The following is a 133,104-nucleotide window of genomic DNA, read 5'->3' as shown; positions in this document are numbered from 1 at the left end:
GCTGCAAATCCTCACAATGTATAGACATTGAAAAAGATGCGCTGCATTTTCCCACAACGCAAACAAATTAATAAAATGCACTGCATTTTCCCACAACGCTAACAATTTACGAAAACGTGCTGCATTTTGCCACAACGCAAACAAATTAATGAAATGCACTGCATTTTCCCACAACGCAATCAATTTAAGAAAACACGCTGCATTTTCCCACAACGCAAACAAACTAATAAAATGCGCTACACTTTCCCACAACGCAAACAATTTACAAAAACACGCTGCATTTTCCCACAACGCAAACAATTTACGAAAACACGCTGCATTTTCCCACAACGCAAACAAATTATTAAAATGCGCTACATTTTCCCACAATGCAAACAATTTATGAAAACGCACTGCATTTTCCCACAACACAAACAATTTATGAAAACGCACTGCATTTTCCCACAACACAAACAATTTAATAAAACGCACTGCATTTTCTCACAATTCAAACAATTCCCAAAAACACACTTTCTCACAACACAAAAAAAACGGAAATGTTTTAAGGAGACCCAAAAACGTGATGGATGCTGCTGTGCCGTGACTATTGCTCAGTGAAATTGTAGCTGATCTTTGAAAGCTTTTTGTTTGTTTATTTTAATATCTTGATTCCCGTATTTTTAGTATCAATTAGCCTAAATAACCATAACCTAAATAGCCGGGTCTATCACGTTTTATGGTATCCTTGAAACATTTCTGTTGTGTTGTAAGCAAATGAAGCTCGTTTTCATAAAATGTTTGCATTGTGAGAAAATGCAGCGCGTTTTGTTAATTGGTTGCATTCTGTGAAAATGTTTGATATTGATATGTTTTCTTAAATTGCAACAAGTTAAGCTCTCTCAGCCACCGTAATTTAGACATGTTTAAATCAAGATAAAGCTTGAAAAATGACTTTTAGATGTTAAACCATCAACAAAAGATTATCAAAATTTTGATTAGAATGCATTAAAATTAAGAGAGTTTATGCTTTTAAAAATGTTAGTGGGGTAAAAAAAAAACTATTTAAAGTGGATAAAACCCTTTTCAACAGTGTAGTAACAAGATTTCCTTTGTTACAATTCTGTAGTCTGCCATTGGTGTTTTTTCACACATGCCTATACTGAACATTTACACACAAATCCATTTTTTTAAACAAATTCTTCTTTGTAGTTTACACAAACACAATAGCAATAAAAAAATAATTGCACTTTTAATTGTTAAAATTTTCAGGCACCACAAGTACTGATTTCATATAAATATGCATTATTTTTAGATAAAAATGCAGAGCAAAAATTATCTTATTTATAATCTTATTTAAAACCTAAAATACTTTTTAAATAACAAGCTCTAAAATAAAACAATATTTTAAGCAATTCTTCCTTCACAGTTAAGTGTACGTTGTAATTTAAGATTATTTACACATTTGTAAGGAAATTGAAAACAAAAGACCAAAGAAAGAACTTTTTTTGCAGCATAGACTGTTTAAAAAGGCCTGAAAGAAAGAAAGAAAGAAAGAAAGAAAGAAACGAACTTAAATAACTCTACAACTTCTCTAATATTACAATCATTAAAAACTAACAAACAATGGCAAAAGCTTATCCATCAGGGGCAGTTTAAATCCTCCAGTGACTCTAATAAACATCTTTGGCTGGTAAAACAATTCAATCAACATCAAGTGAAACATTTGTAACTCATTAGAGAGAAGGTTTCTGTGGTGACTGATTGAACTTTTGACTGAATAGGGGTGCTAGACGTGTTTGTTTGAATCCGGCTGGGCGACCCTCTGTTTGCTGTACAGCTTTACATTCCCACAATCCTTCCCATTCGCCATCCTCCACTTTGATACGGAGGCATAGCAACCCCGAGGACAGGCATTTTACTGACTAGAAAGACCAACAGCAGATGCAAGAATTTCCCTGGCTCCTTCTTTCTCTCAGTTTAATTTTTGCTTTCATGACGTGACATAACGGTGCGACTTTTCTCATATTCAAGTAAGCGAGCACTCAGGCAAGTCCCAACCACAATAATCCATCTCTGAAAGTCACGCAAGCTTAATTTCATTAAAGATCTATTGATTTTTGCTCCGTGCATAAAATACTGTAGCCATAAATGTTTTATTTGCTATTAATAGTTGTTTCGAAATCTATTAACACTCATTCTTGAGAGGTTAACTTGTCGTAAAAGCCAGATCAATGCTTTCTTGTCTTGCGAGAGGCAGAGGAAGCATTAAAACAGGCCTGACGCATAAATCATCTTTACTACAGCTTGTGACCTGGTTTCTTCTGCCTCATTGATGACAAATAGTTATTGGCAAGGCAGAGAAAAAAACAAACATACTATCAAATATGTATTAATGTTTGATGCCATCCCATGTAGCATCCCCAGTGGATGCGCTGAAATTGCATTGAGACACCTGTTATTGGCAGAAATGGTTTCTGTTGGCTTGAAATCCCCAAAAATGCAATAATAGTAATGAAAATGACCTTGTTAACACAGAAAATGGTTGCTTTAAAAGGCAGCGTGAGCTTAAATAGACATGCTCCCCTCTCTGCTCTGAAAACAGCCTCGGGAGACTGATTCATAAAGAAGTGAACCTGGTGATGACAGACAGCAGATCTAAGAGAGAGAAACACCTAATCCTCACATTCTTTTTGTCTTCTAACTCTCGCTCTCTCTTCATATGACTGTAATACAAATCTCACACTGTGTCAAAGTAATACCACACAGACCAAAATATACACACGTGCAATTATTATTGCAATAAAATGGATAATTTGTCTATTTTGCTCATAAATTCTGTATTTATTTGATTATTATTGATTATTTGATTATGTAATATTGTGAAATATTGCAATTTAAACTGTTTTATATTTGAATATATTGTAAAATGCATTATTTTATTCATGTAATGGTAAAACCTCATTTTCAGCATCCCTACATTATCTTGTTTTCAGTGTTGTACCGCTTCATTTGTTTGTTGTACATTACTATAATTCTAAAACTATCAATTTAAGGGATAATTCACCCCAAGATGCTAATTCTGCCATCATTTACTCAACCTCCGCTGGTTCCAGATCTGTTAAGTTTCTTTCTTCTACTGAACACAAAGGAAGATGCTTCCATAGTATGTTTTGTTCCTACTATGGATGTCAACGACCAACATTCTTCAGAGTATCTTGTTTTGTGTTCAACAAAATAAAGTTTAGGATATATTGAGTGTGAATAACTGGTCAGGAAATGTAAATTTTTTTTAGGTGAGCTATCACTTTAACAACACAGCCCAAATTATTTTCACAGCTTTTTTCATTTATTTTCTTTTTGGCTTAGTCCCTTTATTAATTATGGGTCGCCACAGCAGAATGAACCGCCAAATTATCCAGCATATGTTTTATGCAGTAGATGCCCTTCCAGCCACAACCCAGCACTGGAAAACACCCATGCCTTGCATTCACACACATACACTCAGGCCAGTTTAGCTTACTCAGTTTATCTTTAGCGCATGTCTTTGGACTGTGGGGGAAACCGGAGCACCCGGAGGAAACCCACGCAAAAACAGGGAGAACATGCAAACTCCACACAGAAATGCCAACTGACCCAGCTGGGGCTGGAACCAGCGACCTTCTTGCTGTGATGTGATTGTGCTAGCCACTGCGCCATCGTGATGCCAGCTTTTTTTTTTTTTTAAATATAATAATAGAATTTTTTTATTGAGATCATACGTTCTCTTTTAAAAAGCACAAGCAATGATCATTTTTGGGTAAACCATCTTTAAAGATTTGCAATCAAATCTATAAAACTTTTCAATTAAATTACATATATATATATATATATTTTGTTTGATGCATACGAGAAATTAACCACATTTATTTTTAATGTTTTTTCAAGAGGGTCAATTTTTGTAAATTGATATTTATACATCACCTGAAATAAATAAGTGTTTCATTGATTTATGGTTTGTTAAGATATAAGACAATATTTGGTTGATGTACAACAATATAAAAAAATCTGGGGGTTAAAAAATCTAAATACTAAGAAAATCACAATTAACCCTTTAACTACCCCACCATGCACTCAATGCATTTTTTTTTCAACACATACCATAATTTCTCAAATTAAATATCAGCCTCTACCAAATGGTTGATAAGTCGATTTATGGTAAAATACCGGAATGAATACATATTCTATGAAAAATCTAAAAATATAAGGTGTGAGATCAATTTATTTTAAAACATAATTAAATAATAATTTCTGAATACTAAATCATCTTTATTTTTTGAAGTATGCAATAAAATATTTCAGATTCTCATTTAATATGTTTTCTTTTATTTATTTATTTATTTTTTTACACAATAAAACCAAAATCAAGTGTAATAGTGCAACAGGATTATGTTTGTTTGATTTTTTTGTAAAGGAACAATGCTGTGTGTGTAAACTATTATTTAAAACTTTTAAGTCATTCTTTAAATGTCAAAGGGTTAAAGCTGTAGAAATTAATATTATTAGCAATGCAAATTACTATTTAATTAAAAAAATTATAGTTTGAATGATTTACTGAAGGAAATTTACAAGATGTCTTCCTGATCTTTACGTGATCTTTAACTTGATAACAGCCAATTTGGACTAAGCTTTGTTATCATAAACAAATACACCCAAGCAACATAAGATACAAGAACATAAGTCCAGGGTCTCTCTCTTTCTCTCTCACACACACTCCCACACATATACACACACTACCTGACAAAAGTTTTGTCGTAGATCCCAGTAGTAAGAGCAACAAATAATAACTTGTCTTTTAGTTGATCATTTGGAAAAGTGTCAGACGGTAGATTTTTCCTATGACTCATCTGTTGAACTGCATCCCAACCATCACAAATACTGCAGAAGACCTATTGGAACCCACATAGACCCAAGATTCTCACAGAAATCAGTCAAGTTTGGTGAACGAAAAAAATCATAATTTGGGGTTACATTAAGTATGAGGGCATTCGAGAAATCTGCAGAGTGGATGGCAACATCAGTAGTCTGAGTTATCAAGGCTGCCCATTACATTACAAACCACAGGAGAGGGCAAATTCTCCAGCAGGATAGTCCTCCTTCTCGTACTTCAGCCTCCACATCAAAGTTCCTGAAAGCAAAGAGGGTCAAGGTGCTCCAGGATTGGCAAATCCAGTTCCCAGACATGAACATTATTGAGCATATCTGGGGTAATATGAAGGTGGAGGCATCGAAGATGAATCCAAAGAATCTTGATGAACTCTGGGAGTCCTGTAAGAACACTTTATTTGCCATTCTAGGTGAAATAATAAGTTAATAAGTTATTTGAGTCATTGCAGAGATGTATGGATGCAGTCGTCCAAGCTCATGGGAGTCATACACAATATTAATTCTTTTTCCACTGCACCAGGACTTTATATTCTATACTATTTCTGTTAAATGACAAGACTTTTGTCTAAGTCAGATCTTACTGTCCTAATTAAAAATCAAGGTGTGATCATATTTTATTTTGGTACAATAAGCGTAATCTAGAGGCCTTTGCCTTTCATATAAGCCAATTCTGATACCAAATGATCAACTAGAAGTCAAGTTATTATTTTTGTTCCCAAAACTTGAATAGAAAACAAGACTTTTATCAGGTAGTGTAAACTGCAAACTTTTAAACAGTATTTCTCAGCCTTCATTGCGTTTGAAGGTAATACCTCACTTGCTATAAAAATACTGTCCTTTATAGGCAGTTTTTATTTTTTATTACTTTGTCTGGTCTGAATTGGTTCCCATCCACAAGGTGACCCAAAAAAAGCTGAGTGTTATGACCCACTTTAAATGAGTGATGGATCAAGTTAAGTGACTGAGCGACTGGTGCAGGCTTATCAAGATCCATTAAAAGTTAGATATTACATCTGTCTGGGAGATATTAATCAGGTTCATTACCACTGTTTCTTTTACTTGAGGACAGAATAGAGTAACATAAAATCAATACTGATGTATCAATCTCTTGTGAAATAGTAGAACAACAGAGTAAAAAAACATTAAACCAAAGAGCAACAATTCTACAATGTAGATGCAGAGATGAATCATTTCACATTGTGTTTAAAATTCCTGTGTTAGCATCAGAGGAAATGCGCTACTCATAAGCAGCATAATGGACAGCGAGGCCAGGACCGGAGCCAAAGTTAAACCTCCATTTCTGTTCCATATGATATGGCATATGACACTAATGGACAGAAAATGACATAACTGCATTCACGGTTTGTTTCATGATGACAGGAATGAGAGTGAAATACACCGCAAGTGAATAAAACATGCGCTCGTTCCAATCGGATGGATGCAGTACGGACGTACAAGCAGACCAGGTTGAAAGAGTTCAAACGAACAGACGTGATGCGACTTCTGTGAATTAAATACAAATCATAAATTTCATTAGTAGACTTTGGTTTTTACTTCATTTACTAAGTGCTGCATTACCTCATGCTCTCGTCCTCACAATGGATTTTCGATAAATCTCGGCACGCTCTCAATGATGGAGGGCTCCACATATCACAAAAATATGACAGCACTTATTAGCCTTTGAGAAGTTATTGATCGGACAGTTTTGATTAATATTTTATGGCCTTCTGTAGCTTTGGTGCCCAGAGACAGTGATGAGGATTGGGCAAAGCTGGCAATTGTTTGGCACTGATGAACCACGGGTTTTAAGGCAGAGTCTAGAATACAAACTCACTCAAAATGACAACTTCTACATAGAGAAGTACTTGTAATGTCATAAGTAGCAGATTATACACTTTGAGGTACTTATCAGCTGCGCCTTACTAAGGATGTTGGCCACACTCTAAAATGCTGGGTTGGATAAAAGTTTGGATAAAATATGGACAAACCTAACTGCTCTCTTGCAGCAAAACCACAAGAGATTCACCTTAAAATCACATGTGAATTATGTGAAACGCATGTAAAACATGTGAAATGCGTAGTTTTGTAAACCCTTTTAAACAAATATCTGATCACATAGGTTTCACACTAATGTGAAAATGTTCTAAAACCACACATTTCATATGCGTTTCACGTGTGTTTGACTTCTCATGGCTCATGGGGGTTTTCTGCAAGGAGTGGGTTAAATGTTTCAAAACAAATTTTAACAGCCTTTAAATGTGTGTATTTGTCAAAACTTGGGTTGAAACAACCCAGCATTTTTTTACAAGGCAGTGACTCCCTAAGAGAATCACAAAGGATATTTTTAACCAAACATCGAAATCGAAAATGACTTGTAATAATATATATATTTTTTGTTAAATAATACATTTTTGGAAGATTTTTAATAAAATTTAACAGATTAAATTCTGATTTTAAAAATATTATAATATTCCTATCCAAACAAACCATACATCAAAGGAAAGCATTTGTATTCCTATTCAATGTGATTATTACTCTCAATTTCCAAAAAATAGACACTTATGAATGTTTTTTTGGTCCAAGGTCACACCTTATTGACAGTAAACGAGTTAATAAGGCATCAGTTTATAAGCATTGCCATGACAGCACAGTAGCACTATAGCACATAGAACTTTACTGGCTTGAGACTTCTGGTCTCATTCAATTGCATTGTTTTTTGGCTGTAAAAAACAGCTTGTTATGCTGATTGATGTTATTCATAAGTATTTTCTTATTATATTATTTTTTATTTGATGTTTAGTCATAAACACTCTTGTATGTGGAGCAAGCAAGTCAACCATTTACTGCTGTATTTCCTAGTCATTTACCCCGTAGGCAGAAGTTTTAAAACAATGACAGAAAAGAGCTTGCTGTACTTCCACATTGCAGAATAAGGTGAAGTACGTGGTCATGTGGTCTGACCGAATCATCTGTGTGTTCAGAGAAATAACATTGAAAATCAATTGAAAGTGTCGCGTTTGTTGTTTTCCATGGTTTTAAAAACCTTGTACTAGCTGCACACAAACATTTCTTACAAGCTAATGTGCAATTACTAGCTAGCAACATTTTTAACTATAAGGGGCAAATTCCAAACAGCATTTTCATATCCTTGAAGGGCACTGTAGTAAGTGGCCGCCATTTGGGATGTGTTCCAAATGAAAGAGAACATCTGAATCCATTCACGAGGGGCCACTTATTTTATTTTAATTCTTTATTTAGCAGGGACAATGAAAGAACTGCCCCAGAGATAGCTACATAGATAAATTTAATTATTCGGCAGGTCTGTCCAGCACAGGAATTCATAACTTTTAGATTTAGTGGCTAATTCGTATGGATTCATACCATTTTCTCCAAATGATGGATGGGTTTAGGGGTGGGGTTGGGTGCCACGCCTCTTTTTAAAAATTTTCGTACAACTGAACTTATACGAATTGGTACAAATTATCTACTAAACTGACAAAACGTAAAATAGTTATGTTTCCTCATGAGATCAGGCAGAACTGTCAGTATACCTGCAGTGATCACATTGAAGTAAGTTTATTTTAAAGCTAAGTTAAAAAAGTAACAGATTTTTTTTGTTATAAAAAACATGAGTTTCTGCAAATTTTGTGTGATTGGAACATTTAGAAATGAAACTAAAGACTCAGTATATTCATTCATTCATTTTCTTTTCGGCTTAGTCCCTTTATTAATCAGGGGTCGCCACAGTGGAATGAACTGCTCCAGCATATGTTTTACACAGCGGATGCCCTTCCAGCTGCAACCCATCACTGGGAAACCCCCATACACTCATTCACACACATACATCATGGACAATTTAGCTTACCCAATTCACCTATAGCGCATGTTTTTGGACTGTGGGGGAAACCAGAACACCCGGAGGAAATCCACGCTAACACAGGGAGAACATGCAAGCTCCACACAGAAATGCCAACTGACCCAGCCGAGGCTCGAACCAGCGACCTTCTTGCTGTGAGGCGATTGTGCTACCCACTACACCACCGTGACACCCTTAAAGACTCCGATGTTGTTTAATTTTTTATTTGATGTTTTTAATTTTGGATTTGACGCTGAGTGAAATGACTTGCCTAAAGGGACTTTGGTAACGTGTGTAATGCTTTAATTTTTTAAAAACTTTTTTCTAATACTTTTAACTTACGCATTTAAAAGGCCAATTGTGACAAAGACTTTAATGATGTTGCAAAAGATTGCTATTTAAATAAATGCCCTTGTTTTACAGTTTATATTCGTTAAAGACCTTTGAATTGAAAAACAATACAGTGTTAACAATTTTAATATAAATCAAATGTTTCTTGAGCATTATTCAAGCACCACTGAAACCACTGAAACTCAACGTTTAGAAATGAAACTAAAGAATCAGTTGTTGTTTAATTTTTATTTGATGTTTTCCCATTCAAACAGAATGCCCGAGAGGCATTTCAAAGATGCCCACTGAGTAAAATGACTTGCCTTAAAGGAACTTGGTAACATGCCTAATGTTTAAAAAAAAAAAATCCCTTTTTTCTAATACTGTTATTGACGCATTAAAAGGGCAATTGAGATAATAAAGACTTTAATAATGTTGCAAAAGATTACTATTTAAATAAATGCCATTATTTTAAAGTTTATGTTCTTTAAATATCTTTAAAAAAAAAACTGTGTTTACAATGTTCATATAAATCAAATGTTTCTTGAGCACCATTCAAGCACCGCTGAAACCATTGAAATATCAGCTTTGACATTCCAGGAATAAATTACATTTTAAAATATGTAAAAACCGAAAACAGGTCTTTTAAATAAAAAAAGACAAAAAATATTTTTTCTGTGTTTTGAATCAAATAAATGCAGCCTCAGTGAGCATAAAAGGCTAGTGTACCTGCTTTTTTTTTTTTTTTCTCCACTGTGGAGGTGAGAGGTCATCCAGTTTAGAGAATTTCGTCCTGCACTCTGATCCATGGAAATGTGGCTGGCTAAAAGATTATGAAATAGAAACAAATCTTATTAGTGAGCAGTAAGCAAGAATTAGGACTAATTCTTGTACACATTTCCCTTAAAATCCTCTTTTCTTAGTCGTTCAGTTCATGGGCTTCTCACAGTTCCTTTTCACAAGTTATTTTATTGGCTTTCAATTCCCACTGATATCAGAGCACATGTTTTACGTGGCCCAAACCACGAATATCAAAATGCCATGAAATATTTTTTGGATAGCAAGATCAAAAAGTCACATCAGTGTCATAAAATCCAGCTAAAAATGTCATGTTAAAGTCTAAAGCAGAGCTAATTAGCCCTAGTGTGCTCAAAACACAGTGTTTTTTAAAGCCACCGTGAGCATGTTGCAATTATAATTGAGTCTGTGAATGAGGCCTTCTTGTCTAATCACGTTTTAAGTAGCTTTGTGCAAAATGTGATCCCAACTAAGCATTTCCCTTTAACAATTCGCCATTGTAACATGTTTAATGTCATGCCTAGTCCCCTTTCTAACAGGCTGAGACAAATCATGCAGATATTACAAAACATGAATGAGCTTCAATCCAACTCTTGTTGACTTCTACATTGTGCAACTATAAATCATGTTACTCTGATTGTTTCATCACTCTACTCTTTGGCGTCGACATGGATACATACATTTAAACAACAAAGATCATGATTCTAGTGTTGGAGGTTTCATGGCTAAATTTCTATTTCTAAATTTACATTTCTATTCTTACTTTTAATTAGGTCTAGGTAAAAATATTTATGGTGGCTTGAGAAAGCCAGCATACTGTTAAGGGGGTCTTACACTGGATGTGCCACTCAGCAATGCATCGCGCCATGCATCGTCCTGCATTTTAGAATTCTAAACAGATTTCTATCAGCGTACGCACACTGGTGGCACCAGTCGCAGCTGTCCGTGGCGCCCAGCTATGATTTAGGACACTGTTCATATTTCTGCTGTACCACAGAGCGGCATCTGAATAGTTTCATATTAAATAACATGCTAATGTGCTCGTCCGGTGTGCGATACTTCTAACTGTGATGTGTCGCGGCGCACCTGGTGTGCGACTCGCTTTCGACTATTTTAAGAATGCATCTCCTCCTAGACCTTTCATATTACAACCACCAAACTAACTCCAAACTATTCAGAACACCTAACACTACCTAGCAACTACTCAAAACACCTTAGCAACCACGTAAAACACCCTAGCAACACCTTAGTAACCACTCAAAACACCCTAGCATCTGCCTAGCAACACCTAAGCAACCACTCAAAACATCCTAGCAACCATCTAGCAATGCCTTAGCAACCACTCAGAGCACCCTAGCAATCACCTAGCAAGAAACATGCCAATCCATACTAGAAACTTTTCTAACATAGATGTAGTTATATATAATCTTAAAACCGAGAAGCAGCAGGAACGACAAAAAGAATTGATCGCGCGAGCAAAAGAAAGCAGGTAAATGATGAATGAGAGGATGATCACAGGTGTGCACAGGTGATGTGATGCACGCTCCCTTTTCCTTCCGCGAAGCAACCATGCCTGGAAACTCAACTGGTTTGATCGGTTCTCTTTGAAATAGACAAGACAAAAAGTAATGCTCGTCCACTCACAGTCCTGCTGCTTCTAAAAGATTTTTTTAAATGTCTTTTTGTAAGCAGCAGGGGTTGCTGCTTTCGTTTTAACCATTCTTTGAACAGATTATTAACAGGCCTAATGTTAACGCGATCATCCTTTCATTATCACACATATTATGTTTTCACCTGCTCTCTTTTGCTTATAGTTATTTTTGTTAATATGGTTTAATTATCCTTTTTTACAATGAGACTGCTTTAATAGTAGATTAACTGCCCATTTAGTTAACTGGTGATCTGAGATCTTTAGTCAGGACTGACACAGACCGTGCATTGGTTTAGATACATGATGTATCTAATAAATGTTTTTTTTTTTTTTAGAAAAGTTTTGTTGAATAAATATCTATATAGCTATATTTAGCTTGTTTTGAAACATTTTTTTAAATATATTTATTTATTTTTGGTGTAGTCAGAGATAAATTTGATAGATCCTTAATTTTGAGCCTTTTAAGTCATGTGAAATAAAAACTAATTGCAGTGCGACACTATGAAACCAAAACCGATTTGCTCATGCACTTTGAGTAAGGTCATACACGACACAAAGTGAAATGCATGAGGACATAACACAAAATTAAGTCATTTTAGCATGTCAAAGTCAAATTTATGCATATAAGATATATTTTCCCAGCAACAAAATTGTGGCTAGTGAAAATGGCGAGTGGTCAGTAATGCTGGAAATCTACTAGACAAAGTCGCTGGTGATCAAAAAAGTTAATGTCAAGCCCTGGTAGTTATCTATCTATGCCAACCTTTTTTAGGCTTCTTAAAACTACTTCAAACTTTCAGGCTAGTCTTTCTTGAGCCACCATAAAGTTTCTCTATTACCTTTTAGTTTTCTAGTTTTACTGTACAACGTTTTATTTTATTTAGCAAAGTATGTGATATGACAGCCTGATCTCACAAGAAAACTTAAGTATTTTACATTTTGACAGTTTAGTGGCTAATTCGTACGAGTTCAGTCCTACGAAATTGTACGATTTTAAAAAGGAGGTGTAGCACCTAACCCCACCCCTAAACCCAACCGTCATTGGTGGATGAGCAAATCGTACTAAATTGTACGAATTAGCCACTAAATCAAAAAGTTATGAATTGCCGTGAGATTGTGTTGGATATGATCAAATTTGAAAACGAATTTTTTTGCACAAAGATTTGTGCACTAAAAAGGCATCATGTGTCTCGTAGTAAGCAAGCATGTAGATTTAAAAGTTATTGCAATATATTTAAGAATAATTAAACATTGTAACATGTTTAATGTCATGCCTAGTCCCCTTTCTAACAGGCTGAGACAAATCATGCAGATATTACAAAGCATGAATGAGGTTCAATCCAACTCTTGTTGACTTCTACATTGTGCAACTATAAATCATGTTACTCTGATTGTTTCATCACTTTACTCTTTGGCGTCGGTATAAAAACATAGGTTTAAACAATAAGGATCACGATTCTGACTAATTCAGAAATCATTTTAGGGCAGGTACATTTAAGCCGCCAAGTAGAGATTGCATTCTTGATCGTTTACTACTTTTATGTTTTGTAGCCCCGAGGTCACGTCTATAAAAACCGCAGTTATCGATGACCTGAGATTCCCTCCTAAACATCCTTTTTGTAACACATTCTGCTCAGCAGTCTAAATATCAGACACACCCTTTATGAACTACATTGTTTGCTCCCAAATGATTTTTTAGCATTGCGCTGTATTATTGAGCAGAGATTGTATCCGCTGTTGCAGCACATTACCTAGACCACAGCACAATATATCAAGGAAATGTTTTACATGGTGAAGATGTTTATCGGGAGCATTTTGGAATCAAACATTCCTGACACATCTTTAAACATGCATACTCAGTTTTCCTTTTGAACCCATAAAATAATTACCAATACCTTTACTTTGCAAATGTTGCATTGCTGTTGCTTTTGTTGGCTTGACATTGCAAAACAGTAAGTACTTCACTACCACATACAATTATTAGTTGTTGTTTTTTTTCTTTTTCCAATACGGAAAATTTATCTCAGGGTGTTTTTCACTACATAAATATTACTTATCTTAAAGAAACCTGGATATGAACTTTGAACTTGTAGGCCTCTATTGTAGGACATGTTAAGTGGTATTTAATTATAGAAAAACTAGATGTTTCCAAACTTATTGCTAGAAACTGGCAGTGTTTATGTATTACTTAACCATTTAAAAGTTCATTTATTAAAAATAAAGTTAAAAATGTCAGTTAATAGGAAGAGCATCCCTATCTACACTGTATAAATATGCTGGGTTCCACACAATTTCTTTATGTTCTTCCAACAAGTTAAATGTTTTACAAATTTAAGTGGCTTGAACATAAAACAATTAAGTTGTTTCAACTCATTTAAAATAGATAGTTTTTTGAGGCTACTGTAAGTACAATTAATATGTTACAAAAGGATTCCATCACAAATTACTGACGTTTTGCCTAACATTTATGCAAAAATAAATGCAACATTTTACAAAAGAAATTCTTTCTATAAATTAAAAAAAGCACTTTTGCTGCTTGTTTAAACTACTTATTTAAAATGAGTTGAAACAGCACAATTCTTAAGTTTGTTTTGGGAACAACTTAATTGTTTTTGTTCAATCCACTTCAATTTGTAAAAAAAAAACATTCAAGTTAACTTAATTGATTTGTGATGGGAAAACATGAAAGAATTGTGTGAAACCCTGCATTTTATACAGTGTACATTCTTTTTCTCCATATCTTTAATGAATAACCGATTCGCCACACACATGTTTTTTTTTTTACATGTTTTTACAAATTTAAGTGGATTGAATAAAAAACAATTAAGTTGTCCCAAAACAAACCTCAATAATTGTGTCAATTCAGCTCATTTAACACAGTTAGAAACAACAGAAATATATTTTTATTGTAGATTAGTGTCACTACATGAACCTGTCGTACAAACACACATGAATGAGATCATACATAAGAACTGACCGCTAATTTGTCAAAAAATGCTTTGAAACGCTAAGATTTTGTTGCTTCTCCCACATGAAAAGACTTCTTAATGTAAGAGCAGAGGGTGCTCTCATAAATGATTGATGAAATAGTTTATTTTTGCAAAAGTTATTATTATTATTATTGAGAGAACACATTCTTGTAGATCAAACATGTATACAGACGATCCATCATCATTATTTATCAGCTCCTTCTAAAAGTTTGCCCTCTAGTGGGCCTTGGCTCCCAGGTTAACAACTATTGTTTTAAGTGGAGTAGGCCGGTATATGACTCTGACGGTATGTATGACAACCTTGGATAAAAATATAATGGTTTCACAGTATTGTGATTACGGCTCTAAGATAAAATCTTTTTAAATATCTGGATAAATACATTTTTTTTCCTCTTTGAACACAATATATTTGAATTTTGAGATACATTTAAAATATTTTGGAACAGTAAACATGTCAGGCTAAATAATTCAAATGAATCATTGACTTCTGCTGTCTTCATTAGTTTCAAAAACACATTTCTTTGAATTTTAAAACAGCATCGATGGATGTCTTTTCTGCTGGAGATACTGTTGTCTTAAAAAAAAAAAAAAAAAAAAAAAAAAAAGTTATTAAAAAATCTTACACATACCGTAGGAAAGGTATAGCAGAACATTTGGTTTGACTTTTCCAAACCACAATATACCTTGAAAACGGTTATCGTCCCATGCCTAATGTACAGAATATTACACTAAGTAAGCCTCTTTTTAAATACACACTCATTCATAATTATTTTCAATTAAATTAAATTTTTTAAAAAACAATTACTTGTCCTAATACACGTTCCCCTTGTTTTCTTAAGGTACTCTATTTTGATCATAATTTATAAGACTATGATTCTGGCATCTGACCCAGACAGACAAAAACAAGACTCAACATGGCTCCAAGTTGTGGTGGAAAGCTCTATGTCAGATCTCGATGTTTAAGAAAAGATGGGTGTTAGTGTCAATAAAGTCTTGGCAACATGTTTTTAGGTAACTTCATCTTTTCAAGATATGTCAAACATGTGTGTACTTCATTTGAAGTCAGTTTAATGAGGTAAAATGACTTGTATTTTTAAGTATCACATTATCTGTATAAGGCAACAACAATTTTTTTTCAGTAATTGTGATACATTAACCAGCATTAATGTCATTATAATTTACAGTTCAATGCAGATCAATGTCATATCATTCAGTTTGTTTAATACAGTTGAATATTTCAAGATATATTTAAACAGGAGTTTCTTTGACTGTTCTACTGTAAGTTTGTGATACTTATAGTATGCAGGTGATGTTCAATCAAACAGCATTGGCTGGCTACTTAAATTAAATTTTTAGTAGAAAACCTTGATTGAATGCAGTATTGGGGGCAAAAAAGCAAAACGAACACACCGCAACAGCTTAACGCATTGGTTTGACCTAACACGGGAGAATTTCTAGCATTCCTCCTTCAGTTGTAATCTTCTTTCTGTGTTGCTTGTAATTAGACTGAAAACACCATATTAATCTGCAGAGGTCAGGAGATCTGTGGCTCATTTGCTTTGCCAAAAGTAAAAAAAAAGTACAAGTTTTTAACTATGTTCAAATTTGACAAAAAGGGATTGTGTTTCTAGTTGTAAGCAAGCATGTAGATTTAAAAGCAATATTTATATATATAAAAAAACTACAAATAGTAAGGCTGATACAGTTTTTAAAAATGCTGTGAATTTTATTTTGTTTGCTGTAAGGGTTTATACGTTTACTAAAACAAGTATGCAACTAATTGTAAAAAAAAAAAAATAATAATAAAAAAAAAAAAATCACATCACAGGAATACACTTGAATTAAAATATATAAAAATACTATAAGGTTTTTTAAATTGATATTTCATAATATTACCAAAATTAGTTTTTTTAATCAAATAAATGCAGCCTTGAATCGAATAATAACTATAGGATATATATAAATGCTCAAATAATAAATAACAAGCAGTGAATTTCTATCCACGATCAGAATTTTGAAAGGCTATTCTGAGTGACCGAGTGTTGAAGGCTGGCAGGACTGAACATTCACACTCATTATCTTGGGCTTTATCGATCCTGTCTGTCTTTGCCACCTCACAGGATCCTTGCCCTCACCTTGTGGAATTAGCCATCACTTTGTGCCGGTTGCCAAGCGACAGACCATTGATCCACTCCACACCCCGAGGTACTGATTGGTAAAAATTGCAGCTAATGGAAAGTCTTCTCTTCTATAAAAGAAACAATCCAATGTATTTGCTTGCTTATCCATGCTCAACTTTCTGCTGCTATTAGAATATAGGTTAAAATGGAGATGAGAAACAGGCAAATTTAAGGCAAGGCACTGCAGGTGAATAGGGTAAAAAATAATAATAATAACAACCAGTAGTTATCACCATACTTCCCCAGTTAAATGATTATATTAATAATTGTAAACATCTTTTGCATTACAAGTTTTCTAAATCTTGTGTTTAAGAAGACAGAATATTTGATGAATTCAGATGGATGACAGTTTCATTTTTTGAGATTTGAATCCGGGGATTTTGGAATCTCTTTGATCATTCCATAATTCAGACAATATTGTAAACAACCAGAAAAGACATAAATTGCATCCAAAATGACACTATAAACTATACACTTATACATTAGACCATGTACTATATGAGTTTAGTGTTGTCCCAAATGGAGCACTATCTTTTTTTATTAACTAGATATTCAAACCATTTCCCAGTTGCTGAATTAGTGAAATAAATTACCAGATAGTACCTGTCATGAGTACAACCCTACTAAACAACGATACGCAACATCATCACTTATGCTTGCAAAACACAAAATAAATTAGATAATCCAAGCTTAGAGCCCGATAACTCCTCTCCTCCTGCTTTATGAGTACCATTGAGTGTATGAAGTGTTCAATATTCAACTCTTCTTTATATCAGATGAATAAATCCATCATCCAGGTATTTAAATCCCACTTATTATTTTCAGAATTTCCTACCTACTACACTATTGATACTACAAAAGTGCACAAGTATGCGATTTAGGATGCAAGGCAAAGTATATTACACTCACCGGCCACTTTATTAGGTACAAACTGTCCAACTGCTCATTAATGCAAATTCCTAATCAGCCAATCACATGGCAGCAACTCTATGCATTTGGGCATGTAGACATGGTCAAAATGATCTGCTGCAGTTCAAACAGCCAGAATGGGGAAGAAATGTGATTTAAGTGACTTTGAACGTGGCATGGTTGTTGGTGCCCGATGAGCTGGTCTTAGTTTTTCAGAAACTGCGGATCTACTTGGATTTTCATGCATAACCATCTCTAGGGTTTACAGAGAATAGTCTGAAAAAAGAAAATATCCAGTGAGCAGCAGTTCTGTGGGCACAAATGCCTTGTTGATGCCAAAGGTCAGAGGAGAATGGCCAGACTGGTTTGAGCTGATGGAAAGAAAAAAGTAACTCAAAAAAACACTTGTTACAATCAACGTATGCAGAAAAGCATCTCTAAACACGTCCAGCCTTGAGGCGGATGGACTACAGCAACAGAAGACCACATTGGATGCAACTCCTGCCAGCTAAGAACAGGAAACTGAGGCTACAATTTGCACAGGCTCACCAAAATTCGACAATAGAAGATTGTAAAAACGTTGCCTGGTCTGATGAGTCTTGATTTCTTCTGCGACATTCAGATGTTAGGTTCAGAATTTGGCGTCAACAACATGAAAGCATGAATCCATCCTGCCTTGTATGAAGGGTTTAGGCTGGTGGTGGTGGTGTAATGGTGTGGGTTTTTTTTTTTCTTGGCACACAAACATTAGTACCAATTAAGCATCATGTCAACGCCATAGCCTAGCAGAGTATTGTTGCTGACCATTACCATCCCTTTATGACCACAGTGCACCCATCTTCTGATGGCTACTTCTAGCAGGATAATGCACCATGTCATAAAGTGTGAATCGTCTGAGACTGGTTTCTTGAACATCACAATGAGTTCACAGTGCTCAAATGGCCTTCACAGTCACCAGATCTACATCCAATAGAGCACCTTTGAAATGTGGTGGAACGGGAGATGGATGTGCAGCTGACAAATCTGCAGCAACTGCGTGATGCTATCATGTCAAAATGGACCAAAATCTCTAAGGAATATTTCCAGTACCTTGTTGAATCTATGCCACAAAGGATTAAGGCAGTTCTGAAGGCAAAAGGAGGTCCAACCCGCTACTAGTAAGGTGTATCTAATAAAGTGGCCAGTGAGTATGTCAAACCAAGGAAAGAGGAGTATGAGCGTCAAGCCCATTTATAAAAGGAAGGTAACGTATACTCAAGGATCAGTTATCATGGAAACTTACTCTATTAACCTAACTTAGAAGCAGGTTTTGTTAAGTAAACCCAGAGTTTATTTAGCTTTCTTCGCCCTTTCTAAAGAGAAAGCAACATTAAAATAATTCATACATGCACATTGCATAATATCATTCTTACTATTTTACCCTCTCTCAAATACAAAAAGTTCTTAAATCAGATAAAATTGGTTCAGTAGATAAATTATGTTAGATGTTTAATTGTTCTACTGGGGGAATATGAACTGGATGGATTTATCTGCCAAGTGTGGTAATAAATATATTCTTAATGCAAATAGAAAACAAGAGTGTTCAGAATGTCCACCCTCAAATTTCATTTAAGGTTAAATACAATACATGTGATTATTGGTTGAAGTGGTGTAGTCACTAATGGAGTATGGATGGGTTTGGGCCAGTTTTGCAGAGCTTACTTTTTTCACTTCATGTATTAGTATCAATAAAGCAAAAGTAAAATCGCCTAATAAGTGTTTTATAAAGATAAAAAGTATAATTTTAGTAAATATAATCATTTACACTCTGCTACTATTGCATCCTGGAAATGCACATTGCACAGGTACAAAGAGGGATGTACCTGTCACTAAAAAGTATAAATACAATCTAATTGTTTTTATTTACACTTATAGCAAGGAATTGCTGCTTTTACATGAATATATCTTGAGCTAGATCTGTTTTATCAAGAGTCATTTGCACTTACTGTAAATAGGATCTATTGCTAAATATGCTTATTGCACAGTGTAAATAGCCATTGGCAAATGTTTCGTTGGCAGATCATTTGCAAATAAATACAAAAAGCACTTACATTATTATAATTGTTATTATTTCAGATATTTTTTGGCCATGGGACAACATGAAAACGAATATCCTACTAGCTAAATAAAAGACTGGTCACCTATTGAAGCAAAGCAGGGCTGGGAGACCACAGGGGGGTGTATGTGGCGTTAGAAAGGCCAGCAGGGGACGCTCACCCTGTGGTCCATACTGTGGTCCTAATGCCCCAGTATAGTGATGGGGACATATACCGTCAGTGAGCACCATCTTTGGGATCAGACAATAAACCGAGTTCCTGACTCTCTGTAATCCTTAAAATCCTATGACACTTCTCGTAAAAGAGTAGGGGTGTAACCCTGGTGTCCTCGTCAAATTCCCCCAATCTGCCCCTTACTCATCATGGCCTCCCAATCATCCATTAATCTGAATTGTCTCTTATCTGTACCTGCAGCTGGTGTGTGGACTAAAGCACTGGCACCAATGACAGATTTGGTAGCACTAGTAGCTTGAGCTGGGAGTAGCAGGAGTATGAGCAGGGATCAAGAAGCCCTTTTGGAGCCCTGGCTGTGATTGTTAATTTTTTGGATATAAAGTACTAGTGACACAATTTACACACACTAAAAAAGCAAATCTCAGTTTCATAGTTATTCTTGAGCTCTATAAAAACAAGTGACAAGGAACTTAGGAGTGAGAAAAGTTCATGACAATGCAGCAGCTCCAGGACATCTCTGTCCACATTTTATGTCATTAAGTCACCGGAGCAATGCTGGTAGAAAGATGAGTGAATTAGAGGGCTATATTGGCATCAGAGCATTCATTAGTGGTGAGACCCGCTTTGGCAGCGAGACACGCGAGTCTGTGTGCCAGGTGAATAAATGAATTGATATTGTACTGTATCTCTGCTGATTCACCAACAGAACTTCAGTGACTCCATTTTACCAACACACTGCCAGGAAATCACTCATTAGGAACCCATTAGTTCAGGCCTGTTCACACTACGAACGGAAACTATAAAAACTATATTAAAAGCCCACGCCTGTGGATGTTTATTATAAGCGCTGTAGTTATGTTGTCTTCCCCTTTTAACACTTCTGTTTTTTTTAAAGCAGGATGAATTCTCATTGGCTGTCAATGTTTTTATTGGTTATTAGCTGGAATAACTTTTTGAAAGCAAAATTTAATGATATCGTTGCTTCTGTTTTTGACATTACAGCTATGGTGTGGACTCTTTACAACTTATTTCAACCAAATATGATGATGCCAGTACAAAATCTTGTTAGGGATTAGGTATCGATTGTCGTCATAACATCAGAGGTCTGTTGCACAAAGCTGGTTTGGGTTTTTAACCAGGTAAGATAGTATTTACTTTGAGCAAACCGAGTTTTTAGGCCCAGGTCAGGTAATCTGGTATTGTCGCCATGCAAACCAAAATTGGACAAATCAGTTGTGAGTAAAGTGACATAAATCTGATGCAATAAAGCTACTCACAGTCTGCTAGCATCTTTTAAAGCATTGCTGAGGCAAATTGATCTTTTGTTGCTAATCATTGATTTAAATTGTATTAATTATACTTATTTATACTTCTATTAGAATATTGTATTCAAGTTTCATCCAGTAACAATAATAATGGCTTTAAATTGAATTTACTTAAATACGCCGTAGGTGATCTGCCAAAATGATAACCGTTAGCATAACGAAAAACTGAATTATATCTAGAACGATTTCAGTTGCGTGGCAAGCAAAACTTGCCATAATGTGCAATATTTCATGCAAGCAAGGATTGCTGGTCTCACTCTCTCATGCGCGTCAACGCACAGGTTGTCATTGTTCAAATATGAACCAATGTGATGCGAATGTAAAACCAAGTTCACCTCAGTAAAGCAAGCTGGGCGGAATAGCGCTATTTACTTATGTTTTGTTGTTAAACTAAATATAAATATACATTATCGATGCTGTAAAAGCTTCCTTGTGAAACTGAAAAGTCACAATAAGCTTTCGCCAGAAGATTTTCAGTAGTTGAACAACACTTCTGTGCATATAGCCCATTCGTAACAACAAAATCTACATAAGCTTTGCGTGACTTAAAGAGTTAAAACACAACATTACCTGTCTAAAAGAAATATTCAGCCAGGGTGTCATCCTTCCTCCAGCGTGCAAAAGTTACTCCAATATTGATTCAGGATTTTTCAAAGTTCTGATTCAGCATTTGTTTTTACCGCTCTCTCTTTCTCGAGTGCACATGAACGCAGCGCACATGCATGTGTAAACGGCAGATCTGCGTGAACCACTGCGTAGATGTACAAATCAACATTCATGGAATTATAGGAATTGTCGGCCCAACAAATTTTAATTGGATGAATATGTTTTAGTCTTATGCCTTACCCAGAATATAAAAATATACATTAATACATTTAGATCATTTACTTTAATCATTACTATTGGAATATGAAGAGACTTTCAACCAGCACAACAAAAAAAAATGTTTCTGAAGACAATCACCTACTGCACCTTTAAATACTCACACATAAATTTGCTTTAATATATAAATCTTTTAAACTGACTGTCTTTTGAGCTTAATCAAACTTACTCTCCAACCCAGAGTTTGTTCAGCTTGTTTTGTGCAACAGGTTTATACGTCTTTAGCATTTCAAATGTTTAATTTTTAATCTTCGACTAATTTTTTTAAAAGCATTTTGTATTTATACAAAAGAATTTACATTAGGATATACAGTATGAAATACAGACACTCGTTTCGAGATTTGAGAATTACTACTTTTTTTTTTTTAGAGATTACCTCTGAGTGTAAAAAGTTTTCTAAATGTTTAAATAGCTAAAATGTGCATGTACAATTTAATATTTAATATTGACAAATATAATACACAGGTACTGTCATCAATAATCAATGTGATTCCAATATATTATGCATCCCTAATGCCTAATACCCACAGTGGTCAGCCACTGTTAAACCTTGATTCCAAGAGAAAATCATAAAATCCAAAATGAAAGCAATAGATACTTAGAGTTAGAAAACATAAAACATGCTAGTGCTAAAGCCATGAAATCTTAAAAAAATGAGGATTAAAATCTCAGCGCTTTACTAAAATGGCATTGCTTTGCTGCATTTCTTTGCAAGCTTCAAAAGGTCCATGTGTAACTCGGTAACCATTGTCAGAAACACCACAAGTTTCACCACCAGATATTGGAAGGCCATAACATTTACAAGGGTCCGTCAAAACTTAAAAAGGAGGCCTCCCATTAGTAAAGCCAGGTATTTCCTGTGGATGCGAATGGCCTTTTGGCTTTGTGACTGAATAAACCATACCTATCTGAAACAGCTTAACTGGTCCAGTGACCCATCTGTCCACAGGTATTTTAAAGGGCTAAAAAGAAAGGTTAAAGTATGCCTTTCAGACCTGACCAGATGGATGGTCGCACTGAGCATTCACATAAACCACAAAACAACAAACACACAGCTAAAGTTTTCCTTTATATTCCTACATTTTCGAAGAGGTTAAAAGAAGAAATTCCACAAAACAGTTTCAATAATTTGCAATTAGTTCAATATTTACTCAATTTACTGATACAAGAGAGAACTGACTGGCAAAACAGAATCCCTAAATACTCAGATTCTTTAAACTGGATATTGTATCTCAAAACGGTTAATCTCTTCAAAACTCTATTCAACTTAACTCTAACTTTGAGAAGCGTAACCTTTGTGTCTTTTCATTACAGCATGTCTCACTCAGAGCTGACAGGATTGACAGCGCTGGTCGCCAGGACAGACAAATGGTGCAAGGACGTCTTGTTCCGCCATCATCTCATCTAAATCAACTGCAAGAACGAATCCATCTCATAAATTGGGCTTTTGTCGAGTTAAGGTCACCTCATACTTTTGAGAGTTACTTCTGGATGATATATTTTGTGAGAGGAGGTCAATGAAAAGTAAACAAAAACCAATGGCCAAAATGCATAAATGTTTTCCATGACAGCAGTGTTTGAGGGACTGAAAGTTCAACTTCTGAAAACTGGTTTTAAAGCACATGCTTCTATAAATGACAGCATAATCATCTTCAATCTGTCAAGTCACCAGGTGCAAAACTGCTCTCAAAGTTTAACAAATCCTTTTCAAAAATCCTTATTTGTGACCAGACATAAAGGTGATTTTCGGAAATTGAAATGTACTGTATGCATCACCTGAAAGTTAGCTATCCATTGATGTATGGTTAAAATGGATATGACAATTAGTCATAAGTCTCCATTGAAGATGATCTTTGCTTAATATTCTTATGAATTTTTGCATAAACAAAGAGTCTATCATTTTGACTCATACACAACATAAAACCGCAACATAACATGATGCAATATAAAACCGGTTTTGTGGTCCAGGGTGATATTTTGCATTTAAAATGTATTTGGTAACATGCAGATCATCTGCATAAAATTGGTTTCAGCAAATGACAACAAAATGCTGTATAAATATGTGCTCAGAAAACTTGATCAATAAACAGTCTGGCCAATTAATTCTAAGAGTGAGACAGGTTTAGCATTTGAAGCAAAACAGTCAACTGTGGGTCAAACCACAGAATGGCAAGAGGGTGAGTTTTTGCTCACTCACATGCCAGTTTTCAGAAGCCCTTGAAAAGCCAAACCAGGTAGGTGTTATAAATTGAGAGATGCTTCCATTCATGCATCTGGGCTACTAAAAAAAACACCCCCACTTCTTATCTGTGAGTCAACAAAAAAAATCTGATAATCAGATAAGATGTTGATATATTTAAATTCAGCAGCACAAACAGTGGATATTAAATGGCGATTAAAACACAAACATGTTTTCAGAAGTCCAAGATGCTTCATGATCACCTTGATGATGCTAACATTTATTTAATAAAAAGATTTTCTGTTACCGTTGGTTTTCTTAAACTTTTCCTCCAAGAAACTGTATGTCAATCCATAATACAAATATCATCATGCAGGATCTAAACACTAGTGAACAGGAATGACTGCTCGTGATGCCTTTATTATTCTCTAGAAAAAAAGATGTATTTAAAGAAAATGTTTTCAAAATGGGGGTCTGGGGCCCACTAGGGGGCCTCGGCAAACTTCCAAGGGGTCCCCAAGATGACTTAAAAGCCATCACTCGCCACCCCCTCCAAAAAAAACTAAGAGGGAAAGAGAGAAAAAAAAAAGAAAAATAAATTAAATAAAATTTTTATTCACATTTATTTTTAAGGAAGATTTATATTCAAAAATATATATCTGAAAAGGCAAATTAAGGCAGCACGGTGGCTGGTTCGAGTCCTGGCTGGGTCAGTTGGCATTTCTGTGTGGAGTTTGCATATTCTCATCATGGTGGCGTGAGTCCTCCACATGCTCCAGTTTCTCCCACAGTCGAAAAACACGTGGTCTAGGTAAGTTGGATAGACTAAATTAACCATAGTGTATGAGCACGTGTGTAAATGTGTGTATGGGTGTTTCCCAGTACTGGGTTGCAGCTGGAAGGGCATTCACTGTGTAAAACATACTGGAGAAGTTGGCGGTTCATTCCGCGGTGGCAACCCCTGATAAATAAGGAACTAGACCGAAGGAAAATGAATGAATGAATGAATGAATGAATGAATGAAAAGGCAAATTAATATAATCTAATAAATATAATAATGCCACAGCTATTTATACCACTGGTTTATTGAAATGTTTGTAATTGTGCAAAGCTCATCAAAAGTATTTGGTAGAAACGGTCTTATTATTGAATTTCTAAAAATTAATTAATAAATAAAAAGTCAGTTATAGGATCATTAAATATTGATGTGGACGATTTGATACCTTGAGAAAAAAATGAAAAATAATTATATATTACAGGATACATTTTGGTCCTGTGCTTCAAAACTTCAAAGAGAGAGTGAGAGAGAGAGAGAGAGAGAGAGAGAGAGAGAGAGAGAGAGAGAGAGAGAGAGAGAGAGAGAGAGAGAGAGAGAGAGAGAGAGAGAGAGAGAGAGAGAGAGAGAGAGAGAGAGATTTGATTGGAATTTTACAAATCACGTTATTGAACAGTTTCCCAAGTCACAACACATTAACAGAAGGGAAATTTAAAAAAGCAATACCAAACAAAAAACAACTGACTAATTGCTCATTCACTTATAAACTTGAAATCAATTAATATTCAATTGATATTTGCTTTTAAAAATAATAAGTAATTAAATGAGAGGGGGGGGGGGGGTACAATAAGTCATTACGTTTATCAGATTTGTTTTGAAACCTGAGGAATTAGTTGCCCCAGATGCGCATTAACCAACGCATCAACATGCAATATGATTTATAACATGCATTGTTTGGAACATGGTCAATTAAACCAGTTGAAATGAAATAATGTAACACTGAAATGCTTCTGTCAAAGACACATTTCTCTTTAATACATCATAATCCCTTCTTATTTCTGCTTGCTCCTAATTACCATACTTTATTTGCATACTATTATTCATATTGACCCCAAAGAACTAGAGTTTAGCACGGCAAAGCGAGAGCAGGTTCGTGTCATTTCTGCAGAAATGAGGGGGTTATGGAGACAGTCTTTGCTAGGATGGCATCATAGTTGGACGGCTCTCCGTCGAGTCAATAGACTCCCTCCCCCTGCCATAGATTTGCTCTGTAATTCATATGGGTAGACTGCCTCTACTCATAAGCGTCTGACCCTACCTCCCGTCAAACAAAGTCGCTCTTTCGTCTCCCACTTAGCTGTGACAGCCAACCTCCAATGTGCTCAGTCAGTGGCTATCGAGAGCGGTCGTTATTGCACCTGCTTCGGTAGTGGTCGTTGGGCAGCATCCATCCGGTACGCGCTAGAAGACCCTGAGAGTGACTAAACTTTAAAGATCCGAAGAGATCATTCAAACGTCATGGACGTAAGGCTGCATCTGAAGCAAATTGCTTTACTGTGTTTTATCAGCCTGCTTCTGACGCCTTGTGGATTAGCCTGTGGTCCTGGTAGAGGTTATGGAAAACGAAGACACCCAAAGAAATTAACCCCGTTGGCTTACAAGCAATTCATTCCCAACGTTGCCGAGAAAACGCTTGGAGCCAGCGGCAAATACGAAGGCAAAATTACAAGGAATTCAGAGAGATTTAAAGAGCTGATTCCGAATTATAATCCCGATATCATCTTTAAGGACGAGGAAAACACAAACGCTGACAGGCTGATGACCAAGGTATGGACCAGGCGTGCGCAATTGCCCAAACGCACACGCTTAGAATAATGGATCTCCTTTTAGCTTTTAGCTATGAGAGCTCTGAGCTCTGTGAATGGCTATTGAGATTATTCAAATACTGATTGAGTATTACAGGAGCTGTAGATGAATATGCTGTGTTTTGCGTTCTTTAAATCAGCAGTGCAAATCATAAATGTTTATTACATAGCTAGCAAATAAATAGTTCTTGGTGTAACTACAATAGGTTCTCATATCGCACCAGGATGTAGGAACCATTTTTGGTTGTAACAGAAGCTTTATTATATATTTATAGCTTTTCGTGCACTTTGGACACTGACAGCGCGCGCAGTAGAGCTAAAACTTTTAACTGTTGACAATCCGGCACTGCATACTATTTTTACCAAACTGCTGGACGGATATTCTCAGAATAAACATCTACATGCAACGTTTGCTATATTGTGGCATTCTGTTAAATATTCATATTATGAATATTAATCATAATCGTCATTCACTGCCCTTTAAGAAAAATTTGCAGCATTAAATAATTCAGTAATAGTGGTTGAAAGCATGTGCTGAGCAGACGATTTTCTTCTCTCCAAAAAGACCACTGACAGTTAATAACATAATTAGCACCCCGCCTCCTCACATCGTAAGGATTGCGTAACATATATATATATATATATATATATATATATATATATATATATATATATATATATATATATATATATATATATATATATATATATATATATATATATTATGATTTGCAGTATCTATTAATACACTTCCTCAAGATCAGCGTTTCTGTCTAAGAACAGGTCTTAAGACCCTCTGTTATTAGCTACTTAATAGAAAATGTGGGTCAGAAGTGATCTTTGCCACTTATGTTGCGCGTCTATCGGATATTACCGGCTCCCGTGGTGAGCGCTGCTGCGTTCTCTGAGGCATTTACAAATCAGTGCAATATGAGTCACACAGCATCAAATAAAGCCTGTACAATAAAAATGATAGCACGTGCCCACAGAAGAAACTGATATTTAATTAAAGCAGCATCGGCGGTTAAGCGAGTCATTGGTGGCAACGTCTCTGTAATTGATTGCTGCTGCTCAGGCTGAGAGAAAGAACTTAAATTTTCAGCTCTATTTACTCCTCTCAGTTATCGATCGGTCGGTCTGGAGTCTGCGCTCTTGACCTATGGCAATAAACGATTTCCCCACTGCACAAATCTTTTACGCACAAACTCAGACCGGCAATATGCTCACTGATCTATAGATCTTGAGTTACTGTGACTATACTGGAAATTGTTACAATGTGATAAGGAGGTCTATATAGATTTAAAATGCTTAAAAATGATGACATCACTTACATTTAGTATTTGGTTTTATGGGTTCGTTCTTCATCCTAATTGCGTTTAAAACTTTTTAGGACGTCTGAAAATTCTCTAAATATTCTGACACTTTAAAAAGAAAAAGTTTGTAATCTAGATATTGACAACCTGTTTCTCTTTCTCATTCAGCGCTGTAAGGACAAGTTAAATTCGTTGGCCATCTCCGTCATGAACCAGTGGCCCGGCGTGAAACTGCGCGTCACTGAAGGCTGGGATGAGGATGGTCACCATTTAGAAGAATCTTTGCACTATGAGGGACGGGCGGTGGACATAACTACCTCAGACAGGGATAAAAGCAAGTATGGGATGCTATCCAGGCTTGCAGTGGAGGCAGGATTCGACTGGGTCTATTATGAATCTAAAGCCCACATACACTGCTCTGTCAAAGCAGGTGAGCAAAAGCTGATATGGATTCAGATATGCACATTTATAGCTGCTTCTATTTCTGTGCTAATTTGAGTAACATTCATAGGTAGTAAGCTAGATTGAGACAAGATATGCATAACTGAGGCATCATTTGGGGTTCTTCATATTACCACGCTGGAGAACCTTTTAGCGCACTTTGTCATCTCATTCATTAAAACACTCTATAAAGCGCCTAAAAACCTTTGACAACTGTCTTGTGGCAAAATCCACATTATTTTTGCAATGTGTCAGGGTTATAAATAAATAAATAAATAGATGGTTCATTCCACCGTGGCGACCCTGGATTAAAAAAAGGGACTAAACTGAAAAGAAAATGAACGAATGAAAGAATAAACAAACAAAAACAAACAAACAAACAAACCTGAAACTAAATTTTAACTCATTTAAGGTTTTAACTGAAGGCAGCTGATATTGAGACCACTGACATGCGGTGCTCTTTCTTTAGTTTTGACTATAAAAAGTTTGAATATTAACCGGAATGGTACAAAACTTGGTAAAGGTGTTGGCTCTTGGACCACACACACACACACAAAAAAAAAACAATTAAGTAAAAAATATGTGTATAATTGTATACAAAATATGACAATTGGTATAGGTTAATGGTCTAAATGAATAGCAAACTTTCATCTAGTGGAAACTTTTGATACTGCACCTCTTTTTTTGTTTTTGAGATGTTAGCCTCAAGTTTGGATTTATTTACAACTTGGAGTTATGGCTTCTTTTTTATTTAATTAGCAATTTAGTGTACTAATTTTTTTTAACATTTTATATGATTTATATGAAATTGTCTTTAAATAAGAGAACCCAACCTGTGCTACAAAGCAGTTTAGATTTACGAGACAAATTAGAAATTTAAGTCTATGCTCAAAAAGCAGTTAATAAAGTGACTAAAATAACTTCATAAATGTAATGTAGTCTACAACATAGCCCCCTTATGCAGAATAATAATTAATAAAATGCCTAGCTTACATTAACTTTTCTGAACAACAACAACTCGCAATCAGCACCAGATGGTCAAATGCGATTTATGTTAATTGCACCAAGTACGCTATAGACGAATTGGCACATTAAGATTCTGCACCTGTGTAAACAGTTTTACAAAACCAAGGGGATCAGGGAAAAGCAGTCTGTAGGCTTGATTTAAATGACAATGACTTTGTGTAAATTTAGCAGCCAAAATGACCAGACAAGGGTTTCAACAGTTGCTTCTTGACAGTCACCACACGAATTTGGATCAATTCCAAATCACCACCATTATGTCAAAACCTTGTCAAACATCGATTTTCACAAAGTGCTTTATGAAGATCTGCCAAAGATAAACATTTTTTTTTTTCTTTTATATCGTCACAGAAAACTCAGTGGCTGCTAAATCAGGAGGATGTTTTCCTGGATCTGGGACGGTGACACTCGCTGACGGGACGAGGAAACATATCAAAGATCTTAAAGTGGGCGACCGGGTTTTGGCTGCAGACGAGAAGGGAAATGTCTTAATAAGCGACTTCATTATGTTTATAGACCAGGATCCGACAACGAGAAGGCAATTCATCGTCATCGAGACGTCAGAGCCTTTCACAAAGCTCACCCTCACAGCCGCGCACCTAGTCTTCGTTGGAAACTCTTCAGCAGCTTCGGGTTTAACAGCAACATTTGCCAGCAATGTGAAGCCTGGAGATACAGTTTTAGTGTGGGAAGGCAAAGGCGAGAGCCTCAAGAGCATTACAGTGAAGAGGATTTACACTGAGGAGCACGAGGGCTCTTTTGCGCCAGTCACCGCGCACGGAACCATAATAGTGGATCAGGTGTTGGCATCGTGCTACGCGGTCATTGAGAACCACAAATGGGCACATTGGGCTTTTGCGCCGGTCAGGTTGAGTCACAAGCTGATGACGTGGCTTTTTCCGGCTCGTTATTCAAACGTCAATTTTCAGGAGGATGGTATCCACTGGTACTCAAATATGCTGTTTCATCTCGGCTCTTGGCTGCTGGACAGAGACTCTTTCCATCCACTCGGGATTTCACACTTAAGTTGAGACTGCTGCTGTACATTATCACTATGTGGGACTCAAATGTATCTTTATTTTCTGTAAGAAAAGCCTTAAAGTGTTCATTGAATAATTTATTTGTATTGGATCACCTGTCTCTGGAAACGTACACACCAATTCAAGCATGATGTGACCGTTTTTGTGTGCGCATTTTGTGAAACATACAAGAGATTATATGATATATGAGAAAGCGCAGGGCTGTGCGGTGTGCAGCGTTCTATTTTATCGGATAAGCATATAGGATGGCGCTCAAAAGTTATATTTTTGTACTCAGATTTGTATATTAGATTTTTGATGGATCCAAAAGTATTTCCAGAATCACATTTCGTTATTTGAAATAGTGCAAAGTACGGAAGCGTGTTAAAGTTATGTAAACAGTTGGGATGCATCAATTCATGGATCATTATGTTCAGATAGCCTAAATGTCAAGTGTCATTGTTTTGACCAACGGGTGTGTATTCATTACACTAACAGTTTTTGTTTAAATGTACATTTCTTGACAAAATATTCAAAATAAATCCATGGTACGCAGTGTGAAAATTATTCGATGACTTTAGTGAGTCGACCTTAAAATAAATTCTGTATAATTGTTGGAAAGAATTGACGAAAACGAAAACTTTTGTTATTAAGTTATTTAACCAAACTTAATCTTCATCTGTGTTGTTATTGGGTTATTGTTTTGGCCTAATGCGTATTGTTATGAAGAACTCGACTTTTGTTCGTTACTTAGTGCACCCTGAACTTAATCTTAATTTTTAAAGTTGTTTACTCGTGGATAAAATAAAAATACCCAATCTTATCAATTTATCAATAATCCACTCCAGCGCAGAAAGAGATAAGTATGTATGTAGCGATTGAAAAGCAATTTTTAGGGCTGTTAACATCGATAGTTCAACGAAAAACCTTTAACACTGATGAAACCTATTCATTCCAGAAAATAAAACTGCTCTTAAAACGTTCTCAAATATTAGACTTTGCTCTTTACTGTGAAAAGTTCTTTTTGGTTATTCAGGACCCTCGCATTTTTTAAAGTAAATTGTTTCAGACATGTTTTTGTCTCCCACTGAATCTATTTTAAGTTTCAAAAAAGTTCATTAGAAGAGCAAAATATAACTAAATTGCACACCTGAGGCTACAATAAAGTCCTATGGCTACTTCAAAATCGTGATTCATTTCCCCCATTTAAATCCCTTTTAATCACAATAAGAAAGTTAGAGCCCGGTATTAACAGTCGCCCCTCTGGCAAGCGCTATTGTCAGACGATAAAATGAATTTAGCATCACACACACAAAAAAAAAAAGTGCAGTGCGCACATTTTAATGCTTTATAAATCTCTACAGAAAGAGTACCTCAGCTGATGTGTGTATGTAGTACGACATCTACTGGGTCTACTGAGTTATGGCACTGTAACACTCCATAAAAGATAACGTATATTTTAGGTATCCCCAAATATCATGGAAAATATGTTTTGTATCTTGAGGTTTTAAATATCAGAATTTTCCATTACCTTAACTTGAAGTGGGCTATAAAATAATTATTAGACAATGTAAAATAATGAACATCATTAAATAAAAAGTATACTTTCTAATAAAAGGAAGATAAAGGCCTAAAAAAACAGAAACGCCTCTGCTTTACAAGAAAGCAGTTAATTGAAATGTTCTTCCCAGTGTAACCTTTGACATGATTGTTAATGCATTCCCATGGCAGTTGGCATAACAGATGTTAGTTGAGCATTGAATATACATCTCACCGAAAAAAAATCAATACATTTGTATGGTCCCCTGGGTAGTCAAATCAGGCTTTACAAGCTCGCTACGACCAAGACATCTTCTTAAAAGACTTGGAAAAAACATAAAGGACATGTTTAATTCAGAAAACAGCCAAGAAAGGCTTCACTGTACTGACAAGAAGAAGGATGGAGATGATTCAAAGACCATTCAACTCCTCATACAAGAGCTTATGTACTGTAGCTTCATCCACGTAAAGCTTTAAAATAATTGAAAGCAACAAAGCTCAACTTTGGCACAAGTTCAAGCAGCGAGCATAGCTCAATAACACTGCCCACCTGAGTCAGTTAATCCATCAGACTTCAATCAGACACAAAACCGGTGATGAATGATGCAGACAGACTGACAGTTACACGGGTATGCTGATCTTTTTCCCCCTCAGCATTTTAGTCAAACACAACATTGGTGGTGGTGGTGGTGTCAGGGAGGGAGACTCAAATTGCTTAATGAGAAAAGTAAGTAACATTTAGCGAGTGTTGCGACAAGGATTGAAATTCCACTCACGCTGTGCTTTTGAGGAGGGAATGGTGTTGACTCTGCGAGGTTGAGACTTGCTGGAAGACACAAAAGGAGCTGCGTGGAGACAGAGGGATGACCTTGGGCCCGGCACAGGTACAAAAGCACTGCTAAAGGAACATTCCAAGGGACCAGGAAAACAAACTAGCCCCTAATCCTCTCTCTATCCCACAGTCTGCCGGATTAGAGCAGGGCCATTCTCTGCAAATGTTGACATTCCCTAACACAAGACGTTCAGAGTCTTGGAAAATATTTCAGAATGAAACGTCTGTTGCGAGCAAAAGACACCGCACAATAGACGAGGCGGACTTGTTGTAGCTAAGAAGCAGTGAACCACATATTCTTTCAGTGGCTTGTGTGATTTGAGATGGAAGGTATTTGTTTGTTTTTCTTTTCTGTTTGTGTGTGACTGTGAAGTTAAATCAACATATCATATCAATTCATATGGTGAATTCTTAAAATATGCAAACAATGGGATTAAATCGTTTTTTGTTTTAATATATAAAATATAACCGCTTAAAACCTTAAATATTTGGTTTTGAACAAAATTTCACATTTAATTAAGCATATTTATTTTAAAATTAATTATATTTTAATATTTAAATTAATAATATTTTAAAATATTGGACATAATTAACACATAAATAACACATTTTGTAACTATCAATAAACTAAATTGATTACTAGACATTAGAATTAATCAAATTGGCCACTAGATGGTGCTGGACAGCTGCATGAGTAAATGGCCAATGAAGGTTCATCAAAAGAATAGGAAAATATAAAATATAAGTAATAAAAGTCTAAATAAATAAATGTCTCTGACAAATATGGAGCATCCATTGTAAAACATTACATGAGTAATAAGTTAGAACAACATTGTTTTTATGCTTAAGTATAAAAAAGTTATTGTTTTATCCTTTTTAAGTTTATGAGATTCAGGTTAAAGTTAATTTGATTCAATTGAATTTAAACCACAAAAGAGGTCTTATTACTGTCAGTATTGAAAAAAAAAACGAGTTTAATTTTGAACAGGCCGTTGCTGTTGACTTCATGAATACATTCAACAGAGACAGATTGTTAAATTTAAAAACATTATGAGGAATAATAAAGGAGCTGTATAAAAGTGACTCAGTATAAAGTACAATTACTCATATAATTACTGAAAGTTTTTTAAATGCTCACTCAGAAGAGACTGAACTGTAGAGCTAGGGCTGGGCAATATGGTAAAAATGCAATCTTGATCATTATTTTCCACATTGAACGATAACAATATATATTTCGATAGAAGTTGTTAATGCTTCCAGATTCAGAAGAGCACCTCAACAATGACTGAATCCACAAAAATGAGATGTTTCACTAAATGACAAAACATTTTTGGCCGATAAATTTTTGGTGGCTGAAAATTTGGTACATCTCTAATAGCAATACACTTTTAGATTTCCATTGTTGCAAAAAGTCCAGAGCTTATCATTGTTATTGACATAAATTTTATTGCAATTCGATATAATATCGTTTATCGGCCCAGCCTTATTTAGAACTATTAAGAGCAATATATGAAAAAAGTAATGATCAATTGATTCTTTGGCACATTCTAAGTATTTTTATCAGTGCAGTGGAAGAAGGGTTTATACAAAAACCTGGCCTATCGTCAAGTTTTCTTTATGAACCTTATAAGATGGACTAAAGATTTAGCCATTTTCTTTACTATTTATACTGTCATAAAGCGTGAATCATCTCAGACTGCTTTCTTGAACATGACAAGGAGTGTACTCAAATGGCCTCCACAGTCACCAGAGCTCAATCCAATAGAGCACCTTTGGGATGTGGTGGAACAGGAGATTTGCATAACGTTCAGCTAACAAATATGCAGCAACTGCATGATGCTATCATGTCAAAATGGATCAACATCCTGGAGGTATATTTAAGGTGCACCTAATGAAGTGGCCGGTGAGTGTATAATGTACAGCATCATGGTTTCAATTAAAATATAAAAGCATAAAAAATTGGATAACAAGACCCATTATTAGTGATAGATAGGGCACTTATTAAAATGGTCATAATTCCCTCACCCTTTACTCATTTCAGACCTTTATGAGTTTATTTATTTTGAAAAATGTTGCAAACCTGTAACCTTTGACTTTCATAGTATTTGTTTTTCCAATGATAGAAGTCAATGGTTACAGAATTTCAGCTTTCTTAATAATATCTTCTTTAGTATTTAACAGCATAAAGAAACTCAAAGACTTGAAAAATTTCATTCAAATTTAACAGTAAATAATTTTTTAGGTGAACTATCCCTTTAAGACTGGAGTAGTGATGCTGAAAATGAAATACAGAAGTAAATAATATTTTACAAATATATATTAACATTGAAAGATATTATTTATAATTGAGATTGTCATTATGTTTCTGCCTGAACAAAAAATAGACTTCTTTCAATAATATTAACAACTCTTCCAAACTTCTGACCTATTTTGTTCATCAAAAAGAAAATGTGATCAGGCTATTATTTAAATGATGTGAGCTATGACACTAAAATGAAAATGTGCATCTTACATGAACAGCCACCCAAGACTATCCAGTCAGTTTATGCATTTAATAGAAACCAAGAACCAAACTATTAACAACCACTGAACTGTCTTCAACAATCACAAAAAAAGGCAAAACTCAAACCCAAACAGAAACGACAACAAACCTCAAAGAACACAATGTGGGTTTGTGTGGGTTTGATCTCCTTAGTGGTTCAGTCTTACTATGAAGCTGGTTTGAGCAGTAACAGACTGTGTTTTCAGGCCGGAACTGAAGGGTCTGTAATAAAGAGAATAAAAAAAAAAAACATGGTATATGCTACCCAATACCACATAAACAAATATGAATGAAACTGGAGTCTACTTACATGAAAGCGCTGTGTTCATTTCCACTGATGGCCACCTGTGTCAAAAGAAGGTTATAAAGGTCAGATCAAAGGTTTGACCCCTGAGGGACACTCATTAAAAAGTAATGATGTCGGCCTGGTGCCCATTATCACGTTCCAGTAACGTTTTTGGGGCCATTTTTATAGGGTGATGGTGGGCCTGCTGGCTGTCATGGTCAGTGGTGTTTTTGTGATGCTTGTGACTTCATAAAAAGCGCAGGCTCATTACAGGCCACTGAGAAGCAATGTTGCATGTAATAGACGCTTCCTTTAACATTCCAGGTAGCTGTTTGGTCACTGCGGGATGCTGTGGGTGGTATAGATCCACTAGCACATCTAGAAAATACTTGGAAATTACTTTTGTGGAGATCTCATCCTGTCATCACGCTGGTTGTTAATTGCATCATGCGCTGACTGTTGCATTGATAGCATTTACAGTATATGCCAAATACTAAAGATGCACCGATACTATAGATTTCTCAGCAGATAGCTAATTATTAAAAATGATGTGCCCCAAATTTATTCAAGTAATTTGGTGGATGTATCCTTTAGGCCTTAATTTAAATTAATAATAATCAATTGTACAAACTGCTTCAAAGTAACCAATCATAAAAACTTTACTTAAATTAACATTCTTAAAGAAGGTGTCACAGTGGCACAGTGGGTGTCACGATCGCCTCACAGAAAGAAGGTCGCTAGTTTGAGCCCCGTCTGGGTCAGTTGGCATTTGTGTGTGGAGTTTGCATGTTCTCCCCGTGTTCACGTGGGTTCCCTCAGGGTGCTCTGGTTTCTCCACAGCCCAAAGACATGTGGTATAGGTGAATTGGGTAAGCTAAATTGTCTGTAGTGTATGTGTGTGAATGCAAGAGTGTGTGGGTGTTTCCCAGTGTTGGGTTGCAGCTGTAAGGGCATCCGCTGCGTAAAACATATGCTGGATGGGTTGGCGGTTCATTCCACTGTGGCGACACCTGATTAATAAAAGGACTAAGCCGAAAAGAAAATAAATGAATGATTGAACGTTTTTAAAGGAATAGTTCAGCCCAAAACTAAAAGTTACTTTAAAAAGTAGCAGTTACTCAGCTTTATGAGTTTAATTTTTTTGGTAAACACTAAAGAAGTTTTTTTGAAGAATGTTGGCTAGCCACTGACATGTATAATAGGAAAAACAAATACTATTGAAGTAAATGTTACCAATGATTTCCAACATTCTTCAAAATATATTCTTTTGTGTTTAAGAGAAGAAAATTTACTCATGTTGGAAAAAACTGTGACCAGAAAATAAAAATAAAAACACTGTAAACTATGACAATTTTCATCTTAGGGTGAACTGTTCCTTTAAATAATTAACAACATTTTTATAATTAAAAGACCAGTTCCTAAAATTTTATATGTTATTTCTTCACGTTAATGTCAGTAATTAATAGCAAAATCAGATTAATTTTAGCCGAAGTTCCAACTTACCGAAAAATTCAACTATGCAGAGCTTATGAAGTTGTTTTGTTAATATTATTCAGGCATCATATTAAAGTATTATTACTTGTGTATAAATCACTAAATTGCCTAGGACCTCAATACATTACAGATATGCTCACTGAATACAAACCTAACAGACCACTCAGACCTGTAGAATCAAATAAATGATCAATTCCAACAGTTCAGTCAAAGCAGGTTGAATTTGCCTTGAACAACTGCGCTGAAAACACATCTGTTTAGCTGTGCCTTTACTGAATGAGCACTGTGCTACAGAGCTCACTATTAGCACTTTCTTTTTTTGTTCTTTTAAAACCGGTTTTAACACATTTTAATCGTTTTTTAATCGTTTTCATTTTTTATCCGAATCATTTTTATTGTTTGTTTTTATTTTCTTATATTTGCCTTTTTTATTCCGGTTTATGTAAAGCACTTTGAATTACCGTTGTGTATGAAATGTGCTTTATAAATAAACTTGCCCTGCTTATGAAGTACTATTTTTCATCGTCACCCAATTCTAAGCAATTTCACAAAAGACACACTTTCTTTACAAGCAGCACATTTTCTAAGCTTTTCCAACCTCCTTTTGAATGAAAGCACATAAAAAGCGCTGAGTTAATTTACTGATTATTGTGGCAGGCCTACTGAGAAAACTTACTCTTACTTACCAAATAAATATTACAAACATTTATTATATTAATAAAAAATGATGCAAAAAAAATTAAATATTGCCTTGGTGAGCAATTAAAAATAAGAGATCAAAAATCTAAAACAAACAAACAATTACCAACCCAAACTTTAAAACATTAGTGTTTATGCTTTTGTTTGATTCAAATGGTTATTTCTAACAAAATATATTTTGACAAATTATACAAAACACTTGATATCCATGGTAATTTAAATATTGTTTTTTATGTTTAAACTTACTATGAAAACTCTTTAAAACTAAACAATGATTAATAGCCCTAAATGGTTTTACGATAAACAAAACATTCAAAAGTAATACTGTTTTTAGGCAGATTCAAAACAGACATTATTAAATATGACACATTAAAAGCCATTATTTTCAATTGTTCCCTAAAATATCCACATAACTAGCAATACAGCAAACCCCTCCTCTTGATCCTGCATTATTCAGCCTTCCCTAAAGCACAAGTCGACTAAGCCTGCCCTCTAGTGGACATTTATAATATGTTCAAATTAACAAGGACAGGCTTCAGAAACTACATTTCCGTTCAGTCTCCGAACATCCTTCATAATATGATAATTATTCATATTATCCTTCATAAGATTATTATTCCACTCACAAAATTATAATTTATCAGATTAAACACAATGCAGGGAAAACAAATCCTAATAATAACAGGATTAACCTCATCTCCAATAACAACACGGCAATAACTGATAATGTAATTCCTACTCCATAATCATTGCTGTATGATCACATTTTTATTTCATTAAATCAACATCAGCCAATTAGTTTGTCAGCTCAGCGAATGTAACGCATTATGACAGCCACAGGAAAAAGGCCTAAATTGTTTAATCTGCCAGAAAGGAAACACACACACTCACGTTCTGTCTCACACATACATACGCATGCAAATTTAGACAAACACACTCACACAAACACACAGTTGGACACTCAGACACACAAACAGACTCAGACAAACGTGCACAGACAGAAAGAAAGACACACATACAGACCCAAGCACAATTACACTGAGAAGGCGCACACACACACACACACACACACATACACAGTCAGACAAACACAAACACATGCAAAATGACACTCATACTCACACAAACACATTGTAGGACACTCATTCATAGACGCACAGACACACTCATACACTCACACAAACCAAGCATGAAGACAAAGGAATTGTCTGTAGACCTCCGAGACAGGATTGTCGAGGCACAAGGCTGAGAAAGGTTACAGAAAAATTTCTGCTGCTCTGAAAGTTCCAATGAGCACAGTGGCCTCCATCATCCATAAGTGGAAGATGTTTGGAATCACCAGGACTCTAGAGCTGGCCGGCCATCTAAGCTGAGTGATCGGGGGTGTAGGGCCTTAGTCTGGCCGGCCATCTAAGCTAAGTGATCGGGGGAGAAGGGCCTTAGTCAGGGAGGTGATCAATAACCCGATGATCACTCTGTCTGAGCTCCAGCGTTCTTCTGTGCAGAGGAGAACCTTACAGAAGGACAACCATCTGTGCAGCAATCCACCAATTAGGCCTCTATGGTAGAGTGGCCAGACAGCACATACTGTAGCAGCCTGCCTGGAATTTGCCAAAAGGCATCTGAAGGACTCTCAGACCATAAGAAACAAAATTCTCTGGTCTGATGACACTAAAATTGAACTCTTTGGAGTGAATGCCAGACATTACGTTTGGAGAAAACCAGGCACTGCTCATCGCCAGGCTAATACCATTCCTAGTGGTGGCAGCATCATGCTGTGGGGATGTTTTTCAGCGGCAGGAACTGGAAGACTATCAGGATAGAGGGAAAGATGAATGTAGCAATGTACAGAGACATCCTGAATAAAAACCTGCTTCAGAGTGCTCTTGACCTCAGACTGGGACGACGGTTCATCTTACAGCAGGACAATGACCCAAAGCACACCGCCAAAATATCAATGGAGTGGCTTCACAACAACTCTGTGAATGTCCTTGAATGGCCCAGCCAGAGCCCAGATCTAAATCCTATTGAACATCTCTGGAGAGATCTGAAAATGGCTGTATACCATCGCTTTCCATCCAACCTGATAAGAGTTTGAGAGGTACTGCAAAGAGTAATGGGCAAAAATTCCCAAAGACAGGTGTGCCAAGCTTGTGGCATCATATTCAAAAAGACTTGAGGCTGTAATTGCTGCCAAAGGTGCATCAACAAAGTATTGAGCAAAGGCTGTGAATACTTTTGTATTATTATTTATTATTTTTTTATAAATTTGCAACAATTTCACAAAAATATTTTTTCACATTGTCAATATGGGTATTGTGTGAAGAATTTTGAGGAAATAAAAAATCAATTTTGAAATAAGACTGTAACATAAAAAAATGGAAAAAGTGAAACGCTATGAATACTTTCTGGATGTACACATAAACAGGCAAAATTACACACACACTCAAACAAACACATTGTAGGACACCCATACACACTCATCCATAGACACACAGATAGACGCATTTAGACACTCATACACAGGTACATGCACAGACTCAGACACACACGCAGATCCAAATGCACACACATAAATACTCAAACTCACTCTGTACAAGCAAACACACACAGACAGACAACACACACACACACACACACACACACCCACACGGAAAATTACACGCAAAGACACACATAAACACATGCAGACAGTCACACACAAGCACACACACATCCAGACCCAAGCTCAATTAAACTGAGCAGACATACACACACAGAGACACAACACACACACACGCAGTGAGCAATGAGCAGACACACACGCAAACACACAGACAGGAACACACAAACACAGGCAAAATTACACACACAGACACTGACAGACATGCAGAGACAGTCGAACACACACACACAAACAGACAGGCAGGCATACACACAAACAGAGACAGACACACACATATTCGCACAAGCACATACTCTGAGCAGACACACACAGAAAGACAGACAGATACACACACACACACACACAAACACAAGTAAAATTACACTCAAAGACACATAAAACGCACACACACAGAGCACTGGGCAGACACAGACATTCAGACAGATACACACACACACACACACAGTCAAACGAGCACACACTCACATTCTGAGCAGACACACACAGGCAAAATTACACTCAAGGACACAAAAAATACATACGTAGACACACACACACACGCACACACGCACACACACACACACACACACACACACACACACACACACAAAGTGAAGAAAGCGCAGATAAAGCCTGTGTGATTCTGAAAACTGTGTTGCTCAAGGCACTGCTATGATGCTTCGGTGTCAGCCGGTGAACAATCACCTCTCACTCTCTGTGCAGTAATGCAGGACATGACAGCCCAACGCTTCTCAAGCCCGTCAAGCCTTCAGATGAGCGCACACCAGGGATAAAGTCATACTGTGCAGACAGGCACATCAACAGACCAGGCAGCAGCAGGTGATGGGGAACTATGGGGAAACTACTTCAGCATTATGAGGAATTACATATCAAACCAAAAACAATCCGCAACGGCAGAAAAAAGGAAGGTAAATGTTGGTGCTGAAAAGCAAAAGAGACGCATGGTGCATTCAACATTCGGACAAATGTGACAGAAATTGTTTAAAAAATGGTCTGAAATTGTGTTTCTTCAGGGATTTGCAGGTTATCTGAAGGTAAGTTTTCAAGAATTCAAAGAATTAAAAAATTGACTAGAAGATAACATGTTAACATTCTCTATCCATGCACAATTATAGGAAGCAGATAACGAGTTAAAAGTACAAATTAATCTTTGATAATAAAAAAATACTTATTCATTTTTACAACAAACTGATTTTAATAACTTTAAACACCACTGATACCCTACCCTATGATCACACAGTAAAAAAGGTGGCTTTTTTCCACCACAAATGTCAAAAGATTCTTAAATGACACGTTTAGAAAGAAAAATGACAAACCAAGCAAACTAAAAGAGGAAGTGTGAACTTGTTTTCTGTGAAATTACTAAATACATTTCAAAATGTTTTAAGCCTAAACTCACATTTCTTTAGTTTCTCAGAAAAACACATCTTCATTAGACATAACTGTAAATTTATCTTGATTTAAGAAGATTTGGACATATTTATTGGAAAGCAAAAAACTGAGAAAAAGATCCTTTTTTTTTCCAGTGGTTGTAGCATTTAAGGGCGGCACGGTGGCTCAGTGGTTAGCACAGTCGCTTCACAGCAAGAAGTTTTCTGGTATGAGTCCTGGCTCGGTCAGTTGGCATTTCTGTGTGGAGTTTGCATGTTCTCCTCGTGTTCGCGTGGGTTTCCTCTGGGTGCTCCGGTTTCCCCCACAGTTCAAAGACATGCGCTACAGGTGAACTGAATGAACTTAATTGGCCTTAGTGTGTGAATGTGAGTGCATGGGTGGTTCCCAGTACTGGGTTGCAGCTGGAAGGGCAGCCGCTGTGTAAAACATATGCTGGAATAGTTGGCGTTTCATTCCGCTGTGGTGACCTCATATAAATAAGGAACTAAGCTGAAGGAAAAATGAATGAATGAATGTAGCATTAAATAATACAAATTGAAGTTTTGATGCATTAGGACTTTGAGACCCACAAGCACCCTGATTATTGTTACCTTCTGACAGTCAATTTGTTGTAATCTACAGATCATTCATTCATTTTTACTTTTATTTTAATGGTGTAATGTATACCTGGTGCCTATATTGGGCTGATACAGACGTAAATATATAAAAATTATAAAATTTTAAATGTTTTTTTTTAATAAACTTCTTTTTCCCCATCAAATAAAAGCACTGCTGAAATGAAGGGTAGTTCAAAGCTAATTTAAAATATTTATTCTTAAATATTACCAACACATGCATTAATAGTGCACTGTTGCTCACTGTTATTCATGTTTATTGATCAGTAACATTAATATATACAGTTGAAGTTAGAATTATTAGCCCCCCTGAATTATTTTTTTCCCCAATTTCTGTTTAACAGAGAGAAGATTTTTTTCAACACGTTTAAACATAATATTTTTAATAACTCATTTCTAATAATGGATTTCTTTTGCATTTGCCATGATGACAGTGAATAATATTTTACTAGATATTTTTCAAGATACTAGTATTCAGCTTAAAGGCTTAACTAAGCAAATTAGAATAAGTATAAATGTCATTGTTTAACGACGGTTTATTCTGTAGACAATCAAAAAAAAATTTGATTAAGGGGCTAATAATTTTGACCTTAAAATGTTTTTTTCTAAAATCTAAACTGCTTTTATTCTAGGCGAAATAAAACAAAGAAGACTTTCTCCAGAAGAAAAAAATGATAGGAAATATTGTGAAATATTCCCTGCTCTGTTAAACATCATTTGAAAAATATCTGAAAAAGAAAAATTCACAGGAGAGCTAATAATTTTGACTTTAACTGTACATCTTGAACAAATTGTATCTTACGATTAACATCAACAAACATGATTGAGGTGGTGTAAAGGCATTGTTCACGATTAGTTTATAATACTAAATATATTACAAACTGAATAAACAAATAACCAAACTACATAAGTACATCTAAAAGCAATCATACACAATGAAATCACTCAAACCACTTTAGAAGATAATGTCAAATGAAACAGTGACATTGAAGATGTCTCCAAGGTGACAAGTACCAAGGACAGAAGAATGCAATGCCAATCTTATGACACTGCTTCTTCATTTAAGATGGTTTTATTTCACCAGGACAGCGTGTCATTAACTGCACTAACTTTCACAAAAGGCTTAAGCTGTTTCACAGTAAATTGCACTGATCGTATCAGCTTTCCAGGGCGAGAAGACGGGCCTGACAGTGAGTGGGGGAGCTGGTAGGGGAGCTAGGATTTGACCTACCTGAATGGGTCTTACTGACATCAGCAGGTTTTTCAGATGGACCCCAGCGGTTGATGAAGAAAGCCCTTCAACTGACACCAGGTCTGCAGCCTTGCCCATTCACACCCCCCCTTTTCCCCCTCTACTGCTCGTCTGTTTGCCTGGCACCAAGTGGGCACTGCCCATCTGGCCCTCTCCGCCTCTACCTCGCCCCTGAACAACAACCTGCAGCGAGCGCCAGGCACACGCCGAGATGACCAATTTAGTTTGCCCTTCTGGTGTCTGCTGATGTTTTAATACGGATGAGATGCAGCAATGTATTCTTTGACTCGATTGACTAAATAAAGTGTAGACCACTGACAGGGTGGATGGCACTTTTAGTATTACACAAATAGAAATTTTTGATTGATGAACGGTGTGGCTGATGGGTTTGATAGGCCTTCAATTTGGCATGTAATAAATAGTTGAAAAGAATTATAAACAACTGAGAATAAGGTCAGACTATTATTTTTCATTGGAAAATTATTGGTGAGTGTATGTAGGTTTATCATGTAACGCAAGGTGACAGGTTGAGAAAAGTTTTACTTTATTCAAACAACCAGCACATCTTGGAAGCGGTAATTTTGTAAGACTTTAAGTTGAACTTAGCAGTTTAATTATTCTGAATTAAAAACTTAAGCCAATAAAATGACCAGATTTTACTGACAGTAAAATTTTACTGACAGTTAACGAGTCGAGAGACATCATTTTCCCCAGTGTTGCCATGATGGCACAGTAGCACTGTTGCAAGCAGCAAGAGCAAGTACACTACATAAAAATGTCCTGTTAGTGCGTTATGTGAGCAGATTTTGCTGTACCAGTGAGCATATCCAAAGCAAACTATTGAGCAAATTTGTATTTTGACCACAATGCGCAAATATAGTTGATATACAATGAATAGCTATCACAGTGGAGCACTTCTCCCTTGATAATGTTCATTATCAGGATATTATTATTCATTTTCTTTTCAGCTTAGTCACATTATTAATCTGGGGTCAGTGAAATGAACCGCCAACTTATCCAGCACATGTTTTACGTAGCAGATGCCGTTTCAGCTACAACCCATCACTGGGAAACATCCAAACACACTCATTCACACACAGACACTATGGTCAATTTTAGCATAAACAATTCACCTATACCACGTCTTTGTACTTGTGGGGGAAACCGGAGCACCCGGAGGAAACCCACGCCAACACAGGGAGAACATGCAAACTCCACACAGAAATGCCAACTGACCCAGCCAAGGCTCGAACCAGCGACCTTCTTGCTGTGAGGCGACAGCGCTACCCAATGCGCTGCCGCGACGCTCAGGACATTATTATATATAAATTAATACATAAAATTTCCGATCATATTTTCTGATCCAGACTGTGTAAACTTTCAAGAATAAAACCAATTTGAATAATTCATAACATTTACAATGATTTATGGAGTTTCTTAAAAGTTATTATTATTATTACTACTATTATTAATAATATTGTTATTATTATTATTAATAATAATAATATTAGTGGTACTATTTAAAAATAATTGACACAATTTTGTTAGCAAATCAACAAAAGCATTCTCCAAAGAAGTTTTGCTTGTGTTCATTGTCATGGGTAATGTGTAATATGACTATTTCTTATAGTTTAAAATTCCAGATATGTAATTAACAGGTTCTGCAGAATCATATGAATTAAAGAATATATATATTCTGAATTGTGATGACAAGCAGTGACACATTTACCTGGTTCTGTATGGGACAGGTCAGCTTGAGACCGTGTTGCAGAAATGAAGGTGGAGATGAATCCTGAATGAGGGTGACAGTTCGGCGATTGGTTTCAGTCACCGCTTTGGCTTCTTCACTCATCGGTGGTTTGAAATCAGAGCTTGAACTCCCAATTCTAGACTGTTGCAAAAAAGAATAAAACTTACAAAATGAGGACCACATACGGTACAAATTAAGAGACCTATTATTAGTTATGTGTTTGAGTGAATATTAGTAATATTTGTTCTATTGAGGTCTGATAAAAATGTCCTCTGAATTTCAAATTTAAATTTTGTCATTTAAAATAATGGGACAGAAAAACAAATCATTATCTTAGAATGATAAGGTTCTATCTGACATTTTTGTCAAAATTGAGTTAGACATATTCTTATTAAATGACAACTTATTTACATTATGGAATTTTGTTATAAGATGTTTACATTTAAAGACTTTTTATTTAAAATAAAACATCTGTTACACACATACTGTTTCCTAAATGGAATGCAAAAACTTTGAAGCTCAATATCTCAAAATCACTCAGAATGCAGATAGAACCTTGTAATTCCAAGGTGACAAAATTTCAATACATTTATTCCACCCAAAATATTAAATGAAAATATACAGGTATGAAAAAGTTTTTATTTTAGGCAAAAAGCCCTCTGAAAGAACATTTTTCCTTTTAAATTTGGAAGAAAGGTCATTAGAAATTTACATTTTTACTTAAACATGACACAGCATTGTGAATCCAAACAAAATGAGAATTTAAGTGGTCTTTGAATGTGTTAAACAGCTCTACATCAAATAACTTATCTGACATACCTATACATCATATTTTTAAAATGGAGTCTCAAATGTGGAATCACCTTTATTTGATGTAAGAAATGTTGAAGATGCCAAGTTGTCAATTCAAGCAACAAACACAAAACAAGACCAAATGTCATCACCAAAGTGCAAATTTTAAAAGAACTCTATAAGAAAAAAGCTATATGTCTCCAATTAAACAACTACATAAATGCATTATTAACCTCATCCCATCCCTAATGATGTCATGTAGGCCCAAAGATGGGCTCAATCTCTCAGGATGTATTTTTAGTCCACTTGCATATACGTCTTCCTGACCTTCCCATGCTGCATCCACCTTCCTGTTCTCCCGTCGAGAGTGTCCCACCTCCCACCTCAGAGCTTAATGAGCACAAACAAATCAGGCGTCCCCATGACTCTCTCCGCTTCGGGTTGCACACCTCTCTCACGGCCGGCCAGGGCTCAATGTCACACCTGACCACTACACTGCTGCGAAAGCAGTGGGCTTCCCCAGGCCTACAGTCAAAACAACTGGCCTACAGTGATGTACAACAATGGCACTCCCACAGTCTATGTTATGATGTTAGACAGCATCACAACATCTCCTGCAGGAGAACAGACCTGGACATAATTGATTTTTCTCACATGGACTCACATGGGACGGTCAGTGGTATCATAAGAAAATGTGCTGGGATCACGGTCGTTAATGCGTCAATTGACTGCAATTATTGATCTAAAAGTCACAATGCAAAAATGCTAGACGCTTTCTGGCAAATTATAAAGCAACAGCTTTGTTGATGTTGTTTTTTGCAAGAGCGCAGTCGGCTAATGCTACTGCCAAACCTCACCTACTGAGAGCAGACAAAACACAACGTGTGAACAGCCGCCTACACATTCAACAACAGTTAGACAGAGCGCAACAGAGTGGAAAGGAATGTAGGATCATGACATTTCAAACTACTTTTAATTATTTCCTTTAATGCCAATTAAATAATGAGTGTATGTGGAGAGATCTTTATTTCCTCAAAATACTTGTGTGATTGAAATATTAGGCATTTTGTATTTGATTACAAATGTAATTGATTGACTTAATTAGCATAATACTATTTAAAAGGTTTGACTGCTGGCCTTTGTACATTTCGATATATCTCTCTAAAGGTGTTTACAGAAGGATGTTATGATCACACTACATTTATTTAATCAGAAATATAGTAAATACTGTAAGGCAAGGCAAGTTTATTGATAAAGCACATTTCATACACAGTGGCAATTCAAAGTGCTTTGCATAAACAGGAATAAGAGAGACAAGAAAATAAAAACAAATAATAAAAACGATTAAAAACAGATTCAAATGTGTTAAAACAGGCTTTAAAAGAACGAAAAAAGAGAAAGAGATAATAGTGCAATCTGTCTAATGTAGCACAGTGCTCATTCAGTAAAGGCACAGCTAAACAGATGTGTTTTCAGTCTTGATTTGAACGTGCCTATTGTTGGAGCACATCTGATCATTTCTGGAAGCTGATTCCAGCAGCAGGGCAGTGGCGGTTCCAGACAAGCGTAACTGGGCGGGCCGGGCAGGGGCCACTTGCACTTTTAGGGGGCACACTTTAACATACATCACAAACAACTTAAAAGGTATTCAAAGTAATTTTTTTTCATGCCTCATTCCACAGTCTTAATAAACATGCTAATTAAATAACAGACTCAAAATAATCTTCCTTGTTAATTTATTTGACAAGTAACTTTGTATTGTAGGATAACACACGTTTAACATTCAAGTACATCAAGGATTTGCATTTTTGCACCTGTAAACTTTAACAGATACAGTTGAGGTCACATTTTTTTGCCGTCCCATTCATTTAAAATAATGTTTTACATATGATCTTTAATAAACCAAGGAAATTTTCACAGTATTTCCTATAAAACAAAAATAATTGTTATTATAAGTCATAAGTTTTATTTTTTAGAGTTTGTATTGAATAAAAACAGTTTTTATTTAAAAAAAAAAAAAAAAAAAAACTATTTTAAGGCCAGTATTATTAGCCTCCTTAAGAAATATTTACTGTATATTTTTGATTGTCTACTCAACAAACCAGTTATACAATAACTTGTTTTATTATTTTAACTTACCTAGTTAACAATCTAGTTAAATCTTAAAATGAAACTTTAATCTGAATACAACTGTTTTGCAAAATAACAAGTAAAACATTATGCTGTCACCATGGGAAAGACAAAAAAAATAGCTAGTTATTAGTAATGAGTAAAACTATTCTGTTTAAAAATGTGTTGTAAATAAATCATGTGCTGAAGACTCGTGCTTTGTCATGACTGAAAAAAATGAAGGCAAAACTAAACGAGTTGAATATGACTTTTACATCAGCATGACTGAAAACTAAATTTTATCAATGTGTTACATCTGTTCTCTGGTACTTGCCGACTGTCTGTAAATTGAAGACTGCATTTATTAACATATAACTATGTACACTCAATTTCTGATTAATAATAGCCTCTGTAGAGCGGAGGACTTCCTATAAGTGTTCAAATCGCCATTGAAAACAGAAGACTAATATAGTCAACAGTGGACCTTTTGATAGTGTTTCACAACATGAACATGACTGAAGTTGAATTTTTCTTATTACCTGTCAACGTGGGGTTTAACTTCTGATGAAGGCAGGAAACTGATGCGCGCAGCACCGCCACTGACAAAAGTCAAAGGAAAGCAGAGAGAGAGGGAGTGTGCGCGACACAGAGAGCGAGTGTGCGTGACACCGAGAGCCGGTCATATCTCCTTCTGCCACCTATGGCTGATCTCGCTTCTCCGTGGCGTTTTAATCGTGACACAAAAATAAGCCTCCAAATTTAGAACCAAGATTTTAATACTTTACCAGTTATTTGAATGAGACATAAAAACACAAAATACTTGCTAAATATGATTCCAATATAAAAATATGATTTAAAATGGTTTTATTTTTACATCGACATAATAGGTGACAATTGGAAAAGTATTATAAAAAAAAACAAATATTTTATTACATACATAAATATACACTACTGGTCAAAAGTTTTTATGTTTTAAAAATAAGCTTCTCCTGCTCACCAAACATGCATTTATTTAATCAAATATACAGTAAAAATGGTAAAACTGTGAAATATTATTGCACTATAAAATAACTGTTCAAAAGTAGTTTATAATTTAATTTGATAATTTACTCCAGTGATTTAAAAGATGAATTTTCAGCTTCATTACTCCAGTCTTCAGTCACATGATCCTTCAGAAATACCTCTAATATTAATTATTATTAGTGTTTTTATTATAAACATTATGACTATTAATCGTAATAGTAATAAAAGCAATAATGACTGGAGTAATAATTTCATTTGAAACTACATACAATACCAAAGCAGTCATTAATTATTTGTTTAATAAATATTTAACAATTAATTTTTTTTTACATTTAATAAATGTCGCCTTGATAAACAGAATAAATTTCGACCGGTAGTGTATATATTTTAAAATTGAGATAAAATTTGTCTTATTTAAATAATTCCATGTCACCCTTAGGTACTCAAATGTAAAGTAAAAGCCAATTAAAATTATATATACAGTTAAAGTCAGAATTATTAGTCTCCCTAAATTATTAGCCTCCCTGTTTATTTTTTCCCCAATTTGTTTAACGGAGAGAAGATTTTCTCAACACATTTCTAAACATAATAGTTTTAATAACTCATTTCTAATAACTGATTTATTTTATCTTTGCCATGATGACAGTAAATAATATTTGACTAGATATTTTTCAAGACACTTCTATACAGCTTAAAGGGCAATTTAAAGGCTTAACTAGGTTAATTAGGTTAACTAGGCAGGTTAGGGTAATTAGGCAAGTTATTGTATAAGGATGGTTTGTTCTGTAGATAGATTATTAAAATTTCCTTGCTCTGTTAAACATCAGGAGGGCTAATAATTTAAATATATATATATATATATATATATATATATATATATATATATATATATATATATATATATATATATATATATATATATATATATATATATATATAAATCTGACTAATTAAAATATATATAAAACTTTTGTCACACGAATAACAAAATGCAAGCTTTCATTTTGGTGTGGTTTTCATTTGTGGCCAAAAAAAACTCTCTGACACTCCTATACAGGCCTTCACCGCTTTATAAACACGTTTTTGATGCATCGAGCATGAATCCAACTTCAGACAACATTATGCTCAAACATGTCCCAAGGACACCCAAAATCACACCTGCACGATCTGACACAGTGAAAACAGCACTCACTATCTATATTTCGCTGCTCTCAGCACAGTGTAAAGTGATTAATCCCCCCTCCATTGAAATCACAGCCTTCCATTACACCAATCACACACTGAAGCGGCATTATCCCAGAGTGACAACACTTGACAAATTCCCCACTCACCCTCACTCCTGCTTTGTGTTCCCCGTTGGCACGCCTGCTATTATTCCTGATGAAAAATTAATTTCCCTTATCTGCGCCTAAGCTCTTCAATCCAAATCCGCCGTACTAGCAACTCTCTATTTACAGGTATTAAGAGAACGTACACACACACAGCAAAAGATTAATTGCACATCTTCAGGGGGTGACATCCAATTCGGAGCACCTGAGAGATGCTTGATACCGGCGAGAGCGAGAGAGATAACATTGTCAATGCGGATGAGACTGACAGCGGAACAATGTCTCTGGGTAGCATCTTGCTGATCTGTCTTTCAGCACTCTGTCAAATGCAACCTCATCGATTCGGCTGTCTGCAGACATTTCTCCGCAAAAGACATCCCACCACAACCTCTATTAAGACTGACACCCTGTTATCTTCATCGGCCCGCAGAAGCTCACGAAACCTCACGTCTCTGGACAGGACAGGTTATGGAGAGGGAAGAGAAAGAGCGGATAGACTGGAAAGAGGACGGAGTGATGATGAGAAAGAAGAGCGTTGGCTAATGTCGCATGGGGAACATGGAATTCATAAGTGGTGGGAATTAGAAATAGGTTTGGAGGTTTGAAGCTCTATTATATGATGACCATTCATACTTTACGAATATGGATGATGTGAAAATGGATCCGAGTCAATATTTTAGAGATGTATTTTAAAGCATGTTATTAATTACTCAGCCTCATGTTGTTCCAGAATAGAATAGACCTTTATTATCATTGTCACAAGTACAAAGGAATTTTAAAAAGTGCTCACCAGTCAGTGCAACAATCATTTTGTCTATAAAAAAAATTAAGTGCTTAAATTGCATAAAATTAATATATATATATATATATATATATATATATATATATATATATATATATATATATATATATATATATATATATATATATAAATATAAAAGAATATGATCATACATGCACTCCAGACACAGAAATATAGAAACGAATACATAATACACATATGTACACTCACCGGCCACTTTATTAGGTACACCTCACTAATACTGGGTTGAAACCCCTTTTGCCTTCAGAAATGCCTCAATCCTCTGGAAATATTCCTCAGAGATTTTGGTGCATATTGACATGATAGCATCCCGCAGTTGCTGCAGATTTGTCGGCTACACATTCATGATGCTAATATCCTGTTCTACCACCCAAAGGTGCTCTATTGGATTGAGCCTGGTGACTGTGGAGGCCATTTGAGTTCAGTGAACTCATTGCCATGTTCAAGAAAGCAGTCTGAGATGATTTGAGCTTCATGACATGGCGTGTTATCCTACTGGACAAAGCCATCAGAAGATGGGTACACTGTGGTCATAAAGGGATGGATATGGTCAGCAACAATACTCAGGTAGGCTGTGGCGTTGACACGATGCTTAATTGGTACTAATGGGCCCAAAATGTGCCAAGAAAATATCCCCTTTTACACCACCACCAGCAGCTTGAACCGTTGCTACAAGGCAGGATGGATCCATGTCTTCGTGTTGTTAATGCCAAATTCTGACCCTACCACCCGAATGTCGCAGCTGTAATTGAGACTCATCAGACTAGACAACGTTTTTCCAATTTTCTATTGTCCAATTTTGGTGAGCCTGTGTGAATTGTAGCCTCAGTTTCCTGTTCTTAGCTGACAGGAGTGGCACCCGGTGTGGTCTTCTGCTGCTGTAGCCTATCTTCCTCAAGGTTGGACATGTTTTGCGTCCAGAGATGCTCTTCTGCATACCTCGGTTGTAACGAGTGGTTATTTGAGTTACTTTTGTCTTTCTATCAGCTGGAACAGGTCTGGCCATTCTCCTCTGACCTCTGGCATTAACAAGACATTTACGCCCACAGAACTGCTGCTTGCTGGACATCTTCTCTTTTTCTAACCATTATCTGAAAACCCTAGAGATGGTTGTACATGAAAATCCCAGTAGATCAGCCGTTTCTGAAATATTCAGACCAGCCCGTCTGCACCAACAACCATGCCACATTCAAAGTCACTTAAATCACCTTTCTTCCCAATTCTGATGCTCGGTTACAACTGCAGCAGATAGCCCAAAATTCATGGAGTTGCTACGATGTGATTGGCTGATTAGAAATTTGCATTAACGATCAGTTAGATAGGTGTACCTAATAAAGTGGCTGGTTAGTGTAAAATACATATTGCCTCTTATTTTTTTGGCAGCATTGAGAATGGTTGGATGAAAAAGACGTTTTGGAGTCTGTTTGTCTTGGCATGTTTTGATCTGTACCTTCTTCCTGAAGGTTACAGTTCAACCAGGGAGTTCCCAGGACATGAAGTGTCTTTTAAAATGTTTTTGTGCTTTTTTTAAAACAATGGGTGCTGTGTAGTTCTTCCAGTGTGAGGAGAATACAGCCTACAATACTTTGAGCAACGTTGATGACCCTGTGAAGTGCTTTCCTCTGAGCCCCTGGTTCAACGGTTGCACCAAATACATATGCAGTATGTTAATACTTTCAACTGATGCTCGGTAGAAGAACATCAGCAGAACCTGATACCTTCATTCAGGTACAAATGAAGATATTTTAGATGAAATCTGAGAGCTCCCTCATCCACCATAGACTGCAATGGTCCTGTCTCTTTCAAAGTCCGGAAAAATCTATTAAAAAAAAAAACTTCTTCAAACAGACCATATGTTGTCATGGTCAGCTTTCCAATTAGAATGTTATCAAGTTGCGAGAATACTTTTGTGCACACACAACACAACAATAAAGACATTCTTCAACAGTTTCTTCTCCTCATTGTCAGTATAGAGTGCACAATCACGAGAGCGCGATGATATTTATGCATGTTTAGCTCGGTCGTATTGCTGACATACATCTCAGATGCATCTGTGCTTTGTTTCAAAGAGAGGAAGTCATGTGTAAGCATTCAGGAAATACATCAATGTAAATGCTCACGAACACGCACCCTTTTGAATTAAGTCTTCATTTGTGTTTTATGTGCTCACACAAGTATTCTTGTAACTTGATGATATTCCGATTGAACCACTGAAGGTTATATGGTCTGTTTTGAGGATGTTTTTTTTTCTGAACTTTAACAGGTTAACAATTGCTGTCTATGGAGGGTGAGAGAGCTCTCAGATTTCATCCAAAATTTGTGTTCCAAAAATCTCAGGGGAATCTTCATCTGTTTAACATGTTTTTTTTTTATTTTAAATGCATTTGCAAATAAAACTGAAAAAATTAATAATTAATTAATTGACTATTTAGACTAGGGGTGCACAAACTCGGTCCTGGAGGGCCAGTGTCCTGCATATTTTAGTTCCAACCCCAATTAAACACAATTGAACCAGCTAATCAGGCTCTTTTAGGTATACGCTTGTTAAGTAATGACGTGTTGGTGACGTATGTAATACTGTTTCCGGGTCCAAGCCGCCACTCATTTGAACTGAGAAAATCTTCGTTTATGATCACTTTTTATTCATATCACACATTAAAGTGAATTTTATATAAAGGCATAGTGTACACAACAATCTCTGGGCTTGCTGCATCACAAATACCAAAATGAACAATTAAAAAAAAAATGAATCACTTTCTGGCCATCAGATATTAGGCATGGACATATATATTGCGATCGTGATTTTCGAAAGTATTACATTGCTTTGTAAACGTTTATTAATTTCCCTATACAGTTTGATAGAGCGCTTGGACCCGGAAGCCGCTTCGCGTGACGTCACACTTAACAAGCGGATACTAGAAAGCTCCAGGCAGGTTGAAGAAAGTTGGAGCTAATCTATGCAGGACACTGGTCCTCCAGGACAGAGTTTGAGCACCCCTGATTTAGACATTCAATTTAATTTATATGGATAAATGGAAGAAAAGAAAAATATGGACGTAATTTAATCAACCAGAAATTTTTATATTTAGTTTACACATATAAAAGCATGTCATGTTTTAATTTGCAGAATGAACAAAAAATAATATTCACTTATTCAAGCAATGGAAAAGGTTACTATCTAATCTCGAACTTGATACAGGATATTTTAATAAATATAACTGCCAAAAAATAATAATAACTGGTTTTAATGGGAGGGGAAAAAAACATACTTACACCTGTAGTAAAGTGCTGGACAACTCTGCTTTTGGCGGGAATGGGCCCATCAGAAATCCTCTGCTCTATCATTCTCTTCCTTCCTGGCTGAACGTCCTGCAGATCGGCAATACAGGCCTCATCAATACTGTACTGTAGACTCATGTGATCTGCGACCTGCTCCATCTCCTGTAACACCACCCTGCCTGTGTCCGACTGACAAGCCTGATTATACTGCATCTCTGTTGGATTCCCTTGAGCCGATGAAGCCCGATGACATGGAGGTTGAAGTGTGGGTACTAAAATCTGGTACATCTGTTGCTGCGGAGGCCGGGGATGCAATTGTGGATGGCACTGCAGGACGAGACAGTCCTGGGGATTATAGAATGGCTGCTGGGGCATAGCATTTGTAGGGTAAGAACTCAGAAAGCATGGTGGTTTCTGTTGATTTTGGTTGTTGTTCCAGCAGTGTCCAGTGGAAAGATCGGTTTGGAAGTGCTCCAGTCGCAGATGCCTCTTGTTTGTGGCCCGTAAAGATCGCATGCGCTCTTTGTGTTTGATAACCTGCCTCCTCAGGTGCATCTGCTCCTCCAGCTTCTGCATGTAGAGAATATACTCCTCACGCTGAGGATCATAAAACAGACAATAAAATTGGGTATAATCACACCAAGCTCGGGCATTTATTAGTACATAATTTTCTGTAATAATGAACACTTAATTAAAACCAAAATCATTATTAGATGCAGCTGCTCCTGTGTTCTGTTATTGCTTTAGGCGCAGACATTCTGCCAAGTATAATTAGTGTGTGTGTGTGTGTGTGTGTGTTTTTTTTAAACAAAAATCCTTGCTGATATTGGCAAATGTCTGCTGTCTGAACATGACTGAAGGAGGAGAATGCAGATAGAAGCCGGACTGATTGATTTTCAGAGCGAGGCTTTGAAACAGCCCTGACAGTGGCTATTGATTTCCTCCTGACTGCATTGTTAGAGGTAATAATTGGTCTAATGAACAGCTTTCACACAGACTGTCTGACCTTGAGCACGGGGTGAAAGGCTCTATTACCACACTTCCATTTCAAAGTCCAGAAAAAAAGAAAGACAAATTACAGACGCATTGATTTACAAACTATGAAATGATGCTGAATGGTACACCAACATTACATCGCAATTGATAATAAAGCCAAACATCTTCAAATATCAAACCTGATCTCAGAATTTGTTACTGGAGATTATGAATTAGAAGTAAACGTCTTCATCAGCAAGGTTTTAATCTAATAAAGTTGTGACTGTCACTGACCTCTTTGTCGTTTGTCATGTTTAGCGGCTTTGCGGGATGTTTTTGAGTAGCCCGAGGAGTTTGGGGCTCCACCTTGACCTTCTGACCCACATTTCTTCCCACCGTCCCCGGCGCTGGTGGAGTTTTGGCAGATATCTTGGACTTGGCACTTGCTGGCTGCCTTGCAGTAATGGGCATCCCCCTGGCAACTGCCATGGGCTTGGCATTCTGCACCATCCTGGCAACAGCTCTTACCAGCACAGCAGGTTTCTGAGTGGGATGGAGGCGGTTTTAGAAATGGATACGTGCTGCAGTTGGTAATAAGAGATCAGCCATGTTAACAGGCCATTGAGGTTTGCTGGATTACACCAAGGTATGCCAGAATACTACACATGAAATATAATAAATGATAATTATTATTAATTATAAAATTAATAAAATGAAAAACATTTATAATCTATTCTATAATAAAAAATGTGACTTTTTGGGGTTGTATTATTTCAAAATATTGCTGTAATTTTCATCACATTCAGCATAACAGTAGAATAAATTATTCAAGAGTATCACTTCCAGAATCTCTACATATTTTACCTTAGATAATGGTTAGAAATCACAAATTTGTGGATATTAAAAATCTGAACTGAGTTGGAGCTTTGATAAATGAAATTCTGTCGTGATGAAGGTGGATTCACAGTGTGATCTGCTCTGTGATTGGCCACACTGGAGATGAGGGCAGTCATGAAGGGGCCTGTAAAGAGCTGGCAGGAAGTATTTTATTTCTTTGACTGACAAGCAAAGGTAGAATCCAAGTCAAATGGCACTAAACTATAAATATATGAACTTGGGCTGTATAATAGGGCTGCACAATACTGAAAAAAAATTATATATATGGTAACAAATTCCACAAACTCCTGCCTATGGGGAAAAATCAGTCCTATGATTCCTGTCCAATCAAATCACACATAAAATTGCATCTTACTGAACTACCGTAGGACACGCAGCAAACTAATTGGAAGCATTAAAAGTGTCCAAGAAGATACTTTACATGCAATGACCCAGAGACTGTTTAGACTGAATGTCACTGATTAGAAGATGACGGATGTTTACTGTGTGATGACTGAAATGGCCTTCAACAATCACTAATGCACTACAGAATGTTACGTTTACACACAAACACACACACTGCATGTAAACGCATAAACCTTTCCCAGCATAATACTCACTACTCACGAGTACTTTTAAAAGGGCTACTTTGAACTTATACATTGAGTAATATTTACAACAGATACTTTAACTTTACTTGCACTGCTTTTTTGGTCAAGTAATGGTATTTTTACTTGAGTATGATTTTTCAGTACTCTTTCCACCACTATATACACACTGGCAATGCATTAAATACTTTTTCTGCAAAAAAAGTGGAATAAAATTTCGCCAGATGATTTGAATAGCTCCTTACAGAAAGCATTCCTGAATTTAGATTGGCTGGAATGATTTTGAAGTGGAGTGTAGTGAAGCTTTCAATTTTAGCTGATGTGCACACTGCAATGTCCATGATGAAACGATATCCTGGACTGCCCAACTATGAACTAATTTTGTTGGATAACAATTCAGCAGAATTAACATATACTTTGACTGAAAAACTATTAAAATTAAAATATTAAATGACTTCTAATTAAATTGAGAATGCTTGGAAAAATAGTGGATATAAAATCTGTTATAAGGTATATTAAAATTCTGAATTCTAAAATAATTTGCACTCAAACTCAATTTTTATATCATATTATATCCTATTTTGCACATGGATGAAACAAGAGTTCAGTGTTTTTTCAATATATGCAAACAAAACAGTGCAAAATAAGCATAGCTGAGTTTTTGAAGTCATTACAAGATCTCTAAAATGAGCCTTTTTAATATAAAGAATGTATTATAAATTACTTTGAGACTCTCAGAATGAAAATATCACATAAGCACGGCCAGATCCACAGCTCAATTTTGCATAAATGTTTAAAAATACTTCTAGGATGGCTAGAGGATTATTTCTCATCCTTGTGTATGTATTGATCTGTTTAAGAAAAAAGTCTTGATGTAGTAATGATCCAGCTCAGCCTACTGATCCTAAATTGCAAACAATTGCCCAAAACTGCCTTTAAACACTAGAGGGCAGCGTAGCCTATGGTCCAACTGTCTCAGTCAATAAACAAGCCTACCACTATTGATCATTCATGCATTTTACGCTCAAACTTAAATGCATTTACTTGTCAATTCTGGTGCCTTTATTTCATTTATGCTGGCATTTTGCTTTGTCAAGTCATGCTGTCCGCATCTTAATTAGCCAAAGCAATGTTAACTAACCACTATGCTACAGCACAGACCTGATAAACTGAGCAAACAGAAACTTGGTATTAAATTAGGGAAGAACACTAAACCTAACAATAAGGTAAAGGATTTAAAGCAGAGATGCCCAAACTATGGCCTGTGGGCCAAAGTTGGCCCATGATAACATGTGATTTCGCTCACCATCTCATCTGAAAAGAGAGTGGTAATGATGGGCAGGGCTCTTTTACAGAGATCGTCATTTCTAATTTAATGTAACCATTTTTGTTTGTTTCTTTTTATTGCAGAGCTACTAAAAACAAACTGAAATGAAATGTGTAACTGAATCAGATTTTTCAAAATATAAATACTGACACTCATCGGATACAGGACAATAGAGAAGACACTGGCGAGCAAATCAAGGAAAAAACAGGTGCAGCTAGACTAGTATAACTCCATTCTGTTACAAATGGGATTGTTGTAGATCCCATGCATTTTCTAAAGTTGGAAAAGCTTAGATGATCTGGGAAAACAAACTGCTTTAAAAAGTGGCAATGTTTTATAACTTACTTTAACTCTCTTAAGGTCTCGCCTTCCATTTAATAGATGCACTCTCCTTCCTTTTTAATATATTCATTTCGTAGCAATTACATTTTTGTCTTTTTTTCACGATTACTATTTTATACTGTTCAATTGTAAATATTTACTTTCAACATTGATAATGTATCTGAACATTTGATTGTGATAGTTGGTTGTGATTTTCTGTACACTTATTACTCTTGCTTCCATTTTTCTTTTCCACTTTTATTCTTATTATCATTATTATTTTCAGTTTTTTTTTTCTTTTTATTGTTTTTTTTTATTGTTCTCTTTTGTTAAAAAAAGCAACAAAGATGTAACTATTTGTACTGATATAGTGTTTGTTTTTCGCAGTAAAAATTTGAATATAAACAGGATTGTTTTTGTTTTTACTGTAAGAAGTACATTATACAATTAACATTTTTTACAACATTAGTTAATACAATCAATGTTTTCTAGTTATTTTTAAAGGGCACCTATTGTACCCCTTTTTCAAAATTTAAGATAAGTCTTTTTTGTCTCCAGAATGTCTGTAAAGTTTCAGCTCAAAGCACCCATCAGATTTTTTATTATACCTTTCAGATGTTTGTAATAGGCTCTGAGCATCTAGTAGCTGTTTTTGTGGCCAGTGCCTTTAATGCTAGTTCTCCCCACCCACCGTTCCCACGCATCAGAGTGTGCCTTAATCTCCGCCTCAGCTGTATCTGATAAACAGCACAGTGACAGATGAGAAGAAAGCAGATCTCACATAACGTTTGTGAGAAATACTACAGTAAGAACTTTCACAATGATTATTTGATGTATTTGTTGTGGAGTTAATTCAAGCCTTTCAATGAGTGTCACACATTGTCGTAACAAAGTTCACGCCCGGACGGACGAACTGACGCATGCACGCACACACACACGTTTAATGACTGTCAATTAATTTGGTGGGCCGGGAAACCGCACTCCTATGTCATGCTGCGGTCGGCCTCAAAATGGAAGGGATTTGGATCATATTTTAATGAAATTTAAAAAAAGAGACTTACTGTCTTTATATCCCCCCAATATGACTATGGACACACTACACCTACAGACAGTTCTGTCCAAATAGCAAAAATGATAACAAAAGATGATGATTTTCATCATAGGTGCCTTTTAAATATTAAAAAAATTAGGAAATTACCCATGGCAACTTTAATGTAATAGAGTTTGGTACATTTACTTTTGGCCCACCACCCTCAATCAAATTTGGTTTTTGGCCCTTTGTAAGAAAAAGTTTGGGCACCCCTAATCTAGACACATGGAATAATATACAATGAGCATTATTAAAGATTGGTAATACTTTCTGTGCACCCAGTGTTTACATAATGCTTTATTATAATATTTTTATAGCATTATAATGTATGCATAATCTTGCTATTAAAAAATTAAAATGTATCATCTTATAGATAATCATAATAAGAGTTAAACAAGAATTCTTGCATGATGCATTAATTCATGATAACCTCATATTCTATATTTAAATGTACACTGCATTTTTCAGTATAAGAAAGTAATAAGTAGGGCCAGACGGAATCTGTGGACAGTTTTTGCTATTTCTGCGCAGAATTTTGTTAAAAATCTGTGGATTTATGTGGAATGATTTTGGGTGTATCATAACTAAAACCTTAATATATGAACTAAAAAGTAATACCTTTTAAGGATCCACTCTAATTGGTAAACAAAGCAAGTCTTCTATATAATATATCTACTGAAAGACAGAAAATATTATTTTACAAACTGTATTGTGAATAAATTATATTGACATTTTTATATTAGTCAATAATATTATTGAAATTAATTAAAAAACTGAATAAATATAAATTTACACACATTTACACAAAATCCACAAAATCTGTGGAAATCTGCGGAAAATCTGTGGAATTCTGCGTGCGCAGATTCCGTGTGGGCAATGAGTAGCATGAGCAATGAGTAGCACAAATAACAATAAAAACAACAATTCCATGCACATACACTTGTGTTATAAAACCTCTAAACACAAATTCAAAAATAGACTGACATGATGAACAGTAGTTTTGAACGTAATTGAAATATTATACTACCTTTTAAATGAACATGCTTCTCCTCTGAAAATATTATATTATTTCTTTATTTTTAATATTTGATAATTTGTGCTTAAAATTTGTAAAAAATATGTATTTCTAATACAAATTTTATATAAATATGTAAATATTTTTGTTTTGTATAATATGTATGTTTGTGTACACAATACATATACACATTACACATGTAAATACAAACTTTTAATTTTGATGCGAATAATCACGTTTCATCATTTGACACCACTAATTATAATATATTAAGGACATCCTTATAATGCATTATAAATATTGCTACCTGTGCTACCTGAGACTGTCCAGAGGGAGCGTTAAACCGGCAGCCGGACGGAGCTGATGGATGTTTCTGGAGAGAGCAGTGCCCGCGGTGGGGAGTCCCAGGCTTTGACAGATCACTGGGCTCCTGCAAAGCTGGACTGGGCCTCCAGGGGTCACTCTCATTTCCTCCAGGCTGAATGGAGCCCATGGGAGCAGGTCCAGCGAGAAGCGGATTAGTGTCCAAGACTGAAGCACAGTGCTGTTGATCAAACATATGCTGTCCTGGGAACGCCGGCTCTTTGAAGGAGGGGTGAAACAAAGACAAAAAAAAAAAAAAAGAGAGAGAGGGGAAGTGAACATGCGGGTGCCATATTGCCATATTTCCGCTGATCTAATGTGACATCTCTACTTCTGTTTGCACCTCGGGTGTCTTGACTGCATACAGCAGGTGCTGAGGATGGAGCAAAGGTCAAACAGGCAAATGGGCATTTCTGTGTTGTTCAGAGTGAGAATTCATACATCTAATCTGCATTCTTCACAAGTGTATGCATACCAAGCATGCTTTTATTCAAAGAAAATTAGCATGAAGTATTGATGAAATGTATTACAGTTTAAAATGTGTTTCACATTTGGATGTGTTTATAAATGTAATTCATTCAGGTGACGACAAAGCTGACTTTTCAGCTTCACTCCAGATTTAAGAGTCGCAAGTGTCTTGAAAAATCATTCTAAAATGCTGATTTGAAAGTCTACAAATATTTCTTCTTAATTTTGAAAAAAGTTTAGCACTTTTCCCCCTCAGACCTCTTTAATAAATAGATAAAAAGTTAAAAAAAAACGCATATGTTTGAAATAGAAACGTTTTAAAAACATGAAAAGAGAAATGTCTTCAGTCACTTTTGCCCACTTTAATGTACCTCTGCTAAAATAAAAGCATCAGCACTGCAGGCAAAACAAGTTTTTGTCATGCACCGGTCAGTTTTTGTGGGGTTTTAGCTTTTCCTAAAGAGTTTTATAGTCAAATGCAAAGAAAATATAATTTAAAAAAAACTCTAAAAAGTTAAAAGAATTCTAAAGATTTCTACAGAGACAAAAGTTGTTGATGGATAAGTTGCCTGATTATATACAAGATTTTATTCTACAAATAATTGTGTTTTTTTTTTCTGGCCAATGCGTCTGATTATGGAGTGGAAAAATGTGATTCTCAAAAAAAAAGAAAAAGAAATTTGGTCCTGTTCATAGCTTTTAAGATAAGACAAATAAGTGCATATTATATTAAATAAAAGTTTTTATTTAGTAAAACAATCCACTGAGGAAGTATGTTCAAACTATTAGTTTAGTAAAACTATTATATTAGTAAACTATTATAATTATATATGCACTGTCTTGCCTTAAACTTATAAACCATTGAACACTGATTTACTGATTCTCATTACAAGGTTAGATTTTAGTGTCCTAACTCTATTGCAGTGGTTCTCAAACTTTTAAACCCGCGACCCCCATTGTAAGATCGTCAAGAACTCGCGACCCCCAACTACCAAAGCATATACAAACAATAAAAATAGGTTTTTTTAAGCTGTTCACAATATTTTAACTATATTTACTATAGATTACAGGGCTCGAAATTAACATTTTTGCTTGGTAACACTGGTGCTTCTAACTTTAAAAATGTAGGCGCACCAGCCAAAATTTAGTGGCTCCCACCAATTATCGCACTGTTACTACAAGTTTTATAAACAGATTTATTGCATTTGAAAATCAACACTAATCAAAACTAACAAGCAAAAAAATAAATATGCTTGCGTGAGGAAAATATGTCTCAATGAAATCCCGTTATCACAAGAAAAGACATTTTTATAACATAATTGAGTGACCAAAAGATATCACGGACGGATATCCCAAAAGATATCCCACAGACTTTACAGTGAATGCTAGTTATTTTCATAGCAGACTTGAAGCCAATGGAGGTCTTTTATCCACTCTTCAATAAGTATAGCTGGTGGATTAACATTCACCACATGATCAGTAATCAGATGTGCCAATATTTGTAGCTTTAGGTGTTTCTAAGACAAAATCTGTCAGTATTGTTTTCATTCTCTCGTCTTCAGCGCTTTACATTTTCGCGGTTGTAGCTCCTGTCATCTGAAGACAGGAGGCGTTGACTGAGTGATTGACAGCTGATTTTAACCAATCATTCGTGTTCAGTTCTTAGAGCAGTGGGCCAATAAGAAGAGCGCGAAGGCGGGGCAAGCGTTGAAGGCGTTGTTTACTGCGGCAAGTTGACATGACAACAGTTTTAAACTGTTCCTGAGCGCTGCGTTCCAAGTACAAAGATGCATTCTGCCCGAATGTGTCCTGAATACTTTATGAATTTATCAGTGATATCTTTTTAAAAATCTGAAAATATTAGCTTTCATTTTTAATACTGAAAAATATTTATTATAATCACTGAAAATTACACAATTTTTAAATAACTCTCGCGACCCCTTGAAATTATTCTGCGACCCCCGCAGGGGTCGCGACCCCCAGTTTGGGAACCACTGCTCTATTGAAGCAAGGGAACAGATGGTTCTGTTAGGAAAAAAAAACCTGCATCTAAACATACAGCTTCTGAGACCGGATGTGTTTGTAGCTTTGTTTGCTCAGCCGTCTGGAGCACTGTGTGCTGTTGGGATATGTGGTCTCACCAGGACTGCGGCAGGGCCTGATGCTGGGCTCTTCTGGGTCAGGCTGTCCCCTGCTGGAGGGTATGAGATGATGACTGGTGGGCTGAGGAGAGAGACCCACTCGGAACTCAGACACAACCTAATACAGACAAACAACAACAAAAGACCAACGTAAAGACATACTGACATTGAAACAATTAAATAATGCAATAATTAATTACACAGCACTACAGTACTTCATTCTTAAATCATTGGCATTTGCATTAAAATGCAACGAAGAAATAAGTACACACACATATTAGGGAAATTATAAAGCATTAAAATACTATTATTAGTATTTTTATACTTTGTAATGACTAGGTTTTACCCATTCGTCACCAAAAATGTTGAATGGAGCTAAATATATTTATTAAAAACCTTTTAGAATTTTTGCATAAACATTTTACACTAAATGATGATCAAACATATTTTCCTCATGATTTGACATTGATGTTTCAAATAATTAATTTGAAAATAAAAAGTAGGTATCGCCTAAATATTAGGGATGCTCCGATCAGGATTTTTGCAGCCGATACGGAGTACTGATTCCTTGTTAAGGTGATCGGCCGATATGGAGTAACGATTCTGATGCTTCAAGCTTTATAATGCATTAAGCACATTTTCCCTCTTTGTATAATCATGGGAAGATCTCGCTTTACCTAAGAGAATAAATTAAGGAAGATGCATATAATACCTTAAACACGTCTCTTATAACCATTTAGATGTGAACATGTCATGGCCACAAACAGCTTTACAGAAAACAACTCATTTATTCATTTTACTTTAGCTTAGGCTGTGTATAATATACAGAAGCGTCTTCCTCTTCCACATCTTCCTCTGCTTGTAAACCCCTAAAAAACACATGCAATTGGTCCATGACATCGGCCAGATTGGAGAGTACCGATCGAGTCATGAAATGTGATTATCGGCTGATACTGATTTTCGGCTGATCGATTTGAGCATCCTTAAAATATGTAGTTTAAAATAAGATTTTATATTTTACATATTGATAAAACTTATGAAGAAGTCAAATAAGTCATTTTTAAAAAACACTAATTATCCAATGTTCTTCCTGTGTTGGTGTGGGTTTCCTCCGGATGCTCCAGTTTCCCCCACAGTCCAAAGACATGCGCTACAGGTGAATTGAATTAGCTAAATTAGCCATAGTGTATGTCTGTGAATGCAAGAGTGTAAGGATGTTTCCCATTGTTGGGTTGTGGCTGAAAGAGCATACGCTGTGTAAAACATATACTAGATAAGTTGGCGGATCATTCCACTGTGGTGACCCCTGATTAATAAAGGGACTAAGCTGAAAAGAAAATGAATGAATGAATGAATGATCCATCAATCTATGTACTTTATTGTCTGCAGAGAAAGCGGTTTAAATGCGAAACATCAATGTCAAATCTTGGGAAAAAATATGTTTAATCATCATTCAGTGTCAAATGTTTATGCAAAAATTAAACAATCTTTCTAACAGGTTTTTATTAAATATATTTAACATATTCAACATGTTTGGTAACAAATGGGTAAAACCTAGTTGTCGCAAAGTATAAAAATACTAGCAATAGTATTTTAATGCTTGATAAACCCCTTTTCATCTTTAACCAGTAATTTCATTATTTAGAAATTGTTGTTTCATAAACCAAATTAATTACAAAATAATATAAACACATATTACAAATGATCACTGGTAGGCTCACTCAATGTAAAGCCAGAATGTTTACAGTGGTTACCATAGACAAAAGTACAATATTATAAAGAGAACCTGGTGAGTAATTTCAAATTGTGTTACAAGATATCGTCACATAAGGCCAAAAGTCTTCCCACACTGGATGCATAAAAAAGTGACAAAGATATTTATGTTTCAAAACATTTCTGTTAGAAATAAATGCTGTTCTTTTCAACTTTGTTCATCAAATAATCCTAATACATACGAATAATTTCTGCAAAGAACAAAGCAGTAAAACTTTGCCATCACACAAATAACGGTTTAAAATATATTAAAAAAAGAAAACCGTCATTTTAGATTACTCCTATTTTTGCAAAATAGCCTGGTTCTTCACTGCTTTTCTGCTCATGCTTACACATTAGTAGAGACTTCTAGACTTAGCAGAAACTTTGCTGCCAGCCTGTCCATTATGATTTCGCACATCTGTCATAATTGCACTCCGCTTTTCAGAGGGGGAGCGCATGATAACAATCCACTAATCCTTTCAAAGAAAAACCAACCCACCCTGATTTCACCTTTATCCTCTTAAACATCCATCTCGGCTCTCAAATAAGCCCTTTTTTCACTGTACTCCACGTACAAAAATGCCACCCTTACCCTTGTTAATTACCTGATGCTATCGCTCCTAATCTACATTCTAAACCAGAATTGATTACTCCTTTTTCTCTCCACCTCTTCTCCTTGGCCTGTGCGTGAATGAGATTCAAGCCAAGTCATCCTAAACAGAAAGTTAATCAGCGGCTCTATGCAACAGACTGTGGTTCAGAAATAACTGGCCATTGTGCGCTTAATCAGTTCTCCACTCAAAAGGTCAGTTCCAGCCCCCCGGTAGGATTTAATTAAAAGCACTACACAAAAGCAAAAGCCGTTTGTATGAATTTGATAACCAAGAATGCTCTTTCAATGGCTAATCCTGCGTTTACAGAGAGAGAGGCAGAGATAGAGGCTGCGGAAGCTCTCCAGGGTTGAAGCCAGGTGTGGATTGCAGCGCATTCAATAAACGGAGATGATTTGGAGGACAATGGGAGGGTGTTTCATTAGAATCATGCTCTGTCTGTTGTCTTCCAGTCTTGGTGTTCAAATTGCCATTGAAACGGGAAGCTGCTCACGCCGCTGGGCTTCTTTCCTGGAGGAGAGATGCTGATGCGGAGACGGAGAGTCATGAGAGGGGTGTTTATATTCAGCGCACTTGGAATTAAAAACTGCTGTAGGGCTAGCGCTGAAGAAGGTCAAGTGAGGGCAAAATTATTCAATTAGAATTAATTTTTGATTTTCTACATCATTTATTGCAGGAGAGGTACATTTTTAATCACTTGAATATTGTAATGCACAAAAGACAAGCAGTTATGGGGAATAAAAATGTACTGGGTGTGTGTTTGGGTAAAATGTTAATATTGGCTTTACTCTCTAAAGGTTTGATAGCATTTCTTTTATTTTTGTTATTTAGAGCACTTTTTTCCCGAGAAAATGACTATTGGACAGAATAATAGTCTGTACGTGTAAGATAAGTGTTAGTGTAAATCTGTAAGAGTCCAGTAGTGGAGTTTGGTGAAAGTGACGCCCAGCTCAGGTCTGTTCATCATGGCCAAGTGTGCAGTATCCTGACAGTCCAGCACATCCACCAGCCTGACTTCATCATAGATTTTATCTTGTCATTGATAATCAGAGTTATTTCACCAATTGTTTATGTCCTCTCTCTTCAGAAGTTAAATGTTGCTATTGTGCTAAAAATGAATGTGAACACCTGAAACAGTTTTGTTATTTTGATTAATTCTCATTTTCTGCTCATTTTTTTTTTTTTATGTGAGATTCGGGAAATATTATGGTAACAATAGCTACTAATCAGTACCAAATGTTTCTCCAAAATCAAGCCAAAAAGCCTGAATTTTCACTCAGAGCATCCACTTGTGGTTGGAATGCAAAACACTCCTCTTGCCTGGTTGCAATTATATATATATATATATATATATATATATATATATATATATATATATATATATATATATATATATATATATATATATATATATATATATATATAAATATAAATATAAATAACTGATTTATTTTATCTTTGCCATGATGACATTAAATAATATTTGTTAAACTCTCTTGGGAGAATATAATTTGGGAAAATATAATTTGGGAAATATTTTAAAAAGACACATATATACATACACACGCACACACACTTATATGTGAACTATTTTAGTAAAAAAAAAAAAAATTATTAAAGTTGTTTACTCTCACTTGTTTTATTACTACTATAGATGAAGCAATGTTGTTGAACAAATTCAAATAAATGGATAATTAAATTAACAATTAAATAATTGGCAAAAATATTTTTACCAGTTTCTTGTTCCCACCTAATGGTCTAACAATGTAGTTGATAGGGGTTTAGCATCGATATTGCAATGTACATATCTGCAATAGTCAAATCGCAGGATCTGTGGGATAAATACCACAAGACCTAATCTAATAGGATGTAATAGTGTGATTTGTTTTATTTTATTGTGTTTTTAAGCCCTGTTACAGTATTAAATGAGATCAAGTAAATTTAAACCATTTGGACCAAAATAAATTATAAAGTTTGCCATTTTGACCAAGAAGATGATTGATGTTTGAATATTTATACAATGAAGACCCTAAAGTGTTAAATTACCGCATTTCTGAACATCAATGCTGTTAGACTGTTTTTTGTTATTCATTTTTATCTTTGTTGTAATGTTTTTAATTGTGCTTTATGATATTTAGTATATTTTTGTATAATTTTGCATATTTTATGCAGATGCACTCCCCTATAAAATCAATATCAATCAATGCAAAATGATGAATTCTTTCCAAATAGCTAATCAAGTCATCTTGTGGATTTAAATTCATATTGCAAAATAAAACAAATAAATAAATTACAGAAAAACAAAATAATCATAATGGCAGTTTTTTCCCAATATCGTGCAGCCCTAGTAGTTGATACAAACTTCAATTAAAGTGTCATGTTTCCTAAAAAAGGGATTTACCTTTTTTTTTTTTTTTTTTCCTTGTTTCCTACTGAAGACATAAGTGTACACTTCTGAAGGATACAATTTGATCACAATACTACCTTTTGGTGCATAGAAAGAAAAGCAACATATGAAGCCATTACTTGTTTATGCATGACAACAGCTACCTCTTGGTCAAAACTCAAATTATTATCATCCTGAGCTGTACACGTAGCCAAATCGCTGCCATTTACACAAAATATTTTGGATGTTTAAACTGAGATCAGAATCTTTTCACATTAAATCACACAGCTCTTTATAATACGCAAAAATAACATGCATCTGCAGCCAAAAAAATCAAAACCCAGCACAAAAATCGACCTTTCTCTCAGTCAAACGACCTTGATTATTTTTGATCTGTTTTTAACAAGACAAGCAGTTTTGCTATTTCCCTTTCTGCAAACAGCCATTTAAGCGACTTCTGACATCACGGAATTAAAAAAACTTGCGGGCAATCCACTGATCCATAGCAAAGAGCCTTTATCTGCCTCACTCACTATCAGAGCTGTCATTCAGCCAGTGCAAACAAACAGCAGCCAAACCATTCTCTGCCGCAATTAACGGAATTAATGAGATCTTTCACTGCAGGCAATTCATCCATTTCAATTCAATGGAATACTCAATGCTCTTGTAAAATGAAGTTTAAAATGATAGACAGGATTAATATTTAAACACCTTTCTTCACAGAAAATATTCCATATACACACACACACACTCACACACACACCACAGATGGGACCCTGCATGTACGATTAGTGTGTGATTGTATGATAATGGTATGATAATCGTGATTAATCAGATGCCCACTGGCAAATGGAAGTTTCCGGGGGGCATTTTGTCACCTGCATTCTAAACGGCATCATACCAAGCCTGGGCTCAGCGACACTGCTGATTGGCTTATGCAGGGTTCCTCTCTGAAGTGCTGCATTCGATTGAGATTCACATTTAAGAGTGGAAAAAAAAAACCTCACATCATGGGCATCCAGAGCACATGGACATAATGGGCTTGGAAAACGAAAGCTGAAGAAAAGAGACCGGCACTTGGTCAAACACACAGTCCCTGCAGCAAAAATGGACAAATTTCTGAAATATTTTGGCCCGTATAATCATGTCAAATGTGTACAAACAGATTTTTTTTTACCAACCAATGATTTTAGACTTAAAGTAGAAAGCTAACCAATCACAACAGACTGGACTTCACAAATGCCATCAGGTTAAAAAAAAAAATTTCAAGACTTATTTCAGCTAAGGATTTTTTTTATGAATGATACTTTGAATAAGATTTCGATTGAATTGAAATGTTGATGCTGGGGCATTTGCACTGAATGCCGTGACCTCACATCCTATTGAGCATTAAATCCCCCTCCTCCCTGGAAATGAAATAAACATGTGCCTAAAGCCCATATCAAACCTTTCCAGTTGCACAAGGACGACTATCAATGTTTACAGATTCAACTCAAACAGTGTTTAGCCAGGGCACTCGTGATTAATAGCAGTAGAAAACATATACACAGCCACGTCTGTGACAAACACGCGCACGCACACACACACACACACACACACACACACACACACACACACACACACACGCACACACACACACACACACACACACACACACACACACAGAGCGAGCAGCTGCTACTCTCTTGGATGCTCAAGGGATCCACAGCAGGCCTGGCTTTGTATGAACATCAAGGGCAACGCAATAGAAGGATAACGCTTATTTGACACTAATTTCTGTTTATACACCTTGACTTCTTTTAAACACGAACCAAACGCTTTCAAAATTAGATATTAATAACATTACAAATGAATGACATGTACAACTGACTAAACAAATGAGCTTTTTACTGAAAGAACATATATTACTTTATTTTTAAAAATATAAAGCAACTTGGAATTACAATTTTATTCAACTATAATATTATTAGTCCACGTTATTATTCATTTATTCATTCATTTTCCTACAGCTTAGTCTCTATTTTAGAGGTCACCACAGCGGAATGAACCGCCAACTATTCCAGCATATGCTTTGTGCAGCGAATGCCCTTCCAGCTGCAACCCAGTACTAGGAAACTTGTCCACACTATGTCCAGTTTATTAAATGATTACTGCTTTTTTATTATTATTAAAACAGTTATAAATATTATTACAACAAACTTATTATATTATTGATAATTCATTCACAGAATAAATTTATATTAACATCAATAAGTATGCATTTTCTTATTAAAGAGCCCTTATTTTCCTTTAATAAATGTCATATTTTTGTTTTGGGGGTCGACTGCGTACAGCGTGAGACGGAGAGTAATGCCCACCACAGCTTATCAACAATTTTGAAGTAGTCAGAGTTCAGAGTGTATGTGCGAGCCCAATGCAGGAGTGCATTAAATCAATGCAGTTAAACACCAGCATATCCTCTATTCTTAACCACAACCCCAAGTAATAACAACAACACACATCCAGTATTAATCCACACAGTGGCAAAAGCTGAACTATTTTGAAACTTGACCGCCGCTTGTGTGTAGGAACAGCTGACAGCGGCTATAACAATGACAAACGGCAGAGGATCACGAGTTCACAAACGCGTTTAAATCCGTAAAGAAATGGCACATGTCGCGTTTTCAACGCGGTTTTAGATCCGATTTAAGAATATAAAGAGTTAACTAGATATAGTACAAGACATGTGGTGCAATTATAAATAACAAAACATAATTAAAGACACATTTTGCAAGCTAGAGACAACAAGGAGGCAACCATTTTAAATCGCACTTAGGACACTTACACTTGTGAAATGGAGGAAGAAAGTGGTTCAAAAACTGTGTACTGTAAAGTTCCCCTCAAGCTCTGACAAAGTCCCATACATAGTCTTTTCCAACAAATGGGCAGGGTTTGAGTTCTGTATCGACATCACGCCGACACAGCTAAAGATTCGTTACCCTGACGATTCATTTAAACCACTCTGAGTCGACTCTTTTATAGATGAATCAATAGTTTTAACACGCCACACTTCCAGATTTAAGCCTTGGATATTTCACTTCACTGTTACACACTGCATGGAAGATCATTTTCAAAAACCCATAATAGGGGCTCTTTAAATCACAGTATGATGCGTCATTGATAATCATGTAAACAAAATAATAATTCAATAAGCTTAAGATATCTATTTTCATTCATACTACTACAACTACAAATGTTCAAATTAAACACCAAACCAAAACTCTAAACGCACAGCAATATTATCAGCTCAATATTCTGCTCTCTCCAATAACAGCTTGATGAAATGAAAGTGAATCTGCAAGGCCCTGAGGCAGAAGAGGCTGCAGGCCTGAGACTGACCTTGCCGAGAGAGGGCTCTTCAGGTCCTCAGGAAACGACCTATTCAGTGGCTCAAAAAGAGACTCGGGACTCTAGAGGTTTGGCCTGTCAGTGGATTGTACTAGCCTGAAGGGATGTGACGGCAGTGAAAAGGCCATGTTTGATCAGCAGTGTTTAATGAAACTGCACCACCGAACACTGTTTAATGATACTGTATATCTGTAACAACGAGGCCAAAATATATGAGGCTCTTCACTGAGAGATGGCTTCATCAAATGTGATAAGACTTTATTATATGCCTATGTCTGTAATGTGTCTGATAATGTGAAAAAAGTTATTTGATTTTATTTTATTTGATATAATTGTGCGTCTATCACATTGACTTTAATATATGCCTACATGTGTGTAATGTGTTTTTCTTAACGTATTTATTGTCTTTCATGTATTTATTGTCTTTGACGCATTACTGTCAACATTGCTGATCGTATATTGTTTTATTTTTCGGAGTATGTTGTTGTATTTTGCACTGTCTGGATCCAGCACCTAAGCTTTTTACTTATCATAGTACACATGCGGATATGACAATAAAAGTGATTTTGATTTGATTTGATATAATCATGCATCTATCGTTGTGTTAACCCCTGCGTGTTAACTTAAAATTACACACACAGGTCCATACACTCAAAAAAACGACTTTGCTTTTTGTTTAACTTATTTAAAATGAGCTGAATCAAGACAATTCTTAAGTTTTTTGGGGACAACTTAATTGTTTTATGTTCAATCTACTTACATTTGTAAAAACTAATATGCTAACTTAATTCCTTCATGTTATCCCAACACAAATCGGAACCCAGCTTTCTATTTTTTACATGTAGAGCCAAAAATGTCTGAAAAAATCATAAGTAATTTAATCGAATATGTTTTTTTATATACAGTGGTCCCTCGCCATAATGCAGTTCACTTTTCGCGGTGTCGCAGTATCGTAGATTTTTTTTGTGTGCAGTTTGGCATGCTTTTTTTTTTTACAGCACATTGTGTTCTGCATCCTGCTTTGCGTGTTATGTTCTGTGTCCTGATTGGCTGTAGACCATTGTCAATCAATCTCCTCCATGTTGTGTCTCCTGTACAGTACAGAATGCATTCAGCTTGCCAAATTTACAAGAATCTTTGACCGCTAGCAGTGTGACTCGGAAGTGCTGTACTGCATGTTTGCAAGTTTTCTATATATATATATAAATAATAATTGTAAAAAATAAACCCTACTACTTCATGGATTTCACCTATTGCATGCTATCTTTAGAATGTAACTCCTGCGATTAACGAGGGACCACTGTATTTTTATTCATTTGCATAATTTCTAATCATAGCTAACAAAAATCGAATTACTATGTTCAATGTAAAAATCTAATCAAATGTTAGCCCTTTAAAATTACATTAATTCAATATTTAATTGATATTTTGTAAAAAAATTTGAATGCTTAAAACGCTGAATACTGTCAATTATTTTTTATATACTAAAGACTAAACTAGATTTATTTTGGATAAGCAAATGATTGGAAACAACACCAATGTCGGCGCATTTTTTGTGCAGTTTCACATACACTGTAAAATCCAACAATCAACTTTATCAAATGAAATGAGTGTAAACCTAAAATTGACTGAAAGTTAATTCTAATCATTTGAAAAGAGTTTTGAACTCAGTGTTGAAGGTAATGAGTTAATTAAATACCTCATTACTTCAACGTAAACGGAGTAAGTTCACAGTACTCATATAGATTAGTTTTATAACTCTAAGGATTTGTAGCAATTGGTTTCCTCAAACAGTTTGAGTTGCCTTAAATTATGGGGTTTTACAGTACTCAGTTGGTTTGAGTTCTCTTCATTTATCATGTTTTACTGTGCTTAAATTGCTTCATTTACTCAAATGGATTAAGTTTACAGTACTCATTAGGATTAGTTTTTGAACTTAAATGGTTTGTTGCAATCGGTTTACCTTAACTTTTTGGGTTTTACAGTTTAAGCATGGGACGATAACCGTTTTCAAGGGGCGTTTTCAAGTTTAGAAAAGTCAAGGTTTTAAAACCACCAAAACCGTTCCTATGGTATATGCAAGATTTTTTTAATTACTTTTTTTGTTTTTGTTTTTTAGAACAACAGTATCTCCAGCAGAAAAGATCTCGAAAGATGTCGTTTTTAATTGTAAAGAAATCGGTGTTTTTGAAACAAATAAAGACAGCAGATGTTAATGATAGATGAATTTTTTTGCCTGACATGTCCCAAAATATTTTAAATGTTTCCCTGAATAAAATATATTGTGTTCAATGGGAAAAAAGTTTTTGTTCGTTACCCAGACATTTAAAACGAATATATTTTAGGGCAGTAACCACAATACTGTGAAACCGTAATATTTTTAGCCAAGGTTACCGTCAGAATCATTTACCGGCCCATGCCTAGTTTCACATTACCATTTTGGAGTAACAAACTTTCATATCCATACCAACACACTGACAATGATATAATTACATCTATTAAATTCATCTGCCATTAAAAGCTGAATACAGAAAAAAACAAACATTTATTTTCTCCACAAGCCAAATCTGAAAAAAGTGCCAAAAAGCCAAAATGTTTGATCGACAGGTTAATGATACTGTTCACCTGCAATAAAGAAGTATATATGATGCTCTAGGCTGAGAGATGACTTTATCAAATGTGATATGATTTGAATAAAAGGCGCAGTTCAGCACTTTTCTCCAGTGACGCGGGCAGACAATGGAGCTGCGGAGGGAGGAAGGAGGGGCTGTGATACCTCTCCTCCGCCTGTCTGTGTCTATTAATGCCATGATCACAGATTAGCGTGACTCCAGGACAGAAAAAGACGGGGCTGAGAGGAACACGCAGAGACAGACAGAAAGGTAAAGGAAGGGACAGACAAAGAGAGGGCATATAAAAATGAACCATTTCCTCTAGTGGGAGAAACCTGACATATACCAGCAAATATAAAGGTATCAAAAAGGAGCTGGTACAAGAGCAATAATAGAGCACTGTTAAATCAACTTCAATTTAATTACATAAATTATATTTTAAATTATTTTATTATCTGTCTGTCTGTCTAGAAGTTATTAATTCAAGAGGAACTTTCTACTGTGGAATAGCAATGGGGGCCCTACGGAAGTTTTTTCTTTGGGCTTAAAATATTTTGCCAAATTTTTTCTTCTTTAATCTTCTGGATTCTGCTGTGTTTTTTTTAGCATTCAAAAATCATGCCAAATGAAATGAAACCACTAAACTTCAATTTAGTTAACACTTTAAACAAAAAGAGAATGTTTAGGAATCCAATGAAATACAGTACTTTATCTTAAAGGGATAGTTCACCCAAAAATGCTAATTCTGCCATCATTTACTCATCCTCCAACTGGTTCCAAACCTGTTTGACCTTATTTCCTCTATTGAACACGAAGGAAGAAATATTAAATAATGTTGGAAAAAACAGCCATTGACTTTCATATTTTGTTCCTTCTATGGATGTCATAGGCTGCTTTTTTCCAACATCCATTAGAATATCTTGTTTTGTCTTCAACAAAAGAAACTCAAAGTTTCAGAACAGTAAGTTCTGAGTGACAATAAATTAGGGATGTCAGAAATCGGGCCTGATCACGTGGTTTCAGACTCGATCGGAATCGGATGTTACCTTCCGATATGGACTCAAATATATTTCTTGACTTAACACAGAAGCAGCAAGTTGATAAGTTGACGGCAACATTGTCATCGTAAACTGTGAGATATGTAAACTTGGGATTGCCTGCTGTGTATTTTAAGTTAAGGTGCTATTTGTTTTTATATTAGATTTTTTTTTTTTTTTTTACTGTTGCACTAAAGTCCAAAAGTGAAGAATTTATGTTATTTATTACTTGATTGTTCAAGCTACCTAACAGAAGTGCTGTTTTTTAACAGAGTTGTTGAATGTTAAAATAAGGTGAATCAAATAAAAAATAAGGAACATCCTGGAGTATTATCGAAGTATCAGATCAGGTTTCGGTACCAGTAGATACTCAAAATCAAATGACTCTGACTCAGTCAGGGCAATAGCCTAGTGGTTAGCGCACCGACATATGGTGCAGTAGCACGTCAGGGCGTCCCGAGTTTGAATCCCAGCTCGAGGACATTTCCCTACCCTACCCCCCTCTCTCTCCAACTTTGCTTCCTGTCTCAATACTGTTCATCTAATAAAGGCAAAAAGGCCAAAAATAAATCTTAAAAAAAAAAAAAGACTGACACGAACTCAAGGGCAAAAAACCTGTATCAGGACATCCCTACAGTAAATGATCAGGAAATTTGATTTGGGAGTGAATTTGTCCTTTAAATCAGTTTTATTCCAATTCACATTAAACAATTATGTAATAGTTTGTTAAAAACAATAATAATAATACATTTCTGTCAACAAGAAGTTCAAAATGAAGACTCACTATTGATTTTTTTTATCTAAAGTCCTTGTCATTTTATACAGTAAATTACTTTTGAATCACTGCATTCTGCAATTCCATCAACATTTTTACAATGCAACAGTTTGAATGTATAGTCATAGTATTTATTTTTAATTTTTCTACTATTTTTAAAATTTCTTTTAATTATATTTTTGTATTCCTTAAATTATATGACTAAAGAAAAATAGAAATGGGTGTTCAAAATGCTTTTTATTAGTACACTTATTTTAGAACAAAATACCCTTCATTTAGAGACAAATATATATATATATATATATATATATATATATATATATATATATATATATATATATATATATATATATATATATATATATATATATATATATATATTCCTGATGTCTATACTGTTATATTTACAAGGCAATCTCAGAAAACAAGCCTGTAAGATGCTATAATCTCTTAAGGCCCAAGGTGTATTTTTACATGCATTTTTTATTTCTCTTTGCTATTTGGGTTTATTGGAACCTAATTAGAATAAAAATCTTAAGGATCATCTTTTGATATGATGTACTTTTAGAGAAAAATGATGTCCATAGATGTGGCCTCATGGTTCAAATTTACATAAAACACTTTTTCCTGACTGTTTTTTTTTTTTTTTTAATTAACTTGCTTTGACTATCAGAGAGTAAAAATAACATTTTTTCCCTATTTTGGACATTTCATTTGCTGCAAAACAGTTGCAGGATGACACTATATGTCTGTAACAAAATATAAAACATTTAAAGTATTTCAAATAGCCACTTAAGAGCTAAAATGTGCTGTCCACGTATGTGGACACTCATGCCTGAGGAGGTTATGATCAGCATCAGGTGTGTCAGGCCGCTTTGAGATGCTGCAGACCAGTTTTCATTAAAGGGCACCTATGATAAAAATCATCTTTTGAAAGCTGTTTGACAGAACTGAGTGTAGGTATAGTGTGCTAACAGTCATATTGGGGGGATATAAAGACAGTAAGTCTCTTTTTTTAATTTCCTTACGTTAAAATAGGGTCCAAATCCCTCCCATTTTGAGGCCAAACGCAACTAGACGTTGGAATGCGGTTTCCCCGCCCACAAAATTGATTGACAGCTGAGTATTAACATGTCTCCGTAGTAACGCGTATAATCGTATCAACAAGACAGGACGTCCATAAAGCAACTGGGATTAAAAGATCTGTTCAGTTTGCAAGGATCATCAATCATCATCAAATGTGATCAAGAGTGAGTTTTACAAGTTTAACGCGTTTAAAACAGTGCATGTATGTAATGAATTACAGCGATTTACTTCGGCTTTACTTTATCAATACAGCAGTGTCAGTACAATTATAAAAGAAGAAGCTTCAATCCCGGGTTGTGGACAGTAAATCAGGTTTATTTTGTATATTAACATAATGGATATCCATACAGCAGTAGATATTAACCTGTATCCTGTCGCATTTGTTGTGCAAAAACAGTGCAAAGTTACATACACGCTGTGGTGTGTGTAAGTGTGAACTTTGTAACGACACTGTGAGTGACTCATCATTGCAACTCCACAACAAACACATCAAATAATCATAGGGAAAGTTCTTCCTGTAGTATTTCTCACAAACGTTACATGAGATCTGCTTCCTTCATGACTGTCTGTTGTCTGATGCAGTCAAGGGCGGAGATTGAGGCACACTCTGACAGGCACGTGTGAACAGTGGGCGGGGAGGACTAGCATTGGCACAGTTCACAAAAAACACTACCTGATGCTCAGAGCTATAAAATACAAACATCTGAAAGGCATAATAAATAATCTGATGGGTGTTTTGAGCTGAAACTTTACAGACACCTCCTGGAGACACAAAAGACTTGTATTAAATCTGGGAAAAGGGGTAAACTAGGTGCCCTTTAAAGCAAATGAAGACATCAACAACTCCGGTCAGCTTTTTGGAGATGGCATAATGCTAATCCAGAGCTATGCATAATTCACCCTTACTCTACTCGCTCCTAACACCTTAAATGAGCAGTGTCTGCCAATCCAAGAGCAGCAACGCTTCATTCAGCATTCAGAATGGAGACCAGAGGAAGACAGAGATATTTCTCTTCATTATCAATTAAACAATCAGCTTCAAAACAAAACCAGTGCACTATCAGGATGTACAACAACTGTCCTTCTGCATTCATTAAATATTGTTTTGAGCATTACAGTAATTGCCCAATGCAAAAAAAGATATTTTTACCACATGAGAGATGCTAAATCCTAAACAAAACACAAAGCTAATTTCGTTTGATTGACTCAAAGTGGAAAACCGCCAAGCTGTTTAGCATAATCCAAATATCAACACCAATAGGAGGAGCAATAACCCATGATAATTAAAATGAATTTGTAAAGCAAACTCACTGAGCTCACGACAAAAGGACAAAAAAATACAACCTTCTCTAAATCTATACCTACACATTCACGCAGACACCAGTGGAAATGCTCAAGTAGATACATGTAGGAGTTAATTCATGCTAATAGTTGGCAGGATAAGCATTTTGTGTTTAATAAATTCATAAATTCCCACTGAGTGCGGGTCTGCTGGGGCTGGGGGTGTGTTGATTATGTTAGCATGGAGTGTCTATCAATCCCCCAAACTCTTGTCTGTCTATTAACCCCAAGGTCTTTTATTCCACAGCAGAAGCTGATCCCAGTTTACCAAAGCAGCAGCACTGCTTCAAGTCCCTCAGCTCTGTAATCTCAAAAAACACCATGAATGCAACGTTAGTCTACAATAATATCATTCTTGTTCTGTTAATGTCCAAGCTGACATTAACAAGTATAGCACTCACATTGCAGTAAATAAATAAATAAATATTAGGGGTATATCGGTAAATGTATTTCTCACGGCTTGGTTCACGGACTGCCACAATGAATACAGTCATACAGTCAGTCCAGATGTGCGTCACTGCAGTTAGCCAGAAAACACCACAGCAGTGCAACAACTAATTCTACAAATGCCTGAAATCACAGGCAAATCGGTGCTCGTTCACGTGAGTAACATTCACACAGAGTGAACTATCAAAGATGCAATCTGAGAGAATCGCAGATTTGGCATGCTAAATATCTGGACCTGTCGGCGATTCAAAAATTATGCCATGTGAAATGTGTTTTGATTGAAAATAACATCAGCAATTACCTACAGCCAATGAGAGAGCAGCATCCACTAGTACGGGTATCTGCAGGTCAATGGGGGATGGAGAGAAGTTAAAAGTGCTTATTTTCAGTCTATTTGGACCCAAGAAATGGAGGAAAAACTGAGCAAAAGGTAAGCAAAATAAATACATTTTCTACCCAACTAAAGGCTTCTTACTCATTCTGTAGTTAATAACAGAAGATATACTAAGTGACCATGCGTTGTTTCCAAGTCACTCCTCATGCGTGTTTGGTTGTGAGATGTATGTAGACAATGTTGTACAATGTAGTACAATGTTGTCTGCGATTCTTCCTATTGTAAAGTCATGCAGTGTGAAACCCCCATCGTTGATCCATCCTGCAGTTTAAACACAGCGCCGACAGAATGCTACCCCAGGTAGTCATGCAGTGTGAAAACATACAAGATGCGACTACTTTGAAAATCATGCAGTCTGAACTCGGCTTAAGGAGCCATTCACAAAAAACATGTTTTTGCTGAACTCGTGAGACCTAGTGCTCAGAAATGGTTCCACCATGTTACTGTTGCCATGCCAACTTGCTACTGTAAACAGAAGCTTGCAACAGTAGTCCTGCCTTAGAGTTCTTCTGATTGGTCCACTGCTCTGGAACTGACAGTATGAAAATTGGCACTGCAGTGAGTGAAAGTTGAAGTTGTTTTATCATCACACTGTCTAAAAAAAATGTGGTGCTGCAAAAGACACCTGTCACGTTCGTTAAACAATAAAAATATAACATACTGTCTCAACTTGTGAGCACATAAGTAAGTCTATGCTAGGACTGTGCAATCAATTAAAATCGTATCAAAATCATGATTTGAACATGCATGATTTCTAATTCGCCTTAGGCTGTGTTCACACCAGACCCACCACGCACATTAAAAGACGCATGAACATTTTGAGTTTACTCGCTTCATTCACACTTCAAATTCAATTCAAAATAGACGCAGATTCACATCATGGGCAGGGCTTCTGTCTGCCCGGTGACTCTAGCTTCATTGCTAAATGGCTTTAAGAATGATGAAAAACAGCGTAGATTAATTCAGGGTCGTGTCAAAGTCCACTAGATTCTGATTTCAGAGTTGCGCCCATCAACTCCTCCAGAAACTGCATCTGGATGATGGAAGCTTTCAGATGTGCTTCCGACTGAGCCCAGCCCAGTTTGATGAACTGTTGTCCGGTGTCTGCAAGAGGATTTCCCCTCAAGACACCAACAACAGGCACTACATCATACCATGCCCCATACAAGAGCAAGCTACTGATTGGTTAACGCGGCGCAAATGTCCACTGAAGGACATTCGTGCAAATTGTGTCATTTGCGATGCCTGATTCACGCGAATCGCACCACAGGATCTATTCGCGTCTTTGCATTGACTTAACATGTAAATCACTCACACTTGCTGCTTCATCTGCATCAGGTGTGAATGCAGCATTACTGCATTTGCGCGCTCCAATCCAGATTAATACTTCTCCCGCAGTAAACTACTTGAACCAATCATAATGTAGTGTGCCTAAACAGAGCGCAAGAACAGGAGACTGAACTTAATGATGAAGAGCCTGCATAAACGGGGATGATGAGTTCAGCACAGACTTGGTGCCCAAAAAAAGTCAACATCTGTGGTGTAGGATTACTTTGCATACAGGAAGGCTGGGTAACTAGATAGAACTAGGTAATTTGTAAGACCTGTCAATAACCAACGGGATCTAAAAGCCATTTTCAACGTGCTTTTTGCTCGTGCTCCTTTGTCAATGCTAGGCGACCATCAACCGTTTTCTCAGAGGACTACAAACTAACAAAACATTGCTGCAGCTCTGATACAAGTTTTATTTATGGAGAAAATTTAAAAGCACTGCAGTGTTTGAATGTTCTGTGTTTGTCTGAGGTTATTAGCCTACCGTTATAACTGAAATGTGTGTATTCCAAACAAAGTATGAAGATGATCGGTCAGTTGTTGTTATGTGACTAGCGGTGTGGCATTCTGAAAAGTTTAGATATTGAAAATAATTGGAAATAATGAACTTGTGCACACAAATGGCACAATACATGAACGGCCTATTTCATGTCAGCATCACAAAGAGGTCTATAATCTATGCATGCCAAAAAAAATAAATCTAGGGACACATAGAAACTACTTCTGATATGTGGTCAAGCAGAACATATGAGTATTACTTTTGTTTGACGACACACATGACACATACAAGCCTGTTTATTTGTCTTGCCATAGGTCTGTTCTACAGACATTTTTGGTCTGTTTTAGAGACGTTACAGGTCTTTGATAAAGATATAATTATTTTCCTTTGGAAATATGTTATAGATTCACACTGTAAAAAGCCTGTGTGGGTCAAAATTGTGATTAAAATCGAAGTCACAATATTGTTCAAGGAAATCGTGATAGGTTTCTTTTACCCATATCGCACAGCCCTAGTCCATGCACACACATAATATTGAACAGTTGTTGTCCGCAGCACCCGTTGTTATGGATGGTCACAGTGCTGGCATTTTCATTTCATTTCATTTTCAAACCTCTTTCAATGAGACTTCAGTTTTGAAGCTTACTGAATCTTTAATTTTATACATATTTATTGTTTATTATGGCGGCAAATCAATGCCAATATTAATCGAGCGCAGCGGTGATGTTTGCGCGCGAGGAGAAGTGAACCGTGAGCAGATTACAGATCTACACGCGAGAAAACTACAGCTCGCGAGCGCACAGGGGATCTTCACGCGCGCGCTCAACTGATCCAGCGCGAAGAAAACAAGTCCCGCGCGCGCACCTCATCATCTGTGCGCACGATGTACGCTCTCGCGAGCGAGGTCATGCCTACAGCGCGGGCGCGATCAGTTCTCTCCGCTCGCTCGCTGGTTCTTCTCTCTGCTCGCGCGAAACATTTTGCAATTTTGTCAGTCCTGGGGCGGGACTTGGTTCACTTGTTATCTCTAGCGCTATTGGCTACTCTACCTTTCCGGAAGTTAGCCGGGATTGGACGCCGATTAAACGACGAACCATAATTCACGTGATCTTATCATCACCTTAACAAACATGGCTTCAACGACCAGCACGTAAGTAATCATTTCATTTATTATGAAAATTATTTCCTTTGTTAGAAAAGGTAGTTATTAGAAACTTTATTAACAGGCGCCCTACTGACACATTGTCTTGTTAAATCAACTAATCTACTTAATCTTTAATTTATATTTAATTTACAGAAAGCAAATTAAATTTTTTATTATGCTTACTTTGTAGTCAAAGTATCAATACTTCATCAATATATGCAATTGCACCATTGAAGGTAGTAAAACTACATTATTCACAAACTAGTGTATACTTTATATTTGGTATTCTGCTCAAATAAAGTATATAGCATTGCACACTGTCTTTTTTCTTTCACATTTAAGTTTTCATTATATAAATTTTGTTTAGAGGGAGCACTGCAAAAAATGCTTTTCTTGTTTAGATTTTATCTTGTTTCTAGAATAAATATCTAAAATCTCTCATATCAAGAAGAATTTTCTTGACGAGCAAAACATATTGTCTTGTTTTGAGAAATAATATGTTAATGTGAGTTTTTCCTTAAAACAAGCAAAATAATCTGCCAATGGGGTAAGCAAATTAATCTTGTTTTTTCTTTTGACGCAAGATTATTTTGCTTACCCCATTGGCAAAAACTCAATTAATATTAACATATTATTTCTCAAAACAAGACAATATGTTTTGCTCGTCAAGAAAATTCTCCTTGAATGTGAAAGAAAAAAGACAGTGTGCAATGCTATATACTTTATTTGAGCAGAATACCAAATATAAAGTATACACTAGTTTGTGAATAATGTAGTTTTACTACCTTCAATGGTGCAATTGCATATATTGATGAAGTATTGATACTTTGACTACAAAGTTGCTTTGAGTAAATTAAATATAAATTAAAGATTAAGTAGATTAGTTGATTTAACAAGACAATGTGTCAGTAAACAGGTCGCCTGTTAATAAAGTTTCTAATAACTACCTTTTCTAACAAAGGCAATAATTTTCATAATAAATGAAATGATTACTTACGTGCTGGTCCGTTGAAGCCATGTTTGTTAAGGTGATGATTTTTTTAAATATTTTATTTATTTATTTTTTTTATTATTTATTAATATAATACGTTCAAGTACAAACCATTACGGCATATACAACAATCCAATACTTATAGTGTTAGTGTTGATATAAAAGTACATTACTAGGAACATAACAAAAAAAAAAAACATAAATAAATACAATTAAATAAAAGTAGGGGCGTGAGAGTCTTAATCTAGTAATAGAAACGAGTTCAAGGCATGTGAAAGTTTTCGGGCATTTTTGTTCCTCATGAAGTGTAAAGACCTTACGAGCATCTTCAGATCATTCCTCCATCCATTGAAATTGGGTTTCACCTTTACAAATTTACATCTATGAATGAAGTGTTTAGCTAGAATAATTAGATTATTAACCAAAAAGTCTAGATCTTTGTCTTTCAAAAATATACCAACTTTGATTGAGACCACAGTTAAGGAGTGTATTTGTATCTGTTTGGAATGCAGCCAGTTTTGAAATTCCATCCAAAAATGTTTCATAACTTCACAGTGAAAAAACATATGTTCTACACTTTCAATATCTTTCTCACAAAAACTGCATGAATTGTTTCCCCAGTTAAATTTTTCAAATAAAAAATTATTAGATGGGTATATGTCATTTAAAATTTTAAATACTACTTCTTTAGCCTTAGGAAGAACCGGATACGATAAGTAACGTTTCCTTATTCTTCATGCTTCTTCTTCATTGAAATCTTGTAGAACATATTTTCTCCTTAATTGACATGGAAAATATTGTTTTGACAATACATTTCTAACAAACTTATTTGTAAACTGTTTGCTATTAACATTAACACCGTCAATACAGAGTGATCTCATTTTTGGTATAGTATCTGAATACAATATAAATTGTTGAACCATTGTTTGTAGGGATATTGGAATGGCCTTGATTACTTTATTATATTCTCTAAATGAGCATGGAAAATTAAATTTAGCACATAAATCACTATAATGTAAAAATTGACCACAATTATCCATCAAATGTGATATGGCCCAAATTCCTTTTTCCATCCAAGATCCTACAAACAAAGATTTTCGGTTACAAAGAATATATTTATTGTTCCACAGGGGTGTATTGTGTGGAGTAAAATTATGTTTAAATAATAGATACCAGTATCGCAAAACTTGTTGATGAAAATCTGATAATTTCACAGGTAATTTGCATAAATCATACACAGCAAATTTGCCAGTGTACATTTTACACCACAGGTGTTGAATTTAACACTTCTCTGGTGTCTATATGAGTCCCACCAGCCAAGTGTCAAGATTACACTTTGAAAAGTGTTGAATATGTACACCTCTGCAGTGTAAAATATTTTACACTTAGAGTGTAAAAATGCACACCACATTAAACATTTTTAACACCTGCAGGGCAAATTGTCCAGTGTACATATAACTCCTCAGGTGTTAAATTACACTCTCTTCTGGTGTATATACGAGTCCCACCAGCCCAGTGTATAAGTTACTCTTTGAAAAGTGTTGAATATATACACTTAAGCTGAGTAAATAATCTTACACTAAGAGTGTAAAAACTATAAACTAGATATAGTGTATAGTAAATACTCCATCACCATAGCCAGGTCATATTCAGCATAAATTCTATTTTCTTTAAACTAACATGAGTAAAAGTTAACATTTTCCACACATGAAACTCATAAAGATAAGTGTATATTTAAAAATGTTAACACCCTGGAATAATAACAAAATGTAAATAAATTCTTCTGTTAAAGCCTTATTAAAATAAGTGTTTAGCGCATAAATTAAACAATCATGGAGAAAGTTACAAAACAGAATTTATTTTCTTTAAAATACACAGCACAGGCAACATTAAATCACTTCACAGAATATGCATTTCATACCTGAAAACTTTAATTTGTCATTAATGTCATTTTTTTAGACAAACATTTGTCACATTGAAAAAAACTTTGTGTTTAAGAGAAGATCCCCACTTCTCCAGAAGCTTTGCTGAAGTCTCTACTCCAAACAGCAACTCAAAGTCTTGAAGCACCTAATGTTTTATATAGATTAAAACAGAAATGTCATGTCACATCAGCAGATTAAAATCCATTTTAAACCACCATCAGTTGGTGCAGCACATACCAGGCCTTTTGTGTCAAGAAACCTAGGGAATATATTGAAAACAGATGATGACTTTTCAGGATTGCGGATCAGTTCCTGGCGATACTGGAAAGTGGATTTCATCTTTGCAGCCACTTGCTCCAGATCAGAACAGTGTTTTAGAAATGAAATGGCTTCCTGGCAGCTATCTCCCTCTAGCTGTATCTCCGTTGTCAAAAACGCTCTTTCAGTGATAGGGCCCCTCCTCTCAGAGATGCCTTGTGGAATGCTGGTCCTACTGACTTGACTGTTGCGCTTGAACCGTTTTCAGTCTCCAGGCTATGTATCCAGAGTTACCTTCTGGATCATAAAAATGTTCCTGCAATAAAAAAACAAGATGTTTTAGTTAAATTAAAAAGACACTATTTATTTTTTTAGGGAAAATAAACAACAACTCACATAGCCTCTTTTGGAGTAGGGATCTTTGAGGGAGGGGAACAGAGTCACTATTCCAACAGCATATTTAATTCGTATTTCTTTTGGTGGAATGTTCCTAAGAAGATAAATAAAATTTAGTGTGTAATATGTAGTAAACTGTGTACTTTATTAAAACAAATAACTAGAACATGGGTGCTGCTTCTGCAGAGTTTAATCTTTAACAAGCAATACAGACTTCTGCTGTGTACAAACTCATAGTACACATACTACCATATGTAAACAGTATGTAAGCAGAGTACCATTTCCAAAAACAAAGTATTAATAGGACACTGAGTGAGAAGTATTTAGGTAAATTACCGTCACAAAGATTCTGAAATGCACATATGCACACTTTACTATCCCATGATGAGGTAGTGAAGTGATGCAACAGTTTTGCTGCACAAGGTAACACACTTTGTACAACCGATTTTCATTTATACCCCACAGATTAACAATCATTTACCCAGACTTTACTTCTATCGAACCTGCTAGACTTTTTTTATGAACACAAAAAGATAATTTGAAGAAAGTTGAAAACCTGTAACCATTCACTTCCATATTATTTGCATTTGCTACTAACAAAGTCAATGGTTACAAGTTTTCAGCTTTCTTGAAAATATCTTATTTTGTGTTCAACTGAATAAAGAAAGCCAGAGTCTGAAACTATTTAAAGGTGAGCAAATAGCGAGTAAATTTTCAGTTTTAGTTTAAATGTCCCTTTAATATGCAAAATTGGACTCAAGTTTCTAGACAGTTCAAAGATTTTGATTTGAATGTTCAAGTCTGTTAAAAAGCTATGGGTCCCCCAAAATTTAGATTTCCTCTATTTACTCATCCTCAAGTTCTTTGAAACCATTGAGTTTATTTTTTCTAGTGAACACAAATTAGTGGTTTTAATAAATTCTTTTAGAACTCTGTAACCATTGATTTTCTTAGCACAATCAATGGTTACATGTTCATTCATTCATTTTCTTTTCGGCTTAGTCCCTTTATTAATCTGGGGTCGCCACAGCGGAATGAACCACCAAATTATCCAGCTTATGTTTTACGCAGCGGATGCCCTTCTAGCTGCAACCCATCAGTGGGAAAATGGTTACATGTTTACAACATTATTCAAATATCTTCTTTTGTGTTCAGCAGAAAGAAAAAAAAACAAGTAAATGGTGAGTAAATGATAACAAAATTTTCAGTTTTGGGTGAACCATCCCTTTAATTGGGATGACAATGCATTGTAAAAACAGCTTATATTTATATACTTTACCCATGTTTTTCAATCATGTCTCCAACTACAGCATTCACAAGAATTCGCCTTGTAGAATCTGTGATTTTCCCAGTTGCTCTGTACTCCTGAAAAATCTTCTCCCCTGCACTTTTTTTCCCCAATACATCTTTTACAAGCTTAAAAACAAAGATAAATTGATCAAATAATTTCATAAAGCAACATTTATATAGGTTTTAATCATGTAATCTACCTCCTTGGCCTCAGTAAATTGGTCGTCAGTTCGAGGTCTTTTTGTTGAGAGAACAGAAACACAGCTGTCTGTTGGTGACACCGTTTTCATTTCACTTGAAAATTGAGAGGTTGGTGGGGCAGTAGAATCTAACAAGAAAATGAAATGTTACAAATACATAACTATTTAAAACACACATATTTGCATTTGCAGCCTTGCAAACCTTCTGTAGCCATAGAATCAACAATTGTCCAAAGTGTGTCAGGCTTTTGTTCCATAATATCAGCAAAAACATCTTCATCCACTTCAGTTCCGGTCTCGTCTGCCAAATAAATGGTATGATCTGGAGATATACCAAATTTCTCCTTGACTACACAAAATGGCATAAAATAAATAATATAATTAGGTGAATAGAAAAACAAATATTTAAATAAATTACAATTTTCCATCAGTTGTTTCATGATATCTGTTTCTAAACGTATTTTAAGCTAAACTAATATACAGAGACATTAGCCAAAAAACAAAACAAAAAAATGCCAGGTATCAAAAAAAATTGTATGAAAACTTACCTTCCCGTATAAGGGCATCATATGCCAATACTGGAAGCTTCATGTATCTCTTACGAGCTTGATACTGTACTTTAAACAGCATTCTGTTGATCATCTGGTTAGAAATAAAAGATATGATTATAATAGAGTTTGGTAATAAACACTAACAAACAAAAAAAGAAAAACATTTACATAAACAAAAAATATCAATGTTCTTCAAAATTCTAAGTCTGGTTTACCACATTTCTTTTACGACATGTAAAAGTAGACATCCAACTTTGCACATTATGGAGAGTTTAACATTTTGTGGATTCTTGCAATAGTTGGACAAGTCACAAAAAACATTAGATTCTAATCTTTGCACAAAACCGGTCTTAGTGCAAGATTTTAACTCGAAATATAACAAAAACATTGACTGGTTAGTACATTTTTCCTTCAAACGTCGATGAAAAATAATATTAGTAAATAGTAACATTAGACTTTTCCAGGAGAAAGATGATAAAACGAATATTAGAATATATTATCAGTAACATTTGCAGTATTAATAAAACATTTACCACAGCAGCAGACGTCATACACTAAATTGCTATCCTTAATGTAAAACGGTATAACTTAAAGTTAAGCTAATGATTTTATTTTCAAGCAAAAATGGAAAGGAAAAACTTACTTTTTATTCAACTTGCTTCATGCATAGTTCGTTATTTTTTCAGCGTGACACGCAAGGCGTCGAGTCTCCGTTTGAAAAAAGGAACACTAAATCAGTGTACATTAACCCGCCTTAAACTCTTTCAAAATTATACACACTAGCTGACGGCAAACGTAAAAGAAATGCTGTTAACGGTATACATGTAAGGATACGAATTCATTCTCCACATGCCCGACCAGAATCACTTACAGATATCGTGTACCATGTGTAAAATGCTCAATAGCACATAATTTGCGACGTTAAATAATAAATTGGATTGCATTAGTTGATTCATTCACATTTAAAATAAGTTTCAACAACATACCCATACCATTTACGCACAAACGAATAAACATACGGTAAAAATTTTGATTTTAAGCATGTGTAAAGATAGGAAAGCTGTCTAAAACTAAATTTATGAGTGACATTTTATGAGGCATTCGCAGTAACGTTAAAGGCAGAAAGCGTAACGTCACACTACTCTGTACTCTCTTTGTTCAAATAAAATTACTACGTTATAATTTCGATAAAACGTACAAATTAACTCACCTGTTTTGGCATTAAATGAGCGGAAAACTTGCTGCTACCATTACCGCTCCGCTCCGCTCCGTGTTGATGACTCACGAGGGGTCCTGTATGTAAAATATACACTGAAGTGGTGTAGAATCCCGCGCCAAAAATCATTTAAAATGATTCGTGACATTAAGGTTTTACAAAAGTATTTAGGACAATTTGTGTAATTAACAAGTAGCCCAGGCGTATATATAACATTACAAATAAAAAAACTGCAGTTTGTGCTAATAAATGAGGAAAATGACGTACCTCAACACCTGATGGCTTTGTGTGGCTAATGCTGTAATGGTTCACGGGTATAGTCCCACAATCCCGGATTTTAAAGTTGCTAAACCGGCTTCTTAATTCTAAAATGTAAAAATTCCGACTCGCGTGTCTTTCGTTTGCTTTTATGTCAAGTTTCCAGCAGGAAACTGTCCAGCAGGAGCAGCCATTAATGAAAAGTTTATCGTCAAATGCGGACCGTATTGACTCAGTCACCTCAAGTTCCCGTATGTGCAATTAACACCGATGAGGAGTATGGAAAGGCAACACCAATAATGCACACTGTTAAAGTCACAATTTAACCCACATCAGCGTTAAAAACAGTATATGTACACTTAGATTTTAACACTAAAACACTACATGAGCTTACACCAGAAATTCAACACCTCACAATTTGCTGTGTAATAACAGCACAGGAGAAAATTAATACCACCCATTTTCCTGAAAACTGCATTAGGAATGGTGTACCAAAATGCATTATTCTGACTAAGAAAGGAATTTAACCATTTTAACTTAAGAACCCCATTCATCACAGAGAAATCTATAGCATTCAGACCACCCTCCTCAATATCCTTTGTTTGTTAAGGTGATGATAAGATCACGTGAATTATGGTTCGTCGTTTAATCGGCGTCCAATCCCGGCTAAGTTCCGGAAAGGTAGAGTAGCCAATAGCGCTAGAGATAACAAGTGAACCAAGTCCCGCCCCAGGACTGACAAAATTGCAAAATGTTTCGCGCGAGCAGAGAGAAGAACCAGCGAGCGAGCGGAGAGAACTGATCGCGCCCGCGCTGTAGGCATGACCTCGCTCGCGAGAGCGTACATCGTGCGCACAGATGATGAGGTGCGCGCGCGGGACTTGTTTTCTTCGCGCTGGATCAGTTGAGCGCGCGCGTGAAGATCCCCTGTGCGCTCGTGAGCTGTAGTTTTCTCGCGTGTAGATCTGTAATCTGCTCACGGTTCACTTCTCCTCGCGCGCAAACATCACCGCTGCGCTCGATTAATTTTGGCATTGATTTGCCGCCATAGTTTTTCTGTTGTTTTCCTAATTGGAAAGTTTTATTTTTCATTATTGTGTGTATTGTGTACTTTTGCATCAAAAGAAGCTCTTCAGTTCTGTAGCTGCTATAACAATCCAGTTAAAAATGACATTATAATTCCTGGTTGTAAAGCAAAAATATCCCTGTATGCTAATTTTTAAAAATAATTTTTGTAAGATATGATCATGGTTAAGAAGTAACAGAATGATACACTATGCTATAAAAGTATGTAGGTTATTGTAGAGAAAAAAAATCATTTTGAGTGTGTAACGAGTAGGCAAGCTCTCAGTTGCCCTGTCAATTATCTTGTCACATGCTGGTCAACTACAAAGAATGCAAGTTTGGGTATTTGGACAGGTCCAGTCACTTGCTTTCTTTCTAAAGGATTCACTCACCTTGAACAAATATTTTAAATGAATCATTCAATAAATCACTCATTAACAAAGAGTTGCTGACGCCTACTGGCATTTTAGTGTCATTTATTTATTCCAGATGGGAATTTTTTTTTAAAACATTGCACACTTCTCATGAAAATCTCTACATCACCATATTAACCTTTTAATTGTTGTCTTAAAACAACTTGTATAGATATACTGCTAAAAATCTTGACCAGTGCTAAAATCTTGAAGCTGCTAATGTTGTGAAATCTATATCAAGCATCACACTGAAGCCTCCATTTTAACCTGTCTTCCTCTCAACAGGCTATGAATCAGCAATCATTTCCTTCACACTATGTGTCACAATCAATTTCACTGCTCTGCGTAACAGAATGGTTTCGTGTGACATCTCCAATCAGTAGGTAGGGAGCACATCCTTTCAATGGAAATAGGGTGCTGCACAGGGTCATAACTTCTGACAAAATGCAAATTACATTTGTAACATAAACTGAAATGTCAATTGAGCTTGGCTAGGGCTACTGCTGAGATTTTTAAACTTGGAAATTTACTATGCATGCTGTGCACTTGATAAGTGGAGAATTGTATAGTGTTATGGAAATGGTGGATTTAAAGCTGTTTGGGGCATGCCATGATCACGAATTGTGCAGATAATTAATTACAAATAAAACAAATAACTGTGATATTTAATTATATTTTAATTATTATATTATTTTAATTATTTAACTTAAATGATGAGCCTATTTATATTAGTGGTTTACTGTACCAGAAAACTTGCAAAATTACATAATGATAAGATCATAGTCTTCTGATTAATTTTCTTCTTTTGATTAGCTTCCTCTGTAAAGCTATAGCAATGCACGACGAAGCATTAAAGAAAACTGCTGACGAGTTGAAATTATGTCAGCTTGCATATCTAAACTGAACTGACCAGAGGGCCAATGGGAATCCCAGCCCCCACAAATGCCACCCCTTCTTGAACTAAAAAAAAGAAAAGAAAAAATAGCCTCAGCCCCTTTTGTGTCTCTCCTCGTAGCACAATGCAGCTCAGAGGCACAAACGCAGGCTTACACTCTGAACAGAGAGACTGTAAAGCTCACAGCAGACACCATCTGTACCACAGGTGTGTGTTTATGTTTACAGTACAGACTAACAGCCTCTTGCCATTAAATGGAGAGGTAGGTCAAAGGTGACAGACGGATGTAATTAACTGCAATTGATGATATCAGCATATATTTAGCAAACGGAATGGTTAGGCAAGCAGAAGACAAGTTGGATCCTGTTAGCATATTCATGTAAAGGTTCATTAATAAATGTTAGTCTGTTAAAACAATGGACTTTGACCTTATGGCACATTATACATATAAAATACAATTTTGGGGTGTTTGGTTTAAAATAAAAAACACAAAAAAACAATATTGTGAACATTAATTAATAATAATAACAAATAATTTATGACTATAATGAGTTTTTAATTAAAATTCAAACACTGTATTTTGCATTTCCCCAATTCTTTTAATTACTCCATGAACTGGCTGTGTTCATGTTAGAATGTATGTCCATGTGCTAAAACATGGCTCCTGCGAGTAAACGTCCCATCAGTGAGGAGTACTGAAGTAGAAGACACTTTTACATAAAAATGAAAGTGATGAGAGCATGCATGTGCATGGGACTCAAGCGGGAGATCTGAGAAGGGCCTCATTAGAACAGCTCAATGAAAGTTCACAAATTAAGCCTTGCTGTTTAAGTGTAAGAATCAGTTATGACCAATAATTATGTCCACCTGCCCGACTTGACAAGCATCCAATTGGTTATTCCTTGGAATGCAAACATTCGGAAAACTGTGCCATCTTAAAGTAAAAACATCATATTCCTGCTGTTTGTTTTTTTAATATTCATCAACTTACAAAATGTAAAGACATCACTCTGTTTTTGACTGAATAACTGTATAGCTCAGTAATGATTAACTTCAATTTAACTTTGAGAAGATTACATACCATATATAGTGTTATTTGATTATATTTTTCAGTTTATGTAACTGAAAACTTCTGTTAGGTACATGAAAAACCTGAAAAGCACTCTTTATTTTAGTATTATCTTTGCTATATTTTATTCCTTTTGTATTGTATTTTGCTTGTTGTATTTTTTTTCTTATTAACATATCACACACCTAAATGGCGACCTGAAACTAAAAACCAAGCCGAACCATGAGAAGTCTGTACTGTTGCACCGTAATCGTTACAATGAATTTACTAAATTGTTAATGTATCCTTGCTTAAAAATATTTTTTCAGCAGAAACTCTCAAAAATCTTTCAACTTCTAACTTTTTAAAAGTAGTATATACGTACATATCTATTTTTTTTGTGCTTTCTTTCAGCTAAAATTCACTGTAGAAAATAGGCCCAGAGCCTAAGCTTAGACTGCTGGTGTTCTGTTGATTTGTCAGATTGTCCTACCTCCCATTCAAAAAGTAGGTAGCACATTTTGATGACGCAATATGCTACCCATCAGACTTTGCTACCAGTGTAAATTTTAATGTGGAGTAGTGTGATATGAAGCTGTAATATCGCCCTAACCTACCTAATCCCTAACCCCAACCTCAGAACCATTGAAATGCAGTGTTGGTAGCATAATCTGTAGGGTGGGATAAAATATCAGGACACTGGTTACTGGGAAAAACATTAACAAATTAAAAATTTTTTAAGAAAATTTTTAAACATTAAACGTTATTTTATTAAACAGGCAATAAAATTTGGGAAGTCTTGCAATTTAACACATGCATGTACAGTATGTATTCATGTATGTATTAAAATTATGCCAAAAATATTTTACATTTTTAAATATTTCAATTCTGATGAAATTCAAACATCAGATTACATATTTACACAATTACTTAACCAAACCAAAACTGTTGACAAGTCACAAGTCCCCAAGTAGACTTACACACTACAAATGACTCTCCACATATAAAACAAAATTCAACACACTACCTTTTTTGACTCCTCGTGTAACCTGGACACCAACTTAACATCATCCTTAACATCCACCTTTACACTAGCCTGCTGATGGACACCACAGTCGCCAGCCTCCTGTTAAACACACATCACAGGCTTTATGCTTTATTGATCAATCATCAGAACATCTAATCAGCTGACATGTGGATAGAGCTGTCCTTATATCTGATTAACATATTCAATAGCATTAGTATTGAATTATTCAGTCTGGGTTGATCCAGTGACAGCTTATTTGACCCCGTTTTGTACTGCTCTCAATCACTTATGAAAAGATTGCTTCTCTATCCAACAACGAAACACAAGTCTTTATTCATCGATGTCTTAGATGCCCTTGAAATAATGATACATTGACTTCACGACACATATTGCACCATTATTAGAGATAATCTCTTTGACGGACGAGAAAACAAGAAGAGCATCGGTTACGTCCTCCATATTTAAGTCGAGCAGATATCTTTTAGAGGGTCAATAATCTTTTCACCTACACAGAGCGTTATCAGATTTGGTTTACGGCTTGATAGAAGCCTATGCATTATCTGAGGCTGATAATTGGCGGGGAGTCTCTCCTACAACACAAAGACTTCTTTTCCGTTGGGATGCAGGCCTCAAGGTCAGAGCTCAATTCTGCCATGAAGACAACAGGGGGGCATTACCTTCCACCAAACAAGCTGTCAGCACTAACTTTGTCAGGGCACAGACAAATAAACTGCTAGAGAGTGATAATAGATCTAATTTCACCTCCCCGTCACTCCCTCCCTCAAGGGAGGCGATTCCAAAGCATCGCAAGAGCTTAAGGAGCAGCGGGAAAAAAAAAGTCAAATGACAAATCCAATGCTATCTGAAGAGATAAAAGGGTAACTCACTTGAAATTCATCTCCAGAAGGCGCATTGATTTCGATGTCTAAAACTTCACCATGGTCCACCTCTGTGTGTTCTTCTTTAGGACATCTGGCTTGGTCTTCAGCACGGTGTGATGTTTCGCACACAACATATGGCAATTCAATTGCTTCATGTTTTGGTTTAGAAGAGCTTTCATAGTCAGATCTGAAAAAAAAAAAAAAAAAAAAATCCAGTCAACCACACTACAAAATCTTCTTCAAAAAGTGTTTTTTTTTTTTTTTTTGAACATGTATGTTAGACATGAAACATACAGTACGGTGAGTTTCTTTTTGTTTTTTTTACTAACCTACCCACAAAATCCCATCAGACTCATTTAAGCTAATGATAATAAGTAAAATAGACATCTATTTATTAAAAGAGCATATTCTTCTAAAATAACTGAAGGGTCCATCTTCTTTATCTGATCTAAAACTAGTTGCCAAGTAATCTGTAATCAAAGTAGTAATAAAAAAACATACCGATACAGTCTTTTATAGTATAGAATTCATTCATTCATTTTCCTTCAGCTTAGTTGCTGATTTATCAAAGGGTCGTCACAGCGGACTGAACCGCCAACTCTTTCAGCATATATTTTACGCAGCAGATGCCCTTCCAGCCACAACCCAGTACTGGGAAACACTCATACACTCTTACATTCACAGACCATGGCTGATTTAGTTTTTTCAATCCACCTATAACGCATGTTTTTGAATTGTGGGGTACCTGGAGGAAACCAACGCGAACTAGGGGAGAACATGCAAACTCCACACAGAAACACCAACTGGCCCAGCCGGGGCTCGACCTAGCAACCTTCTTGCTGTGACGTGACAGTGCTAACTACTGCGCAGGTCATGTGGTGTAAATAAGTCATTACTTAAAAGTTTAGAGAGGATCTTTCTTGCCATTTGAGCAATATTAACTTTCCAGCTAGAATCATACCAAATGCAATCACATTTTTTTTACTGTCTAAAACATATGGACTGTGGTGTAATACCAAATATTGCAATTATGGCATCAGGTTCTATGTATGTATTTAATATGCCAGAAGTATTTTAATTTTGAACAAAACCAAAACATTTGAAATAGTGCAGCTGGCTCAACATTACACCTATCACAGCCAGGGTCTAAGTTTGGATTAAATGAAGGTGATCTGAAACAAACGGCCACATGTCTTTTAATATTTCCATCTCCAGTTCCACCACCTATTTTCTTTGCACTAGGGGTTCCAGATAATAGAGATTATAAGAAAATCTTAACCCTTACCTTAATTAACCCTTATTATAGTACATTAGACTTGAATGCATCATCAGGAGCTTTGTGTATTTTTTGTTTTGCTTTATTTATTTGTTTAATTATTTAATAGTTTGTTTTTATATGCTTTCTTAAGTGCTAGAGCAATTAAAGTTATGTCTAAGCCAAAAATAAACATTCTGTCATCATTATTTACCCTTAGAAATTGTCCCAAACCTATTTGAGTTCCATCTGCTGATCATAAAAAAGATATTCTGAAGAATGTTTGAAACTGATACTAAATGACTTCTATAGTAATTTTCCTATTTCAACGTCTACCAGTTTCCAACATTTAAAATACTTTCTCTTGTGTTTAAAGGATAAAACCACTCGAGGGTGGGTAAACTTTATTTTAGGATAACCATATCTTTAACATAAATTTTAGTAATGACCATGGATTTAGCAAACAAAAAGGAATATGTCACTTGCAACGTAACCTTGGATGGCCCGAGGGTGTGTAAATGAACAGTAAATTTAGGTTTTGGGGTGAAATATCCCTATAGATAAAGATTTTGATCTCTTATTATCTTCATTCATTAATTCATTTTCTTTTGGCGTAGTCCCTTTATTAATCTGGGGTCGCCACAGCGGAATGAACCACCAACTTATACAGCATATGTTTTACACAGCGAATGCCCTTCCAGCTGCAACCCATCACTGGAAAACATCCACACACACCCATTCACACACATAAATTATGGACAATTTAGCCTACCCAGCTCACCTATACCACATGTCTTTGGACTGTGGGGGAAACCCACGTGAACAAGGGAAGAACATGCAAACTCCACACAGAAACAGCAACTGACCCAGCCAATGCTCGAACCAGTGACCTTATTGCTGTGAGGCGATCGTGCTACCCACTGCGCAACTGTCTCTCATTATCTTTCGTAATCTTATTTTATTTCAGAGCAAAATATTTATAAACTGTAATTTTGCCTGATATGTTGCCACTTCTGTTTTCCGCTTCATTTCAGATTAATTGAACTCGAATCTGTAGTTGGATTCCTTTATTATGATCTTGTCACTGCCTGAACTGCAATGTAATTATGGCTCAGTGGTTAGCACTTTCATCTCACAGTAAGAAGGTCGCTGGTTCGAGTCCCGGCTGGACCAGTTGGCATTTCTGTGTGGAGTTTGCATCTTCTCCCCATGTTGGCGTGGGTTTCGTCTGGGTGTTCTGGTTTCCCCCACAGTCCTACGACATGCAGTATGGGTGAATTGAATAAACTAAATTGGCTGCAGAGTATGTGTGTGAATAAGTGTTTCCTAGTACTGGGTTGCAGCTGGAAGGCTATCCGCTGTGTAAAACATATGCTGGATAAGTTGGTGGTTCATTCCACTGTGGCGACCCTTGATGAATAAAAAGGACTAAGCTGAAGGAAAACTAATAAATGAATAAATACAATAATACTACAGTATACACTTGCCTAAAGAAAATAATTAAAATATATTTCTTAAACACCACTTTAAATCCTGTTCTCAAGTTTGTTGTTGTACCACAACTTTATATGCGAGATAGTTGACATTAATACATCTTGCACGTTGCACTGTTTACTTTATTTTTACCCACCATAATTTAGATTTTAGTGAATTGTACTGAATTTAATTAAGGTCAATATGCAACATTAAAAAAAACCGAACAATCTGTGTTAAAGTAGTATTCTACGGAAATCAGTATTCTCCAAGCAGAGCTGCGGAATTCTTGTTTGGAAATTTGCCAGACAGGAAAAGGAGCAAGATAAGGGCATTTTGAAACAACATTCCCATTATGTGCGATATGCTTCAGTGGTGTTTGCCCTGATCAGGGCTCACTTCAAGCAAAGGCTCTGGGGGCTATCAAAAATCAACCTTTATCTAACGGTTCACCTATAGACCAGGATGCAACAGAAAGAGGAAAAGTTCACCTTACCTCATAGTTTCATTCTCATCATCGCTACGCAAAAGGTCATCGTTCAGCTCTTCATCTGATGTGTCCAAGAAATCCTGTGAAATATACCTTCAGTTTAAGCCCATCACAACCAACACTTTAATGAGTAATTCACTTGGGAATTAAAGCAGTTTCAAAACAGATTCACATGAACAAGACCGTATCCACCTAACATACTAATGTATATTTTATTTCACTGGTTTACCAATCAATAATATTGCATCTATAAATTAAATATAGTCATCAGACTGTGGTTGTTTGATTCAAATAATCCAAAATGAATATCTATTGGCATTTTTAAATAAATCATACAACTGCTGAATGCATCATGATTAGGACTTTAATAATCTAAAGCCTATTTGTAAAGTCTAACACGGAAGATGAATGCCAAAGAACAGATCCAGCTCTCAAAATAGACAAAAACCTGAAAAACCTTTTTGTTTCTTTCAATGAGATTCAGTATAGCTAGTCTTCTCGGTTATTAAAGCCAAGTCTTTATAGTTTCCTCTCACTTAAAATCTGGGCAATCCTCAAGAGACCTCAAACTTGCCATAGTTAAGGCTATTTCTAGTGCTAATGTTCCTTTATCTGCCGAACACCTTGTATTTGTGCCGTAGGACACATTTAGCAGATAATATACCATTAGCTGGGAAAAAAATAGGACAGCTGGCCCTGTGAAGAAACCACCTGTCACAATCCTGAGGCAGAATGTGACACCATCACCTGAAACCTGGCATCTTAACAGACATTTACTGCTGTTTATCAGCATATCATACTGTGCACTGAGAATGCAATCACTTCACATGATATTTAAGACATGTTTCTAGGTGTAAGAGAGTAGACTAAAATATATTCACCTACACTATGTTCTGGATGTAGTGAAATTGCTTACTTGTTTGGATGTCAGCCAGTCATCCACCAGAATGTCTTCCTCTGAATCACTTCATAAGGTGTAAAAAAGATGAAGAATTACATATCCATGACCACAAATGTATTTAATATCAGTCGTATTAACAGAATAGCTTAGCAAATGCACCATTAAAACACTTGTGTCAAATCAACAAAATTTCACCAATTTCATTCACTCAAATTTTAGATTTTGCTTGATTTTATTTTATTCTTTACCAGACAAAAGAACATAAATGCAAGGCAATGTGTTGTATGACATAGATATAAAGTAACTAAATAATCCAATTTTTAGTGAGGGGTCAGGGTGTCAAAATTACCATTTTACTGGACATTTGCAGCAAAGTTATATAGAGGTAAAAACGATCTTAAACAATGACACAACAATTTTATTTATATTATATTTAGAGAGAGATAGGTCTGCTGACTTTAACAAATTTTGTTTTACATGTCAATGGAGTCATTTTAAAGATGGTAAATCTGAAGAAAAATTTATGTTAAAAATGTATTGTGCTAAGTGCATTATGATTTATAAAGTACTTTTTGTGTAGCAGCCACTAAGAAAAGTACGTTCTGTGCAAATGAAGGAAATATAAGAAAACTAGATACATTTCAAGTTTCTGTACAATTTGTTCTTCAGATATTCCTCTTTAAAAGAAAAATGATGGTCTTTGCAAAATGACCCATATAATGCCTTAAATTTTAAATACCACAAGAATCGTTTGTTAGGAATCAAATTTTAAAAGGAAAGTCCATTAGCTTTCACGTTTCTTCCCTTTTCATATCATATATTCCCTAGTATATCAGGCAACAAATTTAGGTAAAGTTGGTATTATATTTGGACCTTCAATAAGTGACAACATGTGACATGCTCTCTATATTGTTTACCATGGTACTTTGAATATTTGGTCTGAAATCACATGCAAGTATGACTTGAAAACAACATTAGCACTAATTTTTGACTGTGAACTGTGTTGTACTTTAATAGTCATTGGCTGCTAATTTGATTTCACCATTTAGAATTTGCAAGAATGTTTTTGTGAAATTATATTAAGGAGAAAGTCTGAATGTGTAAATATAAAACCAACTTTACCTGAACAGGCAACAATCATGTATGCTAAAGTAGATTTTACGAATACATCTGACCTACTGGCAGTGGTGTAAAGTAACCAATTAAAAATACTCAAATTACTGTAATTGAGTAGTTTTTCTCAGGAATTGTACTTTACCAAGTAGTTTTAAAATGTGTACTTTTACTTTACCTTGAGTACATTTTTAGTGCTGTATCCGTACTTTTACTCCACTATTCCCTCAACCTGCAGTCACTACCTTATTTGTTCTTGTCTGTGCGGATTGCCTTAGAAGAAAAATCAGTCTTGTGATTCCCATCCAATCAAATCGCACATAGAAAGTAAATTTCATCATACTGATCTACCTCAAGACACAGGCACTTTATAAATGCAGCAAACCAATTTAAAGTATTAGAAGTGTCCTAGAAGATATCCAAAATCTTTACATGCAATGACAGAGGGATGGTGACGGATGTTTACTGTATGATGACTGAAATCACCAAATAGTCTTAAACAGTATTAAATGCACTACAGAATGTTACATTTACACACGCACATATTGCATGTAAACACATCAGCTTTTTACAGCACAATACTCAGTACTCACTACTCTTGAATACTTTTACAAGGGCTACTTTTTGCGCATAATTTGAGGTAATATTTACAACAGATACTTTTACTCTACTTACACTACATTTTTTGAGCAAATAATGGTGCTTTTACTTGAGTATAATTTTACAGTACTCTTTCCACCACTGCCTGACATCTTTTACAACCCTTTAATTTGGCCATAAAATGGATTATGCCATGAATAAACATTCATGACATTAAATGTTTTGGCTTTCATCCCTATTTCTGTTTCTATTTATTCAGAAAAAAAAATTTTATTACCAAAATCTAAAATTATAGCCGGTGAGTGGGACCTCGAGAATTGATAAAGAACAGCCATCTTGAAAGTTAAACATGGATAATATGTTTGTAAATAATCTCTTGCGTATCTCATACTGTGCGTCTACATTTTAACAAAAATAAGTTGATAATGAAACGACATATTTTTCTATCCGTCCAGTCAATCTTTTATTCATGAGCTTAGATAAGACACAGTTACAGAAGGCCTATTTAACACAAAATAAGTTCACAGCAGCATTACCTGTTCATATCTTGAACATTTTCCCTTCCCCGGAAGAACTTCTCTCTGCCAGGCTTGTCAAAAACCCCATTATTGTTCTCTGTGAAGATAAGAAACCATAGTAATTTGTGTTTTACGGGCTTGCAGCATACAACGGTAAGTATTAAATATAAACTTGTAACGTTACTGTAGCATTTTTTACATCAAAACTTTCCGCGCAGCGCAAGTGATTTTCCTAGCGTTGCGGCGCATGCGCAATACCGTAGTAAAGCGGTAAGTGAAAATTGATACCAGCTTTTTCGCCGTTCGTTTGAATTTCGCACTTTATATTTAGTTTTAGTCAGGTTTTATTTAGGTTTACGAGGTGAAAATACCTTTTTTACGAATTATCTGGAATACAGTGTGGAAAAACTTTGAATATGTTGAATAATGAGATAAACAAACAAACGAATAACATCTCTATCTCATCGACCTGGCGTAATGCTACATTTATACAACAACCATTTGCAACGTTACGTTAGTGGAGCTCCTGTTTTTCTAGTGTTACCTTGAATATTTTCCATAATAGGTGACGAACAGCCTGACTTGAAATCTAAAGGCTTCAAACGTGAATGTTCAACTGCAAGGGATTGTGGGTAAAGCCAACGTACAACACATTTGAAAACACTTCTGCTAACGTTACCTTTGCATTACAAGACCCATGAAACTTCTTGATGTTTTTAATGAAGCTTTTCTGAAATTTTACATATTTGGATATGTCAGGGTTTACTTTCATAGTACAAAATAAGATATTAAAACGGCTACTGTACTTCAGTTAATGGAATCATTTTTCTATTACTTAATTGTGTTTTTGATTTAGTAAAGCCTAAATGCCCAATGCCTATTTAGAAATAATTATTATTTATTTTTGAATTTCCACATTTCTTTATTGACAGCTTCAGCATATCACAATAGCCTACAGCTACCCCAAATGATATTACCTTAAAAAAAGTTTTTCCTATTATTTATTATTTATTTGTCACAGTATTTTGGTAACAAAATGATTTTTTTTGTCTTTGAAGTACATGGGCCCTAAAAAGTAAAGAAAATCATTGAAAAACTATATAAAATATTTATAGTATTTTCCCATTGTCTTTTAATTCGATTTTTTAAATTATTATTATTATGTATTTCATATTTTTGTTGTTCTTGTTGCTATGTATTTGTACCTGTAAAACCTTAGGCATGATTTGGGGTGGAAAAACTTGACTAATGCTTCCTATCTACTTCTGTGTGGGAACTTTCTCATCCGGGTATTTGATGTCTGGTCATTCTTTGCTCTCATTGGATACGTATCAAAATTCTGTGATTTCATTGGTTGTCGCTCCTGTCAGTTTTTAGTGTGGCCAGCACGGTTGCTGGTCGTGGCAGCACGGCAGGAAAGCACGTAGAAAGTCTTTTCTTTTTGAATAGGAAGAGCGTTTGTCATTCATTTTCATACGGAATGCTTGAAGTTTTAGTGTCAGCTTCGTAGCATCGAACTTGTTTCTTGATTTGCCTTCAGCCATTTTTGTGTAGCAACGAAAACTTTTCCGGTGCCTCATTCATTCATTCACCTCTTGTTGTTTTTCACGTAACGTCTCAGGTAAGAATGTAAACAGTTTTACTGTTTGTCATGACGATTCCGTTAATTAACTGTACAACGACAGTTTGGTGGGCGGTGTATTCCTAAAGCTGTAAGCTGTTTAGTTGCTTATTTTAGATGTTTAAAATAAACTTAGACTCTCTCACCTGAAACAGGTGGTACAGGCGCAACATGTAACGTTACCTGTTCAAGAAGTTTTACTTATAGTGTTTAGAGCGCCCCGTAATTAAGGGGACATTGGTAAGCATATATCCAAATATACATACATTAAATAGTTTTAAATATTTCGAAACACTTGTAAATTCCGAGGTGTGTATACTGAGGTGAGTCAGTGTTTACAGTCTATGGTGTCGACTATAGAAGAGAATGGGTGTTGATCAGTTGGGGGCGCTAGTTCATTCAAAACTTTCCTAAAATTAGTAAAGTTTAAAGACATGTTGTTCATTAAATGTAGCACATTGTGACACACTTGACACCCACATATCTAGGCTGCAACCATGAAAGCTTTTGAAAAATGATACATGTCCTGGGTGTTTCATGTAATCATGTTTCATGTTTTTATTCTTTAAAAGGTCTTGTGTGTTTTTGCATTTATTCCCACTTGTGGAAGACACACTTTTCAGGCTTATTCAAAGAATTTAGACAAGCCGACACACCCCAGTAATTTGTTACAGAAGCGTCTTGTTTGTTTAAGTATGTTTTGTACATTGTAACAGCTCATTGATAGGTTTGTTATCCTTAGTGAACAGTTGATTTACACTGACTTGTATGTATTTATGTAATTTTTGTTGCCCGTAAGTTTGTTCAAATTGAGTTTTCTCAGCATCAGACACTACTTTTAATATACTCAAATTATACGGTCAAAACGTTGACTAATTTGTTTGCCAGTTTCGATAACTGAGTATTTGCTTAAGAAGTTAAGATGTTTCAGATGGTTATGGAGTCATTCATTTAAACTGGGATAACTGGGAACTTAGTTTGTTAGTGACGCTTTAAGAAAAAAAATTGCTATATTTTCCTCATTCAGGAGACCAGCATGTCACCATGGATTACGCATATTCGCCTTGTTCTTGTGGCTGCGCTCATGTTGCTCCAGACAACTGATTCAAAGAAAGATGAAGCACTGTACTGCTCAGGTGAGTTGATCATATAAAGAAAACGTTTGTAATGCTGTATAAGATGATTGGAGTGAGTTGGTCACTAAACAGACTTTCCTTGTTGTAATTTTTGTGTCGTTTATTTTCATTGTTTAAACAGTCACTGTCAAGTTTATACATATTTTTTTACAACGATTATTAAATACTATATGGAGTAAATGCTGATTTATGTATGATTAAAGGGATGTATAATCAAGCATATTTTTTTATCAAATTAAAGATAAATCATTAAGCCCTATGCAATCAATCACTTTTGAGGCCTTTCTTTTTATTTATATCTAACAACATTTGACTTTTGGTTTGCTAAGAACTAAACTTATTTCATCATTCAACTGGGTTTTAAAACAAAAATAGTTTACATAGATATAAAATGATTGAATTGGAAGGACAGATTTATTTGTAATGATCATAATTCAACCTGAACAACAATGTTGTTTCATTCAGTTTTATATTTATCTCACTGACTAAAATGTCCTGTTAATGGTTCAAATTAGTTTTATGTTTTAAAAACCAACTGCAGTTAATTATGCTTGATTGTGATTAAATAACTATGCTGCGAAAAGATGATTTCTTAGATGGTGTAAGCTTGTTGAATTGGTGCATGTCCTGCGTTAGACCACTTTTTAAACAAATCTTCTGCATGACGTTAAAGAAATTATCATAATGAAGATGGTGCCGCTGATATCCATTCTCTTTGAACAAATGTGTTAATATTAGTTTAATGTTAGTAGTGCTATTTTTTTAAGCAATGTCAGCTGCAGTTTGGTATAATCAAAGTACTAGGAATGAGTTTTAAATAATAAATGAATATTTTCAAACTGGCAATGTCAAACCAAGATCACAAAAAAAAGTCTAGTCGAAAAATGTCTAGTCGAAAGATTTTTGATAAGATACAATGACAATTTTTTTTTCTTTATATAAATCTCATCTTGTACTCTAATTACTATATTTTGAAAGAATGTTTTTAATAAAAATAAATTAATAATTTATTATTTATTTTTTTTTTTTCAAAAACAAAACATTACATTGATACAGACTGAATGGTAGATCCAGTAGTAAAGACTTGTTACAGTGTAAATTATAACTAGGTTGTAGACAATGTGTATTTTTTTTTACCAAAACGTCTACGTCTTAATTTGCAACAAATGTTTTGTACAGTGTAACTTTCAAAAACAGGTTATTTTTTCCCCCAAAACTAAGTTATTGTAAAGGAAATATGTCTCATTGATTATGACCTATGAATGTAAGTCATGTGCCTTTTAAAAGGCCAGCATTAAAGCAGTACTGACACAATCTATTTCTACTGTCTTATATGTGAATAGATTTCATCTCTTACTTTTAGAGGATTCCGAAGTTAATTTGTATGGTAAACGTACAGTTTAGATGTATATCCCAGTCTGGTTATAATGCAGTACTAAGATTTTTAAAAAGAGCCATGTTGGTTTATATTATAGAATAAAATGTAGTAATCCAAAATAATGAAACTTTAACTAGTGCTAGGACCAAATCTTTTTGGAGAGTCAAAGCGTGCAAAGCTTGGCTCAGATAAAGCTTACTTTAAGCTCCGCCCAGGTTTGGCAGTTGCCATGGAAATATAGCAAGCATGACTAAGCGCCAGCAAACTCAAGATTTTACCACAAGCATAGCTAGTGTTTTTTTCTTTCCAAAAAACTACACACAGTGCATAAAAAGAAACCTCATATTCTAGCTAAAATGCTTTGAATAAAATGCATGATTAAAAACCTTTCATATTCGCTAACTTTGCAGATTTGTATCTTGTTTTTTAAGCGGTTTTGTGTAAAATGTATATTTATTTACCTATATTGTTTTGCAGGGCATCTAATTTATTTAAATTAAGTTCTTATATACAAAATTATTCCTACTGTAAGTATTGACTTGCAACATATTGTCAAGATAGTTAAGATTGCACTTTCAAGAGATTAAGTATTTTTTTTCTTTTCTCAGCCTGCATGGCAATTGCAGATGAAATTAACTATTCCATCAGTCAGACGGATCCAAAAAAGATGATTCATGTTGGTGGCTTCAGACTTAAACCTGATGGAAGTCTTACAGACAAAAAGGTACGAGTCTGTGTTAATTTATACGAAATAACTACATTCATCATTACACACATGAGAGATGTAAACATGTTAAAATATTTAGGTTTTACACTTACTGTACCTAAATGCTCTGGTATCAAAGTCAGTCACAATTCAGTTTACGAATACATTTAAGAAGAACAATTTTTGAAAAATATATTAATATGACGGCATTTTACTTTGAATAGACTTATGTTGCTGAGTGTTTAGTTTTTAGTTTTTTGGGGGGCAGACATTGCTGTTTGCTTGTGTGAAATATTAATTAATTTGTCATAAGGTTGACTCGTCAATTTGTGTAAACACCTTAGTTGATCTGATTAACCTCTATTTTGATAAATATATATTTTGGCTGTATGTTTTCATTAGGCTGCCTAATGAAGCACTTTTATATTAGAAATGCACTGTAACCTAAATATAGGTTTAGCTTGGCCCTATTAACAATATAATTAATACAGTAGAAGTACAACATTAGAAATGAAAGTCTGGAAAGAAATAATAAAATATCTAATCATTAGACACTCAAATGTCAAAAAGCCACTCAAGGTATAAAATGGGTTTCCTATTAATGTGCAAAAGAACACCCACTGAATGGACTTTAGAAATTAAACCAATGTTTCTCTTTTCAGATGCTATAGACTGCTTAAAAAATAAATACAAAAACGATAAACTTTTTTTTAAATCTTCTTTAAATCTAATGTTTCTTAAACAAATGTGTTAATATTAGTTTATTTTTAGTAGTGCTATTAAGCAATGTCAGCTGCAGTTTGATATAATCAAAGTACTCGGAATGAGCTTTAAATAATAAATGAATATTTTCAAACTGGGAATGTCAAACCAAATTTACTTAGATGTCTAGTCGAATACAAGATTTTTGATGACAAGATGACAATTTTTATTTTACTTTATATGAATCTCATCTTGTAGTGTAATTACTATATTTTTAAAAGAATTATTTAATAAAAATAAATTGCTATTTTTTTTTTTAACAACAAAACATTACATTCATACAGATTGACTGGTATTTCCAGTAGTAAAGACTTGTTTCAGTGTGAATTATAACTTTAGGTTGTGGATTATGTGCAATTTTTACTGAATGGACTTAAGAAATTAAACCAATGTTACTTATTTCAGATGTCATGGTCTGCTTAAAAACAAATAGAAAAATGATAATTTTTTTTAAAATCTACTTTGAATCTAATCTTTTTTAAACACAAGTTTTAACCGGAATGTGTATAAAATGCGTGAATCTGATTACAGTACATGTAAACTAGTGATGAGATTTGTGAAAATTGGTGTATGGTAACATAGTCATTGGCTCGGGGTCATTCAGAACAGCCACCTGTGGTTTGTCTTGCTCAAGAACACGGCATTAGTGATCTTAATAAAAAGTTAGCTAGCTAGCTAGGAGGTAGCTTATATCTTTTCTTTTGGTGCACAAGTTTTGCAGTCTTTACCGCAACTGCAGCCCATTTATTATAAATTTTATTTCTCACACCCATTATGCACTATATCATGTATCATTATTTTATGATTACACAAACTTAATGCTGTCAAATAATTAATTGCATCCAAGATAAAAGTTTGTATTTACATAACCTATGGTTGTACTTTGTATATTTATGTATAAATGAAAAATATTTATATATAATTTGTTAATTATAGATATTTATAAATATATAAACATATTTTATAAAATTTACTCATGCATGTATTTATATACACAGTATGCACAAATCTTTTTTGTAAATATGAACTTGTTTTGGATGCGAATACAATTAATCGTTTGACAGCACTGATATTTAGTGTACACTTGCCTGACTTATCTCTTTAATATTTCCTGCTGTTTTAAAGCTTGTTTTGTTTACTTGAGTAAGGGGAGCCATTTTCACAGCTTCCTTCTAAACAGTGGTGTCAATGTGTAAAGGTCAGACCCAATGAACTCTAAGCCCTGACCTCTGGTATCCAGGGACTGTCATTAGGTGCCTGACTCCACTATTGATTAGGGGTTAATCCCCTTTTGATTGTAACTGCTGCCTAATAACAAGTGTTTGTTCACTTCTGACTTTTCCCCTCCCCTTGCAGGCTGTTTCAACTGTGGTAAAATATGTTTTGTTTGACTGTTTGATGGGAAATGTAGCGCGAGTAACAATCTGTCCTAATTGATAATGAGACTTACATGTCGTGTTCATTGTATGAGTGAATTGATAAACAAGTTAAAGGTCATTACAGGTATTGTTAAGGATGAAACGAAAACCTTAAAATCTGTTTTATCCTGCTTCATTGCAGCTGAGGCGATTAAGGAAGTTTTTTTTTTTTTGTTTCATGCATCTGTCTTTTTTTTCTTAATTTGTCATTTATCAGCTCATTGAGGTGGACTCAAGAATTTGGGTTTTAATTGCAAATTATGCTTTAAATTGCAGCTCACGGAGCTGTAACATCATGATTTTGTCCAAGATTTTACCTTTCATGGAAAGATAAGAATGTGTTCATTGTAAAGGTGCCTCTATCACTCTTTAAATTTTCTGCTTGTTATACTTTTTCTCTTTTTGACAGATTCATAAATAATGTCTGGCATATTTACAACTCACATAATGACCATGAGTGGTCACTATATCCATCTGCCCACGTTGCTCTTTAGTTTCCAAGTATCCCATATTTCTTCAATAAAAAGCAAGCAGGCAGAAGCAGTCTAGCAGAACTCACTCACTGTTCCCTGAGTGTAGCTTCACTTAAAAATAAATGCTAATTAAATCTCCCCAAATCCCTACCTGTTTCTCTTTTCATACTTGGCTTGGTTCACTTGCCCAGAAGCTGTAGGTGAACCCCTGCAATGCACCCCATGTTTTTATCAGATTCATGAAAGATAACCTTCAACAGCCATCGTTGAAAGGTCATTTTACATATAAATAATAATAAAAACTCTTAATCTGATCATTTTTTTCTAAACTATATGCTCTGTTCAAACTCTGTACAATTTCCTCATTAAAGCAGGCAAATAAAGCAGAAAAAATGAAGTACCCTGTGTCACACTACTACAATGATGCCTGGCTTTCCAATGGGAATTCAGTGAAGGATGGCATCCCTGAGAAGCCTTTTCTCTTCCTGGGCCGCCTGGACCCCCCCTCTTTATTCCTACAGAAATTCTTTATTGACAGCTTCTATTCAAACCCTTCAGACTGTTACGGGGAGGAATTTAATTCCCCACCATTTTCAGGATTGCATGATAAGGACTCTGCAGAGGATGCGGCACACAGGCCACCCTCTGCTAGATCCGAAGGCAAGATTCTTTATTGCTTTTGGACTTTTGAGCACAACAGAATCTTTTTTTTTTCTCTTTAATAGTTAGCCCAAAGTGGCCTAAAGTTTAATGAGTTGAAGTGTAATTGACAAAGATCTCAAATACAATAATCCACTTTTTATTCTGAGGATGTCATTACACCCACATTGTTTGCGTTTAAAAGTCCTGCTGAATGAAATTAAATTTCCTCATCGATAGACAAGCGATCATCTCCTCTGTTCACTGACTTTTTTTCCACTCGTAGTTGATCGAATATTGTCTTATCTCACAGTCCATCCAAGCGCATTCAGCTTTTTAATTAAAAAGATGGGGGATGTGTGGATAGGTTGCTGTCCTTCCGTGGGACCTTTTATCTTATTTGTGACCAGATGGCAGCGAGCCACGGAAGCCTCTTTATGTCAGCGAGCCTCACAAGAGTGGAGGGGGTAGAGACGCCCTCATAATGTAATCAGTGAGACCGGAAGGGTCCATACTGTGTCTGAAAGGGGACAATGGGGTCAGGGATATATCTACATCGCAAGAAAATCCAGCTCATCTGCAACCTGTCCCTTTCCCAATAACCCCCTCACCCCCCAACCCCTCCACCCTTTGACTGGCCTGACAAGGAAGACTTCCTGCTTTGATCATTGGAGGGTGGAAGAGATGAGCTGCCCAAGAGAACCAAAGGATGGGACTGCAGTGTTTACCCTGCACTTGGCTGCTGTTGACAAGTCCCCTCCCCACTGCTTACCCCCCGTTCTCCAGGCCTTTCACTCTCTCCGCCCCCCGTCACCCTTTCCCCTTTCTCCTTCCGGGGGAGGCCAGAGAGGCGGGAGCAGGGTGCACCTTGACCTGTCTAGACACCACAGTGTGTTTTTGTTCTGTTGCCAGGGCAAGGAGATCTACTTTTGCAACTTTGGAGATGCAGGTTAAAAGTCAGCATCGTGGCACAGGGGATGTGTTTAAATGAGAACGGAAGGAAAAGGTCATTGGAGTGACCTCAGTGCCCTGTCTTTTTCTTTCTTCTTTTTTTTTCTTCTTTTTTTGAGAAGGTTGACTTCTTATCAACTAGTCTTTCTATAATTTTATTCCAAATTCTTTCTCCGCTAGGTTCCTCTTGCTAGGTCTGAAACTTATTTAACTGAACTGCTGGAAGAAGTTTGCAAAAGCATGAGCGATTATGCTCAGTACGAGAACCCGGACACCAAAGAAAAGAGCTACAAGAGATTTGCACCAAGAGATAATGATGGCGGGAATTTTCCAGATTTCAAAAATTTTAAGTTTGATGGACCAGAGAGTTCCAGTGCCTTGAAGTTTGCTGTGAGTAACAATTTTATTTTGTTCAAAGTTTTAAATTTTTGTTTATTTTTATATAAGGATCAAAAGTTTTTTTCTTGTTCATAGCATTCTTTTTGTCAGTTTCCAAAAAAAAAATCTTAATCTACGTTTTTAAATATTTAAGAAACATTTGTATACATTGCTATGTTGGATCACTCGGCAATACAGGTTTCCTTTTTCTTAAAATGTGGTGGCCCTAAAATAATTAAATTACATTAAAAAAAATGTTGATATATTTTGATAGTTAGCTTTTTCTTATAATTGCGTTTAATTATTTTCTCAAAGGATTTTGTAAAGTTTTCTTGTAATAATACACATGGTTAAAGACTAAGACATCTACTGTAGGCATTCCAATTATTGTGAATCTAATTTTTTTCTTTCATATTTTACATTTTCTATTTTACTTAAAAGGTCTCTGAATTTATAATGTCAGTAAAATGTCTGTAATGTGTAATAAGTTGTCTCTTGAACCATCCAAGATGGCAGACTAACCAGACTAAAGATGGCTGCCCGTTGTTGCGAAATGTATTTTTAAAATTATTTTTGCTGTTGTGAATGATTATTGCTTGGTGCTTATTTCCTATCGGCATGCTCATAGGATGCTAACTAATGTATATTGAAATGTGTGCTGCAGTGTGAAAGCATTGTGGAAGAGCTGGAAGATGATATCATCTCTCTCTTCGCCAGTGATGCAGACCATGTGGCAAAGACGTTGTGCAGTGAAGTATCAGGTATTTACATATGAAAACATCAGGCAAGGATGTTTTTACAGGAAACGTAGGCCATAGCGATGACTTGATTTAACCTGTCCTTTATAAAGCTTCCAGAATTTCAACTATTCCCTTTATGTAGTGCTTTTCTGTAAATATAAATGTATTTTTTATTTATGTGTTTGACTTTTTCTTTGCTTAAAACGTTACTTAGTCATTATGTATTTATTTATTTTTTACTTTTATTTTATTCAGATTAGGCTAGAGTTTGTTTCTCATTTTAAATTCGGTCTCAGACCTGTAAAATGTGCTTTTCTCAAAACCTAAATGCTTTGCAGTTTGTTTTTATAAAATATAATCAAAAATGAACATGGTGTGTCTTTCCTATAAGGAATTGTGTAAATACCTTTTTTTGCTAGCATTGTACAAAATTTAGAAAGAGGTTAAATGTGTAGTCATCTGACCTGTGCAATCATCATAACTGTGAAAATCACTATCGTTTTCAAGTAACACAAGTAGAATTCTACAGATTTATGTTAAATTAATGCTAAAATGACATTTTATGTGTGTTTAAATAAAACACACATAAAAAGGCCATTTCAGCATTAATTTAACATAAATCTGTAGAATTCTACTTGTGTTACTTGAAACAAGTAACATGCATACATACATATAGATAGATAAGCAAGCTGTTTTATTGTATTATAAGCAGAATTTTTTTATTTAGTTCAAATTATTCTAATACAGATTCTGAAAATTTTTTTTAAAACTTGCTCCTGCCAAATTTAAGTAACCATAAAGTCTATTAAAGCAATACTTAAGATATATTTTTCTCAAAACATTTGTGGCACAAATATTTTTGAACAATCTCAGTTAAAAGCTTAGTCTTTTTTTTTATTATAATTTATTTATTTTTAATGTGGTGTTTTTGTTGTGTGTGGATTATCAAACACTAAACTATTTTTTATGTCTTGTTTCCTTTACACATCCAGATCACTGTAAGAGCTCCGTTTTCCAGCACAGTGAACTTTAGCCTTATCTGGAGAAAACTCACAAACCTGGACCAAAGTGGAGATCTCAGATATTTTCCTAAAGTATGTTGTTCTTGTTTTTGAATCTAATGAAAAATTCTAATAATTAAAATGATATAAGTTTATTAAATCGTATTACAAATGAACATTTTACCTGTTTTGCCTTTATATGCACAGACATGAAAACTGCTGGAAGACATTGGTGTTAAATAGATTTTATTCCTGTAATTCAATGATTATTTTTAATCTCTATTCAGTTTCATTGGACTTGACGCAACATCAACTGTGATGTTACCAGTGTCAGTTGTGTCTGTTTCACCCTGTGATAAAAGGAAATAAAATGATTTAATGAAAGCGAATAAGTGCACCATTTGTTTTCATATTTGGCTCATTTATCCCAATTCAAAAGTACTAATGTCAGCAAACAGGCAGGTTAGATGTAGTAACAGAAAGCTTTATTGGCCCAAATGGTTTCACGGCACAGTCGGCTTGTTTTGTTCTGACGTCCCATGTCTGTCCAAGTCAGGCTTTTGAACATGGCCGCTGGGTGAGCACGATGGCATGCCTTTTCGCACCCTTCCCTCACAGCTCCCTCCATGCAGAACTGCGCATGCGCCACCGGGGCAGCAGCTCAGGGGCAGCTTCTGTTTTGGGAGAGTAAAGGAGCAAGAGACGCCATGATTGCTCAGCTCTGTGAGTTGGTCTGGATATGGGTGTCAGCCAAATCACTCAGGGGGAAAATGACAATACTCACTGCTTCCTCTGATATTGTTGCGTTGTTTAACACAAGTCTGCTCTCTGTGCTCAGTGGGAAAATGTTAGGTATGACAAGGCAATGCTTGGTGTACATGATGCCTGTTTCCTTTTGGGAAATATAGCACCTGGGCATTTTTTCAGATGATCACTTTGATGTACATAAATGAGTGATCCTCTATCCAGCCTACAAGCTAAACTGTTGACATTTTTATCATTCGTTTCATAATATTATTATTTTGCATAAACTTAATCTTTAACCCTTTACTGAAAGAATTTAATATTTTGCTTGCTAACATACTGTGCTCAGCATAAATTAGTACACCCCTCACAGATTTCTCTTTTAAATGTATATTTTTTTTATAAGACGCTGTACAAAAATATTTGTGCATATACAGTGCTCGGCATAACTGAGTACACCCCATTTTAAAAATGAATATTTTAATTCATTTGTCAGTGAATATAGGCAATGTATTTTGGTGCATTTAAACAAAACAGATATATTTATTAAAATAATATTTTAGTCACCAAAAATTGAAAGATAATACATTTAAATTCAAGCAAAATGTTAAAAAAAATACAAAATACAAAATGTAAAATAAATGTTTAAATTTTTTTGCTTCTTAATTTTTATTTTTTTTTGTATTTAATATTTTTCTATAACATATACATTTGGGTGTACTAGTTTTTGGACCATTACCATAAGTTATTTTGTTAGATAAGCTCCAGATATGCCTTCAGTGCTGACTAATCTAATCTATATGCGCAAATACAATATTGTAAAGCTTCCTATTAAAAATATTAATTTAAAAGATAGATTTGTGAGGGGTCTACTTATATATGCTGAGCACTGTACATTAGATTATTCAGTACCAATGCCAAAACTACATAAATCTAACAAAAGCCAAATCACTGTGAAATGGATAAAAATTGTAATTTTCAAAAGGGGGTCTACTCATTTATGCACCATATACTGTATACACAGTTGAAATCAGAATTTTTATTTTTTATAATCTTTTTTCTTCTGCAGAAAGTCTTATTTGTTTTATTTCAGCTAGAACAAAAGCCATTTTTTATTTTTTTAAAACAATTTTAAGGTCAAAATTATTAGCCCCTTTAAGCTATATATTTTTTGATAGTCTACAGAACGAACCAAAGTTTTACAATAACTTGCCTAATTACCCTATCCTGCCTAGTTAACCTAATTAACCTAGTTAAGCCTTTAAATGTCACTTTAAGCTGAATACTATCTTGAAAAATATCTAGTAAAATATTATTTACTGCCATCATGGCAAAGATAAAAGAAATCAGTTATTAGAAATGAGTTATTAAAACTATTATGTTCAGAAATGTGTTGAAAAAAAACTTCTCTCCGTTAAACAGAAATTGGGTAAAAAATAAACAGGAGGGTGAATAATTCAGGGGGGCTAATAATTCTGACTTCAACTGTATATCATTATAGATTTGTTTTTGTTTTTATCACACACTTTTTCCTGCCTATATTTTTTCATTGATTGAGAGATGCATGGATTATTGTTTTAACTTATTGTTTGTTTTTTGGTGGTTCTGTTGGATGGAAGAAAAAAAAAGTAAACAAAGTAAACGTGAATATAATGTGGGTTTTCTTAGTAGATTTTGTTCCTGAAACTTCTGAAGTAACTTGTGAAGTAAAATGAATTACTGGTTGAAGGATGATAACTTTCACATACTTTTCACGAAATTTTACAGTTTTAGATCACTTATTTTCTTTAATACTTCAAAGCTGACGTTTTATGTGTGTAACCTGTCTCAGGAAACTGCTTGTTGTTTTAAAAAGTTGGTTGTGACCTTACAAAGTAGCTTATTTCTATTGCGTTTACCCAGCTTTGTGTATGTGCTTTTGAGATTAAGAATGACAAATCGAGTGTTACCAAGGTGCAGTGGACTATGACTCAAAAAAAAAAGGCAACTGGACAGTTATACATTGATTTCCAATGCAAACAAAATGTTTTAGAAGAACTAAAGTGGAGACTCTATACATGTAGTAAAAGCATAGCATTTTTTTCTTCTCTAATCATGTCAACTGGATGATTAACCATTTTGTCAAATTACCAAAGTCAGCCAGAATGAACAAAAATGTATACACATTGAAAAAATGTAAGTGAAATTTGATCTCTCCCTTAAATTCGCAATAAAGTTCAACTGCTGAGCTGTGGCGTTAACTTGTATTCTAACAAGATTAAAATATATTTGTCCTGGAGATTAGCATACTTAAATCCTTTTTTTGCTTTTTCTGAACTGGCAGTGTGCTTTGATCTGTGTTGCGTGGCAAGAGCCTGGCTTTGGCTTGGCCATCCGAGTGCCAAGTGTGAAATTGGCCTGATGTCATCCCCATTCTTCACCCTCTACATCTTTCACTGCCTTAATTATATTTCCGCCACAAAGCCCCAGCTCTTCATTGCATATTCAAGTTTGACTAGGAAGCATTCAAAAACTATAGATAAATGACTCAGTTGGAATGGGGACAAGATAGGCTTTTCTGTGATACGCAGACAAGGGAGATCAACACTGTTCTGAAATGTATTTTCTTTTCTAGAGTGACTGGCCTCAGGAACCTCTGCCATTCAGACTTTGGAAAGAACTGTTTAGGCAGAGAATCATTTTGTGTTTGTGTGTTGTTCTCATTTGCAGAGCAGGTCCTATAACTATAGTGGTTTATAGGGAACCACTATGAATGACAAGATTTTAAGCTGTCCTTTGGAGTTTCATATTTAGTCTCTCCAGAAATGCAGCCAAAACCTGGCAGTATACTTAAAAAAAAATAATAAATAAATAACTTTTTCCCTTGGAACTTTTTGATAGACAATAGGATAAAAAAATTGTAGATAAAATATTATTTTACACTGAAAAGTATGCAATGGTTACAAAAGATTTCACAATTGCACCATAAAATAAAAAATATTTGGTTCTGCAAAAAAAAAAACTTTCAGACAGCTCTTACAATTTATAGCGCAAAGAACATTTTAACTATCTAAAAATATGTATAGTTGACGCTAGAATTATTAGGCCCCTGTATGTTTTTTTTCCCCAATTTCTGCTTAACAAAAAGATTTTTTCCCAACACATTTCTAAACATAATAGTTTTAATAACTCATTTCTAAGAACTGGATTCTTTGATCTTTTCCATGATGACAGAACATGAAAAAATCTTGTAAATTATTAAGACACCAGTATTCAGCTTAAAGTGATATTTAAAGGCTTAACTAAGTTAATTAGGTTAATTAGGCAAGTCATTATAACAGTGGTTTGTTCTGTAGACAATCTGAAAAAGTATAGCTTTAGGGGGCTAATAATATTGACCTTAAATGTTTGTTTGTTTTTATTAAAAACTGCTTTTATTTTTGCCTAAATAAACAAATCAGACTTTCTGCAGAAACAAAAAAATACTGTGGAAAAAAGGCTTGTTTTGTTAAACATAATTTGAAAAATATTTGAAAAAAAAAATCACAGGAGGGTAAATAATTTTGACTTCAACTGTGTATGATTATTATTTATTGAGTTTCTTCATAAATATTATTCATGGTTTCATAAAGAATTATAAATGTCCATTGAACAAAACTTTCTTTAGATTACATAAAGCTTAGGAAACCAAAAATGTTTTTCTTCAAATATAATCATTTTGGAAACTTTTAAAAATAAATAAATAAAATAAGGTTTACAAATGGGTTTTTGCAGCAATGCTTTTGATTTTTCTAAATAACTTTTCAGTGAACAGTTCTTAAAGAAACCATTTTTTTCTGTCAAAAACATCTGAAAATATCTGAAGAAATTCTTTTTTCAGTATCAATCTTAATTAGTCTTCTGTTAGGAAGCTTTTTAATCGGAGTTTATGCCTCCATAAAAATGCTGGAACACATCAAAGTTTTCTATGGAAATTGGTTGTTGAAATTTTTTTATTATAATAAAATGTTCTTCATACTTGCCACAATTAATACATTTGGGAAAAAAAGAACAAGGAACCTTTTTCATTATAGAAATAATTGTTCATTATTTGCATTGATGGTTTCATGAAGATGGGACCCTTGAATAACACAAAGGGAAAATAATGGTTCCAAAAGGAATCATTCAAAATGATCCCATGGAGAAGCCATTTTAGTTTCTTAAATAACCTTACAGTTAATATTGCTTATTAATTTTTCTAGTGAGAAGAGCATGTTAAAATAATAAATTAATAAATAGTACATTTTAAACAACCACAAATGAAGATATATATACATACATACATACATACATACATACATACATACATACATATATGACGCGATGATGTGTTTTAGGTTCTTCGTGGAACATCTGTTCCAATAAAGAAGACTGATTCTTTACTGGAAATAGGTTCTTCAGATTTTTCTGATGTAAAAATTCAATGAATTGGTTTCGCTAGGTTCTATAACTTTGGAGAACCAAAATGGTGGTTGCTGCATTGCTACTAACTCCTTTCTGGGAACCTTTTTGATAGTGAAAAACATTTAAAGAGGTGGTAACAGAAAAGTTATTTTGGGAACCAAAATGGTTCATCTGATACATTGCTGCAAAAAAACTACAACAACTTTGTGAGCTTTATTTTAAGAGCGGTTGTTGAATGATGATGATGATTATTGTTATTATAATTATTATTAACGTTCTTTAAACGAAAAAAACTGTTGACTGAAAGTTTACTTCAAATGGTTTTAAATGGTTATGTATTACTGTGAAAACCACTTTTTGGTAACTTTGTTTATGTATAGGCCTAGTGGAAAGTTTTTTTTTGTTTTTTTTTTTTTGTTTTTTTAACGTTCTTCTCACCAAAAAAAAAACAATAATTTTCCTTTTGGGAGCTTTATTTTGTAGACCTGAATGTTTGATCAGAATATTTCAGAGAATAATAAGAGATCCCGTGTTTTCTGCATCTCTGATCTAGAACTGGATATGAGATCTTGGAATCTCCTCAGTCCGTTTCGTCTCAAATTCTGCGGCAGAAATGATCCGTTCAAGTTTTAAGTAAAATTATTTAATGAGATGCCTTTAAGATCCGTGCTCAATTCGGAGGTGCTGAAATGTAGGCGAAGTGAAACGAGCCACCTGCAGCTGTGACAGGAGGCTTTGACCTTCAACGGGGTCTCCTGCCACAGACTTTATTCAGGAGCCTCGCTGCGCGTCTGAGCGGCAACTGCCTTTTTCTTCCCAGTGAAGCTCATCAAGTCAGTGACCGTTGGGCGTTACTTCCACATACAAGCTTGGCAAGAATAGAAATGCAGATGAGATTCTCTGGCATTGAGGAACAGGTCAATGCTGGGAATGGTTCTCAGAGATAGCTCGCCTTTTGTGTGGGACCTTTTCGGTATACGACTTTTCTAGAAATGTTTTAATGGCGTCAGGTAAAACTTTAGTATGCTTATGTGTAAAGTTTCATCCATAAACACTAGCTAGAGTTTAGCTTATTTTAATTTCAGTAAATTCTCAAAGTAGGCTAGATAGGCTAATCATTGCACCAAATTATGCATTAGTTTACTTTTTGGACTCTTTATAATTTATTATAGGCTATACATAAGCTGTCATTTTACAGATTATCATAAAAATGTCTCATGCAGACGCAGCTGAACCAAAACATCAACATAGTTTTAAAGTCTATGTTTTAATGAGCTGTATTGGGTTGTGAGATTACTCTTAGCAGTATTTGGTCTCCCCCAAGTGTTGACAGTTGGACTAGAATTGGCTTAAGACCATATATCGTTGCTTGTTTCATTTATGTTTAAATTAAATCCCATTAAGACATAAATGTCTAAACCCAAACATTTGGGTTTAGAAATGATGACTCTTTGATGATTCACCAATGAAATTAAACATTTTTGATTGCCACTTATCTTCTTTCTTGCTTCTCTTCTACTTCGTTGCCACTTTTTGCGTTCGCTAATGGCTCAAAAAGTTTGATATACACAAAATGTGTTAAATAATACGAATATTTAGTTTGACTGTACATCTTAGTGAACTTTTTATGTTGGTAAAAGTTTCAGTGTGTTAATTTTTCTCGAACATTGTACTAAAAATATTTTAACACGTGCTAAAGTTAATATTGTGGTTTTCAAAAAGTGCAGAGCGGTTTAAACAAGATTATGGCTTATCACTTTTTTCATGTCTGCCTACATTTAGCAAGTCAAACTGAAAATTAGCCTACAAATTATTATGTAAAATTATGCTTTTTTTGCCCTAATGCAATAAGCTACTTGCCACTGACGTGTTCAGACATTTTGGCTATTTGAATAAAAAACGGTCTGAAAAGAGATCTTTCAATCTAAAAAAAAAAAACTAAAAAAAAAATCTGTTTTTTGATATAATCTCGTTCGAATTTTTCTTACACTGGCATGTGGGAAATCGTGGGACGATTTTATAACTACTTTGGTTGCCCACACCGCCACTTCATCCCAAATCTGTTTAGAATTATCATTTTGCAAAGTATTGTGAAGGTAGGGATGCTTCTTTGTTTTCAGTATATGTTATGTTTACTTTCACTGGGTTTTTTAATACGGTAGTAATAATAACAAAAAGGATACAAAATATATGTTCAAACATTTCCTGCTGATTAATAATAATAATAATAATAATAGTTATCATTATTTTCGATTTTCATCGCTTTAGCGTACTTTAAAATTCCAAGGTAACTATTTTCCTACTTCATAAAACCTTTTTATATAATAATATTTAAATAGAATAATAAAACATGCATGTTTTGCCATGAAACGAAATGTCTTTTGAATAACTTTCCGGATAGCTGTTTGGAAAAAGTTGAGAACTTTTATTGTACATTCCCAGCTAAATTCAACAGACAACAAAGTCAAGTACTTGCATTAGAGTGATTTTTAAGGTTTACTGACTCGTATGCATTCAGATGTTGATCTATTTCCTGAAAATGTGAGATGTGAGGTAAACCATCCTTGCCGGATAGTACACCATAGATATAAATACAAAATAGACTGAATTCTTTTAAGCGGGATATGATGATAATGTTGTCCTTTTAAATACCATGTCTCTGTAACACAAGTCAATCAAGTAAAACATTCATCCAGTAATAAAATTATGCAAACAAACAAACATCTATCAGATAAAACATTTTTACCATTTATTTTAAATCACAGTCGCCTGAATGCAGCAGGAAAAAATCTTTGGACTTCAGCATGGATTAAACACGTTCACGTGTGGCTCAACGTCAAGTGTCAATCAAATCGCTCCTCTTTTTTTTAATTTTTTATTTTTAAATAAAGAAGCGTCCTTTTCCTCGCGCAATAAATCTGAAGTTTCAGTCAGTGTACAGCAGTGATGCTAATTAAAAAAAAAGTTGTACACCACCGTACACAAAGTAAATATATACATATAATATTGCAAAATCATATCTCATACATATAATTTTCATCCGTTTAATGCTGGTATTTTGTACACTGGCCCTTGTTTAGAATTATTGCATTTTAGATGTCCTGTCCTCCGTGTTAATCACTGTCTGATTTGTCGTCCTTTGTTACAGTGGCGTGATTGTAAAGTCCCTGTGCCATCAGGTGCACGGCAAGTGTGTTTTTGTTCCCCGTAGCTTTTTTGATCTTCGCCCTTTTGTTTTGAAACCAGATTTTGATTTGAGACTCGTTCAGGCCGAGTTCCTGGGCCAACGCTTGCCTCCTTTGCTCCGTCAGGTAGCGATTATTCTGGAATTCATTCTTGAGTCTCTGTAGTTGCTCCGCTGTGAAGGCTGTTCTTGGACGCTTGTCTTCCTTGGTTGGGGTTTTCTTCTTTGGTTTGCGTGATCTTGGTCCTGTATTTCAGAATATAATAATAATGAAAGTGATGAGGTTTTGATCGTGCCGTAAAATGTGCACATTAATGAGTTGGTATTATTAATATTAGTTGCCCATTATTAAAAGTAGCCTACTAAAACAATAATAAATGATAGGCTACTGTTTAATGTTAAATTGCTGTTTAAAGTTATCATAATTGCATCAATGATTCTTTCAGATCGTATGTTTCAATAAGTCTGCTCTAGTTTTGGCTATAGAAGCATGGTGTGGGTGGGGGTGGGGGTGACTGCCAGAAAGGGAGGGGTGAAAGAGGCTTTCCCCTCTCTCTGTTACCATAGGAACTACATTTATATAAGAATGTTTTATATATATTTATATATAAACTTGCTCAAAGAGTAGTGCCTGTCGTTTAGGGCTAGTGGCTTACCTATTCTATGTTCTATTTTTAGTCAATTCTTGGGTCCTCCAATGCGCCCAAAGGTTCCGCGTGGCATGAATTCTGACAATAGATTGATGAGCCATTGCTAGCACCCTGTTTTTACATGTTTTATTTAGCTTAAGTTGTTATATTTATCATATCATATTTTATATGATTATATAATAAAAATATTTCAATATCGAATAATCGAAACATACCCATTAAAGGTCCCTTTATAAGGAAGTTGTGGGGTACATCTTTTAGGATTATATAACCTGTCCAAATATTCACCTACTAGCTAAGTATGTATAGATGTTTCATTTTGTAAAAAAAACATTTACAGGCTTGCGTGGTAATAATGTTAAGATTTGTTCGTCGAAGTTTTGTACAATAAGATATAGCCTAAAAAAATCCGAAGTTTCGACGTAACAAAAACTTGCCTTGTCACTTTTTTTGGAAGGCCGTTTTATGCGCCCTTTGAACTTCATTCGAAATTTGATAATCAGAAATTCTATTCTTTACGATTATATTCTCCAAAATTGGGCGAAATTTCGTTCTATCACTTTCCGCTTAAAGCGAAAATAAGTGTGTTTATTTCAGAAGCTAGCTTTGAAGTGATCAGATTTAGCATTTAGCTTTCGTGGTGCGTCCAACTCCATTGTCAAAAATATGCTAATTAAATATCAACAAAGACATTGAAGTAACAATGGCGCAAAAATACGTTCTTTTTTAAAATAAAGGCAAAAAATTATAACTACCAATCATAGCATTTTAGTACTTCAGCATTTTTCACTTTTATTTAACAACTTAAGATAGTCGAGTTAACGAAGAGCCACATTGCACCATATAAAACAAGCGATGTTTTTAGGTTTTTCTACTCCTTAATGCGACGCAAGTAAAACGATAAATAACCATCACGATTCCAATAATAACTGGTGAAAATAAATTTAGAAATAGAAATGGATAAGCCTAACAAAAAAATAACGTAGCCAACAGCAGTAGATAGGTTATTTAAGTCTACTTTTCAAAGTTTCCAAATATTACATAGCAAATAATAATAAAAATATTTGTCGTTATTGTAGTTAATTTAAAAACTCCTAACAATAATCCCTTACTCTTGGCGGTCCGATTCACATTCATAAAGAACATTTGCTCTTCGTTTTCTTGCCCCCTTCTTATCGACTTGTCATAGGCCTAAGTTCAGCATTTTTTAAATCTGTTCACTTTTAAATTAAAATGCGTGCACTTTAATTACAGATCATAGGCTATTTGAGAGTGTTTATACATATACATGTATGACAAAAAATTATAATTCTTACCTGATGAAGGTCTGTCCGAATATCTTGTGCAATATACCCAAGCCGGCCAAAGCATTGGCTGTTTCGACTGCGCAGCGCTACTTTGTGAGCAGTCCGAATCGGAACTTAAACACTGATCTCCAGTCTCTGCACGGGATTTCAGAGATTCGTCCGCGCTAATATCAGTTTTTTTAGATGCGCTTACAGCGTGAGGGCTCGAGGTTCCTTCCCCTGATAATGGAGCTACCTGCCCTGATCCGGGAGCCGATGGACAGCGATTCTCTCTTTCAACTATGTTAATTTCTTCGCGTCTGCTTCCTTCTTTCCTGCGACCAAAGTCTGGTCTTAAAATATTGTCGATGTAAAAGTTGGTGATTCTGTGAGGGAGTAGGTTTCCAGGAGCCTGCAACAGGGGAAGAATAGCCCTATTGGACTCCTCGCCCGAATCCTGGCGCTCCACATCTCTGTTGCTATGATCATTTTCTTCCATAGTGTAACTCTCCAAATGTTCTTTTTAACCCCTTTCGCTCTCGTGCGAACACAAGTATGTCTGTGTTCCAGTTGTTGTAGTATATTTTCCTTATTTCTGAGTTTCACTGCAAAAAGAAACAAACGGGAAAAAAGGACAAATCCCTTTTTTTCAGTTTTTTGTCGGTTAAATGCGACGAAACCGTCTTGTGCGCGTAAAAATAAAAAACATAGTTTTAGAAATTAATTCCACATTGTGCCTCTTGCAATTGTCTTTATATCTACTTTTGAGCATATAGGGAAATTTAATCTATTCCAAATCAAAGCAGTAGACCTGCTCTAGTAAATAAGGAAACGCAAACTGGCTCCAGAATACTTTCACTACGGATTTTTGTTCTTATTTTTAATACGAGTCCCCCGGGTGACGTCGCAGTCCGGTATCCTAGACACGTGCCTTTGACCAATAAAGGGAGCGAATTTTATCACATGACCCAGTGACTCTCGAGTAAATGACAGCACCCAACCTCGCCTTATTCTCAATGCTTAAAGCGATAGTACTCCTCAGAAGTGTTCAGCATCCAAATATTTTGCGTTTTCAAAATACGAACTTTTAAACAGAGTAACGATTTATTTAACAATCGTTTGGTTATTTGTCTGTATAATCGCTTTTCTTTCTTTTCCCTTTCTTTCCTTTTTATTCCTTGAAGCTATACGGTTAATAAATTACAATGGGGGAGGGGTGTGTTCATTTTTACTCGTAATTCGGTAGGCTAGTAGGTCACACTCTGTCCAATTTCGCAATAGTGTACCTTCCTCATTCTACAACATAGATTGCTATGCTATTATTGAGGTTTGGGGCATCTTCAACTAGGCCCAAGAATTATGAGATAAGCAATTACGCTAATTCCAATATCATGATAAATAATTTCCCGTTTGCTCAGTTTTACAGTGTTCTTAGCTTTATGTTTACTTTCCTCGTTATCAATATAAACTAAACAAACTGCCATCTTTTGAAATCGTATAGCCCAACCTATTGGTCTCTCATTAGATCTGGTATTATGCTCTTTTGTTCCTTGCATGAGATAGTCGTATACTATGCAAAATATTTTGATATTCAGTGGATTTTTTTAAGAAGAAAATGGTTCTTAATGAATGATCAAGAAACAACGAAATGCAATTCACTCCAATAGTTTTAAATGAGAGTAGATGGCGTGGCTGGTGCGCTTTAAAAGAAATCAGCGAAGCAAACCAGGGGTGATCTTTGGAGCGTACATGGCGTCCTGGGGCGTCAAAATGAAACAAACGGCCACTTTAGAAGTGAGCTTATTGGGAAGTTTCAGTACAGGTTTTTGGCCTTGGTGCAAATTAAATAGGGTTATTAAAAAGGGGACACATGGCCCATAGTGTGACATTTAGCAACAGAGCTAACACAACTCACTCGTTTCCCTGGGAAATTGCGGACTAATAATGAAGTCAATTTTTCAATTTCATTTTCGACTTTTCTGAGGAAGCGTCGCTAATTTAATGACCGTAAGTGTAGATAAATCTACGTCTGTTTCTATTATAAAATCTGTAATGTTCTTGTGATAACGTAGTAGCCCATATTTAAGGAAACAAGACGTTGTATATTGACTGTTTGTGTATCATCAGAACTTAATGATTTGGTTTAAGGGTGAACATTTTATGTAAGGTTAGCATGTAAGGTCATCTTTGGCCACAAACGTGGTCCAGTGTTACACGGGAGTTTATTTTTCTTTTCTTTCCATGAGTCTTTAAAGTTTATGTACAGTATCTAGCTTAACTGTTGATCCTTAAATGTTGACGCAAACCCATGTATAGGCTTTTTATTTTGGGGTCTTTGATGAATACCTAACTTACTTTTACAGGATACAGTTAAATATTGTGGTAACATTACAAACATGTTGATGAAAACATCCGAGATGCATAGGCTATATTTACAGTGGATTGTGTATAAGCAGAACTTGTTACTGATTTTGTTTGATGGTGTAATTTCCTGTAAGTTATTTTGGCTATAGAAGATGAATAAATTTTAGGATATGGATTTTCCCTCTTCTTCCAAAAATAGTTTATGCATACTTAGACCCAAAGTGTAGGCTTTTATGTTGGTATTTTGCTCGTTTTGCTTATTCTAGTAAATGGGTTTACTAACATACTACTTAACTTTCATAATATCAAGTGTTTGATTGATCTTGCAACACTTTTACAACCCTTATTACTCTTATTTTATGCTCTTCAAGGACTTTTTGGGCTCAACCAAAGCATGCCCCTGCTGTCGGAGCTTTTTAAACAATTAGTTTTATTTAAGAAAAACATTGCCGTCTCTATAATATCTAAAGCCATTTTTTAAATAATATATTTTTATTTGTTATAGCAACATTTCGGCTGATGCTAATGATGATGATAATAATAATATTAATTATTGTTATTGTTATAATAATAATAATAATAATGATAAGAAGAAGAAATAATAATAATAAAAATATTAATATAAAGCATTTCAATAACAATTATTATTAATCTGAGGCATTTTAATATAATAATTATAATAACAATTGTTGTTGCTTTTGTTATTATTATTTTAAATTACGCACACACACACACGCACGCACACACGTATGTTGTTGACTGGTGTGGTTACACGATATTATACATTTTCACGTTACATTATACGTTATATTTTCATATTATGTGTTTTTTCCACTTTTTTCTCTGCATTTTTAGCATTACAACATGAAAGATTATTATGATGTTAGTACAATGTTTAAACTTGGTTTGTTTTGTAAAGGCAGGACAAAGAGCTGATTATGTACACACACACACACACACACACACACACACACACACACACACACACACACACACACACACACACACACACACACACACACATATATATATATATATATATATATATATATATATATATATATATATATATATATATATATATATATATATATATATATATATATATATATACATGCATGCATGCATCTAAATTGAGTCTGTTTTGGATCTTTTGATCTTTTTTGAGTCAAGTGGTAATTCTATAAATGGTTCAAATTGCCAATGTGCTCACATGACATTTCTCATTTTCCCAGTCAAGTCATAACAAGCACTGTCTCAGAAACGTACAACTTTTAAAAGCAGTCATTTTGCGACTAATTTGAGTAATCTGATGCATTATTTTATTGTCCTAGAGAAATCCATGAGGATTAACACTCGGAAAGCCTTGCCTGCTTTTTGTGTGTGTGTGTGTGTAATGGAACCCTCTAAAATTGACCATTTAACAAAAAAAGAAAATAATTGACTGGTAATGGTAAAGCCTCATCATCAGGATAAGGTTTGAATCCTTTGCCATTGTCTGACCTACTTGGACTCCTTAGATTTGTATACTGTAATCTTACGACCTATTAAAACTGTAACCAATCTGTTTTAAATGAAGTTCGAGATAAGACTTGTTGACTGGAATGCAGTCTGTTTGTGGCTTTCTGCAACTTTTACGCAAGTCTAATTTCTGGGTGTTTTTTTTCCATTAGGCTAAAAGGTCGCGCTGAAGCAAAGGGGGATTTGAGAATGCGTGCAAGGGCTTTTGCCAGCTCACCGATCATAGAGCTCAGATCAGCACAGATGTGACCCAGTCAATGGATGTGATATCGGGCCTGGAACAATGCTGGGGTCACACGGGATCCCCTAGCTTCCTCTTGGCCTTTTGAAAACAAACTGAAGAAATAGGGGGGAAACCTTGAGGGACTCGGAGGATGAGGATAAAGGTTACTGACCATTTCCTGTTTCAGGCTAGGGAACTGTTATACATGTATTCCTATTACAATTATCGTCATGTTCCGGTATTTATGCTGGTGCATTGCTTTTAAATCATGCTCATAATAAATCATGTTCTTTCTATAGCTGCAAATTTAGATTACATTATGTGATTAATTTTATATGTAAGCTATTCAAATATTCAGTAGAAGCAAAATGCTGTAGCATGTTCGTTAAAGCCCATCTAAGATCCACATTGCAAAACAACACGTATCATCCAAGTGTATCGTCAAATAAACTTAGTTATTTTCATATATAAATAATTTTGTTTCGAAATATTACTGAATCATTAATGATTTCTAGAGGGCGAATTATTAATTAATAGCACGTCGAATTTGAAAGGAACTGTCATCGTTCATAGTTTGAGGTATGACCTTACAAGTAGCTTCATTAGCTGGTCTGTATCAGAAATAAATTAATTAAACACACAAATTAATGAACTATATGTTTCACATGTTCCGGACCCTTGGGATAAGTTTGCATTTATGACAAACCGTTGTGAACGAATATCTAACAAAGCGCAACTCGCATTAAAGAACAAATCCCAAATGTAAGCCAGCGATTCTCAGTTTCTGGCCAAATTCAGATGTTTTAAGCCTCGCGGGATGATGGGGAAGGACAGCTGTTGGGGTCTTGCAGATATAAGCGACTCTGAGCAACAGGTGCAAATCGGATGCTGTTTAATCAGTTCTTTAAATCTTTTTCTGCGTCACTGTAATAGTTTCCCCAGTTTTCAGTAAAGAAAAATGATGTTTTAAATAAACAAATTCCTCTCGAGTAAATTAGGTTAATAGACAGTCATAGTTTGTTTATATATATATATATATATATATATATATATATATATATATATATATATATATATATATATATATATTCTACAGTTAAACTCCCATGTTGATTAACGGAAAAACTTTTCAACACATTTCTAAACAAGTTTTATTAACTAAATTTTAATAACTGATTTCCTTAATCTTTGCCACGGTGGCAGTACATAATAATTTATAAGATTTTGTATTCAAGATACTAGTATTCCGCTTAAAGTGCAATTTAAAGTGCTAACTATAGTTAACCTATAGGTTAATTAGGTTAACTAGTTAGGTTAGTTTGGCAATTCATTGTATAATGATAGTTTGTTCTGTAGACAATGGAATTAAATATTCTTTAAGGGGGTGATTATGTTGACCTTAAAATACTTTAAAAAATTGCTTTTATTCTAGCCGAAATAAAACGAATAAACTTTCTCCAGAAAAAAAAAATATTGTTGGAAAGACTGAAATACTGTTTTAAACATATTTTGGGAAATATAAAAAAGCATCACAGGGAGGGCTAATAACTTTGACATCAACTATATACAGCTAAGTTCAGAATTATTAACCCTCCTGTTAAATTTTTAAATATTATTTTATATTTTCCCCAGTTTCTTTTTAACGGAGAGATTTTTTTCAACACATTTCTAAACATATAATTTTTATTAACTAATTTCTTTGTTTTACCTTTGCCGTAATGATAGTAAATGATAGTTTACTAGATATATTTTAAGATACTAGTATTCAGCTAAAAGTGTAATTTAAAGGCTTAACTAGGTTAATTGGGTTAGAGTAATTAGGCAATTTATTGTATAACAGTGGTTTGTTCTGTAGCCAAAAAATAAATAAATAAATAAATAAAATAATCGAAAACTTATTGCTTTAGGAGGCTAATAATATTAACCTTAATTGTTTTTAAAAGTACAAATTTCTAAGCGAAATTAAACAACTAATATTTTCTCTAGAAGAAAAAATATTATTGAAAATACTGTGAAAAATTCCTTGCTTTATTAAACATCATTTGGAAAATATTTTGGGGGAAATTTTACAGCACTGCGAACTGTGTGTGTGTGTGTAGGTATTTTTACTACCAAACTTATTCATTTTGTTCTCAGTATTATAAATATTATAAAAGGCCATTTGAGTATTCGAGTTTAAAGTAGTATTTGAGTTTAAATAGAATATACGTTTGTCCAAAATAGTATAGTTTTAAAAACTGATTTCCTTCACTGTTATCTGTTCCAGATTTTGTCTTTGTTTTCTCTGTTTCTTTTAGATTTGGATTTTTGTTTTAAAAAATCATGCGTTGTATTTTGAAGAAATAAAGAGCGCCGAGAGAAAGAGTATATAGGGTGAAAAGAGCGCAAGAGTACAACTGGGCGCCCCGAAATCCTTTTTCATTATTGTTTTGTAAACGTTTGTCATTGTGAATCTGAGGTCAGGCATAACCGACTGCGGCACAATAGCGTTAACGCTTTGTGAGCACATAAAATAGAAAGTCACAGCCAGTCGAAAGCTGCGTTTTTTATACGTTCTCTATTACTCAAGTTTAAAGTCATAAAAATATGTGCCATTTACATGAAGCTCTATTATTACAACCGTTTTCGGATTTCCACCATTCCTCATGACAGTCATTTGATCTCATAAAAGCCACTGCTCATGATTGCCAAGCGTGATACATATGCATTTTATGCTATAGAGTCCAGCTCAAACATCTATATTAATATATTTCAGATCAATATTCAGAAAAGCTCACAAGGAGAGGAAATGCTCTGTCTCCTTCACCCCCTCGTGCGTTTTGTTCTGTATAGACTACAATAATGACTGACCCAGATGCTAATAATATCGGTGAAAGGACTCAGCGAGTCTCAATGGGGAGGAAATGACATGGTCATGTCATTCATACAACATCACACCAGTGCCGTTCTATGACACGAAGCCCCTACAAACAGTTCACCTATAGACCACCAGAACAAACCGTTCCTCAAAACTTCGTAAGTTTATTATTATTTGTATTTTTTCTCTTTCTTTGGTGATAACTTTTGTGCATGAAAAAAGCATTTAACTCTTAAAAGAGAAAACAACTATGTATTATTTCCAAACGTAACTTACCTTGTTATTAAAATAATCATTATAAAAAGTATAAACTATTTTATTTAGAGACAAGATGTTCAATGCACTTGTGTATGTTACGTTTTTCACAAAGTAGTGAAAAGATATATCTCACTGACAGATTTGTGACGTAATAATAATTTGCCTAATGTTTCAGAACATTCAATGGCTTTTATCCATTTATATTTTAACTCTTGATGCAAGTTTGATAGGTTAGTCAGTGCTTTTTAGGTCTTTATAGCCTATTCGTGGATGACAACTCCGTAATTAGCCTATACCAAACAAACTAATCTGTTGTAATATATAATTTGTATGAATTTTTTCATTATTTTAAATAAAACTACATTGCCATTATAAAAACAGGAACACTGACAAATAACCTAATTTACCTGAGACTATAGGGTGACATGCGAGGTTTGGCACTGTCAGGATGTCACTATGGACGAGCCTTTAATTGGATGCTACACTATGACATCACAAACCACTATTAAAGTGATCCCAGCGGTCTAACATGTCTCCGTAAAAACTCTTCTGTATGACTAGCTGGAGAAGCTCCATTCAGCCATTTTAGTCTGAAAAATTATTTAACTTTGACAGATAAACCATGTCTGTTGTGCTGTTAAAGGTCCTGACGAGCGAAGTGAAGTCGAGCTGAGGTTGAGAGAATGAGACACACACACACACACACACAAAAACAAAATCAGTTTAAATTCATTATATAGTCAGGATAAAACTATGAACCGTGTTATAATTTAGTTGTAACACTGGCTTTGTTTTCGGTTTGTTTATTAGAGTTTGACTGTGAGGAAAAATTAACATTGGACAAATCATTGGACATCTTAGGAACGTATTGAAACAGCAGACAAAAAAAACAAACAAACAAATGCTAACACTTAAGTAAATGCATTATTAAGTTATGAACAGTTTTAGCACTAATAAAGTATGATCTTATTTCACATCTCTCATGTAACCATAAACCCAACTACTACCAACTCTTAAGCAGTTCATTTTGAGCTAAACGTATTAATGATTTGTTAATTTCGTGAATCGTACATTTAAAATAAAGTGTGACCAAACAAAGAGTGACAACACACACTAATCAGTTCCCCTGTGACATTTGTTTTCTGGGCGAGTTTAATAATTACTTCAGGCTCTTTCTGATAATTCTTCAAAGATATGAATCCGTTTGAGTACCTGCCAACGTGCCAGAATTACTAGATACATTTTCATCTCCTTCACGATTAATCTTTATTTAAACTTTTTAAAAAATTTCCGCGATCACGAAACCTCATTACATCTAATGTTTAAAGTGCATGCAAAACGGTGTCACTTGTAATACCATATGCATTTAAATTGGATATTAAGCTTGCGAATGAAATTAAACTTATCACTCCGATGTAAAATTACCCTGTAAAACAATGCCGATGACAGGAATTGTCGCAAAAGTTCCACATCACTGATTTATTCATCCAAAAGAAGACAGCTTCTTATATGTTTGTTTGTTGTCGTGGTGGGAATTAATAAGATAATGATCTATTTGTGGAACAGACTTTTATTTTTTTAAGTTAACTATTAAATCGTATTAAATAAAAAACTTTATGCGTTTAACCTATTTTTTCTTCTTGTCTTGCTCCTTAAGGAACCATCTTCAAAACAATAACAGTTGTTTGTTGTTGAGTTTTTGATTTTCCTGGTTCTTTGGAGATTTAAAATGTTCTTTCCTAGCTCTATATTTTTAAAGATATTTTTTTATTTATTTCGGTGTACTTGAAGAAATAAAAACACAGTGTTTACATTTACATTGATTCTTTTAGCAGACGCTTTTATCTAAGGCGACCTACAATTGAGCAATAAAGCACTTCAAATCACCAGAGAGTAGCAATATATAGGTTAGTCTTTGCTTATAAATATTTTTTAAATGCTTCTCGGAACTTTTCATATGGTATATTTTAAACTTTTAGATTTTATTTTTTAAAAGCCCTCATAAAAATCTTAAACCAATGTCTTTAATATTGATCACCCTTCCTCGTTTATGTTAATTTAAGTGTTTGACATTATCTTTTACAACATTGAATATTTAAAAATGTTAACCTTTTATAGCGTAAAGTTTCGCATAGTTTCCAATAAAGGAAAGATTTTAAAGTTAGTTTTTCAGCCCAATTAGCGTGATTAGACAGCGTAACTTCAGTGACTTGAGCATGATATTTGCCAGCTGCAGGGAAACGCATCAGCGGTGCGTCGGCTTCATTTTCCTTTGTTTTAAAATGACATTACGCATTTAGGGATGTAGCCATGTTCACTGGTGGTTCACGACCATATGGGTCGATGTTATCATCTGTAAAACCCCAACTCTCAAATGATCCTGTTTTCTGAACCCAACTTCTCGTGGCTGTTTTGCTGCACGTAAAAAGATCTTGTGATGGCACTAGTAGGCCTACACAATTATGGTAAATGATTTTTCTGTTATCCTTATGACATTATACAGACCCATTT

General features: G+C 35.1%; 5 protein-coding genes and 1 long non-coding RNA gene across 6 annotated transcripts; 3 read left to right on the top strand and 3 right to left on the bottom strand.

The window, feature by feature from the left end:
* Positions 1-26,353: 26,353 nt before the first annotated feature.
* Positions 26,354-31,328, top strand: shhb (sonic hedgehog signaling molecule b). The gene is made up of 3 exons (XM_056466801.1): positions 26,354-26,874; positions 28,394-28,655; positions 30,041-31,328. Exons 1-3 carry the CDS (start codon positions 26,566-26,568, stop codon positions 30,718-30,720), a joined length of 1,251 nt encoding a protein of 416 aa, XP_056322776.1. The 5' UTR covers positions 26,354-26,565; the 3' UTR covers positions 30,721-31,328.
* A 4,434-nt stretch (positions 31,329-35,762) lies between these two features.
* On the bottom strand, positions 35,763-55,562 carry LOC130236164 (uncharacterized). The gene is made up of 4 exons (XM_056466786.1): positions 55,122-55,562; positions 45,753-45,914; positions 35,932-35,966; positions 35,763-35,843 (listed from the first exon to the last, which is right to left on the bottom strand). Exons 1-4 carry the CDS (start codon positions 55,500-55,502, stop codon positions 35,771-35,773), a joined length of 651 nt encoding a protein of 216 aa, XP_056322761.1. The 5' UTR covers positions 55,503-55,562; the 3' UTR covers positions 35,763-35,770.
* A 6,089-nt stretch (positions 55,563-61,651) lies between these two features.
* Positions 61,652-103,425, bottom strand: LOC130234882 (uncharacterized). Its single transcript, XM_056465209.1, has 15 exons — positions 103,359-103,425; positions 101,900-101,978; positions 99,666-99,714; positions 98,756-98,829; positions 95,538-95,718; positions 94,651-94,749; positions 88,726-88,819; positions 88,380-88,526; positions 88,178-88,305; positions 87,967-88,103; positions 86,688-86,781; positions 86,532-86,607; positions 67,148-67,280; positions 64,312-64,429; positions 61,652-61,921 (listed from the first exon to the last, which is right to left on the bottom strand). Exons 1-15 carry the CDS (start codon positions 103,423-103,425, stop codon positions 61,652-61,654), a joined length of 1,746 nt encoding a protein of 581 aa, XP_056321184.1.
* cnpy1 (canopy FGF signaling regulator 1) lies at positions 103,259-113,116 on the top strand. The gene is made up of 6 exons (XM_056476729.1): positions 103,259-103,502; positions 104,530-104,638; positions 106,625-106,740; positions 111,146-111,355; positions 112,008-112,104; positions 113,076-113,116. The coding sequence occupies exons 2-6, from the start codon at positions 104,539-104,541 to the stop codon at positions 113,114-113,116; spliced, it is 564 nt and encodes a 187-aa protein (XP_056332704.1). The 5' UTR covers positions 103,259-103,502; positions 104,530-104,538.
* A 6-nt stretch (positions 113,117-113,122) lies between these two features.
* On the top strand, positions 113,123-113,476 carry LOC130244335 (uncharacterized). The gene is made up of 2 exons (XR_008839225.1): positions 113,123-113,177; positions 113,292-113,476. It is a non-coding gene; the product is annotated as an uncharacterized LOC130244335 (long non-coding RNA).
* A 7,184-nt stretch (positions 113,477-120,660) lies between these two features.
* en2b (engrailed homeobox 2b) lies at positions 120,661-124,187 on the bottom strand. Its single transcript, XM_056476711.1, has 2 exons — positions 123,401-124,187; positions 120,661-121,680 (listed from the first exon to the last, which is right to left on the bottom strand). Exons 1-2 carry the CDS (start codon positions 123,867-123,869, stop codon positions 121,364-121,366), a joined length of 786 nt encoding a protein of 261 aa, XP_056332686.1. The 5' UTR covers positions 123,870-124,187; the 3' UTR covers positions 120,661-121,363.
* Between the last annotated feature and the right edge of the window lie 8,917 nt (positions 124,188-133,104).

Source organism: Danio aesculapii, chromosome 2 (assembly GCF_903798145.1).
Source record: "Danio aesculapii chromosome 2, fDanAes4.1, whole genome shotgun sequence".
Lineage (NCBI taxonomy): Eukaryota > Metazoa > Chordata > Actinopteri > Cypriniformes > Danionidae > Danio > Danio aesculapii.
This window is presented reverse-complemented; position numbering and strand designations above follow the sequence as displayed.

Excerpts from the sequence above, each read along its gene's own strand:
- shhb (XM_056466801.1), top strand. The coding sequence starts at position 26,566 with ATGGACGTAAGGCTGCATCTGAAGCAAATTGCTTTACTGTGTTTTATC. Across the intron at positions 26,875-28,393 it reads CTGACAGGCTGATGACCAAG|CGCTGTAAGGACAAGTTAAA; the intron begins GTATGGACCAGG and ends TTTCTCATTCAG. Across the intron at positions 28,656-30,040 it reads ACACTGCTCTGTCAAAGCAG|AAAACTCAGTGGCTGCTAAA; the intron begins GTGAGCAAAAGC and ends ATATCGTCACAG.
- LOC130236164 (XM_056466786.1), bottom strand. The coding sequence starts at position 55,502 with ATGCCCCAGCAGCCATTCTATAATCCCCAGGACTGTCTCGTCCTGCAG. Across the intron at positions 45,915-55,121 it reads TCCAGCACTTTACTACAGGT|TCTAGAATTGGGAGTTCAAG; the intron begins GTAAGTATGTTT and ends TTTTTGCAACAG. Across the intron at positions 35,967-45,752 it reads CCTGTCCCATACAGAACCAG|GTGGCCATCAGTGGAAATGA; the intron begins GTAAATGTGTCA and ends CTTTTGACACAG.
- LOC130234882 (XM_056465209.1), bottom strand. The coding sequence starts at position 103,425 with ATGGCTGAAGGCAAATCAAGAAACAAGTTCGATGCTACGAAGCTGACA. Across the intron at positions 94,750-95,537 it reads CTTCTGGAGATGAATTTCAA|GAGGCTGGCGACTGTGGTGT; the intron begins GTGAGTTACCCT and ends TGTGTTTAACAG. Across the intron at positions 67,281-86,531 it reads GGTTCAAGCGCAACAGTCAA|CGCTAGCCCTACAGCAGTTT; the intron begins GTCAGTAGGACC and ends GACCTTCTTCAG.
- cnpy1 (XM_056476729.1), top strand. The coding sequence starts at position 104,539 with ATGTCACCATGGATTACGCATATTCGCCTTGTTCTTGTGGCTGCGCTC. Across the intron at positions 111,356-112,007 it reads CCAGTGCCTTGAAGTTTGCT|TGTGAAAGCATTGTGGAAGA; the intron begins GTGAGTAACAAT and ends TGTGTGCTGCAG. Across the intron at positions 112,105-113,075 it reads GTTGTGCAGTGAAGTATCAG|ATCACTGTAAGAGCTCCGTT; the intron begins GTATTTACATAT and ends TTACACATCCAG.
- en2b (XM_056476711.1), bottom strand. The coding sequence starts at position 123,869 with ATGGAAGAAAATGATCATAGCAACAGAGATGTGGAGCGCCAGGATTCG. Across the intron at positions 121,681-123,400 it reads TTCGGACAGACCTTCATCAG|GACCAAGATCACGCAAACCA; the intron begins GTAAGAATTATA and ends TCTGAAATACAG.